General features: G+C 39.7%; 1 protein-coding gene across 20 annotated transcripts; it reads left to right on the top strand.

The window, feature by feature from the left end:
• The first annotated feature begins 32,607 nt into the window (after positions 1 to 32,607).
• MPDZ (multiple PDZ domain crumbs cell polarity complex component) lies at positions 32,608 to 131,866 on the top strand. 20 transcript variants are annotated; one of them, XM_027807893.2, is made up of 50 exons: positions 32,608 to 33,072; positions 41,300 to 41,368; positions 42,154 to 42,320; positions 53,562 to 53,783; positions 54,722 to 54,861; positions 56,931 to 57,144; positions 59,052 to 59,180; positions 60,198 to 60,401; positions 63,393 to 63,507; positions 64,704 to 64,792; positions 66,487 to 66,682; positions 68,203 to 68,292; positions 70,858 to 70,937; positions 71,652 to 71,798; positions 72,425 to 72,592; positions 73,586 to 73,771; positions 76,582 to 76,791; positions 78,423 to 78,539; positions 81,070 to 81,228; positions 84,163 to 84,450; positions 85,322 to 85,445; positions 89,520 to 89,718; positions 92,534 to 92,575; positions 96,976 to 97,080; positions 97,877 to 97,972; positions 98,452 to 98,629; positions 100,722 to 100,832; positions 101,357 to 101,440; positions 104,087 to 104,188; positions 105,382 to 105,453; positions 108,136 to 108,298; positions 108,905 to 109,101; positions 111,237 to 111,328; positions 111,597 to 111,687; positions 112,026 to 112,106; positions 113,178 to 113,270; positions 113,362 to 113,436; positions 114,845 to 115,022; positions 117,419 to 117,564; positions 117,900 to 117,983; positions 118,090 to 118,211; positions 118,533 to 118,680; positions 121,866 to 121,952; positions 122,689 to 122,785; positions 123,425 to 123,468; positions 124,542 to 124,664; positions 125,496 to 125,600; positions 125,718 to 125,830; positions 126,886 to 127,009; positions 127,866 to 131,866. In XM_027807893.2, the coding sequence occupies exons 2-50, from the start codon at positions 41,353 to 41,355 to the stop codon at positions 128,010 to 128,012; spliced, it is 6,360 nt and encodes a 2,119-aa protein (XP_027663694.1). In that variant the 5' UTR covers positions 32,608 to 33,072; positions 41,300 to 41,352; the 3' UTR covers positions 128,013 to 131,866. The 20 variants fall into 20 exon arrangements, with proteins under 20 accessions (XP_027663694.1, XP_027663689.1, XP_027663690.1 ...); XM_027807888.2 differs by having other exon boundaries at positions 32,610 to 33,072; positions 97,880 to 97,972; positions 118,090 to 118,283; XM_027807889.2 differs by having other exon boundaries at positions 32,610 to 33,072; positions 118,090 to 118,283; positions 123,428 to 123,468.
• Positions 131,867 to 144,179: the final 12,313 nt, after the last annotated feature.

Raw genomic sequence — 144,179 nt, 5'->3', positions numbered from 1 at the left:
ACAGAGCCTGGCACGGCAATAGAAGTACTCACTAACCTTTTTCCTACATGTTATTAGCTGAGGGAATTTAGGTTAAAGAGTTTCATTAAGAAAATATATTTTTTAATTCTTGATTGCCTGTGGGCTTTTTCCTTTCTTCTCAGCAGCTGAAAGTTTCCACACATCATTGTGGCCCAGAGTAATCTTTATTCATTAAATATTTCAGATAGTGAATAACAGTCATCCTCACAAGCAAGTGGAGAAGTCACTCAGCAAGACAAATAAATTTTGATTTGCTGAATTGGACTCCAGTACTGGGAAAGAAAAAGGAGTAATTTCTTGTCTATCTGTCTCTCACCTTTAGTCATTCATTCAAAACAGTTAAAATTGGACAAAGGCAACAAATATTTACAGACATTTATGATGTTTGTCTTCATATTTAAAGATAGCATTTTTTTCCATTATTTTGAGCGGAATAGAGAAAAGATTAATTTTTGAGTTATCAAACATGGAATTTAATGGACTGAAATAACAGTGATTTCTATTCCAGTCTAATTTTCAGATGTTAACATGTTAATGGATGGCTAAATCTAGGATGCTCCAAGCAGCACTAATGCAACTACACAAAATTACTATTACTAAGTTTAAAAAGGCATATCCAATTGTCGATTTTAGCCAGGTTATTCAACTTTCATACCTGCATATCCGCACATACAACATTAGTAATGAGATTACAGAGGTAACTATCTATATGTATGTAAGTATTTTCAGTAGATTTTGGAGCTGTAGTTGCAAAGTATTATGACATTGCCTGAAAATGTTATGGTGAAAAGGATGGTCTGACAAACTGCTTTATTCAAGCTAATAGCAGAAGTCCCACTGGTTTTTAATAAAGCAAGAATTTTACCTTTGAGACAAGTGCAATGCATTTTTCCCTCAAACTGCAAGGAAACCGTGGTAGTACTCTATGTTACTAAACTGTTCACCTGAATCTAGTCATCCAGGGAGGTTAAGAAAGCACCAATGAGAGCATTGGCCTCCAGCATTGTGAATCAAGACCCCAACAATTGCTGTCTGCATGGATGTGCTAGCGCAGGTTGAGCAGTAACTCTGCAGTAGGACAAGATGAAGGTGATGGGATCATTAAAATGGGAGTTTGTCAGAGCTTTACTGTCCTGGTTTATTGTATTACCCATGCCTTTCAATAGAATTGTGTTGTCATACTATATAATTACTTACTTAGGTTTATTAGAGTGAACTTGTGAGTTTTAACCACAACTGAAATTAGGGGTTTGGCCAATTCACAAGAAGCTTCCTCCCCTTGCTGTAATAGAGCTGCATTTTTAAATCTTGTCTCTGCTCTATATTGTCTAGGTTTCTGCCTTCATTATTGTGCCTTTACAGCTAATTCCCAGGAAGGGTGTATATAATGTAGAGACAGAGGTCTTCAAACACCAGTACGAACTGTATGCACTGTGACTAGTTCCACTGAAATCATGCAGATAGGATGACACTAAGTTTTGGCAGGATTGGAGCTGTAAATTATACCAATGGGCATGCTGAAGAGGACATTCTGTTACTAGATCCTCTTTCCTACTTTTGTCTACTAGGCAGCATGGTACAAGAAAAAAAATTGTATCTCAGCTGGAAAACTAGTTATAGAAAATAATTCTTTCAATAGATGACAGCCCATTTTATTAAGAAGACCTCATCTTTCAAGATAATTGTTTTCCTAGCTCTGAATTTCTTGTCTGAATACCTCATTTGCAAAAACATAATGTTCTCTCATTTAAAAAAAAACCAAAAATCCCATACCCCACCAAAACTAATTTCCTTAATTTTCTTTTGGCCAGACTGCTACATTTCTATAGAATTACATCCAGTCCAGAGAACAAACTATGCAGCAGGGTTTTTTCCCAGCCATTCACAGGTTTTATGTCCTAGAATAAAACTTTCTCTTGTGCAATGAGCCCGCTTGAGACCCTATCATACTTTACCTTCCACGTAATACTTCTTGGGTGAGTGATCAAATGGTAAAATGGTGTTCAGCAGCATTGTGATAATTCGCAAGTTGTCCTAGAGAGATCTTGCTCGCACCAGGAAGTCAAAGAAACGTCATCATTCATCCCCTGAGATATGAAAGCTTTATCTCCTGCTTCAAGAACAAGTGCTGCATCATTGTGACAGAGAAGGCCAACACTCTTCTCCAGTATCCATGGGCTTTTTACATATTTTTTGTTTTTAGCACTTTCAAACAATTCACTGTTTGGTCATTGTGGATGTTCTGACTGAGATTACTGCAGGAAGCTACAAATTTTAAGCAAGTATCACCAAGTAACAAAAAAGACAGATCTCTAAATGTGAAATCTTTTCTGTGGTGGTGGGACACAGCTGCCCTTGTCACATTCAGCAGTGACCATGTGGTAAAACATGGAGGCTCTACATGCAAGAATGGCACCACCTCTGTTTAAACATGAATATTAAATACAGCACTGTTTCTTCTGCAAAGTTAGGTCAGTGTGAGGGTTACTTTCAGCAGTACTTCCCATCTGCACTGTTTGCTGGCCAGTGGCATGGGTATTGACTACCAGGTGTGGAGTCCCTTTCTGTTACCTACTCAAAGCTGAGTTAGACATGAGCAATCCTACAGTATGACTAGCAAGGCAGGTGAAAGTGGGTCATGAGCACTGCACCATGTGTGGGACCATGCTAGAAACCATTCAGACACACAGGCTCAAGACTGTGTGCTACTTGGTAAGCCCAGGTTTTCGGCCCTGCACTAACATGAGGAATTGAGAAGATGGATTGAGCTAGCTTTAACTTGCCTCAGTGCAATGTCTGTACACCTGAAAAAAGCTTAACAGGACAATTGGAACCTCACATTGCTAAAGTTACAAAGGTCCAACTACAGGCTGTCAGGTAAAGTTCAGGACAAGAATTACACACAGGAACAATCTGGGAAAAACTTTCTGGGAAAAAACTTTCACAAAAAATCATATGATTGCAGGGATTTTATGAATGGCTAAAATAAGAAATTTGCTAGTCAGATGTTTTTCTATAAGTTATTTGCTTGTTTCTATTTAGTGTTAGAAAACTGGTCAGTCCCACACTTGCCTTCCAAGCTCATGTTGTATTATGCACCTGCAAACAGACTGCAAATGATCGGCTAGTTAGAGAGACAGATGGAGCACAAGGCTTTTTGTCTTTTTCCTTTTTTCTGGTTGTTTTCTGTTGTTGGTGTTTTTTTGGGTTTTTTGGTGGGTTTTTTTTTTTGTGTTAAGAGAAAAGGTATCCAAATTAAGTCTTCAAATTACCGTGACCAACTCATGTACGCTATTTGCATGACTTGGTAACACTTTTGCACATTTCAGGAAATTCATTTGCCTTTTAAAGTTGAGGATGTAGTGTTCAAGTGAAGTGCCTACCCCTCAGCTCAGTAGGTGCTTGATGGGGCTGAACAGCTGCACTGGCTTGAAAAGAGATACTACTGTGCATTCCACATTATGGTCCTGTGAGCAAGAACTGACTGCTGCCAGCCAGCATGGCTCTCCACATTCACTGCTGGTAAGTATCCTCAAGTTGAGAAAGTGATGCTGCTGAGCATTTGCCTCTGACTTGCTTTCCCCCATGGTGATATGTCTTTATGGACAAACCTTCTGTTCTGTAGTTATCATCTTGGAGATAGGAGGAGTGTAAGGGGCGCTGTTATGGGTGATATAGTTGGAAGACAAAGTGCTGACCTCTGATGCTTCACCACTAGCTGGGTCCTTTTCTCTGGCTGCAATCCCTTCATGACACCCCTGGCTAGGCAGCGTTAAATACTTACTATTTAGTCCACACTGCAGCCTATTGAGAAAGAGAAGGACATTGTTCTGCAAGTGTTGACTCATAATGAGTGCCAAATACAACAGTGCTATCCACAAAAAAAATAACGCTATATTCAAGTGCACACCACGTATTTTTCCTGAAATAAAGCATTGTATTTTAACTAGGCAGGAGGCTTCTATCTGATGACCAATGTTGGCTTCTTGCTTTGCTGGCTGGCAGGTGTGGGTAGCCCTGTGGAAGCAGCATAATCAGCCCCTGTAGAGGAAAGAGTCATTCACACCACTCAGCAGCAATCTCTCCTGCCAATTAAGGAGACTTGTGGATGAAATCCAAGGGGAATTGCAACCTGTTTGCCTTGGCTGGGAGAATGAAGGCTCTGGTTTGTGCAGGTGGGGCTGCAGGCAGGGAGAAAAAGAAAGCTGTTTGCAAACAGCTCCCTTTTGGGAGACGCAGATGAACTGGAGGCTATTTTAAGATTAAAACAAAATTGGAATTCTGAAATGACAAGGCAAATTTTTTAACATTTCATCTCTTGCTAAGCTAGCACGCACCTGAAGTAAAGTACAATACAGTATTTTTAAAGGCTCGTTCCCCCATTAGGGTATGTAAAGTGAAACATCACTGAGAATTTGTGCACCGTTTATTCACTCTTGGTCACAATGACATGGCTTTGAAATTCACATCATGCACAGTTTTGGCCAAATGCAACAACAAGGGGGACTGGCAAACAGTGAAATGGGTATCTTCTGTGGGAGTAGATGGAAGGAACAGACAGAAGCCCCAAAAGACTTAGGCTGCAGCAGCCTGCCCGCTATACTTCCTGCTGTCAGACAGGGGCAAGTGAAGTGTCATTTAGCGATTTTAAGTGTATGCATGGGATATCAGCTGGAAAAGCTGCCAATACTTTGACTGTCCGAACCTCAAGGGGGGCAAGATTTATTATGGATTTGAGGGTTTCAGAGGTAGTACCTTCAGTCCAGCTTTTATGCTGCTCAGTGGCAGAGGTGCTGTGGTTCTTCTTGGGTAACATCTGGGGCTGAGTTACAAACCACTAGATAGAGAAGGAAGATGACCCTGTCTAAAATCAGAAACCTTATCTCTCCTTCTCCTTTGCAGAGCTTGGATTAGTCAGAGCAGGGAGGCTATGTTGTAGTGCATATCTGTGATAGATCAATAATCATTAATATGTTATATTTTACGTAAATTTGAGGTTTGAGATGGTGAACTCACAGCAGCCTCACAAAAACAGGCATGAGCATGACCATTTTTGCATGAACTGAGTTTTTAGCTTTAAAACACTGTAGGTAAGGCTCAGTTGTCATGAGTCACTGGACCCACCCACGCCTTCCTTTATGCACAGCCTGACATCAAACTACCCTCTCTTATAGCTAGTAAAAATCAGTGGAAGAAAGTATGGTGAAATGGTCCTTAACCAACACCAAGATGTTCTGTTGCTCAGTACTAACATTTCTATGGGTCTATGAATGAAGAAGGAAAGGATATTTATTACCTGTTAGCAGTTCTGCAGAAGTAACACCAAGATAACATTTTAGGTCCTTCTCTAAACAGATCTATCTGATCATATTAAATTTTAAGGGAAGCTGAAGAAAACATCCTTCTTAGGAACTGTGGGGCATAGAATATCCATAGAACGCTCAAAATGAATTTGGCCAAATTGTTTTGCAGTTCTGTGTCTTCCAGAGGAACTTTGCATTTGCCATCCTTGCAAAAGGAGCTCCCCCTTCTAGCGATCTCCATCCATTTGGCTACTGCACTGTGATCTCAGAAATCCTTTACTTTTCATGGTGAGGCGTGGAAGGATAAAAATAAAATTTTAAAGAGTAAACCATACTTGTATATCTCTGTTGCCTCCAGGCATTGGCAAAATTAGGTCTTATGTTGCATTTCTACAGTAGCATCTCTTGATAATACAGCTTGTATTTCTGCAGTTAAAAAACAGGATGTCCTGATGCAGGACCCCTAGAAGCTCTCCGGACTGCTCGAGGATGTGCCTGTACACAGGAATACTACATTGTGAACATGGCATGGAGGTACACAGGAATACTACATTGTGAACATGGCATGGAGTCAGTTCCTCAAAAATTCCTAACGCTGGTCTTTAAATGCTTTTCACTGCCCTCTTCCTCCACATCTCCATCCTCAAGTATGTGATGACTAGCAGGACTTTTTTTTTTTTTTTTTTTTTTTTTTGGCCATTGTTGTGCAATGCTAATTACAGGATTATCCTGACCACTCCAGGACATGTAGCCAGCTGGTCTCGCTTCTGAGTGCGGGTAATAAACACCATGCACATTTCCTGTTTCCTGATCTCACACTGAGCATATTTATATTTACATAGATTTGATGGTTGATTTCAACATTTATCACTGTTTCCCAGATCATTTCCGGCTTTCCTTCTCCCCAGAGCACACTCCTTCATGAATTGTATCAAAGTAAAGTACATTTCTGGGTGGTGAACATTTGTTTCCGGACAGGTAACACCCAGCAGAAGCAGATAACTCCAAAGAGTTGATGTTTCAGCATGCAGATATTTTTGCAGCACCTCTAAATCCCCCAACACAGCTCCTGTACATCCTACTAAAGCCGGCAAAAAAACAAACCAACCACTTTGCCAGCTGGTATGGATCAAACTTTTCCTCACTCTTCATTTTACTTTGAGCTATGTACCATACGGCAGTTGGTGGTGTGCCTAAATATAAAGGAAGAAAAGAGCTGAATCCAAACAGTGAAGTTACATCTAGATCCTCATCTTTGCCTATGCACTATTATTTCCAGTGCTTCATCCAATCTTATTTCCTGTCTAGCACATATGCGATGGCTTTTTGTTGCATATAGGATAATGCCTTTGGCATTAGCAGACACACAGAAGTTTTATTTTATTGAAAACTTTATTGTTATAAGCTCTGCATGTTATTTGCTGGGTTTTTTGTTGTCCTTGGTTGGGACAGGCTTTTTTAATAACTCTTCAAGCTTGAGATACTCATTTTTTACCTTGCCTTAACCAGATCCTTATATTTAAAATATAGTTGTTTTTTAAAATAACCCAGTGTTTCTGTTAAAAAATCTTGGTATTTGCAGAAGATGACATTTTGATGACAGTAAAAACTGAAGTTTTCTTTTTCCCCAGTAAACTGTTCTAGCATGGATGGGAGCCAGATCTGCACAAATCTACTCGTCTGCATTGACCTGTTCCTGGAGGTACAGCTCTTAGAAAGAACTCCTTCCTCATACCTTGCTTGCTTTTGTTTTGGACTCAGCTTAGATAGTCAACAGAGGTGACGTTTACAAATGTTTTTTATCTCTGAGAACTGAGAAAACACAATTTCATAAAGGTCACTGATGTAACTTTTATACAATACTGTATGTTGATTTCAATAATTTGAAATGCTTACCTCCATATGAAGGACTTTTTAGGCCATCAGTTTTCTCAAACCCTTACGTTAACTCTCAGCCAACCTCCTGCTCTTCCGAACAAAAGATCCTTTGTATTTATGTAACTCTTAACATTTCTGTCCAAAAATTACAAAAGTAGTATCCCCAAGTTTTAGTGGCAAGTTTTCAAGGAGTGATGTAGGGGGTTTACCTCATGGTGCTTATTAAATTTCATGAGTCATATGACTAAATGTCCTCACAAAATTAATTTAAAGTTTAAGGAACAGTCAGTTAAACCAACAGACATGGATCTAGAGCAAAGAAAAATTACCCTTGCTGGAGGGGGACCAGACTAGGGTATATTTAAGCGAACTGGACATGCACAAGTTCCTGGGACCTCATAGGATGCATCTGCGAGTGCTGAGAGTCACTGTGAAATCACTCTTTGTTATCTCTGAAAGGTCACGGTGATCAGGGGAGATCCCTGATGGCTGTAAGACAGCAAGTATCACTCCTGTCTTCAACAATGGCAAGAAAGAGGACCTTGGGAACTACAGGCTGGTCGGCCTCACCTCAACCCCTGGGAAGGCTGTGGAGTAAATAATTCTGAAAATGATTTCCTAACACATTGAGGACAAGAAGGGGATTGGAAGAAGTAAGTATAGATTTATAAGGGAAGATTATGTCTGACCATTCTCATAGTCTTCTGTAATGAGACAACTGGCTTGATGGATGAGGGGCAAGAAGTAGATGTTGTTTAGTTTGATTCAGCAAGACTTTTGCACTGTCTCCCATAACATTGTTACAGACAAGCTGATGAGGTATGGGCTAGGTAAGTGCACAGTGAGGTGGACTGAAAACTCTGAAAACAACTAGGCTCAAAGGGTTGCGAGCAGCAGCACAAAGTCCAGCTAGAGGCCAGTCACTACTGGTATACCCCAGGGATCAACACAGAGTCAAACACTTTAACACCTTCTTTCATGACCTGAATGATGTGAAAGAGTGCATCACCAGCAAATTTGCTGATGACATAAAACCAAGAGGAGTGGCTATTACATCAGCTGGCTGCGTGACCATTCAGAAGGACCTAGACACACTGGAGAAATGGGATGACAGGAACTCCATGAAATTCAACAAAGGAAAATGTAAAGGCTGTACACAATGAAGAATAACTCCGTGCACCACCACAAACTGGGGGCTGACTGGCCAGAAAGCAGCTTTGCAGAAGAAGCACAGGGAGGTCCTGGTGGACACCAAGCTGATCGCAGGCCAGATATGTGCTCTTCCCATGGAGAAGTCCAACAGTGCCTGGGACTGCATTAGGAGTGCTGCCAGCAGGTTGAGCTATGTGGGCCTTTCCCTCCACTCAGCACTGGTGAGGCCACACCTGGAATGTTGTGTTCAGCGCTGGCCTCTCCGGTACAGGAGAGACATGGAAGTACTGGAGAGTGGGTCCAGTAAAGGGTGAAGGTACTGAAGCATCTGCCATACATCTGGGACTGCTGAGACTGTTTAGCCTGGGGAAGACTCAAGGGGATTTTATCTATGTGTATAATGCCTGATGGGACAACTGAAGAAGATGGAGACAGACTCTTGTCTGTTGTGCTCAGTGACAGGATGAGAAGGAACGGGTACAAACTGAAATGCAGTAAATACTGTTTAACCATAAGATTTTTAAAATTTTATTTATTTATTTATTTTATTGCAATGGGGGGAGAAACACTGGAGCAGAGCCCAGAGGGGCTGTGGAGACTCCACAAACCCAGACATAACCAAACCCAACCGGACATGTGCCTAAGCAAACTGCTCTAAGCAGAGGTGGGACTAGGCAATCTCTAGAGATGCTGGCCAGCCTCACCCACACTGTGATTCTGTGACTAAGACAACTAAATCCAATAAAAGAGAAATTTTCTTTATGTTTCTAATAAATAAAAGAGATGGAGCTTAAGGGGTATAGTAGCTGTTTGAAAATAAGATACACAAGAGATGGCATTCTTCTTCTATTTTGCAAGTTGTTCCTGGTCAGGTTAATTTCAGTGAGATAGGGGGCAGTGAGTAAATCAACTCAAAATGTTGACAGCTCCTTATTGCATTTGTGAAAAATGTTTCATTCCATGGAGAGCCTTACTTCTTATGGCTTTGAAGTTCTTCATTTGAGACCAAAAGATAAGATACTACATGCAAAACAGAAGAGATATTGTATATCTTCTTAGTGACTCTTCCCAAAATGTTCATTGAACATTTTAAAAAACTAGATTACATGATTCTGGTAGATTACAGCTGGGTTACTGCCAGCAAGTTACACACTCCAAGAAAGGTGAAAATCTTCCCAAACTACAGTGAAATTAATGCTGCCAAAACTGGGTTGAATACTTTCCAAAAGTATTTCCAAATAAAACTCCTCCATTACTCACTTTGGTGCCAATAAACAGGTCAACTTTAAACCTTGGAACTTTAAGTGCGGTGAAAGCCAAGAGCTCATTTGCTACATTTTCATGACAAGCAGGATTTTTCTCCTTTTCCGTTTGAGTTATTAGAGGACACTTTCTATATTAAGAAACAAGTTGCTTGTCCTGCTTTACTTATCAACCTTGTTGTGATCTTACATAGAACAGAACTAAGATTAATTCTTTTCATAATTAAATTGGTGAAAATAAAGGGTGATAATTTTGATCTATACCATGGAAACTGAGGAAATTATATCTTTTTCATTTGGAAATTTATTGTGAGTGCATAGCATCTAGCTATCCTTTTATGCATTTTTTCTTTTAATTTTTTTTTAATAAGTTGGTCTAATGATTAAATGTTTAGTAAATTAATTCATGATACTGCCTGTATCGAATCCAACTTGTCAGGCTCTTGTGTGTATAATTATGTAATTAGAACATCCTAGAGAGTAAATGCAACAATAAAATATAATAGTGTAAATACAAATGAAATAATTAGGAAAAAGTACCCAGTTATGCATGTAATTATTTTCCTTTTTAACATTCATTATAGTTTATAAATTTAGATCTTTCATGGGCCTTTGATCTCTAGCAGAACACTCTGTGCCAGATTTTGCTTTTGTGTTTGTTAGTCTAGTGACTGTTGCACAGCTACATCAGTGATATACTTGGACCCCTATGGGACCCCTTTGGGGATGTGGCGGGCAGTTGACTTTATACAGTCAAACGCATTCAGCCGTGACATTTCCAGGTATGCAACACAGCCACATTATACAATGTCATATATATTTGTATATGGTATCTATAGGTGTTTATGGTATCTGCTGCAGATCAACAGGCTTCTTATTGAGAGTTCTGTACACAGGGGTTGATTTTAACTTTCCACTTCAATCTGTGTTTACATATTGTTTTCAATAAGCAATCTCTAGAAAGGCATTTTAATGGTAAAAACTGTGAGATTTTGAAGACAAAAAAGAGGAAGGCAGAAGAGAGGAGACTGAACTGATTTGGCTCCACAAAGGGAATTGAAATGGAGAAAAGGCCTTCACAGAACAAAACAATTCTGTACAATCTCAAAACACTTTGGAGAAAAGGCTGATGGAAGACTGAGAAGAAAAATAATTCACCACAATTTAGGAGGGGAAAAACAAAGCAGAATCAGAAAAACAGATATTTGGAACAGTAGGAAAAGTAGGATGAAGGAGAATGTCCTTAATAAAACTAATTGTAAATACAAATTGAATAAAAATGTCAGAGAAATAGCTAAAGGAAAGACAAAGGAAAAAAACCTAGACAACCAAAATCAAGGATTAAGCTTTTTATAACATACATACATACAGCCTGCTATTGATTTACAAAATTACCACAGAGAAAAAGCTCTGTTCTTTGGATTCCAGCAGTGCAGTGAACCTGCTAGAGACATCTGAGATATGTATCTGAATTATGATCTTAAATACAGCAAGGTTTTTTAAAGTTTTCCTTCTAGCTACTATACTCTTACTATATGTTATGGATGAACTGGGATTTTAGATATACCACTACAAAAGGGAAAAAAACCCTGAAGTATCTCTGCTTCTTCCTGCCCCTTACCCCTAGAAAGTGCTGGTACAGCTTTTTGAAAGGCTAAGATGAAATCTTATAAGGCAGTTTACTGACTCACTTTAATTATGCCACAAAAGAAAACTCTCTGTGTCTTGGAGATGGAGGAAAAAAGGGTAAGGCGGCAAGAGTGCTGTGCTGCAGTGCTGTGCTGCAGTAGCATTTGGGGTCTCAGGCAGCGTCAGCAGAGGGTATCCCCCAAGAGCATCAACCCCCCCAACAACATCAACCCCCCTACATGGCGCCACCTGTGCACTGTGTTGCTGCTCCATCTCTGCACCCATGCCTGGTTTGGCACATTGCTGCTCTCCTTTCCGCTACCTAGGCTCTGACCCAGAAATCCCCATCCTGACAGCAGAAAGGGATCAATCCTTTCAGCTCCTGGGATAGCTCCCACCACTTGCCCTGTCCGAAACTCTTGTGGAAGCCTGCTCCTTGCAGCCCAGCTAGGCATTATCAAAAGGACAAGTTCCCAGTCTGTGGTAGGATGTCTGGTGCCAGGAACACTGTAAAGCATCTGGAGGGCAAAGGCACATGGCTGTAGGAGGAGGCAATGGGAGCAGGGTCAGGAGGAGGTGCACATGGGGCGGGCACGGTGTGGGAGATGTTAGCCATGAGAGAAGGGCCAGGGAGAGGAATTTTCTGTGCTCACAGTACCTTGCTCTAATAAGTGCAGTGCTGTCATTCGGCACAAATATTTTTGTATCTGTTTCTTGTGACAGTTTTCTGCTGCTTTTATATGCATGTTTTGATAGGATATACGACAGTGTTCTAGGGGCCTCATGGCCTTACTCATTTATTGCTACAACTAGCTAAGGATTTACAGGTAAACACAAAAACTTTTATTTTGGTTTGGTTTGGGTTTTTTTTTTCAATATCTTAAAAGTCTTCCCCAAATAATTGAACTTGCTATTTCAAAATATACCAGTGGACTGATTTACCCTTCACAGAAAGATTTTTCTAACTTTCCCTCCAATGATGCTGCCCCTGTTGGCAGTGTCTAAGTGGCTGCCTCTGACAACACTAACAGTGTTGTATGTAGCTTGTGCCCATGGAAGTGTGTGGGCAATGGAAGTAGCTTCTCAGATCTTTCTTTACCATCTTTACCATCCACTCTGCCTTGTGAATTTTTCTTCACAGCCCCAAGCCAAAAGAGGACAAAAATATGTGCTTGTTCCCTGCATTGCTCATGGAAAAATCTGAAGTGAAGCAATTAATTAAAAATAAAATTATTTTTATTATTAGTGCTCTCACAGACAGTTCTAACTATAGTATAGCTTTAACGGAAAGATCATTCAGCTATGCCGTAAATTTCCACATACAGACAAGCACTGAAAATGAGAAGCCAAGATATAAAAAGGATAGCTATCCCTGCAAACCCTTTGTGTTGCTCTAGCATCTGTCCTGGGCGTACCAGCCAGCAGAGATCTCTAGAGGCTGCTCATGGTTTCATCCGCCTGCGCATTGGCATCCATCATGCAGGAGATGCATCTAAATACTCCACCATCTGTGGGACAGCCATTTGCTCCCATGGTTCGTACATGAAAGTCCCACAGCTTTCCCATTTCTGGACCATATGCTGCTCTCATTTATATCCCATGGATTTGGAACGGAGGCATAATGTAAATGGGAAAACCTAGTTATCAGGATTTGCTGTTTAATTTATGCAAAACTGGGGCACTGTCATTCTGCAAATCATATGGTACACATTTTAGGAATCCATCATTTACATGAAGATGGGTGTGTCCTGAAAAGTAGTATGTGTATGAAGACACACATCTGAATCTCAGAATTCAGACCCAGATTTCTCTTGCCACCTCATCTCCAGGCTCTATGATATTTGCTTCTCACTTTCAGGTTAGATTGTTGCAGACACAATGAAAAAATGTGCATCTGGGCTAGGTTTCCAAATGCCTTTAATATTTAGTTGCATCTGCGGTTTTCAGTCAGCCATTCTCTATTTAAAAAAAAACCCTTTCTTCAAAATTCTATGAAGACTCTTCTGTCTTTTAAAAGTACATTTTTGCCCAATTAAACCTGTGACTAATCTGGTCCCTTGAAAGTTATATACTTTATTAATTCTTTTTGTAAATTAAAATATGAGTTGGCTATGCTATGGACATGAACTCTTTAATCTGTGTTTCAATTCTAATGATGTGGATTTTTTTATTTTATTTTTAATTTTTTAAGTTTGCCTTATGGGTCTGGCAAGCACCAGCAGTCAAACTCATCATATTGCTTCCATCAATGCACACTCATGCAAACCTATTACTTACATGACACGTACTTTCAGTATGTTTGATTCCAAGTATTTAGAAGTATTGTGAGCCTTTTGTTGATGCCAAGCTGTTGGGGCCATGGCAGTGTGGTCCTGAGAGCACCCAGCACCAAACAGTGTGAGAGCAAACTGAACTTTGACTAAGTTAACCTTGCTCATCCTTGTGTGAGCCGGTCTTTATTAGCTGGGCACCTGGTACTGTCCAGAAAAAGGAGTGGAGGAGGCTGGCTGAAAAGGCAGACTTCTCATTGCATTTGCTACTGATTTGCAAATGTGCTTTTATCAGATTATGTGGTTTTTTTCTGTTTCCCTGACTGAAAGCCAGGTGGATAATTCTCCAAACAGTTGTGGGCTAGGAGTTGGGTGCCTAAATGCTTTGTGGATTTGAACTTCAGTGCCTTCCTCCTGGCACCATGAGGGCTTTGCCTCTGCCAGAAGCCACTGTACCACTGAGGCAAACCATTGAAAAACCGCTGGTGGCACCAGAGGGCTTGTTTATTTCTGTTGCTGTGAAGAGCTTTATTTGGGCAGGTTGCTTTTCATGTCCCATTTGTGGGTGTCTCTCATAACTCTCACTGCTGAAGATCCCCTTCAGTAAAAGGAGGTTCAGCAGTCTTCAAAAGGTATTAAAAAAAGGAGTCAAGAGTGGCTGCTTTCCTTACGCCTGCCCAGTTCACCTTTACTTTTTGGAACACAACCATGCAATATAGAGAGCAGGGGAACATAACTACCCGCTTGAACTTAGTCTTTGAGTAAGCTAGCAGTGCTTCATATCTCATTAAGTTATGTCAAGCATTCATTACAAAGCTATAGGAATTTGAGCATCTTGCTCTCTCATGGCAGTGCAGAATTAGTATGTTGGCGCACAATTGGTACTTGCCGAGTCCTGGGAAGACAAAGCCAGGATGAAGGAGGGTTTAGCCAAGTTGCATATGTTGTTAAGTGACGCCACCATCTGGTGAGCTACCATTTTTCACGGCAGATTGTCATGAGACCCTCCACCAGCTGAGCAGTCATTCCAAAGGTTATGGTGTGAGCACAGCTCACCTGCGTTTGGACAGATGCCCCTCTAGGGACCAGGGTGAGGACAGTTTTTCAGGGTCAGTCAAGGTTGTGAAGGAAAGCAGGCACTTCAGCAATGAGCAGAGATGTGTGACAGTGAGATCCTAGCTGGGTATGCACTTTGTGATTTCCCTACTGGGGTGAATTTTGTGACCTACTGGTGAGGCCAAGACACCTAAGGGTTATTAAAGCACCGAAAGCTCTTGCAGATGCAGTAAGCATGAAGATCTTATATGGTGAAGGCATGACAAAGTGAACACTCAGGCAGGAAATATTGGCAAAGTCTGAATGATTATGCAGCTTGGCAATTCAAGACAGGCACTCTCCTATCACTTTTTTAAATTATTTTTAAGTTTAAGTAAAATATAATAGCACTTCATTAAATACAACCCTCTCTCTCAGAAAGTCTGTACTTGCTATGTTTTATTATATAAAATTTATTTTCTGTCTGATGGTTACAAACCTTCATCTCTCTTTTCAACTTTTTTTACTGAGGGGACCAAGTATCCCTTGCATTTTGTCAAAGTATCAATGACTAATTTTAGATGTTTAGCTCTTCAGAGAGAAATATGTGTAAAGTTTTTCTCTCTGTCATAGTGACGAGCACTCCTCATGTAGTACCTATTGCTGTGTGACAGAGAGAAGTACTGGAGAAACAGGCGACAGGCTTTGCAGTGTTAAATATTACTTTCCATTTGCCTACAGGGGTCTGTTGATTTTAAAAGGCTAGTCCATCCCTTAATAAAGAATATCTATTCTTCTCCATCTTTGATCCTAACCACATTTCCCAGGCTGTATATTAACTACAGTCTCCTGAGTGCCTGATTTGATGTATCTGGTCAGAGAATTTAGTATCGCTGAAACATGTTCATCCCAAGCTCTGTAACCACCTTCCTGTACTGGATATTATGTACTTCATACATCTTAATGCCAGCTGTCTGGTAATAATCAGTAATCTGGGACTGATTATTGACTTTCAGGAGAACTGTGGAGATTGTAAATAATACAGTCTGTTAAGTTTGACAAAGAGATGTTAAACTTTCTACGATTCATGAAGCTAAGAAGGATTTTAGTCAAGAACAGACCTGTTCCTTATTACCTTGGCATCTTTAGAGAACAGCCTGCATACAAATGACAAATTATTAATGAAAGATTCCACCTCATTGTAGAAAACCCATATTTGTGCACAGCCAAGACTCAGATAACAGGAGTCAGAGGGAGGAGACAGGAGCCTGTGTCTTGGTGAAATTCCTCCATTTCAATGCACTCTGATCTGCATTCCACCTTGAGGGTTCTTATATGAGTTTCTAAAATCCTAAAGAAGTAGAGCCATTTGTGCATAATGACTTTGTTGTAACTTGATAGTAGTATGTCCAAGTTTCTTTAAAATGTGTCATTTAATAGTCATTTTTTTCTTCTCTCTGCTTCTCCTTCTTAGTTTTCAGGTAAACACCTCAACCGATTTCATTCTGCATGATGGCCATGGACTTTGGGTTTTGGAGTGAGTTTTCTGTTCCTCTGTCAATAGTTAATGACATTGCTAACACATCAATCATCATGAAGAATCTAATTTTGTGTTCTGCTTTAGGTGTAAGAAGTATCATCACTATTGCAGGCTAAAATAAATAATCACAGCTTTGGCATATGAAAACTTAAAATAAGAAAGAACACCATCATCAGCTATTTTACTTTTTAATGTGATTAGAAATCTACCAATTCAACTTATTTGGTTCCACCAACTTAACCACCTACATAAGACACCATACACAAGCATATTTGTGGAACAAAAGATAGGTGTGTATAGGAGTATAACAGGAATGTGAAATATGTATGTGGGGTTCAAACTAAGGAAAATTCTTTCTGCTTAGCTTGGATCTCATCATTTGCGTGAATAAAATTTCTTTGAAAATTCCTCCCTGAGACAAAACAGGACTTAATCAAGCCTCTTGTAGCATTTGTCGTTTTAACCTCCAGTTTGTAAACATTTTGCTATCTTCACATGTCAAAGTTGCAGGAGAGCAGATAGCTGTCAGAGCGGTTCAAATCCAGAGACAGAAGCCAGGCCTTTGTATTTCCAGTCTTGTGTCCTGTGGATCAATTTGTCATCTATGCAAGGACAGCTGAAGAATCGAGAAAAGCATATCCACTGTACATGGAGGAGCAGAGTGAGAAGCCTGTCACAGCCACACTTTAAGTGCAAGTGCTCTTCTCAACAGTCATCCCAAGGTGCCTCAAAACAAACATGAAAATGATACAGAAGTCCCACAGCAGGACAGTTAAAAACATATACATTAAAAATAGCCAAACTGACACAAGAATGAGAAGTACATTACAACACTGCTCAATTAATATTCCTCAGTAGGGATGAAGGCTAGCACCAGCATGGAAATGAGATGCTGCACTACCCCTTTGGCTTTCTTGTCTTAGGGTCAGTCTACATGGGGGTTCACATCCTGACTCTGCCCCAGAGTGCTCTACCAGGGAGACCCAGGCACCCACCATGCTCCCCCCACCTCCCCACATCTCCTCTCCCTTATATCCAGGGCAAGGAAATGTCAGCATGCTCACAGGAACGTAACGAAGCAAGCAACATCCAGGTGCCTGGAAGTCTGCTTAGCTGTGACTCTCATTTCCTTGGGCTTATTTCAGAATCTCTGTGGAGGATGGTGAGGATAAGCATCTTGAATGTAATAGGAAAATGTCAGAGACATAAAAGTAAGCTGGAATTTGACATAGTGTGAGTTAGTATCTACTGTTTCTTATCAGTGACCAGTTTGCCTAGGTGGCATTTGAAGGCCTTGGAAAAGGATCATCTGTTTGTGGCAGCCAAAGCAGCTGACTGAGAAGGTACATCTCATTTTTGATTCTTTATTTTGATGGATGCTACTGATCTGTTTTGGCCTGAGGTAAGCAAAACAAAGGTGTGTTAAGGATTCAGTGTTCAGAGTATTGACACTTAATAATGTTTGCATCCAGGATCCAGGCTTTTTTAAACAGCACAGTCATGTATCATAAAATGTGTGTGCATCGTTTACCGAGGAAAAGACACTTGTGCTGTGTGGTATGTTGTTGTAGCTATTAGACTATCAGAACTGGTGGGGTGAGTATAATACATTGCCCCAAATACAGATTTGTAGTTATATTGGTGCTACTCATGGCGCTAGTTTTGCAGCTCTTTGGGATTCCTTCAGGATAGGGGTTAATCAGGATTTCAACCCAAGGAGCAAGATATTAGAAAGAGAATAAAAGGAGGTGAAACAGTATGACAGTACCGTAGGAAAATAAACCTTCCAGACCAGAGCTGATAAATGTGAGTTTGCTATGCCCCTGTGCAGAGGTATGAGGTAGCAATAGCTCTGCACTTGTTAAGGCTATTGTCATGCTATTCCTACCTCCTCTTTACTTTGAGGGTTAACCAATTCCAAGGTCTCTGCCTATTGACTACCTCAAGCTTTATTCAAACTTCATGTCCTTGAAATTCAAGAGAAACATTTTGTGATATAGACTTAATGGAACATCAGTTGCAGTCCTCTCAGCTCTGGACTTGTCCTGGAAAGGTCAGAGAAAACTACAGTTATCTTTCGTAAATTGTAGTTGTCCCTTTCGATGGATTCATAATCCCAGGTTCTGGTTGGAAGAAGCCAAATCCCAATACCTACTTCTGCAAGTGCTACGAATTCTTTAATGTATGAACAAGTGGTTTTGGAAAGAAAATGGAATATTAGAGCTCCTGTTCAGCAAGTAAAGAAGATGCCTAGAAAATACTTTTGACATTTTTAGCACTGAAAATCTCTTCAAGCTCTTGACACTATAAATGAATCCATCTAAAAAGTACAGACTCAAACATTTCAAAAACTGTCAGACTGTTTAACGATATATTAACTTTCATCACTATACTTTCATTTGTCTGCACCAGTCAATATGAAGAATATACTCCGCTGTAATGTAGTTTAGTTCCATGATTGTACTGACATCTACTGGCATAGTAATACTTTTAACTATTAGGTGTGATATATGAGGTAAAAAAATAACAAGCTTGTTAGTTGTGGTATAAGAAAACATCGCTCCCTGCAAGTACTTATTTTACTTTTCTTTTTGCATTAAAACAACCAACTATACTATTGTGCTCACATTTTGCTAATAATGGAATACATCTTCAGGAGTGGCATTTTCATCATAATGAAAAATACGATCACCAGGGTTGCAATTAGAGTATTTTGGCTGGTGTTTTTGTTGGTTGGTGTATCAACAAATTTTAGTTGGTTTTTTAGCACTCAATAGTCATGCTTTGAAAGGGACTGGGGATGCTACAGGCTAAAGTGGTCCTAAAGAAAAGTCATTGCAATGACATACAAGAGATAGAAAAATTTAATGGTAGGCACAAGTTTTCCGAGTCAGAGTTTAAATACTATGTCAGAGCTGCTGTGTTATCACTCTGACAGCACAGACGCCCTGCAACACAGTCTTTGCATGAGAATAGAAAAGCACCCAACTCTCCTGCAATCGCCTCTGACTGAAGTTATTTTGACACTTCTTGGAGGAGTTTTTAATTTATAGCTGGCCAAGCATGTCATGAAATGGAATGCAATCCCATTAGAAATGAACAAGCTAAAAGGCTGATGGCCGGGAAACAGTACACGGGAATTATTGCTCATCATAAATCATGAGTTTAAAACACAAGAAGACACACAAACCATAACTTTTAAATGTAATAAAACTTCCAACAGAATGTGCCCTCAGCCATTTAACACAAGCAGGAGGTTATGTGAGCCTTTTTTCAAACATCAGTCTGTAACATTCTAATAGATAACTTTTAGATGTTTTTCCTCAAAACCTGAGGAAGAAAAAGTATGCTAAATACCACCTTTTAAATAATGTTTCATTGCTACATTTCAAGCCACATTTCATGGGAAGTCCAACATTGGGAACATTATCTTGGTTGAGTTCCCTGATTGCCGAGCAAGATTTTTATTGTGACTAGAGGAGGGGGACACAACGGGTACTACGCCAGTTCAGAAATGGAAAAAGACTAAGAAATGAGATCCCCTGAAATGTAATAAGGCATTTTTATGCCTTGTCATTCAAAGGATCTTTGAAATGGTTTGTGGAATAGCCCATTTAATTACAAAAGTTGCAGTGTATGTATAGCAGCTGTTGTTTGATTTCTGTCTATGCTCATCATTAAATCTATTAACAATATGAGCAAAACACCAACATAACACATTATAGGACTGTGCTACGTTGAGTGGAGCAACCCTTGAAATGGTTGATTTATGTTTTACCTGTAGTCTGACAGCAACTACAGTTTTACACACTTCTTAGTGCTTAAACCACGCATCATGGTCTAACTTCAGGCGGCAACAAAGTACCACACAACTGCTCACTCCCTCCTCCCCGCACACCCCCTCTCCACCACCGGTGGGATGAGGAGGAGAATTGGAAAAAAAATTGTCGGTTCAGATAAGAACAAATTAATAACTGAAATAAAATACAATAACAACAATTGTAAAGTAAAGGAGAAAGAGAGTGGAATAAAACACAAGGGGAAAAAACCCCAAAACGGTGGTGCACAACACAATTGCTCACCACCTGTTGACTCATGCCCAGCCAGTCCCCAGGCAGCAATCAGCAGGCCCCAGCCAACATCCCCCCCCCCCCGCCCCAAGTTTATATACTGAACATGACATTCTATAGTACGGAATATCCCTTTGGCTAGTTCAGGTCCGCTGTCCTGGCTCTGCTCCCTCCCAGCTTCTTGTGCACTTGCTCTCTGGCAGACCATGGGAAACTGAAAAGTCCATGACTTAGAGTAAGCACTACTTAGCAAAAACTGTAACATCCATGTGTTATCAACATTATTCTCATACTAAATCATTGTACCGGCTACTAAGAAGAAAATTAACTCTATCCCAGCTGAAACCAGGACACTGCAGTCAGACAGGAACTACATTTTTACACATTTCTTACATGTGATTATATTTTTTATCTCAGGTTTTGGACTTCATCAAAACGGTAAGATATTTCAAAGTTTTAGATGGAGGAGCAGTAGGCCTGACAAGTGATTAAACACTTAATTTGGGAAGGTGAAAATACTGACAGATGTCTTGATTACCTGTAACTTTGGATGATGAGGATATCTTATACATGTGAACATATATTCTTTGTAAATTAAACATCACAATTACATTAGATAAATTCTTTTATGCTTCAGTCATTATGAGGATACATGACCCACTACAGTTTGCTCAAACTGCTGATAATAAACCTCTTAAATGCTTTCCCTTTACTTACTGACATGTAGTTTTCTAGAACTACAACAAATCACAAGTAATCTGGCCCAATCTAACTATTTTGTCATGACATGATCTCAGTGTGGCATTAAAGCAAGACTTTAGGAATATTAACTAATTTATAATAAATGGTTATTACTTTTAAAATATTTAAGACTATTGAAAAGATATTTAAAAGACTAATTTATTGTTACTATAGATAGTAATAATATGACAAGCAGCTTTTAGTTGGAGCCCTATAACTAAGTATTGCACAAATATTAATTAAAAACCATAGTTCTTTGGCAGTGTTAATTTATGAGAATTACATTATTTTTATATTTTTCAATACAAAATAGTACTTGAATATCATTTAAGAATTCCTAAGGCTGTGGTAATGGAAAATCTAAACTGACATGCAGGGCTGCAAATAATGGATTTATTTAAGATACTACAGAAGTGCTGCTGTAACTTAAAAACCTGAATATTTGACAATGATAATTTAGCACTCCTGAACAAGCTTAGAGCTTACCTTTTATCTTCCAGCTGTGAGAATAATGTGATAGAACTTGCTCTTTTAAAAAGAAGACAAAGGTGGGGATACTAGTAAGTTGTTACAGATGGTTTTAGAAAATATTTGTATGATTAGATATCATACTTAAATGCCTATATGACTAAATTTTCCATCATTTGCCGTACATATGGTAAAATTTTGCCACCAATGGTCAAATCTACAACTTTATGCCATTAGGCTAGACACCTACCTTTGAAGGACTGTTGCTAAACCCAACAAGGGTTCCAGCATAAACTTGTCAATTCACCGAAGCTGTAACCATGAAAGTGACTTCAGGCAAGCCAGCCTGACTTCCTCTGTAGTCAGGGGCACCACAGTTTAGATCTGTCAGAGCAGGTTCAGAGGGGGGCCACAAAATTGATCAGAGGGCTGGAACCTCTCCTGTGAAGACAGGCTGAGAGATTTGCAGTTTTTGAGCCTGGAGAATTCTCTTATTGCAGCCTTCTACTACTTAAAGTTGGGTTTATAAGAAAGATGTAGAGAGTCTTTTTACTGGGGCCTGTAGACAGGACAAGGGACAACTGTTCAAACTGAAAGAGGTTCAGTTTAGATTGGACGTAAGGAAGAAATTATTTATGATGAGGATGGTAAGACACTGGAACAAGTTGCCCAGGGAATTCGTGAATGCTCGCATCATTGGAAATATTCAAGGCCAGGTTGGATGGGGCTTTGAGCAACCTGGTCTAATGAAAGGTGTCCCTACCCATGGTAGGTGATATGGACTAGATGACCTTCAAAGTTCTCTTCCAAACAAAACCATTCCACAATTCTATGACTTTACCTAGTATACCTATTTTAATAGAATATACTTCCAGTTAGCTACTGCACTTCTTCCAGTAAGGCATCCAGGCACCCAGTAAGGCATTCAGGGACCCTCTTGACTGTTTCTAGAAAAGAGTATGAGAAAATTATGATCATATTTTTCTCTGTCTCGTTGTTTTTAATGTCTTCATATTTAAGTCTCTAATAGGTTTTCTTCCATATTTTTTTCTTAAATTTTTATTGATCACATGTAAACTTCTGTCCTGTGGCAAGAAGCTCCACATGTTGCACAAAGAATCATTCCCTTCTGCTTTAATAAGTAACTTATAATTTAATTTGAGTTCTCTTAATACTTGCAGTGGAAAAGACAATGAACTTTTTTTTTGCATTTTCCCTTTTTCTCCCATTTTCTGCTCTACAGCGTCCCTCAATCAATGTTAGCTTTCTGTACCCAAGGACTGTAGCAGCTATTATGGTATCTGTTGGGCAAAAATGTTTGATGTTGCATCAGTCAACTAATATGTACATCTTCAATTTAAATCATTTTCACTATAAACATTTTTTTTATTTTTGTAAAACAGTGATAGTATGTTAATTGTCTGCATGCACTGTGGATTGTTCATTACCTGTAGTGTATATTTGATAATCATGTGTGTCTACATGATGCAACCACAATGGTACCAGGAGCAGAATGGTTACATTAGCTCAGTGTCCACCTAGCTAAAACACCCTGTTGCCCAGAACTAATTAGCTGAGTCAAGGTCCTGTACTAATGTGGATCTAGTGTTTCTGGTACCTAAGCCATCTCTGAACAACTGAAACTGGGTTGCCTATCTGCACAGCAGTGCATCATGCCACATAGGCATATCTGAAGTGCTAGGTAGCAACAAGAAGCCAGCACTAGTCCCAGCAGCAGCTTGAACCACCCTAGGGACCATTTCTGCAGAGAAATTATGAGGGACCTGATGCCTTTCTTGCTTTATGAGCTTGTAACAGGTTCACCAAGTTGCAGTGACTGATACTCAATTACACTACATGCCTCTCTTCATCTGACACTTGTAAATATAGTCCTTAAATTTCTCTTAGTTTCTCTTGTGTGTTCAACTGATTTATTTACAATTTTGAAAAGAAATTAAGAAACCCTCTTTTGAGCCATCTGCCAAATTAATTTGAAGTATAAATCTCTTTTGTTGATTCTCTCCAAGCTTCTATGCTGAAAGTCTATCAGGTTTATGATTTCACTCATTGGAGAAATGCTTATTGAGTTTTAACAGATGTTCAAATTACTTAATTTCCCGGGTTTGCAATTCCCCCTGGTCTTAATGGCTGTCTTCAGTACCTCTAGGTTACAAGGCATTTATGTTCCCACAGAACATTTGATTTCTCAAATCTCCCATCAAGGTTGAAAAATCACTTATCCCCTGCCATGCTTGTAAGGAAAATACCCTTGTGAGCAATGCATGACTGTCACCGCTGTACTTGGTACACACTCCCCTCTCAGACTGCTGATGCTTATGGCTTAATGAAAGCTTGAAGCAGCTGAAAGTCGGAAGGCGAAACTGGTATATATTTTTTTTTTCTCAAAACTGTTTATAACTGGGTGTAAACATACTGTTCCTGAATGAAGTTACAAAGGCAATTTAAGTCTTAGCACACTATTCAAAAGATAAATTTGCCTGGTTAAAGTATTTCAAACATTTCCTTTAAAATTCATATAAAAGGATTCAAATAAAGTTACTCCAAAGTTGAGAGCATTATACAGAGTAAAAGACCTGTTTGGATGCTTTCCTGAGACAAAAAGTAGAAGGTAATGAATCTGGAGCTGGATCTGAAGGAAACGTGCTTAGTCCAACTTGGTATACGCTTTTAAATACATTAGATGCTACTCCTTGCTATTCCTTTCAGGGCCTTGGTTGAAGTACTGAAATATGGGCAGAAAGCATTTGTTGTCTTAATAAAATGATGCTGGGCCAAAAGCTGCCTTAACAAAGAAGAACATAGACAAATCTCTCCCCCTCCTTAGACTGAGGCATCTCCTATCATGTGAAGTTTATGAATCATGAAGTTCTTGGGCCAGTTGATACCTGAAACAAAAGCCTGCTCCTTTTCATGCAGAATACAGATGTCCACATGTACACAGAGTAGTTTGGTGGGCAGATTCCCCACCTGGAGTGTAGCAGACACTGATTCAGTTTTCATTCCTCCCTTTGTTTGGACTGAGGGGTCTCTTGATCTACCATCACATTCCTGGATTGAGCTAAGTTAAAGACTTGTTTTTAAATGCCAATAATGCCATGTTTTAATTTATGAGGACTGTGAGATAGAACACTGTCTGTGTCAAATGCAGGGACTGTGCCCAGCTCAGCATACCATTCGCTAGAATAGTCTAGGTTATTTTTGCAAGAAATGTGAGTTTAAAACCCTTCCAACAGGGTTTTCAATTAATTTGTCTGAGTGTCAAATTATTCTTTAAAAATGGTGAAGAAGTAGGATGCCCTTTGGTCATTGTGGTACCGGTGCAGGAAAGTTTCTAACCGAGAAGTCTGGGTACAGACCTCAAAATCAGGTAGAAAAATGTCTGGTTTATGAATTCCAGCAGGGCTTACCTGAGAGTAGACCAAAAGCATATCAGGAAACAAAGATGGAGTCATCTGGGTAAATTCAATGTCACAAACATAATGCTGACAGATCTCAAGTTGTGTAGACCCAGACAGCAGACTTGGATGGGGCTGTGTTGCGTGTAATGACACTGGTAGCTTATACATATCTGGAAAAAGGCTCTTTGATCTCTTCAGCTTGAGTAAATTCTCTAAGAACTATTTCTCTGTTTCTGAGGATAGTTTCAATATCCAGGTCCAACATTTATTTTGCTAAAAAGGAATGGGCAGTGGCAGTATTAGGAAAAGCATCTGAAGAAGACATCTGCAGTGCAGATGACCTTGCAAGCATAGATTTCTGAAGGCACCAGCAACGTTCCTGCAACGCAGTCCACATGAGTTGTCATTCATTAGGTTCCAGAAAAGGAGAACACACAGAGTAACCTGGGAGAGGGAAGGAGAAACACTGCTTGTAGCCCTATGAGTAGGATGATGGTTTCTGCGCTGTGGGGCAGGGGGCTGTATGCAAACTAGTGGTCTAAGTTTGGATACAGGTACTTCCAGCTAGTTTAGGCAAAGAGCAGTCCTAAAAACTACACAGATTTTCCTCCTGCCACCAGCTTCCCTCCTGTCTCTCTTGTCAAGTCTTCCCTATTGAAAAGCACTCAAGGAGGTGTAGAACCATGTCTCTTGCTGTCTGCAGCAGCTCCTTTTGGCTGTTAAAAGCAGCATTTTACAAACCAGATGTGCATTTTGGATCTTCTTAATGTTCAAGAATGTCTGTGTATGTTAAGGCAATACAAGGTTATAAGATATAATAAGCTTAATAATTTTATGTCGTTTACCTTTCATGTTTCAGAAGCTGCCTGGGCATTTAGAGTTCTGTTATTCAAAGCTCAAGTTCTCATTGATACAGACATGAGACAGAAAGCATAGGAGGGAAAGGGTGATTTTTCTTTAGTTGGGTTTAGTTTATTTTCTGAAATGATATTAGTATTCTTCATTTGTCCTGCATACAAATTAGATTCAGAGTTCAAATATTATTAACAGCAGCTTTAAAATTCATCACTTTGCAGTTGTTAAATCCATTTCCTCTTGGTTTGTCCCCTTGGCAACAAAAATTAAAAGGCAATCGTGTGATGAAAAAAATAACGCAGCTCATCTGAGCCTGTCTTTGCATAACACATTTTGAGATTCTGACTGGTTGTAGACTTGATGTTTGCTCAATCCAAAAAACTGGAGGAAGTTTATGAGTGCCTTGAGGTCCTGTCCTGTGCTCTGCACACTGCATGAAACCTTAAAAGGCTGGGGAAAAAATGGCGACTTTGTGAATGACAGTGGCGACACCAGCTAGCTAGAAACTAAACTGTTTTCTGCAAAGTTCTAAGTACAGATGGGCAACCATTTTACTCCTGAAAGTGAGGAGTTCGTCTTACTACAGTTGCGTGGCTTTATATGGAATATCTGTTCCTATTCTTACAATGGAAGATTCTGGCACTTACTGAATAGCTAAGGGCATATTTCCACATTTAATATCAAGGTGTTTAAGAGCTTCTCATGGAAATATCACTGTGAGAAGGAACCCTTATCTAAAAGTGCACTGTAATAGAAAGAAAGGATTTACTGAATTAGCTTCCAGCTTTACCACAGCTTTTTTAAAGTTGGTGAGAGTGCAGTTGAACTAAATTTATAATCACTTCATTTGCTAAAGATGTTTTTGCTTAGTACTAAATTCCTATGAATGAAATTCCTAAGAATGAAGTAAAATGGACCTTTCAGTTATCATATACTTGCAGAACTGGGCTTATTCCAGAAACACCAACCTTTTAAGTATTTTAGTCAGTTCAAACCTTTTTCCTCATGGTGGTTTTCAGTTTTTCTTAGTACTTTCTTGGTGGTGTGTAGGAACAGTGAAGTCCTTTGCAGTGGCTGAGCACGTACAGTGGAAGGCAAGTCCATCAGCAATCAAAGCACATTGTAAAGATTTTTACATCAGTGAACCTGCCTGAGACCTTAAAAACTTGTCCAGTTACAGACATGCTCATTCAGAGCTGGGCCAACAGTCTGTAGCACAAAGCACCAGAAGCTTCCTCCTTTCATCCCATTCACTGAATAGGAGGTATTCTCAATATGGGAAATGGTCCCCCTACTCGTCCTGTTTTTACAGGTGCTGATCTTGCTAGACAAATAGCATTGGTATAGGATAACAGGGATAATGGCTAATAAAGATTTTTTCCTGGGTAGCCTCTTCAAGAGGTCAGAGCTATTCCTTCAGATATGTCACCTGCCATCCACAAATGACTGGGTGGATGCGAATGAGCAATATGTAGTTTTCAAGTTCCTAGGCAGAGGGACATGTACTTGGCATGTTTGGAATTTAGACTCAAAATCTCCATACTGACACCAACACCAACACTGTGTTGGTAATACCTAGTCTGTAATAATCAGATATTCAAATCAGCTATGTATTAATGGTATTAATTGCAGTTGATAATACCAGTAATATGCACAGCCTTAGTCCTAAACCAAAGCACAGCTACAACATAAGTAAGGTGCAAGAGGACACATGTACATTTGGGCCTCTTTTCTACACTTAAAATTGAGAGAGATCACACAGAGCCATGTGGAAACAGCCCTTTTGGAAGAGCATCTGTGGAAGGTCATAAAGGATGGCTGTTTGCAAGACCTCTGTCCACACAATGACTTGGCAAAGCGATCTGTAACTATTCATTGCCCTTTCAAACACACTACAGCTCTGAAGCTGGTCCTTGTCTGGGACTGGGAGATAGCATTTTGATGGTCCAATAGGTAGGGAACTGTTTATCCGAAATGGGTAATATCATGACTGTTTTGGGGAACAAAAGGCTGCAAATGCAGAGCTGTATTTCCCCAAAGTTTTTAACTCTGAAACACACCGAAACCAGAAGCACCCCTCCAGTTTCACAGTTTGGATCAGAAGGAAAGAATTGAAGAATGATGTGTATTCTTAAATCTGCATCATACACTGTATAGGGCAGGATCTCAGACACACTGAGTAGCTAAACAGTGTATACAGAGGAAAATACGAGCTATTTGGACAGTGATAAACTGCAGAGCCATATGACAAGTTGATCTAGCAGTATGTCTGCTCTGCTTTACTTCAGTTTCACCAACTCATCTTCAAGAGGATTTGTTCTGAAACTAAATCAACCTGCCAGAGAAATATTTCCCTTCCCTCCTATAAATATGGCTCCCTCCCATATAATGTACTGCAGTTTACCTGGCTTTAAAACTGGTTAATTACATGGCATTTGTTCAGATAAATTTATATCTCTGTTCTGATATTCTAACACTTAGGGAAGAGGTGATACCATTTTCAATACGTAATGTTAACATGATCAGCTGCATACAAACTCCTGACCTCGTCAGGTCAGTTCCTCCCATTCTGATTTTTTTAAAACTCAAGGAAATCTCATGGAGGACCTAACAATTTTTCTAACACAAAATCTATTAATGAGATATTGTCTCGCCTTTTCAACACTGGAACAACTGTTGCATTGACAAGTACGCCAGATCATATGTTGCTCTGGACTGTGTCCCTTGAGGCACTTCCAAAAAGTCAATTAGATCATCTGAGAGTGGGGGTCTATCAAATATGTGGCCACCTTTGGCAAAACACAACATTTGGGGGAAAAAAAAAAAAAAAAAGCGCCTTAATCTGACGAGACCAGACTCTCCTTGTAGATATTAAGTGTCTGTAAAATCTACAATAAGGTTAATAATCTTTGTCACTTATTTGGCTTCACATCTCTGCTATGGGCGAGGCCTGTGGTTTTAAACAATCCTGTTTGTGTGTAAATAAATGCCCTTTTAATTTGCTATAATTTCAAGTATTTTGTTTTGTAGTTACAAATAATTAACATACCTTTTATGATTTTTTTTAACCTTACGGGGCATACTTTCTCTTCTATGCACATGTGTAACCTCCAATAGCAATACTAACAGTTATGAAGTATGTCCCCAGGAGAGGCAATTTCCCTAAAAAGCTTTAAAATGTAAATCTATGCACCATTCTTGCCAACATGTATGCTCCAGTAAGTGAGATAATATTCTGTACTTGCCAGCATAATAATCCAAAAATTGAATAAATTCCAAGCACCAAAGTTAAGAGAAAGTTCCTAATTTAAACTCTGCATAACAACATGCATGGTGTTACCTCCAACTGCATAGGTACTTATTGCCATATGACTTTTGAAGCGTAACTTCTATGTTGAGGTGATGGAGAAGAGTGTTGTATTTAATTTGATTGTATGCTTTTGCATACATAGTATACATACACATAGTATAAATTCTGAAAAATGCAGTACAAAACTATTGTATTCTAAAGAGCTCCACGAAAAAGAAAGATAGCAATTCAGCCTTATTTGGATAGATAAGGACAGAATGCATAACCACATACTTAGCATATTTAGATTAGCAGCTATAGCAATTACGATCATAGTTACCTTTGATGTCAGATTGGTTTTCTACAGTTTAATTCCATTTATGCAACGGATTACTCTTGGTTTACACATCTGGGAATAACATTTGATCTACGTTCATTGCCATTTTCTAACAAGGCAGATTGTTATTAGTTGAGTTTAACCTAAAATTTGAGTAAATGCTCTGCTGAAAAGTGTAATATTGTGTCAGTGCATGCGTAAATACACATGAATATACATTAAAAAATGATGCTGTAATACTGAAGAGTAAGGCTATAAAAGCAGAAATGTATTAAATTTTTAATTAAGGTAGAGTTTATGAAAAGGGTTTACTGGTCGCTTTTTATGTTTTATTCTAGTTTAGAGATGGAATTGTTCAAGCATAAATATAAAATATATAAATATTTCTGAGTCCTTCCTCTCAGAATTCTTCTAGGTCCCTAAAATATATATCCTACCCATTCTGCAGTGGTGCATGCAACACCAACGCCCATACCAAAATATAATACCCAGAGTGATGAAACAATTTCTGTTATAAATACAACTTTTTTTTTTTTTTTGGTTAGGAAATAAATTGACACATGCCGTAAATGTTGTCAAATGTGTTTCATAAGCAATATCCTTCTCACAGTGAAGTCAATGTTTGTGACTCAGAGCAGGATCAGACTCTCGCTCCCATTGCACTTGTGAGATCCTGTTCCCATTACTATTTTAAATGACTGCATTCCCAACAGTGGTCTGATGAATGATTTAATAGACACGCAGCCTTGTTTTTGGTGCCCCTGTTATTTCTGTAGACTTTTTACTCTGAGTTTACTTCTTCATGTTTTCTAATAAATCTAAGCAGTACTTTATTATTAATTGGTGCTATTTTACCAGCAGTATGTAAATCAGGAAGACAGACATCTCATCCAATATTGATACTTACACCATGAGTATATTGTAAATTGGCTTGAGAAATTAAATATTACTGGAGATTAATACTGGAGAACATAAAATGTTGGGGTTTTTTTCACTTCCCCTTCATCTTCTCCTTAAGAATCCTTTCTGACAGAATATTATATCATGGCTTTTGTGGTCATAATGGTCTTTTGAAGAAAGTTTATGTTTTAAAAAAAGTGCTTGCAGTTCTTACTTAAAATCACATGGAGAAATGTATGTAGATATGTAATTTATTTTTTTAGTTTGTAAACATGTTTAGACTTGAAATACAGAGTAGATTGGCTTTCCTCAAATTTTAAGGACATTTTAAGGGCAGCGTCTCGCAAAATTATACAACATTGAAGGCCACACTACTCACACTAACAAAGCCATCACACAGCTTAAACATTATGTGTCACTGTGCATCACCTAACCCATCCTGGGGAATCCTTAATACTTTTGAGACCCTCTTTTTCTGGGAAGAGGATGGAGAAGTAACATGGTTTCCTCACTGTGGAATCAGTGAAATGATTATCTTTTTAATAACTACTTTATAACGTGTCTGGCAAAGAAATGAGTAAATACTAATTGCTTATGTCTTTCTAGTTATCTTTCTAAACCTGTTAGCAGGTATACCCCCAAGACCACTAAGGTACTCCAACCCCTAACAGTTTGCTTTGCTATTGCCTAGATCTGTGCCTGCATAGCTCTTCATCAGAGTCATCAGGTACCATATACGAGAGCTCATGCGATGCTAATTCCCCTTACAGATGTGCTGTATGTTTACTTTGTGGGTACAGCTGTGTTAGCATAATTATACGCATGCAAATATTTTCAATACAGGCAATGTCTAAGGTAGTGTCATGTCTTGAACTTCTGTAGGTATAATCTAGTTAATATATACATCAAGGGACTAGACAAAATCTGGATATAATTGAAAATGCATTTCTACTTAATAATAGCAGTTTGCATGTTAAAAAAGTATCTGAAAGGTACATCCCATATAAACACAAATTGCACTGGAAAGAACTATTACACAGTGATGTTTTTCTACATGAGGAGCAAAATACCATTTAGCCTAATTTTGACCGGCTTTTAGCTCCAAATGAACTTACTAGAGTCACCATACTTTATTTCAGTAGAGTGCCACAGTTAAAGCCAGAGCAATAGAGAAAAGAACAATAGCTGTCTGGTTTTGCACTTACCTAATATACTGTGGCTTATTTAGTGAACAAAGATACATGCCAACAGTACTTTATTTTTAAGATTTTGTTCTGGATTCAATAAAGGCTCATGTAACACAGAAAGCCGCTGGGACAGTTTATAGAGCATTGAATGTCCTAGCTATAGCAAACAAAGCCTCTAGATTTGATTTAAAAAAGCAGTATGTTCACCAGCATACACTGGATTGAACAACGTAGCCTGTGAATAAAATCTTGGAAATTATTTTTCCTAAGTTAAGAAGCAGAAGAATGATTGTTATACAGGGGTAATTACATGCGTATTTTAATATACAGCAGAGGAAAAAGGTAGCTAATCATTTGGAGTTCTTCAGTCTGCCAACTGTAATAAGCAAGAGATTGTTTGGAGGGCCAACTTTTTTCAGAAGTTAACCTTCCAAATAAAAAAAAATAAAATACAAAAAGATGTATTTCTTAAAAGTTACATGATGCATGTTCTTCTTGTGAAAGTGTGTGTACCAGGACTGCATTTATCGATCCTTTCAAACAAACACCATTCTATCTCCAAAACAGTAACTTTGTTTGTGGGACAAAACAACTACCCCAAACAACTACCACTTGAATAGGGTTCTAATCCATTTGGAGAAAGAACCAAACCAAGTCAGAAGGCAAGCAGAGGAAGCTCACATCGCTGGCGTGCCCAGCCGAACAGCCCGGAACATTTCCCCTGTGCGGGGTGTCACCTCAGGGCAGCTGCCCGAGCGTCATCTACAACAGAGTTGTCCCCTGGCAAGGAGAAGGGGACACTGTGATCCTGCTGACGTTTGCTGGGTGAAGCAAAGTTAAAAAACAGCAAAATACTTCCACCTTCTGAAGAACTTTTTTTTATTTTTTATTTTTTATGGTCATTGCAAACACTCCGTGTTATAATCTCAAGATGTGCATACGTGAAAGGTACGCGGCATCTTTGCTTTTAGGTAAGAGACTTAACTACCTGGTGCTTAGGAGCAAAGCCCCGTTCATGTTCATCACCCCTACGCCCTCGGTCATCATTTTGCCTAACGTCACCGTGGGCTGTAGGTTTTCTTTTAAACATTTCCAGGCGTCTCCCACCCTCTTCCGCTGCAGTGCAGGCGCCCCTTGCCGGGGCAGGAGGGCCGGCGGCCGGCCGGCGGGGCAGCCCCGCCGCAGGAGGCACGGCACCCCCGGCAGAGGCGGCCCGCCGCTGCCGCCCTCACCTCACGGGCAAACCGCCTGCCTCGGAGGCCGAGGAGGCAAAGCCAGGGCGGCCCAGCTCCTCGGCGTCCTCCCCGGCGAGGCGTGCGCTCCGCCGCCCAGCCCCTCCGCCGCCGTGCCTGCAGCCGGGGAGAGCGAAACTTCGCTGGAAGAGCTGCGAGCCGCCGCGCCGCGGCGGGGAGGGCGCGGGCCGGGGAAGCCCCCAAACGTGCCCCCCCTCGACACCTCCGCCCCCCGCTGCCGGGATGCGGCTGCAGCCCCGCCCGCCCCAGCCAGCCCCGGGGGGCGCCGCTCCCGGAGACCCACCGCGGGGGGGGTCCGCGCCCGGGCCGGGCCGGGGGGGCTGCGGGGCAGGATTAGGTTTCAGACCGCCGGGGCGTGCCTGAGCGCGCTTTCCCCGCGGCGCGACTCGGCGCCGTTACTTGGGGGCGAGAAGGACGAAGGCGGAGAGCGGGGCCGGGCAGGGAGACCCGCCGAACTGCCGGGGTAAGCGGGGCGCTGGGCCGTGCCGGGCGGCGGAGCAGGGTGAGCCCGCCCGTCGTCTGCCGGGGGCGCGGGCAGGGCGGGGAGGGACCCACCGTGTCGCCGGAGTTGTGAGCGGCCTTTCGAAACGTATTTATCGCGCGAAGTTTTGTTTATTACTGTTCTGTTGATGCGCCGCGTTTTGCCGGGGCCGGGGGGAGAGCGGGTGGAGGAGAGAGTCCGGGGAGCCACGGGGGGGGCTGAGCTTGTTGCTGGCGCCCCCCGCCCCCCCCCCCCCCCCCCCCGGGCCAGACTGCCGGCGAGCGGCGGGGAGCGGCGCTGGGGGCCGGGCCGCGGCTCCGGCCTGCGGCAGGCGGGCGGTCCGTGGAGGCCTGGCGCGGAGCCGTCCTCACGTAAACAAAAGCCGAGCTCCTCTCGGCTGCTGCGGGGAGCGCTGCTGTGCTCGCCCTCTCTCCACAGCTTTTCTCGTTGTAAACTCAGCGGGAGTGTGCCGTGCCCGGGGGGGGGGTCGCCTCACCTGCTGCCGCCACTGAGCGGCCGCGGCCCGGGGAGGGGGTGTCCAGGGCGCGGCGGCCCTCGCCCAGCGCTTGGCGGTGGGCGGTGTTGAGGCTCGCAGGAAGCCGGAGCCGGCCCAGAGGCCCGGGCAAGACCGGCGGTTTCCTCCGCCGCGGGCGTGCTGGCTCCCGGCGGAGCGGCGGACCTCGGGCGCCGGTACCTGTTGCCGTGTCGGTGTTGGTGCTTCCCGCAGGTCCGGGCCCCGCTGTGGCTCTCCAGCATCCCCCCCGGGACCGCATGTAAACGTGACCGGTTTGGCGGAGTGGAAGTGGGGGGGCGAGGCGCAGTCCCGAGTTGTGTGCTTTGGTGGGTCTGGGTGCGAAAAGTAAGAGTCTGCTTTTTGGGATGGCTTGTTGTTTCTTGTGTGGTGTCATCCCCTGCTGCCCGTACCTCACTGCGTTACTGGAAGGAGCAATTGGAAGGAACAACGTTAAAGAAAAGCTCTCGCGAAGCCAACTGTTTGAACTCTGTGTACCACATTTAACAGATTTGATTTGCCATTTGGCTGAACAGTGTTACATTGTTTTGTTTTGGGTTTTTTTTCTTTTGTTTTTTTAAGCACTGCCTCATGCTTTTATCTTTTTCCTTCTTAACACATGGAGATGATTTTGTTAGTGTAAGCTGTTGAAGAGAAAACGTCCTTACTGGCTTTGGTGCCAGAAAGGGTAGCAGGAGTCTCTTGCCGGAGCAGAGCAGTGATTTACTGTAATCAAGCTGACAGGTCTGAATTCTGGTCTTGCAGGAGTCTGTTGTGTAATGCCTTGTTGTTTCCCTGTCGGCACTATGTTTTCCAAGGTAACAGGAGCGTGCTGGGAGGAAAATAAATTGGGAAAAGGGAAAGTGGTAAAATGTATTTTGTGGAAATGTTGTTTGATGCATCTATGTAAGTGAAAAGCAATGGAACGTTAGAAGAAAAGAAGGCAGAATCAAAGTGTCTAATGGCACATCCACCTTAATGGCAACATTTTTTATAACAGAGAACATCACATTTTTTTTTCTTTTCAAAATCATTACTATTTTTAATATACATGCTTTTTATCTTTCTGTATCTTGTGAACAGTAACATGCATGTAACATTTACTGATTAGCTCTGGTGTTTCAAATGGCTTCCTTTGGCTTTCAGGAAGCTTTTCCATCAGGAACAGGATACATTCTCCCCTCTCTTCACACAAAAGTGCACTAGGAAAGTTAGATTGGTATCAGCACTAGTGAAAAAGACCTGCACTACTTACATGCTAATGGATGATCTTTATATTACATCTGGCTCTGTTCCCTCTGAAGACTTAACAGACAATGCCCATACAACTTCTCAGTCACACAGATTGCTGCAAATGGTTTTGCTTTAGTAGGTAACACTTTAATCAGTGCATTGAGAATGATTATAAAGACCTTCTGAATTGTGTGCTGCATGTTTCACGTAAGAAAATTTAAAATTCTGTGGAGTTATTCAGTAGACTTTCTAATTTGAGCATTCTTCTGAAGCAGTTTAAGCTAATGCAATGCCGTGCTGGCAGTATACTGTATCATCATTGGTAAGGACACCTCTGTTTCACTCATGGAATTCCCAACAAGCCAATATATAAATATGCCATTTTTGCCAAGACAGTACTGGGAATTTTTTTGCTTTCGAAGAAAGACCCCATCCTTGCATACGAGACCCTGCACGGTAGCTGTTACACGCTGTAATGCTCTCCTGCATTACTCTTCTGTTACTATCACAATATACAAGGAGAAGTTTGTGTTTTCAGTTTGTAAGGAAAATGGCGACTCTTCATTGAAGCTTACTGGCAGCTGTTCAGTGGGGCTCCTTAGTCATTCATTTATGTATGCTGTTCTCACCTCTGTGAAGATTCTAGTATAAGAGGTGCAACTGTTGTAGGAATTGTGCTTCATCAGGTTTTACTGAATTGAATGAATATCATTTTCAATATCAATTGATATCAATTATCAATTGCTTATGCTGAAAACAAAGAAGAAATATTAACCGTGCCTGGGTTTCGTACATGAATTCAGTATATGTAATGTTGCATATATTCTGCATATACTAAAAAGTTGCTTTTCAGTTTCTGAAGCTAATACTGTATTTCAAAAGTTAGAGGAAAGTGATTCCAATTAATCTCAATTTAAAATATTCAGTGATTTTATTTTTTTTTTTTTTAAACAGATGATGTTAGTTTCCTTAACTGAAAAAAAAAACCCAAAACCAAAAAACCCCACCAGAAGAATTTCCTCTTCGGTGTTGTTGTTTTTGCAATACTCTTTACAAATTACTTTTGAATACCCTGTGTCACACATTTATCAGTATGTGAAAGCGTTAAGTATAATTTAGGCTCGTTTCCCAGTTGCAATTATAACTTGCTCATCAGCTAACATGGGTCTTAGTCTCATATAGGGCTCCTTACAGTGTTACAGAAGATTATTAATTAAACACAGCAGATTGCTTATTCATCGAAAAGCATTGTAAGTTTCCTTCATGTGTGATGTGTACAGAAGCTTAGAAATAGTTGAATGTTCAAAATTCTGTTTTCGTAGTTGTTTCAAAATAGATAATCCTGTTCAGCTCTACCACAGTTCTTTCACATACAGAGCACTACTATAATCTTTTAACATCTTTTTGATGCATTCAGTATTCTTCTAAATTTCAGGCTAGTAACGTCACTTCTCAAACAAAACTGCTTATAGTCTTAATATAGGCTGTGCATTAGTTCCTGAACTGCCTTTTTATTTCTGTTTTGAGTGCTTCAGAACAATTTTCATTAGCATAGGTCTTAAATATAAATGTCAGGCATCTTGTGCTTGCCTGTTACATTCCAGGTAGTCAATGGAAATCTGCTTTGTTCCTTGTGAACAGTGCATGGTAATTTTGTTTGTATTAAGTCCTTGATTTGAATTAGTTCTCTCTTCTGTTAGCCAGAAGCATGCAGTCTGGGGTCTTTTGGCTGATGAAACCAAGTGGTTGATGTTAATTTGGCAAGCTCACGTCCTGTCAGTAAAACAGTAGGCTAGCCTCTTTTCCCCTTCTCTCTTCCTTTCCACTTGTTTTTGTTCATCCTCCTTTCCCTGTTGGTGTCTGCTCTCCTGCATTTACTTCCATGCCCTTTCCCACTATGTTTAAGCATGTGTGTTTCTTTCATTACAATAGTGAAGGCTATACCAGTCAGGCTACAGTTGTCAAGTCCTTGTAATATTGCTCATAATCCTGGAAAGTGCTGTATGCAATGGCAAAATTGCCTTTGTGACAGTAGAAGAATACATAGAAAAATGTGAGGTCTTTCAGTTCACCATGAATGGTTTCCACTGCCTTTCTGTTGACAAGACCGCCCCCAAAGATGCTGGGGATCACCTTTATTTCCTTCCCGGGGATAGCAGCCAGCATGCAGGAGGTAACTGAGTGCAATGGAAGAGCTTCTGGAAATTGCAGGCAAAGCAGAAGGTTTAACAGTGATTAGTATCTTCCACTTCCTCTGCGGTTTGATGTCCATTCCCACGCCAGGCAGTGCTAGCACAACATGCCTGTCTGAGTGATGGACAGAAACTAGGGGAGGGAAATGATATGGGATAGAAATCAAGTACAAAAGGATATCTCTAGCTCAGCCAAATCCAGGCCCAGGTGTTGAAATTTAGATTAGAAGATTTGAAATACTCTTTTTAGCAGCTATAGAATGCATGTTGTGATTACCATGCTGCTTAATTGAAATAATTTAATTTTAGTCTTGAGCAACTCCTAGCCAAAGTTTGAGCCTAGAGATCACTCTTAAGATAGGCATTTCCTCTGTATCCTCAGACCCCATCAAGTAATGCAGGAGCTACAGAGCAAAGCCCATTACTGTGTTTTCTATCTTTGGCATTGCATATTTGCTAATCCAGTGCTATGAGCATTAGTTTCCAGGGTATTACCTGAAATGGCTTTGTGAAATAGTAGCTGGACTACCTGTTAGTCAATCAGAGTAAGTTTCCTTGTAGAAATTACATGATCAGATGTGAAAGAGTAGTCACTGGAAGTGGGTCATCTTTCCGTTTCCATGAATCTTTTGGCTGTTTAGCTAAATGGCTTGGATGGTGCAGGGGAAAGGAAGTGATCAACGTAAATTTCATGTCTGATTTTTAAAATTCTGAGACCTGTGGATTTTAGTGTTTTAGGTGTGGGCACAAAGAAACCAGAGCTGCAGCACGGCAACTATTTTTTGGGAACTGACCTTATAGAAGAAGGGCAGGATAAAGTGGAGAAATGTGCATATACCATGTTTGTTTGTTAGCATAGGAAGTGTCACATTTCAGAAGTGCAAGTTTGGAAGGAATTGTATTTAACTTCTGTGCATGCTTAGTAGACGATGGCGTGTGTCTCACCATTTACCTGTCTAAAATGACTTGTTTTCTACTTTCCTGTTATAAAACAGGAGGAAAAAGAAAGGATGCCTTTTTTTTTTTTTTAGCCACATCTTTCACATACCTGCGCCTTTAAAAACTTCAAAGTTAATTTAACTTGCTATTCATTTAGTAGTGTTTCTTCAAGTTGCTAATAAAAATGACTAACACAGTTGGTCTATATTCTTACTACTGTGTGATTAATGAACTTCGACACTGAAATGCAAAAATAGTTAAATCTACTTTAGGCTAAGCTAGTAAGCTCTTTGTGGCGTGACCAGTATTTGTATGATGTATAGAAGGGCTTGTTCTGGCTTCAAACTGCTGTGATACAGGCTGCCTGGAGTTAGCAAAATGAGAGAATCAGAACTAAACTTCCCATTTGTGCATCTAGAAGTCTGTGATGAAATTATAAAAATAGTCACTATAGCAAATGATAGGCTTATGCCTTTCAACAAATAATCATTCATGCCTCCATACTTCTCCCCAGCACATTATTGTTAGAATACCTGGAAGCAAGCTGGTTTAAAGGCCAGGAGTTGCAGCTGTAGTGGTTGTTGATGGTTATGGGTATGTCTCTGTGGTGCGTTTTGGACAGATGTGTGCTTGCTTTGCCTGTACTTCAGCTATGTTAATGCGCCCCTGAGCTGGTGCTGACAGATCCCACTTGTTAGCATGGATGTGGCACAGCAGGAGTACAGTCACGTGGCTTTTCGCCATTTCAGAGTGCAGGCAGAGCGAACAGAGGTCATCTTGGACTGCAACATGTAGAAATGCTGGTGTGTCTCAGTGCCTTGCATCTGCATCAGAGGAAGTGTCCTGAAGGAAAACATCCTGACTGCAGTTTTGTTCTTGCTCCCACTTAGTGCTGCAGTTGATGAAAGCTTTAAGCTGATGAGCTGAGGAGGATTTTCCTGCTAATATAAATACAAAATAAGGAAAATTAATCTGAGAGTTAAAAATGGATTTGCTGACGTTAGGGTAGCTCTAGAGCAGTGTTCCTACCTCTGAAGCATGAGGTAAATAGAAAGTATATAATGAGTGTCTTAACAGAGCTAAGGAATTAGTTTCATTGCAAATTAGGTAGCATCATCATTTATAGAGTATGTTTAGGACTCGTGTCTGCTTTTAGAAAGCTTCCGTTACGAATCATCAGAGTTTGTACCTGTGTGATTGCATGAAGACAGTGGTGACCTTGTCCATTCTGTCACTTGTAAAACATGCCTTTCGCAGGACACCAAGAATGCGGCTTTAGGCAAGTTTAATCATAATGTAAAGCAATATTAAGCTGCTCCAAAAGATACGTACTTTTTACAGCTGCATCTGTTCTTGAGTTCTCAGGGAGCTAAAGCAGAAGAACAATAACCCTGTATTTTCCCTTATTAATTTCCTCAGAAGGTGGGTATTGAATGTACGGTGCTGTGTGCTTGTGTGTATAGTACTGTGATAAACAGGATCATGGCACTGAAATGACTGAAAAATACTCCACATCCTTTTTTTTTGCACAGTTTTCTGGTTGCATTGACGACACAGCCCCGAGAGTAGCTATAGAGGAAGAACTGGAACAGTGAAACAGGAAAGAACTGCTTTGGTTGGCATTGCCACTGAGAAAAACAATTTTGAACATCACTTAAATACCTCTATTTGTAAATAGGGGCTCTGGATAGAAGATGTGACAGTAGTTTGTTAATCTAGAAGGAAAAACTATAAGCTATTAAGGTTTGGAGAAGCCATCTTCCTTCATAATGTATAAATAATCTCATCCAGACTTTCCCCATGTAAAATAGACTTTTTTTTGTCTTGTTTTTGAAGAGTGTCAAAGTGAAAACACAAGATACTGAGTTTGGTTTTCAGACCTGGTAATAATGTGCTGGGATTTGCCATGCCAAGTGAGAAAACAAATTCATAAAGGCTTATTTTTATTTATTACTGAAACGTGTAATTTGGATCATGCAGTAAGGTTACTTTGACAAAGTCAGATTCAAAGGATTTGAATGTTTGTCCCTAAGTAGTATGTTGTACTAGAAAGAATGATTAGTGATTCTATACTGATGTATTGGCAAATTCAAATGCAATACTGTAAACTGATATGAAGCCCCAGGCATACTGAATCTAGAGAAGCCTTGGAGATGGAACATGAAACCATTCTAAACCCACTTGATGTGGGTTTTCTGCACAAACTGCAAATGATACGTGCTTGTCAAACTGTTTATCCTGGCTTCTGTTCCTTGTAAGTGAATCTATGTTAACAGCTGGTTGTTTTTTTTTTTTATTGCGAGGATTAATTAATGCTGGTCCTGCTTAGGTTCTATAACTAATGGTCTTGTTGAATTTTAGTTAGGCTCTCTTACCCAGAGATCTGTCAGCACCATTCCTTTCCCTATTTTTCAAGAAAAAAACCTTTTCCCTGAGTGTGTCAGGATCACTGCTCACCAGATTCAAGTCAGGATGCTGTACTGAAGTGCTTTCCTATTATCAAGAAAACAAAGGCACTGTTGTGAAAGATAAGATGATAAAATGCAGAGCTTAGTTCATACACCCGCAATGATATTTGAACTCCTCAGCTATCCATCTCTGTCAAACATACTCCGTTACTACAAATTCCTGAGAAATTGCAGACACACTGTTGAAAAAGAAAATAACCCCCAAAAAGTAACAAAAAGGAATAACAAAGCAATTTCAGAATTCCTTTTTCCCAGTGGACGATTTCCAGCCTGGAAACCCACGCTGGCAAAAGACCTGCCATCATCCAGATCTGATCAGTTCCAGTAGGCACCAATAGTGGAGGCTGTAGTGGGAGGGTCCTGCAGAGCTGTGTAGCATGAGGACTTGTGACTTACGTGACTTTTCTTTTTAAAAGGTGACTTTAAAAAATATGCTATGGCTCATGCACCTGAAATTGTTAACACAGAGCTTGAAAATGATCCCTCAGGGGATGTTTTTTATGATTCACTGGAAAGGAAAGCAATGAAACTGTGTAAAGTATCAGTAACAGCTATGATTCATAGCTTCTGATTAAAGCATTGCAGGAAGGCATGTTGTGCAACAGCATGCAGACAGCAGCTTTGATATGGAAATGAAAAAATATTACAAAGTATATTCCTAAAAAAAATTTCAGGCAGGTTTGAAGCTCCGAAGTGACTTAGGATATGGTCACTGTTGAGGTTACATTAATTATCCAAGGAGATGCAGTTTTTGTGGATTGTTATTTTGCAGGGCTGTTTCTTCTTGTTAGACGTCAAGCTTTTTTCTTCTTCAGAGCTTAGTGTTTCTATAAATGTGACCCTTTTCCCTTTCTGTTCTTTTTCAGAGAAATACTGTATTTCTTACCATTATTGGAATACAAGCTGAGAAGCAGAAAACATGTTGGAAACAATTGGTAATTTTTTTTTTTTATTTGTATCACTATATTTTTGTGGCAAAATGAAGTGTGCATGATAGATTTAGGGCATTGGTACATACTGCTAAAGAGAGGTTCTGTAAGAAATACCTGCTGTGCTTAGAAATACATGATGTATTTGTGTTTTTGTATTTTGTATTTGCAAACAAAAGAGGCACCATCATTTGTTCAGCATACTTAATTTTGAGCCTGTTGTCTTGATTTCATTGTTTTAATCTTTACAAAAATTAAAAGAAGTTTGTATGAAAAAGACAAATGTTTTCTGTTATGGCTGGTTTTGTCACTACTTATTTAAGTAGTCTGTAGCCACAGGTCCTGTAACTGAATTTTAATGGAGGCTTTTTCACTTCTGTAACCTAGTTCTTGATGGACAAAAATGTAATTTTTGTTGGCTTCAGTTTTGTGCTCTGCCTCTGACTTCCTGATTGATTATCATAGAAACATAGAATCATTTAGGTTGGAAAGGACCTTGGAGATCAAGTCCAACTTCTAACCTAGGGTTGCCAAGTCCACCACTAAACCATGTCACTAAGCGCTGCATCTATGCATTTTTTAAACATTTCCAGGGATGGTGATTCCATGACCTCCCTGGGCAGACTGTTCCAATGTTTGAAAGATGTGTTTGGGCTGGGGTTTTTGTCCAGAATGGAACCATTCAAGTCCTCTGTGGTTTGAACAGTAGAGAAGGATACATTTAAACCTGTTATCTGCTTGTATGAGGCTGTTTCTAAACTGCTACTGACTAGGAATGATTATTGCTACAGATACATATCGGGCCCTTCAGGCCATGGAGCGCTTACAGGCAAAACTTCGGGATCGAGGTGACATTGCAAATGAAGAGAAACTGAGCTTATTAAAATCAGTGCTGCAGAGTCCTCTCTTTAACCAAATTCTCAACCTTCAGACTTCTGTTCAACAACTGAGAGATCAGGTAGGAAAAACACCCTCCGAAGTGTAAGAGGAAAAATTGTCAAGAAGGTGCAAAAATGTGTGTGTCTTTGTATGTTGAATGGTGAAATCAAATAGCCTAAATTAAATGTCTCATACAAAGCTTCAGGGTGCTGGGGGGAACATACCCGTGGACTTTTCTGTGCTTTGTTAAGGGCCATAGTTTTTTATGTGGGTTTTACATATATGCATGTTGCTTGCAATGTGCATGGTAGGGGAATGGTGATACTGGGTGGGGAGTTAACATAAGGCTTTCTGTCTCTGTTCTTAAAAAGAAATACGTTTTGTATGAGGTCTTAGAATTGTTTTCCTAGGAGCCTTTTATTTCTCTCGTGTGTCTTACCCTATTACAATGAGAATATATGAGGGAAGCTGTGGAATGTTGATTTCAGAAGGACATGAAGATCTTTTTCTTTTTGGTATAGGAATAAAAGATCAAAGAGAAGCAAAAGCTCCTACCTCCTTTTTCCTTAGTCAGGACTTTATGTAGAAGTACTACTTTTCTGCATGTCTTCAGTGAGGAGGAGAAAAAGGGCAGCAAGTCTACTTTATTGACTTGATTATTTATTGCTATAATTTAATTTCTTTGTCAGCAGAGTAAGAACTTGAAGAATTTAAAAAGTAGTCCAGTAACTGAATTAGGACTAACATGTGTATCTGGTTTTGCAAATACTTGTTCCTGTGACTTCTGCAAGATGGGCGACTTTGTGGCTGGTATGCAGTAATGCTGAAGTGGGAAGATGCAGCCCTTGTACGCTGACCTTATGGTCACTGTGGAGCCACATCTCTGACTGGTGTGCAGTGGTCTCTTGACTGGTGTGCAGCTGGTGAGGAGTCCTCACAATTTTGATGCCACTTCAGTTGTGTGACAAAACAGTCTCACCCTTTATTACTTCTTGTGGATCATCTTGATGCCATTTTGCAGAGACAAGAAATAAGTTAGAATGGTGTCTACAGTGCTATACATGACCATGTTTTTCAGAGTTCACATGTTTAGTGTTTAGAGATGTGATGATAATAAAGTGATTTTAAAAAGTCTAGGAAGAAAAAAAGCTGTTCTGAGGGTTTGGTTGCTTTGCTGTTTGAAAAGAAGAATTTAGCAGTGACATCTAGAAATTATGTGAATGATGTAGTGATGACTTGGGGAACGTGTAATGTGAATGAGTGTGCCTGAAGCATGAATGGGAATTCAGTGAAAAGGCAAATTAAATTTTCACTTTGAGACATTAGCTGTGAGGTTAAAGGATGTCACCTAAAGGTTAAATACAGTCACATAAATTAGTAGTATTAAGAAGCTGATACTACAGGTGGGCAATTTCAGATGTGTATTTTTTAAAAAGCAAATAATTTTACTTTCTGCCCTAACCCTGCGGGTTTATCTGTGAGGTAACTTTAGTGATCTGTGCATGTTCATGATGCAAGCATCCCAGCAAAAGTAGGTCAGAAAGTGAGACCTACTTATGGGCCTGTAGGCCTTAATAAATTTGAGGGTAGGAAGTGTCTTGAGGCACTGTATCTGGAAGTGTCTTGGTTTAACCCCAGCTGGCAACGAAGCACCACACAGCCACTCGCTCACCACCTGATCTCCCTCAGTGGAATGGGATAGGAAAATCAGTAAAAAGATAAAATCTGTGGGTTGAGATAAGTGCAGTTTAACAGGTAAAGCAAAAGCCGCACATGCAAGCGAAGCAAAATGAGGAATTCATTCACCACTTCCCATGGGCAGGCAGGTGTTCAGCCATCCCCAGGAAAGCCGGGCTCCATCATGTTTAATGGTTACTTGGGAAAACAAATGCCATCCTTCCAAATGTCCTCCCCCTCCTTCTTCCCCCAAGTTTATATACTGAGCATGATGTTCTATGGTATGGAATATCCCTCTGGCTAGTTTGGGTCAGCTGTCCTGGCTCTGCTCCCTCCCAGCTTTTTCTTGTGCACTTGCTCACTAGCAGAGTGTGGGAAACTGAAAAGTCCTTGATTTAGACCAAGCACTATGTAGCTACATATAAGACATCCGTGTGTTCAACATCATTCTCACAGTAAATCCAAACCATAGCACTGTACCAGCTACTAAGAAAAAAACCCCAAATACCTCTATCCCAGGAAAAACCAAGACAGGAAGGCACAGAAATGACAGGCAAGAGCCCTGTCTTCTATTTGTGCAGTGAGTCTGGAAAGTGAGCTGGCAAATCCTGTAAACATCTGTCATGTTTCCCTAGCAAAAAATAGGATGCAAATACACAGTTTTAGCAGACAGACATGCCTTGCATTCCATTGAAAGTTGCTACTATTTTTTACAGTCTAAAATAGTGGACTTCCTTTTCTTTTTTTCTCCCTGAGGATAACTGATCTTTTAAGCACCAAAAGAAGATTTGAGAAAGTGTGTGTTTCTCCGTGCATGGAGGTGTTTCATATTTGCTGTCCTATTTTATTAAAGCTTCTGCATGTTAATTGGAAATTGATCTACTTCATTGTTGACATGTGCTTCAGAAGAGCCTCTTGAGTTTGCATTTGTGTTATGTGCAGTGGTGTGGGCCGAGTGCTGTGTTGCTTCATCTGGGTGTTGGTGAGGCTAACTAAAGTCAGCAAAGCTGATGTTTTGGTGCTTATTTGTCGGTGCTTTAAAAGTTTTTTTTAATTAATTGAGCAAGCAGGTTTTGTTTGCAGTGCATATATGTCATTGTGAAGTGAGGAACCGGAGTGGGAAAAGTCTGGACACAGCAAAGGTATGATTTTTTGAGAATTACTGTCCTGACTTCACTAGTCACTTGAGTTGAGGAGCACTGAAGGAACCATTTTTTTTCCCCGGCCTTTTCAAGTGTTTATTGTCCTGATGAAGAGCAGTCTCCTTGTTAGAAGATAAAGGAGTGACAGAAAAGAAAAAACTGGGACATTGTGATGTTTTGAACTTTTCAGTAATATTTTATTTTCTTTATAAAATATTTTAAAGAAAATACCAGACCATGCTGGCAGTTCTCTCCAGCTTCTCTTCCTTTCCTTTGTCTCTCCTTGTCTACCTCTTCCTCTTCTCCTTCTCCCGTCTCCGCTCCAGTCAGGGCTCTGCCAGAAAAAAACACCCTTCCCTTGGCAGGGCTACATTCCTCAGATGTTTTTTTTGCTTGAGAGTTTGACCATATTTTTTCATTCTCAATGCAGTCAGTAGTGAGAAAGAGTTCCCTTGCGGTGCAGCATATACTGGGTTCTATGGGATAGCTGGGTGTGAGGGTGGAAGAGGATTTAGGGAAGAAGTGGAGAAACTGTCTTTTCATATTGCCTGTGGACACTTGCTTAACTCTGTGGCTTGCTGTACTAGAGGAGGCCTTTAAGTCCTATCCTGACCCCCCTTTCTGCAACAGTGCTGTTTGCTCTGTGCTTCGAAACAAAATGCTTATAAGAAATGCTAATGTGGGACCTGCTTCACCACCCTGAGGATGGAGACAACAGGGAGCAGCCAGCAGGGTGGTGCCGGAGCAGTGTGGATGCCAGTGCCAGTGCCTGTTCCTGGGGAGCCTGGGGCTTTTGCTGTGGGGGAGGCAGTGTGCCTGCGGGGATTGCTGGGCAGGGCAGGACGCCTGCAACTCTGTCCTTGCTGCTGCCTCTCTGGAGGCCTCGCACAGCGGCTGGCTTGTGCTTCCTTGCTTCCAGTGCGATTGCTGTTGCAGCCAACATTTTTATTACTTGGAGCACCTGCAGCAAGCTGAAGTGCTGCCCTGTGCTTCTGTGTGGTCTCCAAGGGCTGGGACTCAGTGGCTGGAGTGCAGAACCGCCAAAAGTGCAAAAGTTTGCTCTTGTCCAAGTTGAGATCTAGCAATGCGGATTATGTTACTTTAAGTTTTGATGCACCGCAGACATGGCTTGGGTAACTTTTTTTTGTTAAAAAAGTATTTTGAGGAACTGCATGTAGGCACTATTTGATTGCATTTAATGTCTGTCTGTGTGACTGTAACGTAAGTTTTATCATACTTGGTGACATTTGTGAGATTTTCTTTTTGTCTTATGCCAAAATATGACCACATTGCAGATGTTACATACAGTAAGGAGAAAGCCAACCAAGGAAAATTAGCATAAGCCAAATGATAAAAAAAGCAATATTCTTCCATATGGTACTTACAAAATCAGAGTGCTATAAAGCTACTTCTTGAAGTATGGTGATTTTACTACTGCAAAGTAGCGCAGTCTGTATGTTACGAAAAATATTTAATGCAACCATAAGAGTATTGTCTTTCCAAGATTTTCACTTGTGGTTTATTGCTCCCCCTGGAATCACAGAGTGATCAGGTTGGAAGGGACCTCTTGGAGATCAGCTAGGTCAGCCCCCTACTAAAGGAGGTTCTCCTGGAGCAAGCTGCACAGAATCGCGTCCAGACAGGTTTTGAATGTCTTCATAGAAGGATACATCACAACCTTTGTGGGCAGCCAGTTCCAGTGCTCACCCTTAAGATATTTGTAGACATTGGTAAGATCCCCCAGCCTTCTCTTCTCCAGGCTAAACAGGCCCAGCTCTCTCAGCCCTTCCTCACAAGGAAGATGCTGCAGTACCCTCATCACCTTCATAACCCTCCACTGAACCCTCTCCAGCAGTTCCCTGTCTCCCTTGAACTGGGGAGCCCAGAACTGGAGCCAGCACTCCAGGTGAGGCCTCACCAGGGCAGAGTAGGGGGGATGATCACCTCCCTTGACCTTTGGCCACACTCCTAACACACCCCAGGATCCCGCTGGCCTTCTTGGCCACCAGGCCCTGCTGCTGGCTCAGGGGCAGCTTGCTGTCCTCCAGGACTCCCAGGCCCTTTCCCGCAGAGCTGCCTCCCAGCAGGTCAGCCCCAGCCCGTGCTGGTGTGCGGGGGGTCGTTCTGCTCCCCAGGTGCAGGACCCTACACTTGCCTTTGTTACATAAAGTTCCTCTCCATCCAGCTCTCCAGCCTGTCCAGGTCTTGCTGAACAGCAGCACAGCCTACTGGTGTACCAGCCACTCCTCCCAGTTTTGTGTCATCAGCAACCATGCTGAGGGGACAGTCTGTCCCTTCATCCAGGTCACTGGTGGATGAATTGAACAAGGCTATGACCCTGTACCTATCCCTGGGGAGCACTGCTAGCTACAGGCCTCAAGCTGGACTGTGCCACTGATCACAGCCCTCTGAGCTCTGCCATCCTGCCACTTCTCAGTCCATATCACTTCTCATCTAGTCCATGCTTCCTGAATTTACATGTGAGGATGTGTACGGGAGACAGTGTCAGAAGGTTTGCTGAAGTCAAGGCAGACAGCATCCACAGCTCCCCCCTTGTCTATCCAGCTAGTCATTCCATCACAGAACTTACTCAGGCTGTTCAGACATGATTTCCCCTTGGTGAATCCATGTTGACTACTCCTGGTAACATTCTTTTCCTTCAAGTGCTTTGAGATGGCCTCCAGGATGAGCTGTTCCATCCCCTTTCCAGGGGTGGAGGTGAGGCTGACTGGCCTGTAGTTTCCTGGGTCCTCCTTCTCGTCCTTTTTGAAGACTGGAGTGACATTGGCTTTCCTCCTCAGGCACCTCTCCTGCCCTCCATGACCTTTCAAAGGTGATGGAGAGCGGCTTAGGAATAACATCTGCCAGCTTCCTCAGCACTTGGGGGTGCATCTCATCAGCACATATGGATTTGTGGGTGTCAGGTTTGCTTAAGTGATGGCTGATGTGATCCTTCTTGACCAAGGGAAAGTCATCCTTTCTCCAGACTTTTCTCTTACCTCCAGGGTCTCGGAAGTTGGAGGGCCAGCCTTGGTAGTGATGACTGAAGTGAAAAAGTCATGCAGTAACTCCGCCTGCTCTGTGTCATTTGTCACCAGGGCACCCACCTCGTTCAACAGCAGGCCCACATTTTCCGTAGTCATCCTTTTCCTGCTGATGTACTTGAAGAAGCCCTTCTTGTCCTTAACCTTCCTTACCAGATTTAAATCCAAACGGACCTTAGCCTTCCTTGTTGCTTATACTGGACCTACACCTCTGTGCTTAGCAAGAATATACACCAGTTCTTCCCAACTTTTACATGCTATAAGCCTGTATTTGGGGGGGACAGGGAAAAGTATGGTTGTCAGGTTTTTGCTTATAATTTGTCTGTGGATTCTGAACTTCTACCTTTAGGGTAATTATAAATGTGATTATAAAACAGAGATGTTTTTAAGGGGTGTGTGTGTGCGCGTTTCCAGAGAGGAGACATTCTAAAATCCTATGCATACACGAAACTTCATTCTGTTAACAGTTTGACATTTTTTTTAAGGTTTCATTTTCTTCTTGAACTTTCACAAGTCAGCTGCCACTGTATATGAAGTAGGCTTACAGTGTCAAGCAGTTCCTCCACTGAAGGTGTTAGCTGTGTTTGTTTAAAAAAGGTGTGATGAAAATGAGGTGTTTCTATCAATTGGTGTTGAAGAGGTGGTGTTCGATACCGCATTGTGGCTGTGCTGTAACAACAGTTTTACTGAAGATTTGAGGTGAAGCTTTGTAAAGTTCTGGTTAAACTGGTGTGGATTGGAGGGTGATTTTTGTCTTTTACTGCATGTTTAGTATGCAGCACTTCTTTTCAGTGATATTTCAACCATCACACAAATAAAAACCATCCTGTGTCTTTAGAATGATGCAGTTAATAATTAGTTTTGGAAAATGTCTTAGAAAAACATAAAAATCTTCCATCTCCTGGTTTGGAGGGCAGAAGAAATGGGACAGGCCAGTCAATTCCTAAATGTTTGCAGTGGTGTCCCAGCTCATGCAAGTATGCAGAAAGCATGAAATGTCAGATTGAGAAGGTGGGCACTATATTGCTAGTTTGAACAGGATTCTGTCAATGAAAACAAACAATGCTAAACCAAAATAGGAGGTGTTACTGGTGCTGGTGCTACTTCTGTTTTAGCGTGGGGATGTATGAGTTTTCTACCAGAGAGAGAAACATAAATCCCTGAGGAGACTGTCATATCTTAATTGAAGAACTTAAAACTTGCCTAAAGAAGAAAGTGGTGATACTGGGCACATGTTCAGCTGCAAGTTAATGTGTCCATCGTGGCTAGCCTGCATTCACAAACAGTGAAATGAACTGCCTAAAGCAAGCCTCTGTTAAGCAGTACTAGCAGAACGTATACAGAACATAGTATGGGATGAACACAGAGCTCCTCTGCATACTGAAGGTTGTACTGTACGGGGTATTGAGTGGTGCAAGAAGTTTTTCAGATTCAGAGAAGGTATATAATTCAATTAATTATAAGGGCAATATGTCATACTCAGTAACCATTTATTTCTGATGTGTAGCTCCATTTTTTTCTTTGCTGTTTGTGCATACAAGAAAGTGTTTTATTGTATATTAGAGAAAAACAATATCATGATGAAAACACCATTTTTATCATTCATACTAATCTAAAAATATTGTATTTTAGGATTATTGTGGCTTGGTTGGTCTACATTTTGTGCACTGAATGATTTTTCCAGTGTTGCAACTTGCTCCCTATGTGTTTTTGTGTAAAGGAGTGTTGCAGATACAGCAAAACATTGACTTTTTATCCAGAGGGAGATTTCACAGACTGGGATTGTCTCTGGGTTAGCAGTCTGCACACCATGTGGTAGCATGGAAAAAAATGTAAAGTGAAATTTGTGAAGGAAGATGGAAGGGAAATAGAGGGTGAGGTGGGCACAGCAACAGTTTCTCAGCTACAGTCAGTTTCTGTGCCTTAAAATTCTGTTTCTATCCTTTTTTGCCTACATGGCTTGTTCTTTGAAAAGCAGAAGGCTTTCTGGCTTTCTGTATGTAGCCTCAGATTTTGCTCTTAGCATTATTGTAGGATTTTCCTTCTTCTTTTCACGTTTTTGTCTTAGAAGATGACTGCACACTTCATTCGAAGTGGGGGAATTCACACACAGTTGAGTTTTACAGGACGATCAGTAATACTGGTGACTCTTCCCCTTCCGCCATCCTGAAGATGAAACCTCAGGAAGCTCCTGCCACATTAAAAGGGTCCCATGACAGAGTAATGCTATGCTTAGAATGGTGCTAAATGAAATTGAAGGCATTTCAGGTTTTTCTCTAGGTTTAGTCTTGTTGACTGGAGTCATTACTGCTCTCAGCTGCTGCGGCTTGCATACTTAGTTTGAGGTTACCACTCCAGAGGCTGCACTGAAGAGGTTGTGTGAGCTCTCACTAATCTATATGCAGAAAAAACAGTAGGTTTTGCTTATAGTACCCTGTTGCTTGTTTAGGGTAATCTTGCTGGCTTTGCCTGAGCAGGTGATGAATTCTCTAGTGACTCCTTTCAGCAAGTGAGCTCTGAGGATGGTAACCTTCAGCAGGAAGGGCAGTTTGGTGCTGTTTTCTACAATAAGCAGTGCAAATTAGAAGATGAATGTATACATGTTACTTAGGAACATTTGTGATACCAGACGCATATACTATGGCCTTTGAGTATGCATCAGAAGTAGTTTGGATTTATATCATTTAGGCTGCTTCATCTTGCTGTAGAAATGTAAGAATGTTTTAAAACAGAAACAATGCAAGACTGGCTAGGTACAGTAGTATTAGTTATTCTTGCAAATTACAGTTTGACCCATGACAATTTTTTGTGGAAAGGAATGTGACAGCAGGATGCGTAAGAAGATTTGAAGGTAGGAGAACAAGAAGTGAAGCACTTTAATTGACCAAGTTCAATGATATACTTTTATACATTGAAATGGATGACATTGGGAAGGTGGAAGTGAATTAACCTATTATATGGAGTCAAGCACATACGAAACACAGTATGACATAGACTTACTAGTTTCAAATCCATGCATATAATGTAAGGGGAAATCTTGTGTTCATGGAAAGGGCAGAATTTGATTATGTCTCTGGGTGTTGCTACATGTAATGAACTGTGAAACTAGGCTTATCTATGTGTGCCTTACAGGCTTGCTGAAATGACTGTATGTGATAAAGAAAGTGTATGTGTGCACATATTAGGCATTATGATTCGTCTGAAACATAACACAAGTGATACCTCATACATATGGACAACAGAGTGTAAACACTGTAAGATAGAAATCACCGAGTTCCAAACATCCTGGTTTTCCTCTTTCCAGTTTTTTATGGCAGACCAGGCTAGGTGCTGTTGAGGACTTTTCTTTCCAGTGCTGTCTTGTGGTATTTTTTGTGTAACTTAAGGGTCTTCCCAGCCATAGGTGTTCAAGAAATGACATTCATTCTCTTGTATTTTCCTAAAGCACGTGGATGAGAAGGAATTGTGTGATGGAGAACGGTACTGATATTGTAATGACTGGATGGTTGGGAGAATCATGTGATAAACCTAGTGGAAGTAGTGTGCTTAAACAGTTGAGACTGGTGCAGTAGACATTTTAGAATACATTGACAGTTTTGAAATTTTTGTTGATACTTGCAGTTTAAAAATAAGGCTTCAGTGAAGGGGAATCCCAGTCTTTTGTATTGTGGTGGGGAATGCTAGAAAATTTGTGCTGTAAAACTATAAGAAGTATTTGAGGCTGCGATATTGTGGTCCTAAATTGTGGTTAGTGTGCCAGGCAAGTATAAAACAGGTCAACGTAGGGTAAACCAGTGCCTGTTGACAGTCAACAGGCAAGTGGGACAACAGCCATATGAGGGCTTCTGCTGAATTCACCTGAGCTTTGTACCACCACCAGCATTCGTTAGAATGGTTGGCAGACATCTGCTTGAAAATAATTTTTTTAGTATGGCTGGGCGAAGTGAAGAAGTCTCTTACTTTGTTTTCTGCTCTAAGAGAAGTATATTGTCAAGGTTGTCAGTGTAAGGGTAGGACACTGGTTTTTGGATCAGCCTGGTGATTGTAGACTTGTTCAGTAATTTTGTGTTTAATTCTAGCTCATGTAGAGAGTCGCATTGGCAGCTGTAGTGCATAGTAATGCAGAAACCCTGACAGGTGAGATTTGCTCCCTGTGTAGCTGGTGAGACTTCTTTCTTTTTTCCATCAAAATACACTTTGCTTTAAAACTACTAGTACAGTAGGGAAAGCTTAGTCGTATTTTGTTTACGTCTACCATTCTGTTGGAGTACTTCAGGCTGCTATGCTGATATGAACAAAAAGAATTCTAGACAGATTATGGAAAATAATTTAGGTTATTCTCATCAGTTTCTTTAATGTTTGATAATTCACGACTTTACATGAGTTGTAAGTATTAAAAGATAATTTCCCTTCTAAAAATTATGTTTTTAAAATTGCAAATGGGGATTTCAGATATTTTTAACAAGCAATTGACCTGTTTTGGTGCTCTTGGATAGGGAAGAGATGCCATGTTAGAGTCTGACGAGTGGCTGGGGGAGTGGGAGGACAGCCCTCCCGTTGGGTCATGAGATTTGGAAAGGATCCCCCTGCTTTCTGAACTCCTTCTCAGAGAGGAGTCTAGTTGTGGCTAGATGCAATCCTAGTCTCAGATTTGGTCAGCGGTTTTGAGTCTAAAGGATTATGTGTACAGCCTCTTACTAGAGTTAACCTTTACTTGTCAGAGCCCAGTTTAAGGACTTTCACTGAAACAGTTTTGCAAAGTTGAAAAAATAGAAATTATTTAGAGATGATTTATTAGGGTGACAGATATAACAAGATTGGAATTGACATTGATAAATACACTTACTGCAAAACTCAAGGGCTTTTGTTAGTGATATTGTCCCGGGTAACATCCAATGTAGTTGGAGCCGCAAGTCTTACCAAAGAGACGTCCCTTCCTGGGGAGAGAGAGATCCAGGCCCCTTGACCTGTCCTGTAGTTAAGAGTTCTCATTGTTGGGAAAAAAAAAAAAAGATACTAAAATGCCAGATCTTATACTCGGGGCAAGGTGGGACTAAGTCAGTTACTGTGCGCTGATTGGCCCTTAACAAGGTGTCAGTTTGGGAAGGTCGTCTGGGTGCGATGGTTCAGCATGGAGCGGGAGGGTTCAGTACAGGTAGAGATTCACTGTCACAGATGTGCGAGGGTCTTCCTGGCCTTCACTGAAGCAGCACCAGGCTGTGAGGACCCCACTTCACCCTGGATATCACTCAGTTGCTTTGCTTGTTAGACTTTGTTCGTTATCTGTTTTGCAAGAGAGACATGCTGCTCAAGCCAATTTCCTGACTCCATTTTAAGCTGAATACAGTGTTCATTGTTGTGTCAGGAGGGGTGGTGTGGGTGGCATGGGGCAGGGCACACCACCACAGGAGGTTTCTGCTCTGTCTATAAATCTATGTTGACATCAATCTTTTACAGGTAAATATTACACCTTCCATACATTCCACTGGTGAATTCCCCCAGCTTCTCCATCATGGTGTGAATTTGGGGTCCTTGCCCCATAATGAGTCGTATTTGTTGGCTCAGCAGAATGGCAGCTCAGCTAAAGTGCTAGAAGCATCAATGAGATCTGTTACACCTCAGATTAATGGGAAGTCCTCAAGTGATGACTTTGAGCAGCTGATCAGAAATATGTCCCAGGTAAGCATGTTGCCTCGTAACCATGAAATGTGGGTCCCTAATGATCTGGAAGATTGAAATGCTTGTATTTTTATTTAAAAGCAATTGGGTTATTAAGCAAACCGGAGCTCACTTGCTATATAAACTAAAAATAACCTTTTAATTTGAGCAACAGTCGGTAAGTGAGAAAACAGTTGGAAAAGTAACCTTGACATTATCACTGCTGAGTTACTACTGTCCGTAGCTGGGCAGTGTGCCTCTTGCAGATCAGCATGCCATTATCTTTCCGTGCTGCTATATCTGTGCATGAGGGAGATGCTTTGTCAGAGCATGCTCTTGTATGCATAACTAATGAAAGCTAGTTCTGTGACTTGCTTGGAAATAAGATGGAAAATTCCTTTTTGGCCTGGCTACTCATTGTTCTGTAGTCTTAGCTGCTTTCCCGTGGTAGGCAAAAATGGTGTACAAGTCCCTTCAGTGGCTGGAGCTGAGAATGGCCAGGCATATATTCTAGCATTTTTCTAATTAACCTGTAATAGAGCCAGGTAGAAGAAGTGTTCTGCTGTTCTGAAAAGCCTTTTGCACAGTCCTGTTTTCTGTCTTGCTGAAATCCATCCTCTTTTTCTAGTTCTGCTTGAGAGTTTGTCTGTGCCCTCTAAAATTTTATAGACACATATCGTAGTTCAGTCTCTGCTAAGTCTAAACTCTGTATATTTAGTTGTTGCTTCCTGATTTCCTCTCCTGGGCTGTAATAATCTTTATTTCTCAGACCTTTCGTAATTGTCACTTTCCTGTGTGATAGCAAGAAGTTTGAACTGAACAACTGTTCCAGTTGTTATAGCCTTGTCCAGCTGTAGCTGTCAAATTAGGAAATTATTCCCAAGTTGTTCACCACATTCGTTAATACTGCTTTTCAACATTTTAAACATTTGTACCCTTTTTTTCCTTCTACTGAACAGGGTCGGCTTGTTGAGACTATTGAGCTTGTTAAACCTATAAGTGGTGGTCTGGGCTTCAGTGTCGTGGGACTCAAGAGCGAAAACAGGGGTGAACTAGGAATATTTGTGCAAGAAATCCAGGAAGGAAGTGTGGCACATAGGTAAGATTGCTACTGGAATATTTTACTGTATCAAGTGCTAATATGGCACTGCAATTTAGTTGTGTTATTGCTGTTTTTGTGGTACAAGGGCACATTTCTCTGGCATTCTAAGCCATACATCGTAGTAGATTTAAAATTACTGATCACTACAGTTTATGTAACGTTGGAACAGGGCAGTGTACGATCTGTTCCGAATTTCTAGAAACTACAGATGTAGTTCCTCTGTGGTTTGTTTATAGTATCACCTTTCCAACAGGGAAAACGGGAAAGTTACTCTTCTCTGCCATGGGTTTTGAAGCTGAAATACAGATTTTGCCATCCTTGAATGCAGTGAAAAACAGTTTGGTGCAAAAACCCCAGTTGTAGCTAGCAGCGTTGTTTGTTAGGTAGGGTTCCATTGAGCAAGTGTGAAACCTAGCTTTTAAGTCAAGCAAGTCTTTAAGAGTTGTTGAACTCTTAAAGAGATACTTAGTTGATATTACCAGAAACTCAGCAGTGACAACAGCTTGCTCTAAGTATGCTTTAGACTTTAATTCTGATTCCAGAAATAGTGTTGAGAGAAATGGGTTTCTGCTGTAAGAACAGCCCAAGGGAGCAAATTAATGCAGTAGTGAATGGCAGCAGCACTGGTTCACTGCAGAATGGTGGAGTGTATCACTCTGTGTGGATTTGCTGATCAGCATCCCTGCCAGAGCTGGTTTGTGGTGCACTCTGTATGTTGTGTGGGATGTCTGAGTCATCTCGCTGCTCTTTCTCACTGTGCTGTAGGGAGAAAATTTCTGATTATTTGTGGTCTGAACACTGTCCTTTAACAGAGGGCAGAGCGTGGCCTACAGAGTTAATTCAGTTATGAAAAGTGGCATGCTCTATTCATGACAATATTTTTTAACCCGCCTAGATTTCACTTTTCCACTTCTTTTTTCTTCCCCTTCAAGATGTGTTCACTTTTACTTTTCTTATTCCATGGAGTTGAGACATATCTTTACTGAATCAGGCAGGGCCTGATTCCCTGGCAAGAAGAGAAAAATTAAACAACTATTACAGGGCTCATAAATCAGAAAAGCCCTGGCAGTAATGAGTCTTTGAGAGCACTCTGAAAAACAGTTCAAATTCAAAAGCACAGAAATTATGGGTTGAAGCTAAATAGCATTTTTCCTGAATACTGTTGGGTACCTTGGCTTCTACATTGTAGGTGCTTACAAAAGCTGGTGTAATAGGCATCCTTCGTTTTGTTACTGCCCTTTGATTTCAAAGCATTGCCACTTTGGGATGTTGAAGACAAGACTCCAGAGTTTTTGCTGGTTTATTGTAGAAGCAATAGAAGTGGTAGAGGAGGCAGAGGGTAACTCATCTGTGTATGCTTTGTACATTTCCTTTGAAGTAGGTCTGAGGAAGGGCTTGGTGTGTAATTTAACAGTAATGCTTCCTTTGTCAGAAAGTGAAGAGTTACTTTTTAATTTGTTCAGGGCTTTCCCCCCCTCATTTAACAGGGGTCCGTTTTATCATTTTCTTTCTGTTTCTGTCTCTGCCTTTCCTTCTTTTTTCTTCCCCAGCCCCACTCACCACCCCCGCCCCCCCGCCCCCTGGCCCCCCTTGGTTTTTTGCAAAACAAAATTTGTTTCCGTAACATCTTGATGAAAGTGTGTTCCACTCCATGGTTTGATGAATATTCAGAAGGAGCACACTGAACAAAGTGGAGCACTTGGTCTGTTAAGCAGGAGGCTCAAAGTCAAGGATAAACATAAGTTCCCAGGCTATGGCTGGGAGTGACTGAGATCTAATATGCTTAGTCTTGCATGGGGGTACAGGGAGAAGAAAGCTGGCTGGGGGGTAGTAGCCGGGGAGAGTGGCAGCGGGATTAGCTTCAAAGGAAACGATCACCAGGATGCCGCATCAGCTCCTTTCAGCAAAACTGCAGGGAGAGATTAAAAAGTGGGGGGAATAGAGACCAGGTTATTAAAAAAACTGGAAAATTGTCAAAATACTGTAATTTCTGTGGCAACACTTCTTTGGTTTTTCTTTTTTCTTTATTTTGTCATCCACCTTCCCTGTTTACACATGCGTGACAGAGATGGAAAGCTGAAGGAAGCAGATCAAATCCTTGCTATTAACGGACAAGCCCTTGATCAGACAATTACACATCAACAGGCTATCAGCATCCTACAGAAAGCAAAAGATAATGTCCAGCTAGTTGTGGCCAGGGGCACTTTCCCTCAGCTCATCAGTCCTGTAGTTTCCCGGTCTCCATCTGCTGCTAGCACAGTTTCAGCCCATTCCAACCCGGTGAGTAAACCCCAAACATCTATGTGTTTAGTTCTGGGCATGTAAATGCTTAGTGCATCCAGTATTTTGAGACTTTTAATTGTAACTTGTATGTACATTTCCTTCACATTTCTTGAGGTTTTTCTTCTTTTTGTCTTTGTCATAGCTTTTCCCCATAAGAGTGGAAAATACTCAGATTTGCCTGGGGGGATCTTGATCTTGGACATATTCCTTCTTCCTGTCTGCCAAATTCTGTGTATACACCCATGCAAACTCATGAAGCTTTATGTTGAGGTTGCAGTAAACAGGATCTTTTTTCTCTTTGCCTTCTGCTTGGGCAAACAAAAGTGTTATAGATGTTGCTGTATGGTCTGCACCACCAGCTGGATGGGTGCTTCTCTGTTTGTTTCTCTGTCATCTGTCAGCAGTGGGGCTCAGTGGGGGAATTGCCAAATGCCTTGTGTAAGGACATACTTCAGGACACCCAGAAAACAGCTGTGCTACCTTTCATTTCTTTTGAAAGCTTTTGCAATCCATGTGTAGAGAACATAGCTCAGAAACATGGTAATACTAACTGCACTTTCCCTTCCTGGTGTCTTACTCATGTAAGGGCTTACCCTGGGATGAAGTGGCCTCTCTTTGGTTTCTGTGGGTTTTGCTATTTAGTTGCCTGTGGCTCTTCTTTAAGAGAGTCAATAATAGGGAGTATATAGAGCAATCAGTCTGGAAAAAGCAGCTATTCTAGTGTTTATTTTAATAATTAGTGTAAAACCTTTGGTGAAGAAATTTCAGAATTATTTTTTTTTTCTGTGTGCAGGAGTAAAGCTGATTGACCTAACTTTCCCTGTCAGCACATAGGAGAGGCTCACTCTCTTCCAGTATTCTTGTGACACACTTCTTTCTTTATGTGATTGCTTCCGTATTCTCTGAACAGCTTCCCTTGCTTGTAAGAATGTTCCTTTCAAACCTGCCATGGCTCCTTCCTGTTTTTATCCATGCCTTTCCCAGTCCTTGTGTTCCCTTTGCCTTCAGCTGCTGGGGGAAAGCAGCTTATCTGGAGCTGTCCTTTTTCCTTCAGGCTTTGCTTGATCATTGTTAGTTTATGTTAAGACTGCAGATTCCCAAACAGGTACTATAAGGCTTTGAATTTGCAGTACCTTAATTATTCCAAAATCAGGTCTTGTTTTCAGGATCCTACCTGATGGAGCACCAGCTGTGACTTTAAATTTCGGATGAGTTTATGATGTGGTTTGTTCTTCAGGAGAAACAATACCAGAAGCTTCCAGTCATCCCTTCAGTACCACCCCACACAAACAAGCTAGCATTTGTCTTTTTCAGAGCAGTTTTACTCCTGTCAGAACATGAAGCCTGCCATCACAGCTACTTCATTCCAGCGCTGTTTACATCAGACAACCCAGATATCTTTGTTTGTTACACAGGGGACAATTCTGCTAATGGCTACCTCACAATACCTGGTGCTGCTTTTGGCCTTAATCTCTGAACTGGGTTTATGCTTTCTCCTGTGCTTTGTTATAGTGGCTGATGTGAACATGCACTTACCTGAAGATTTCAATTTCCAGACCTGTGAGATTTCCTAGCAGTAGTATTTTTCTCACTGACTGCAAAGGGACATGGAGATGGACAGTCCTAGGTTGCTGCTTAAATTAATTCAGCAAGTGCTTGAAAGTTGTGACCCACTACCCAGCTCTGTTTTGTACCTGAGAAATCCAAACTGTCATGGAACGAGCGTTTTAGTGCTTAAATATTATGTAATCTTACCCTTAGTAGTAATTGTTAGAAAGGTCCCATATTTCCACCTTCTACCCACCTTCCCTTATTCAAACACATACCCAAGAAATAAAAGAGAATCTATTTTGCAAGTATGTCCTTATTTCAATCGTTTGCAAGCTCATATTTATTCCTTTTAGGTTCACTGGCAGCACGTGGAGACCATTGAGTTGGTGAACGATGGCTCAGGTCTGGGATTTGGGATAGTGGGAGGGAAGTCAACTGGAGTGATTGTTAAAACCATCCTCCCAGGAGGGGTGGCTGATCAGGTAAATTCAACCTACTCTTCTGTTTACCTTTCAGTAAGGTGTGAAGTTACTGTTTTATAATCATACTAAATATTTTCTCCTCACGAGTGTAAAAAAGAGAGAGCAAGTGGTGAAATTTATCCTCAGTAAAGGTGTGTTTAGTGCAGGGGACCTGTGCATTTGAATGTAAAAGCTGGATTAGGCTCTAAATCACATTTTCAAACCTATTACATTATACATGTTTGCTGTGGATGCATTTAGACTCCTAATTCTTTCATGAATATACTGGTTATAATCCACGGATGAGGGAACACACCAAACACTTATCTGCTGTGTCTGGACAGCTAAGAAGAGCATCTGCTTCTCTCTGCTGGGCTTACTGAAGCTTGGAGCAGGCATGTGGCTTCATGCCTCTGCTTCAGGACACAGGCTCTGCTCCTTCCGGAAGGGCTCATGCGAATTTAATTTTATAATCATGGCTCATTTCAAGCTTGTACATTGGACAAGTATCTGGGGCAGTGTTAATGATGGTTGGGGATTGAACAGGCACAGAGACTGGTCAGTCTCCTAAGCACAGAAGTGGTGGTCGCCAGATAACAGAGCTGCAGTAAGGGAGAAATGTGTTTTATTTTGAAGTCATATTTAATCCTGAGGACCAGTTTTTAAATACAAGTGCAAAACTGAAGATTATGGCGTCTTTTGGAAGTGTGTTTGGAAATGAAACCTGAAGTTCTGTAATTTACATGCACTTGTGAAATAGCAGTAGGTAGTAACCATAACTATATGCATTTTTTTTCTGTGTTTGGGTGACTGACTGATTCATAAAGGATGCCCTGGATATTTCTGTGGAAATTCCTAGTAAAATTAGTGTGCCATTCTCCATATTATCAAGATACTGACTTGGCACCCAAAAAAATACACCTGGTTCATATGTCTCAGAAGTGACTAAAGCTATGTGGTGTTTTCCTAATTGTATATATGTGGGAGGAATGGCAGGATGTTAATAGATTTCTTTTTTCCTTATTATTCTTCCTCCAGCATGGGAGATTGTGTAGTGGTGACCACATCTTGAAAATCGGTGATACAGACCTTGCTGGAATGAGCAGTGAGCAGGTGGCACAAGTTCTGAGACAGTGTGGAAATCGAGTGAAACTGGTAATTGCAAGAGGTCCTATTGAGGAGCCACCTCTACCAGCAGTCCCTCCAGGGACGCCAGTACCCATCTCCATGCCAGGGAAGCAGGTAAGCAACAGTGCATACACTTAACTCATGGCAAACTTTTATTTCAGATTTTCTTTTAACTGCTTATTGAATGTCTTCCACACTTAAGTTCTCAAAAAGACAGGGTTTTCTTTCCCAGTAGTGTTGTTCTCAGCTGACAGTCTGGGAGAATGTAAATGTCAGGAGTCCCCAACGCAAGGAACTACATGCTTGAAGCATTTTGGGATCAAGGTGTAGGACTTCCATAAGTGTGATCCAAATATCATTTGGTTCTGGGTTGCTTGTGATTGTGCAGTAATACATTGAAAATAGCTGAAGCCGTGCAATCTTTTCTTCAGACAGAGCAAGCTGGCTCTGTAGCGTTTCTCTGTCCACCTGTCCTTTTCTTCTCCAGGAACATTTCTTATTTCCATATAATCACAGCTATCCATCAGACAGTTCCTCCCTGTGCCAACCAGCACACAGATGCTGTTTCTTTCCTACATCACCTGGCATTGCTCATTTGCTAGACATCTTCCAAAAAAAGTCAGCCAGCTGCTACCCTTATTCCCCTGCTGATGGTTGTACTCTCTGTACTGTTAACTTTTTTGCAGCTGTCAGCCACTTAAAAAATGCTGTAAATATTATCATATCCTGTCAGCTCAAAACCTCTACAGAATAGGTCACTTTCATGTTTGCAGCAAAGCCTGGTTTCATGGGAGCCAGGACCAGTAGTGTAACATACGCTTATGACCAGATACATTTAAATGTGTATAAGTGGAGGAAGTGAGTGAGAGAAGGAGCTTGGTTTTGAGCCTACAACTAGATATAATTTTTGGTTTACTCTTTCCTGTTGTTTTTTTCTAGACATTTTCGTCCCAGTTGCAATTTATGTTTTGGATAGGTCACTTTGGAAGAAAAAAGCCCCAGCAATTTTTATGTGAATACCATAATTTTGCCTCTGTCCATTGTAGTTGTATCTGTGGAAAAAAAACCCCATATATTCATCCCTTCCTTTGCGGCTGTAAGGCAAAGAAAATTAATCTTAATGTGGAGTCTTCTGAGCATCTAAGAGGAGAGACAGACCGGTACTTTTGTCTCTACAGCACTCGGAGGCATGAAAACCCAGCTGTATTTTAGATAAAGGGATCAATATTTAGCCCAAATTATTGTTTCTGTGAAAAGGAGCAGTCTTCAAAGAGGAGCTGAATTTGGTAATTTCATCTGTGTATATTTCTTCAGTATTTGCCTTCCTGAGGTTATATGATGCAATGTTGAAGACTGTATCTGCAGCTGCAGGATGTGTAAGATTTCTAGTATGGAAGAAATAGCTCAAAGCCACCAAGTGGCAACATCTGACTTTTTTGCCACCTTCCTCTCCATTTCTGCCCTTTTTAATCCCTTGTTCCTGGTACATGTCTCCTGGCAGGAGGCAGGCTATTTTTAAACTGTTTCTGCCTGCACAAATCTTGTTCTTGGAGGGAGCACCCAGTTAATGATGCTGCAAACCTCATTAATTTGAGTCTGGAGTGAAGGTGATGATGGAGACAGCTTGGTTTGTTAATTTCTTCCTGGTGAATACAGGGTGCGTGAAGACTTCATGATGCTTTTAAAGCTATTGGTGAGAGGAGAATGGCTTTCCGAAATGGGCACTTCTCATCATGTCCCCTGTAGATGTCTATCCTGTAAAAATTTATGGGGTTGTAGAAATCGGATGAGGTTTTTAGTCGCATTACCTGTGGCCAAACTAATCCTGTATTATCAATTAGGGAGGTGGTTAAAACAGTAGAAATTTATTTCCCCTGTGTTTGAATATGGTTTTGGGTGGAGTTCTTCAGATAAAGAACTGTTCGGATTCTCTTTTGTCAAGTAGCATCATAGCTCTTCTGAAGTCTTTTTTTTTTTTATTTTGGCACATGCATATTCTTCTAGTCAAACTGGATGTAGTTAGTATCTGCCTGATTGCTGTATTGGCACTTTAAAAAATATTGGCTGCTATTTGTCATGCAGAAGAGACAGAATAAAAAATAGGAGTATAGTGGGATCTTGATAGATTTGTACCATATTTATGAATTCCCATTTTAAATATGTGCATAAAAACTGATGTCCATATAAATACAGTGAAATTGAAGCCTTATCCTGATACATATTGGCTATGGAATTGGCTAGTAATTTTCTGGTTTAGATAGCTGAAAGATGAAAAAAATTTAAAATAACTTTTTTAAAGTTGAAATCAAGTTTCATAAGTTGATTTTTTCTTTTGACATGAAAGCAATACTGTTGAAGTGGGATTTTAATAGGTATTGTACTTTCATTAACAATAAATAAATGAATTTGTTACCCCAAAAATTCTTTGTTACTGAAATTCAGAGGGTTGTAGTAGTTATTAGCAGAGATTGTCATTATTTGACTAGCTGGAAATGTAATTGCTACATTCCACTCCAGAATTTTTATGTCTTTCAAAAACAAGAAATGTAATTGCCTCGCTAGTAATGGCTTTTATTATGCTTTAAAATTGGCATTCATAGGAAAAATAGCTGTAGTTATTGAACAGGAATTTAAACAAATATGACACAAAATATAATGTTGATCTTTTTTTCTTTTTAATAACACAGCAGTCTAAAGCTGGTTCTGAGGAGGTCCCAGAAGGGCAGCAAGCTACATATTGTTCAAACATGGTTTGTGTAACTTACTGTACAAGAGGTTCATTGTTCAATTTATACAAGTCTCACCAGTCATTTTAGTCATCATATAATGTCTTTGTAGGTTAGAGGGTGATATCCCAGGGGTAGCAGTGTGGGGAGGGCATGACCTGCATTGCTCATGACCTGAATTGCTTTATATTGAGGAATGTTAACCTATGTTTAGTTTCTCTGCTGAGCACCAAGTAAGAGCAGAAGCAAAGCTGGTACTTTTGTTCCTACTTTTGTTCTTACATTTGTGTCTATAATTTTACATGTTAATGACATCACATAATGTGGTTGATCTTTAAAGGGAAAAAAGCTTCCTTTCTAATTATGCTTTTCTTATTAGGCAGATGCTTCTGTTGATAGCTGTGAAGATGGAGAGAAATTTAATGTTGAGCTTACTAAAAACAATCAGGGATTAGGAATAACTATTGCTGGTTACATTGGAGACAAAACGTCAGGTAATGATCAGTTCCTGCAGTTTACTGTACAATCTGTGGCGTACTATCATGCATGTGCATCAAAGACTTAATTTTATTTTTTAGTATAGTATCTCTAAAGTAATCCTTGAGCATCTAAAATCTTTTTAAGGTTTGTAAAGAAAAAATAATTTTTTTTCTTTTGTGAGAAGGACGTTCAGGTTAGAAGTAATCAGTTTTATTACAAAATCCTTCCTTCCCAGTAACATTTGTCATATTGTTTCAGGTCTGCAGAGGCACTGGTGTATCTCGACAGCTGTTAAAACCAATTTTATAGTGGATTATCTTCCCATCAAATGTATCCATTTAACAGAATTGGAACATTTATTATGGGAAAGTGGATTCTGTTAAGATTTCTGATACCAGTGTTAACAGGCCTGTGACTCTCAGACTTGATTTCATGCCAGTTCATGCTACTGTTTTCTTGATGTTATGTATACTATGCAAAATGTGCATGTGGGAACTGAGCTGTTAAAGTTGTTTCAAATTCCAGTGTGTTTTTCCTGAAATGGCTTTCTTTTAGTGAAATTCCCATCCTGTAGGTCATTTATATATATATATATATATATGACTTTTCCTTCTGATTCATAATTGGTAACTGTCTAAAATGGTTCCCTTCTGGGTTCTTTTTTTTTACTTTCTTTTGTGTCTTCTTTTTTTATGTTGGATGAAATACTTACAGCTGCAGTTAAAAGCTGGTTTAAATGCAAGTTGTAGTCCTGATTGCTTACAGTTTTCTGCACTTGGTTATCTAAGCTTGCATTTTCTTAGATAAATACAGAATTTGCCAGATTGGTGTACTCAGACTTAATTTTCTGTCCTGTTTTAAATCTGACCAAGAGTCAGAGATACGGTTTTTGTCAATGTTGGTTTCAACATTTAGATTATAATAAATTAGATTATTTCTTCTTCTGCAGCAACAACTGGGAATTTGGCATTGTAAGATTTTGAATGAAATCTGGTTCAATGCAAGCTGACATGAATCAGGCTCATCCTTTAGAAAAATAGTATATAGATGTTTTACTTAAAGCAAATAACTTTCTTGATGATTCTTTCCTTGTCTTACCTGCCCATTTCTTTTTTTTTCTTCCTTTGACTGGTGGCATTAGTTGGAGATTGTTGCATAAAGTTGTTTCTTAATAAATTGGTTAATACAATTTTCTGTTTTTTCATCCCAGAACCTTCTGGTATTTTTGTGAAAAGCATTACAAAAGGCAGTGCCGTTGAACATGATGGCAGAATCCATGTGGGAGATCAAATCATAGTTGTAAGTAAACACAGAAAGAAATGGTGATCACTTGTCTGCAAAACTCTACTTCTTTATGTTGTAAAGAAATACTCATATAGTACTGGTTTAAAATGTTTCAGATTGGTGTTGAAATGGTGACTCCTTTTTTTGACTGACTATTCGATCACATTATCTTTCTGATGATGCTGTCTGTGTGTAATTTGAGTTTCTTAAGAAAACCTATATTATATGTGTGTACCTTATCTGTAGGAGTTTTGAGACTGCTTAGTAAAGTTAGCGTTTTGAAGTTTGATTCAAATTCAGCAGCTGTTTTCAGAATGATTTTTAAAAGTATGTCATTAAAGTTTTAGATGCTCAGAGAAAGAATAAAATATTTTCATGCATAAAATGTTAGTTGTGTGGTGAAAATCAGTTCATGAATAATTTTGATCTGTTTTTGGATTTGTGGAAGGCAACACTGAGCAAACTATAGTCTGTGGTTTTTATAATGATTTAAATGCCGACTACAAATGGCTAAAATTGATTATTCCAAAGTTTGATTTCTTCTTCTACTGCAGATGCAGAAGGAGAAAAAGATTTCACTGACCTCAGACAAAAGGATAATAAACTCTTTAAAGATACGTTTTGGTTAAGTGTGGAGGAAAAATTAAATAACCTCATCTCATTACTTTCTATTTAGAAGAGCACCAGACTTGGAAAAAGTTCAAGAGAAGGGCAACAAAATGATTAAGGGTCCAGGGGGAGTAAATTTTCATGCAGGAGGAACTGAAATAATGGTGTGTGTGTGTTGTATAGGTAGACTGAAAAAGCTACAGGAGTCAAGGAATATAGTTTTGTTAGAAGTATTTCAGAAATTTCAAGGCACTGAGGGGTGAGACAGAGAAAGAATAGTGTATTAGGAAGTAGGAGAATAAAAAGTGGCATGTACTAGGGATAATGAGGTGAAATTGAGCAATGCCAAAGTCTTGAGTTTCAGGAAAAAACTCTTCGAGTTAAGGAGATAATGGAGTTGGTTCAAACAGAAGGGGCCAAAATCTTGTTCTTTAAAATGTTAAAATGATGGACCAGAGGTAACATTGGGATGGCTGGGACAGCGTTTGATTGGGAAACTGGACTTCATGGTGTTCAGTAGTGGACTTCACTGTGCCTAAGGTTACTTGGCCTCAGAATGGCTGCTCTCTGTAGTTCTTCCTACCACAATGAGTGGATGTCTCTATCCTCCCTTTGCCAGCTCTCCCAGCCATGCCTGTGTTGGTTCATTCACAACAGTATTTTCTCCTTGGAGGTACGGATGGCAGAAGGGGCTGAGCAGGAGGGCTGCACAACATGCCCCACACAGCACGTGCTGTGTCACCTACACTTTGCAGAGCAGATCTGCGTGGCCCAACTGTGGTGGACACCCAAAGCACTTCTCCCCACTTTGCCATACCAACCAACCAACCAATCAACCAACCAACCAACAAACAAACACACACACACACCCCTCCCCCCCCCAAGTACCACAGTACTTGTTACCTAGCTGTGGGGTACTCCAGTGAAAGTGCTTAATGTATCCGGTCTTACTAAGTCATCCAGGTTTGTGTTCTTGTCCCTCCACTTGCTTTGTGCTCAAGCTAACAGATGCTGAGAGCTTGCCATGTTATTTTGCACTGGACATTTTTATTTTTTTCTGGGTGGTGTTTTGTGGGCTGAAAGGCTGCTTAATGCTGCAGGTGGATGGAACAAATCTTCAGGGTTTTACTAATCAGCAAGCGGTTGATGTTTTGCGGCACACGGGACAAACAGTTCGGCTCACTTTGATCAGAAGAGGGGTTAAGCAGGAAAATCGTATTCAGCCCCAGGAGGACTTCAGTACTGCTGTTGAAAAGGACTTACTGTTCCAAACAATGGATAGTAGCACAGACAAAGGTATTTGAAACTGGGTTTGCTTTAAAGTTGGCTTGAAACATTTTGCTTCTCAATTGCAAACTGGAAATTAAATGGGCGAGATTCATTCTGGGTAGCTATTACTGATGGCAGTACATGAGGGAAGAATTTGGTCTGCTATAGTTTGATTAATCTTTTAGACAGAGTGGTATTATTTGCTACATTTTCAAAGTGAATGTTGAAAGCTTTACACTGCATTGTGCTTCTGGCTGAATTGCTTCAAGACTTTGATCCTGCAAATCTTCAAATGGTAAGAATGCAGTGAATGTTTTATTCGTGCTCAAGGGTTAGAGCTGCATTCAAGAACAGGCAAAGAGACACCCTCCATAATAAGCAAAAGCAAGTCTCAGTTCCTTTCACTCTTGGTACGTCAGTATCATGAGCTTGAGGTATGAGAGGAGTGGCCTTTATCTAGAGATTCTTAATACAGAATGGTCAGAGTTAAAAGGGACCTCTGGAGATCCGTCTAGTCCAACCCCTATACTAAAGCAGGTTCACTTAGAACAGCTTGCGCAGAGTTGCACCCAGGCGTGTTGAATGTCTCCAGCGAAGGAGACTCCACAGCCTCTCTGGACAGCCTGTTCATGCGCTGTCACCCTCAAGGCAGAGTTGTTCTTCCTCATATTCAGAAGGATAACCTGATAGGGCATTATCTATTTATGTGTACAAAGTTCAGAAGCCAGTGGCCAGTATTAATTTGCTGCTGCTGAGATTAGTAAAGCTTAATCTTATACTGTGCACGTCTTGAAAATCAGTGTGTTTGAACAGAAGATCTGCACAGAGGCTGGATGCACAAATGGATTTTTGTCAGCTGCTTGTGCTGTAGGTTGATGTCAGCAGTACATCAAAACTCATAGACTGAGGCATAATCCCCACTTCGCACAAAATTTTGAGACCAGTAGTCTGTTATCTATGTGGCATCCTCTCATTCCCAGCTTGAGCAAAAATTACAGAGGGAACGTTCAGAAGGTGCTGTTTCTCCAGCCTAGAGGTGTTTGAGACAGCTAACCCCCAGCAACATGCCTAACAGAACTCTGTGGTAGGTGAGGCTTTCTACAAGTGAAACATTTGTCAGGTATGCAGGTTTCAAAGTTTGTGGACTTTGAAAATTTTTGGTTTTCTGTGTCAAGCTTTCTGAATTGCACAAAGGAAGGAAGAGGAAGAAAAAAAAATGTAATACAAGAGTGCTAAAGAATATTATATTTATATGTCTGCCAGTAACTTTTCTTTCAATCACAGAGGTGCAGCTACTAATAGTTGTACTCTTTTTTTTGTCTTGTTTCATTGAAAAATTCACTGGAGAAAGCAAAGGATTTACAGAAGACGAAATGTCTTAAAAATGTGGTGTTTCTTCTGGGCCCCTCATGCCAGATTCCGTTTGCCAAATACGGATCTTCTGAAGTCCAGTGCAAGAGATAGTCAGTGCTCTGAGACATGCTTGTGAGCTTGATAAATATTGCAACACATAACATAGCTGAAGAGGCTTCTTTATCTTTTTCCAGATAACAGTGAAACAGAACAGGGATCCCCATCACTGCCGTGCAGTGCCAGTGTGGTAAATACTGGAGAGGACATGAAACAACAGGAAACAGGTTATTAACTTGTAATTTTTTATTGTGTGAAAATGCACTTGGATGTGCTTACACGAAGATCAGGTGTTTTGCATGCCTTTCATCTCCTGTGTGCTGTGTGGCTGGAGTACAGCTAGAAAGTGAAAGTAATCATACATGTAAGCATGTACCCTTGAGTGCTGCGAAATCATTGACTACTGTATGTGTCTGAAGATAATTATGTGTCGAAGATGTCATACGAAGCAGTCTGCTACATGCTCAGCCCTCTTTTTATGGTTTTGTATTTCTACTCTTTTTAGTCTAGTTGTGTATTAGACTTTTTCCCTCAGGCTGGAGACAAGCCTGCCTTATCTTTCCAACTGCCTGCAGCTGTCCAGCTGCAGTTCCGGGACTTTTGCATCTTCTGATAAAATTCCTTTCCACAAATTCTTGAGTTTGCATTCATTTCAATCTCTGTTCTCTGATAATGTTTGAAATTCAGTCAGTTCTGGTGCACTGATGTGCTCTGACTTTTCCCATACTCTTCGTGGAAATTCCTACTTTCTAACGAGTATTTTCCTTTCTGTCTTGAGCTGTTAAGGCACTGTGCTGCATTTCCAAAGTCGTATGTGATGATATGTTTTCTACATTGAGCCATCACTTGTGTTTTCTAACATCTTCTTGCTTCCAGAGCTGGAGGGGAACTGAAAAGCATCACCTGTATGAGTTCTCTAATTTATCTTTTCATAACTCATGCTTTCCATTATTCTGGATAGCTGAAGAATTTTCTTTTTAACACCTTTCCTTCAGACAGTGTAGGGTCTCTGCTTTGGGGAAAGTATTGTCATATTTGAATGCCACACAACACCTGGCTTTATTTTTAGTAATGTTTCTGAGCAATTACTAGATTTAAAACAGTCTGAGGCTATTAGTCACTTCAGATTGTTACTAATATCAGTGGGAGTTGGGAACTTAATCTTGTGAAGATTCTGTTCTTCACCTGTGATAAGCATTCAGATCTGAAGAGTTTATTTTGATAATTACTGTATACAGACTACGGACCTTCTATATGTAGGGTCCTATTAAATCTACTGTGTTTGCTGGCTGTTGATTCTAAATACTGATTTTTATTGGTTCCTGCGCTGGAATCTAAACAGCGCTAATGAGGAAAAAATGAGTAGAACAGCATTTCTCTGTTTTTTCTGCCTGGAGATAAACTTTCAATCAATTTAAGAGTTGCTGCAGTTTGCTGCCTATCCCATCATAATATTTTTCACAGCATATTACTTTTCTACCTGCCTTCCCTTCCAATTCTGTTGCTACTCTTCAGCTATTAGAATTATTTCTTATTGTATGTGTGCATGTATGTAAACCCAACAACAACCAAAAAAAAAAAAAAGAGCCAGGACTTGTGTTCTTTCACTGCCCTCTAGGGCCTACAGTTTCAAAAAAATCTTTTATAGTTGTGCTCATAGTTTTGAAAATACCAAACCTCCACATTTTGTTTGAAAACTTTACTTGGACTCACTGTAAAATGCAGGGTCAGTTCAATAGGATCAGTATGTAGTATCATATATGTAAGTGTTATCAGCCATCCCCCTGAATCAGCCTGCTCAGCCAGCGTGCACTCTGGTTTAACAGATGCCCAGGGCATGCATGTAAATTTTTCATTTGCTTTGTGTGCATTATCTTGTAAAGTTGCATTATGTTCAGTTGACACTGAGGCTAGTTTAAGCACACCAGAATTTGTGACTGAACTTCCTGTCTTTCAAAATACACAGTTACTTTTATAAGTTTTGAATCTAATACTATTCTGCCAGTTTTAACTCTGGTGAACACAAGCCTGGTATCATGGTTTAACCCTGGCCAGCAGCTAAGCCCCACACAACCATTTGCTCACTCCCCCCTTGTGGGATGAGGAAGATCATTGGAAGAGTAAGAGTGAGAAGACTCCTGGGTTGAGAGAAAGACAGTTTAATAGGTAAAGCAAAAGCTGCAAATGCAGGCAAAGCAAGCAATTCGTTCACCACTTCCCTTGGGCAGGCAAGTGCTCAGTCATCTCCAGGAAAGCTGGGCTCCACCGCGCGTAACAGCTAATGGGAAGGCAAATGCCATCACTTTGAATGCCCCCCCTGCTTCCTCCTTCTTCCCCCCAGCTTTATATATTTATATACATACAGCATGACATTCTGTGTTAGGGAATATCCCTTTTGCTGGTTCAGGTCACCTGTCCTGGCTGTGTCCCCTCCCAATTTCTTGTGCCCCCCCAGCCCTCTCACTGGCAGGGCCCAAGAAACTGGAAGGTCCTTGACTTGGTATAAACACTGCTTAGCAACAACTAAAATACCGGTGTGTTAATCAACATAGTTCTCACACTACATCCAGAACAGTGTTGTGCCAGCTACTGAAAAGAAAAAATAACTCTATCCCAGCTGAAACCAGGACACGTGGTGAAACAAAGCATGCCATGTTTTCAGTTATATTTAGGAGAATTCTGGCATTTTGAGAATGTTTGTATAGTCTTGTGTGGTCCATATATTTCATTAGTTATAGGATCAGAGAGGATGTTCTACTTTTTGTCTCAGTAATCTCAGACGTAACTTTTAGGTTTCCAGCTAACCACTACAGAAGAAGCAGCTGTGAAGGCAAAGTGGCAAACGATTATGGGTTCGAATTATGAAATAGTGGTATGTAAACTTTGATTACTATTATTAAATGCCCTTTGATGTGTCCACCTATTATTTTGCTAACATACAGATAGAAATATGTTTGTATTGTGTTTGTTCCTTTATTTATAAAAATCGTATGTATGCTCCTTGAACTGTTGAGATTATTTTGTTTTGATTATAGATTTTGAATATAGGTATATTTACCTATATTGATTTTAGCAAAATAATCATGGTCTTAAGTTATGGGGCCTAGCTTCAAGAGGATAAATGTGTATTAGAGGAAAAAAAAAATATTTAAGGTGAACTTCAAAGCTCCCTTCATTAGCCAGAATTTGAAACATCCTACCCTTGCTGCATACTGAATGAATTGTTTCATGTAATGATCTCAGGTAAAGAATAGGACATTTACTGTAGGTACAGTTGAAAAGCAGTACCTGACTGTAGGACTTGATTTGAAATTTTTGTGCCAGAACTGTAGTGTCTGCAAAATTAGGTGTTATTAGATATATTTGTGTCATATACAGTTCCCACTTGTTTATGCTGATGTGGTATATGATAAAAATTTCACTTTTTACCTGGCTCTCTCTGTTACACATGACAGTATTTCTGGTTTCTCACTCCTGGAATAGTCACCTCATTGTCACATAAAATTACATTGTATGTAAATTTAAATAAAGTAACAGTCATGGCTGTAAATATGTCAAAATTAACAATTTCTTAATCTTATTTTAGGTGGCTGTAGTTAACAAGTTTAGTGAAAGCAGTGGGTTAGGGATAAGCCTTGAAGCTACAGTGGGACATCATTTCATCAGATCTGTCTTGCCAGAGGGGCCAGTTGGACGAAGTGGCAAGCTGTTCAGTGGAGATGAGCTGCTGGAAGTAAGAAAAAATACTACTTTACCCTAAAGTCTGCATTCAGTAAGATGTTTGAGCAGTGAGTTGCTTCTCACAGGTTATGACTTTTAGAATGTAGCATATGTAACTGCATACCAGCCATAACCAGAAGTGCTTGAGCAGTCTCTTCGTATGTACATAGGCATATTTGTGTGAATGCATATGCTTACATGTGTTTCTCAGCTGATAGCTGATTTTTTAAACACAGTTCAAGGTCACTGAAAAAGAATACCTAGTAATAAGCATTAAGATTTAATTAAAATATTCCTACACAGTGAAGGGACTAAACATGTGTTTACTTTTCTAAATAATTTTCTTAGAATTACCATGTGAATTTGGTTCACATGAACGCAAGAAACATAAGGTGGCAGAGTATGTGGTGTTTGTAGGGTGCTGTTGTGCAATTTATGAGACTATTCATTCAGTTCAAAACTTACCTTGGTGCTGAATTGAGCACTGAATTGAGTAGAAATTAAGGGTTAACAGCATACATGAGCATGTTATTTTTGTTTTGTTTTGCTTTTTGAATTGGGTGATTACTCAGTTCGTGTTTTTTAAAAAAAATTTTGTTCATTATACTTATAAACACCAGGTATTCTTTATTTTTTGAGGTGAATGAGATCTCTTTGCTTGGAGAAAACCACAAGGATGTGGTCAGTATCTTGAAAGAGCTGCCTATTAAGGTGATAATGGTGTGCTGTCGTCCAGTACCTCCCCCTGTCACTCACCCAGAAGTACTGGAGAGGCTAAGTCCGTCCGAGGTTCAGCTCACAGAAAAGGTATTTTCTTTTAAAAAAACACTGAGAAAATGATTGCTTCCTTGAGAAAAAACATACAAAGTTCTTGTACAAGATCAGAGATACATTTTCATATTTTAGGACTTGGAACTAAATGAATAGAAAAAAGCATGTTAGTTCATCAGCTGTACTTCTGGCCACCAGAAGATGTCAGTCCTGGTAGGTTGTAGCAGAATATTAGCAGAAATATTGTGGCATGCAGGTTAGTCCACCCAAGTATTTCCATTCATCAGGTGGACTGTGGGGCTATGGCAAACCGAGCTGTGTGTTCTTTAGAATCTGAGCATATTTAATCTGGATTTGAACTTTGTTTTCTGGATTTGTGTTTTGCAGAACTACATGTGCATTCACTGGCAGACACGCTTCTGTCTTTTGTGAGTGCAAAGCTCTGGGCAGCCTGATGTAGTAAACATGTAGAAATGGCCTGCAGTACAGTATACAAAGCAATAGCATTTAAATGAAAAGAGACACAGTTAATTTGGAGTTCTGGGCAAGGCACCAGATTCAGTTTATAGTTGCTCAGCTTTTCTATGAAACCAAATGAAGAACATGTGTGCGTGTGTGTGTGTATGTATGTGTGTGTGTTTTCTTTTTTTAAATGTTCTGACTCCTGTCAGTGCTACTATGTTTAGATCGAGGCATATTTTTAGACATACTGTTTAATAATAGGTATTTCCTGTATATTTGAATACATATACTAAAGAAGTTTTCTGGAGTTTTTAGTTTGACAGATTCCATTTTCTAAGTATTTTCTCCAGTGAGTACTTTCTTTTATTTGAAGCATAGCTATATTGTTAAAACGATATGTGAATTCTGTTCTAGGTTTATCAGACTTGTTAACTCTGCTGAGTGCTTGCACTTTCTCTTAAGAGGCACATCACTTGGTTTTTATCTTGTTCTTCATGAATGGAGTTTTGTGTCTGCAAATTCAGAAACATGGACATTCTGTTGGTGAACATCCACTGTTTTTCTCAGGCTCACATAGAACTTGGATTCATTGGCTCCTCAGACACAGAGGGAACAGCTTTGGAAACAGCTGACGAGGGTCAGAGTACGGAAGAGGTGCAAAGCTCGTCTTTGGCAATGTGGGAAACAGAAGTACAGCACATTGAGCTGGAGAAGGGGAGTATGGGACTTGGATTTAGCATACTGGACTACCAGGTAACTTCTGCACTCCGATCTTGTGAGTAGAGGAGAAAATACATTTTATTGTTTGGATCTCACAATATGGTCTAAATATGTATTTTAAGGGTAAACGTTAATGGAAACGAAGCAATACAGTAAAGCTACCAGTAAAACTACTGGTAGGCATCCCACTAGCTATGTTACTTATTCTTCTTCCTGTATTAATGTTATTATTAAGGTTATAATTAAGGTGATTAATTATACAAGTTCCAACGATAATGATAATACTAGTCCAGAAAAATAGATAATCTGTAATAGTACTAGGATCTTCAGAAAGCTCATCTGCTAGTATGCCAGGGGCAATGAGTGATGTAGTCAGGATATTCAGGCATTTAGCCTTGTATTTTGCACCTGCAGTGAAGTGCTTAGGGCAAAATCCAATAAAGGACTCAGGTACTTAAAGCAGGTTTTACTAAAATCCAGAACTGTAATTCTGAGATCCATTGCTTAGCAGCTCTCTGTCCAGGATGTGCCTAAATGCCCCCAATTCGTTTTGTGTTTTGACTTCAAAATTCCTGGGTAACTTAAGCTGTGATTCTTGGTGTGTCCTGATGACACACAGCGCAGCGCCCTCTCTGCAGTTGGTCAGAATCCCAGAACAAGTTTTCTTCCTGTTCTCAGTTGTCACAGTGGATGATTTTTAATCTGACTTCAAGTAATTTGTCCCTGCAGACAGCTTAGGCTCTTGCCCATCTATTTGATGAGGCTGCAGCATCCTGTCTCCTCCAAGGTCACTGCTAGATCTTGTCCCTAAGAGTATATGCAGTTGCATCTGGAGGTCATTCCAGGTGGAAATTACGCCCGCAGTGCACTGCTTAGAATTAATCTATGCCTCAGTAGTATTTTGCATTTGCACACTGATAAAGGTGAAGAGCAGTGTAGTTTAGTAATTAATTGGAAGGGTAAAGCCATAGTCCAATGTCTGTTTTGTGAAACAGTGATTACTCTCTAGTGTGTTGCTCATGATGCTCTGCAGTGAGACACATCAGCCCAAAGAAAAGCATATTTTTACTTCAGGCTCTTCTGAAGCATTGGTACAAACTATTGTTGCCTGTGAGGTTAGTTACTGGATTTTGATTGTGGGTGGTAATACTGAAGGGTTGCTGGAGGTACCTTAAATTATTTTGTATATTTTGCAAATGTGAGTTTGATTATATCCTACAGCTCTAGTCAGCTTTCTGAAATTTACATTTTAGTATAACGTACGTGATTTGTCCTATGTTCTCTCCTTTGACATGTGGTTAAAACATTTCAGTTCATCACTGAAGTTTCTGCTTTCATCTAAGACTGTGAACAATAAGTTTACAGTGAGATTTATCTTTGTATTTTGTTGTTTCCATCAAATTTTCCATTAATTTTCAATGAACAGTGACTAAAGTTAAGGACAGTTATGTTCCTACTAACATGTTCCTCATGTTTTATGCAGTGGCAGGCCTGTAAGAAAGTCTACATGATTTCTTACCTAGGGAAGACTATTACATACGATGAAAGAAGTGATTTTTGGAAAAAAAAAAAAAAAAAAATCTCATGCAGGGTCACCTAAAGTGGCAGTGTAAATATTGATTAAAATAGTGAGGGAGGTGTCAGTGTTCAGATTCAAGCACTATGCCCAGCAATGCTAGTTACATTTCCAGTTGTGTTTTATTGCTCCACGGTATTCTTCTTACAGCGTTAACTGCCATGAAGTGTTAAGGGTCTTCTGGGTGCCCTACCCTCCTGAGCACCTCTCACACTAGCTTTGAGCAGTGTCCAATTCCTGTGGTTTTGGGTGCCACCTTGATGATGTGTGTGCTTTCAGATGTGCGTCTTGGCATGGAAACTTGTTACAATTGCGTGCCAGTTTGTAGATGTTTGCTTTTCTCTTCCTTTTGCTGGTACATTACTACATTTATTGGTTTTTTTTCTGTGTATATTCAAGTGAATTGCCATGTGTTGGAAGTTTTGACATGTAATAGCGTTCCTTGTGAATGTAATTGTATAAGAATCATGCACTTGTGTGTATAAGAATGTGTGCACCTGTGGTGATTGTTATAATAGAATCATATGTTCCTGTTACTAGTTTTTGATGCTAGTGTTTTTATAAAAATCAGTGCATTGGGAGGATGGGGACTACAAACCAGTTGTCCTTGAAGTAAACACCACTTTGTTGTGTGTTGTTGATTAGTGCTGTTCTGGTGTGTTCCTGTCTCCCATAAAATGTCTTAATAGGGCATGCACAAAGATTTGCCTCTTAAAAAGCGCTTTCTCAGCTCACCAAGATCTGGTGCCATGAAGCATAAGAGAGTTACTGAAAATAAGCCCTTTGTTGCACTAGAATGCACATATTAACTTTGCCCCAGTCTGCACTGCCCAGCTGTATTCCCAAACCACTGGATGTAAGGGAAGATGAAGTCTGCAACACTGTCATTGCAGTAGGAAGTATTTGAATTTCTGGTGTGTATTTACACATTACGGTATGAACAGCACTCTGCAGTTTACCAGTATTTTGTGCTGGAGGTGTATCATGGGACATCACGTAGAAAGAAGTAACGATTTTCACATATAAGAATTAAAAACAGGTGGAATTCTAACATATGAACAGTATGGACAGAAGGGTAAGTTGCTGATGAGCGTTCATCTGGAGCAGAGCTCCAATAACCCAATTCTGTTGGCTTAGTAACAGCTCATGCATAAAAGTTAGTCTCTCAAGACATAAGGCAGCACACAACATAACCAATGTAAAAACTCACCTAAGACCTAAATTTTTAAGATGTTGCTTAATGATTTTTTTTTATTTGTTTAATTAGGATCCAGTTGATCCAGCAAACACTGTAATTGTGATTCGCTCATTAGTTCCTGGGGGTGTGGCTGAGCAAGATGGCAGACTTCTTCCTGGAGATCGGCTTATGTTTGTCAACGATATCAACTTGGAAAATGGGAGCCTGGAGGAAGCAGTACAAGCACTGAAAGGAGCCCCACCAGGAACAGTTAAAATAGGAGTTGCCAAACCACTGCCTGTAAGGATTTGGGAATTTGATGGGTACTTTTCATGTCATTTAAGCTGGTACATGATGATCCTGACTTCTGCATACACTTGGTGTGCTTGGGGGTATAGTTGGGTGGCTCAAAACACCCAGAAGCTGTCTTTAACAGATTCCTGTATCTCCTTGCATGTAGGAGTGGCCTGTGTAGTGTATGACTGGTGTAGTGATCGCAGGACCTAGCATACCTGTCTCGCAGCTGTTGAAACAGCGAAGCGTCTTGCAGCCAGCACAGTCTTTCAGGGATGCAAGTTGCCAGGCATAATTTTATACACTTTGCAATATTCTCTGGATGTGTGAGATGGTGACATTAAGTCAGTTTGATGTGGTTTGCCTGGAATTTACCTGTTCCTTTGCTTTGCAAGGTATAGTACATATGCAGTCTTCCTATTTAGACTGCACACTTCATGTTTAAACAGTGGTGAGTAGTCTTCAATTCATATACCTCAAACTGGTTGTTTTAATATAGCTATAAACAATTTCAGGCTTGATTTCAGAAGGTAGTGTGTAACAATTAGAAGAATGAGGTTGAAGGAGACCTAGGGTTACTAAGATAGTGTATCAGTAAGGATGCTAGTGGATTAGTGTCCCTGATGTGTTAAGTTTGGATTAGTAGAATGGCACCAGTTCATACATACAAAGAAGATACCTTTCACTATGTTTATAAGTGCAAGTGCAGTTTTTGGGGTTCATTTGTGCTTCTTATGAAATTATAATCTTGTAGTCTTTGTGGATGCAGATACTGAATTTTAATTCTTAGTAGAACTTTGTGGAGAGGGTGGGAGAGAATGGCTAATGTTTAAGTTCCTAGAAACTTTTTTGTTCTCTGTAAGAGGGTACTTTTAAAACTTGCTCTGTTAAATTAGTTTTTTGTAGTGGGGACTCTGTGTTACACACTAAAATATCTTGCAAGTCAACCTTTTCATGCTTAAGAAGATGCCACTCTAAAAGAGAACATGCATGGGGGTTTTGTTTCTGTTCCCAGCAGTTTGTAAATATTCAGCAGTTGCACTGTAATATTTCACATATTATGCATGTCAATTAATTGAACATTGTGAATAATCACTGGTTTCTTTGCAGTACTGGATGAATGCACCTAGCATCAAATTGTGTTGGAAAAAGCTATTGGTTTATAGTCAGAATTAATCTTTTGTCCTCTTGAGACCGTTCCACCTAGTAGATATAATCCTAAAACACAGTGAGTGCAGTCTTCTGCCTACTAACAAGATTGCTGTGTGGCAGGCAAGGTTGTGAAGGCCTCTGCTGTTATGCTGTTCCCCTGGTGGCACTCTGATGGCAGTTTTAGTATATGTTTAATAAAGAGCAGAAATTGAAAATCAGTTTAGACTAAGCTGTGGGCTCTGTGGTATAGCTGGGTAGGCCTTTTTCATTACTTGTAGATGTAAATGACATGTGAAGCTGAATCAGTTCAGGTAAATAAATAAAAAAAAAAAAATTCTCTCTACCTACCCAACACTGTGACTATGATTGAAATGAACTCTTTGCTGCATTTGGAATTCATTTGCCTCTGTAAACCCCGCCCAACACACGGTCCATGCCCTGTGTCCTGGCCACTCATCCAACTCAGAGCTTCATTCTTTCTGCAGCTTTCACCAGAGGAGGGCTGTGTCTCTGCTAAGGAAGATTGCTTTTTCTACACTGCCCAGTCCCTTGAGGAGGAGGGGCCAGCTGATGCAGCCCTCTTCCATGCTGAGCTGGCTCTGGTTAGTGGCCCAATTTACCAAAGATTTCTTAAGTCTTTGCATTTTGTAATGAAAGGAGTTACTTTGTTGCTGTTCATACTGATTTTTTTTAGTGTTTACTGTCACTACATTACTTATCCACCATAGCTGGGATGGATCCCCACGTGGTAGAAACTGGGGTCTGGAGATTTTGGCTGTTTGCATGAACTGTGAATCTGGCCTATGATATGTTAGTTGCTGGAAAAGAAGGGAACTATTCTGAGATTTTCAAAAATGTATGACTACCCATTTCTGCTTGCATGTACAGAGTATCCCTTTGAAAATCTTACCTTGTGTAGAGAAAGGTTCATGTGTTTATTTTGTAAATAAATCTCTGCCTATATGTCATATCACTGATCTATCTTACAGTTTTTTGGGACTCTGTTTTTGCATGTAATCCAGCCTTACAAGGAATGCTGTCTGTCTTCAAAAGCTGCCAATGCTTCCTCCTAATAGTATTCTTTAGACTTCAGCATCAACCAGTGATTATGAGATTTGCAAGGTCAAAAGGTGTTCACTTGTATAAACGATGGGGCTTAGTGGAGCATTTAGTGCCTTACATAACCCAGAAGTTACCAATAAGAACTCAGATAAAAAAGACAAAGGAAATAATACTCTGGGAAAAAACCAAACAACCCACAACCACAAAAAAAACCCCAAACCCCAGAATATACATGTATTCTGAGTGTGTCTTCTTGTGGTTATATGTACTGATCTGGGTCTGATACTGAAGTTATTTGGCCCTCATTTTCTGGGACATGAGTAGAGGAGCAGTTTTTACTGAATACCAGAATGTAATTCGTTAGAAAAAAGAATTAACCAAACCAAAACCCTGAAATAGATGATTTCAAGGCAAAAAGTCTCTGAATTACTGATTCCAGTATGTTTACTATTTTTCAAATGTTTGCAAATGACAAGCTGGTTTTGATAACTTTTAAACAAGACTGCCTGTATTTTCTTCTGCAGTTTGTTAACTTGGTATGGTAGTTAGATAATAGTATTTGCCTTATTCCGTTCATTGGGAAGAAGTATGAAGAAGCCAAGTTATATATTACAGATATCCATTAATTACAGATGTGTTGAAAAGATCAGATTAAAAATTTGACTTCTGTCTGTGATTCATATAAGAAAAATAAATTGTGAAAGAACAATGAAAATACATGACAGATAATAATACGGTTAAATTGTCAACTCTGTCAACTGTCTAATTAAATGTGCAAAATATGAAATTGAATGTGCAGTCTCCCGCTGAAGATGTGTTTGTAGAGGGCACTCATGAGATACTGTTTTTCATAGATAAATCTACATTCAGATTCTACAGGTCTGTCCCTGTTTTTCACAATCCTTTTCTTAGGGCGTAGGTTTAGTAACACTAGTCTGCATTTTCCAGAAGATGGACTGAGAGCAACTTACACCAAAGGAGCAGTTTGAATTAGCTGTGAAGTGTTTAGGGTTGAGATAATAAAAAAATAGATCCTTTTTACCCCAAAAAGGAATCATTATGTTGAATCACTGCAGATTGTTGCTATTGCTGTTGTGAATCTGACATAATGAATACATAGTACGATGAATCACAGAGGCTGAAAAGCAACAGTTAGGTTCCATCTCTGCAGATGGGTGCACTTGGCTGTTTCATAAAAGTTTATGTTGTGGTCGTGGCTCTGAACTTGCTGATCATTTTTGTTAGCATGCACTGCTTGCTTGAGCTGTGCCAGGGGAGATGAAATTATAATCAAAGTGTAGAATATGAAGCATCACAAATTAAGTCTTTTAGGTCTTAGTTTTATTCTAGTTTCTGAAAGTATATGAGTCTTGGGGAAAAAAAACCCTATTTGATTGTTTTTTAAAAAAGGCAAAAAGTACTGCCCATGTCCATGTCTGGAACTCTTCAAAACTTTATTTCTTGTGTAAGACAGGAGAATTATCCGTATTAATCTTGTTGTCAAATGTTAAGTATTTTAGAAATTAGAAAAAATGTTATAATTTTTTCTTATAAATACATTGGAAAGCATTGCTGTTTCCAGAAGATTATTTTCTATATGCTTTTAAGAACAGCCAAACCTATGAAGCTGGGTGAACAAAACATTCCAGACAGGTGGCACTGAGTGAAGCTTATGTTTTTTTCAGTGCTGATTCTTGTAAAAGAAAGTTAACAAGCAAAGAATAAAGCCCTACAAAAATCAAAATACTGACAGCACGGAGTATAGCAGAGTTCTCCCAACACCTCATACTCCTGTTAAAAGCCTGCCTCAGCCCTGCAACTCATTCCAGTTGAGACTTTCACTTCAGCTACTTTTTTAAAACCTCTGGAGATGTAGTAACATTAATTGTAACTGGAAGCAGAAAATTTTCCTACTGTGCTGTGCAAATATAACTTCAATGTAAAGCATGGGGGGGGGGTGGGAAGAGGAAAGTGTCAGTCAGTATGTAGTGGCTGAGGTGCATGTGTTCGGGGCTTATGTGGTATGAAGGTAACAGATAGCCTGGCTGATTGAATTGCTTTTGTTGTTAGGTGGACTCCAGCGAGGCAGATCTAGTGGATGAGTCCACCTTTGAATCGCAGTATTCTCTAGAGAGTGACGTCTTCCAGGCTTCAATGATAGCTCTGCATGGCAGTGCCTGTAGCGGTGAGCTGAACTACAGCTTCTCTCTTCCGTTGTCAACTCCCAAGGTAAAAAGGAGGATGGTTTTATTGATGACAAACTTTGATTATAAGTGTGAAAAGGCTGTATTATTAAATATAAATGTTGTATGTCATCCTGGTTCAAATGTCACTATTTGTTACCAGATTGAAGTGCAGTTTTATTTAGGGTGGTGCTGGTGTCTTTCAGATACCTGTGTTGAAGAGAGAGGTAGCTAGAACATTGAAAGCTTGGATTTGTGTATTGTATAGCCAGATAAAGTATGATGAGATGTTTGCAGTATTAAAGCAGTGGTGAGCAGCCTGCTACAAAAAAAACTTAATTGTTGTTACTTCAGAGCATAGTAGGGAGTGGTAGCACAAAGTAACTGCATTATTCTAGAATATTTTAGGTATGAAAAGCAAGAGTAAGTTTTCATCCTAAGCTTTGCTTTTATGCTTCTTAGTATGTTTGCTAATTCATTTACTGTGTTCTTGCATAAAATGTTCATAATGATACTGTAATTAAAAGTAAATCTGTACATATCAAACCTCTTATTGCTAATAATTTCTATTTAAAGTCAGTAAATAAAGATAAGTTCTTTAAAGGTATTACAAAGAACAGTATTTTTTTCTTACTGGTCACATACCCATAATGACTTGATTGTGTGTATCAGACTTGGTGTCCTGTTTCTCTCCATTTTTTTCCATTCTCTTTTTTTCTTGGCAATGTATAGATTTATTTTGCTAATCCAGACTCTTCCAAGTAATTTCTCCTAGCAGTCATCTTTGAAAGCAACATTGTAGGGATTTTTTCCAGGGTTTGCAGTCTGTGATCTTGAATAGAGTAGCTGCTGCTTTTTCCTCCTCACCTGAGCTGCGGTAATTCCCTTTATCCCTTCTGGAATATGTTCAGCCTTATGAGGCACTGGTTGGAAAGCTAAATTCATCTTCTAATGGTTTCTTCTAATCCACAGAAGAGCACATCTCTGCTGTGCCAGTGGGACAGATTGCATTGTTTAACTCTGTAATTGTTAAACGGATTATGCATTTTGCATGCTGAAAAGTATTCTGTGAGATAGAGGCTGGATTTACATCATATATCACGTTGAGGTTCTAGAAAGTCTTATGTTATTTTCAGCATTGGCTTAAAGATGTCTTTGGTTTACATGTTTTTTTAAAGATTATGGTCCTGACTTTTCAGTGCTCCTCTCTGTGCACTGGTATGAAGTGATACTAAGTTTTCATCAAATAACACGTTATACTGTGCAGTTATGAGTGATTTCACAAAGTAAACATAGTGAAAAAATCTGTTCATAAAAGACTTCTGAAACAAGTGAAATGTAGTAGGATTATTCAATGCTATGAGGAGCTATTTCTGACTACAGGACAGTTGACAGTTTCTGAATGCCTTTGGTGTCACTTAAAACAGGTGATGAAAAAAAACACTTACAAATGATCTAAAGAGGCCACATGCTGCTGTAGTTACAAATTCCTGAAATCATATTTTTCTTGAAAAATTACGGCATTAGTCATATGCTGCAACTCTTAATATGTAATATGGCATATGGAATAAATATTCAGTATGATCTGGATCTTGTTTTCACTGATGCAGAAATGGATACAAAACATACTGTAAAAGTAGGTGTCCCAGCTGTCACTGAATCCTCATGAAAGAATTTAAGTAGGTTATAGTCCTGGTGTTCTGTTCTCCAAAAGGTGGTAAATTATTTCATTGATTATATCACGCAGATTAGTTGTATTTAGGCTTTGCTCAATTATCTTCTCAGATGTTACTTAAGCCACTTATTTACAGATGAACCTTTTTTGATGATTATCTGGGGACGGAGCAAGCTTGTATGCACTAAGGCCCTTGATACAAAATGTTGCAAAATATCTCAAAATCCTGGGAAACATATTTTCCCCATTATTTGGAAAAAGAATAGAAGATTTAATAGGACCAGTGGATAACAGCAATGATAGCTAGGGGAAGATGTTCTTACGACTGCATTTGCTGCATTTCAGAGAAAAATCCCTAATACTGCTACAGAGCCTCTAAGTCCAACCTCTTAATTTATTGATATATCTTTATAATAGCAAAGACCTGCATGTTTTTAGAGTTACTTATTTTGAAAGCTCATATAGAGAATACTTGAAGGTGGATGGATTTATTGTTGGGGTTTTTTTGGGGGGGGGGAAGGTTGTGATTATTGAAATACATTAAAATATTTGAAATACAGGACCTTGGAATCTTGAAAGTCTAAATAAATTTTGTGGAGAGAACTTAATCCTAGTGCTGCAGCCGTAGTCGATACACTTGCAATAAATACTAACTGCTAAGGTTCTGTAACTGTATCATTGTATTTCATTGTTGTCACGCTTCAAAACTTCCATGCTCATTTTTTGCTGAGATTTGACCGAGTATTTACTTTTCCCTCTTTGCATGGAAGCAATACCTAAGTATGTTTTTACTTAGGAAGTGATACCTCAATATGTTTCTAGTCAGTCAAATGGATGATAAGATTGCATGCTTATTGTGTGAGCTGCTTGAAATTGCTCGTTGCTTGCTAAGTGTTCTGAGAGTGAAGACCTTGGTCTTGTGAAGTTCTTCCACTTGAGAAAGACAATTGGATGCTTTAATTTTAGTAGTTTCCTGGAGTTATGTGTAGTTTGAGAATGTGTGAGTGGGCATTACTTTGCTGAAGTTAGTGAAGAGTTATTGATGAGTGCCAAATTAGAATTTGGCCTTCAGAAGTAGCTTATTTTCATTGATTTCTGGTATTTTAAAACAGAAGAAATAGTCTTGAGGAATCAAGTAAATTTTACAGTAAAATGCCTGTAGGGATCTACGGAAGACACATATGTTACAGCAGATATGTTTAAATTCTGTGAGATTAGTTTCTGTTTAAGATTTTAGCATGAAACGTACTTTTCAGTTATACTTAAAATATTGTTGATTGTTCATTGTCTTCTGTGTTTTAACAGTCTGTTGGAGAGGAGTGTTCAAATGCTGCAGCTGATTACGATGTGTCTGACAAGAATCTGTACAACATGGATCTGAATCAGAGAGTGAGAGAACAAAAGTCCGTAGCGGGCAGTAGCCTGGAAACTGCAACTGGTTTTACCCAAAAGGATCTTCTGTCTCTGAGTGTTCCGGATATCAACCAAAATGAAAGTGAAAACACAGCAACATGGACTGGATCTCAGACAACAGCAGAAATTCCACTAAGTGCAAGCCTTGCCACTACCATGCAACTTGATCCCACTGGAAAAGTAAAATGTTTCTTTTTTTTTTTAATAATAATTTAAAAAACCTATGGAAAGGACATACTACACTGTAGAATCTCTTACAGAAACTGACACTGGCCAGCAGCCATGTAGGGTTCTTTGATGGTAAATGTCTGTCAGATGTGGCAGCTCACATCAAAACTTAGGGATTTAGAACTCTACAAAACAGGAGGTAATTTCTGGCGTCAAGGTAGTAATTTCCGAGAGACTGGTGATACAGGGTTATATGAAAGTCTGTTTGTGCCTCACAGCAGTAGATACTGCTGGACCACAGTTTAGTCACTGGGCAGGCCAAGGGGCTTTTCATATCCCCTGTTAAACTCCACAGAGGCATGAGCGTAAGGAGGAGGTGCACAGCTGGTAGCTAGGCATAGGAAGCCCAGGGGGAGCAGTTTGAAAGTTGCATCCTGATGTTCACACAAACCTGCACGGTTTAGCTCACAAACTGGGCTGTGATGCCACAGTATGCAGACATTATATTCCTGTATATGACAGTCACTGTGTCATGTGTTTCTTTTTTCTTCTGTTCAGTGATTTATCCAGAAATTCTTAAAAGACCTCCAGTTTCTTAGAAGATTTATTACTTTGGCGCTGGCAGATTGTCAAACATCTGTGGTGAATGACTCTGAGAGCCCTTGAATTCATTGCATTAATGTTAAGAGTGTAACTGATGTCCCTAAATTAAAAGCATACTTTGTGATAGATTTGCTATGTTACCTGAAAGAAAACAGAAATCTTATGTATGTCGGTTTGATCTTTGATGGACTGACCTTTCCAATGTCTGTAAGGGAAGATGAGTTTAGGTCAGTATGTCCAATCTCTTCGTATTCTGATCTGATACTTTCCTGTGTGTTAGGATCAAATGCTTTTAATGGAGAAGAAATGCCCAGTATCTTTGGAGGGAAGTTCCACAACCCCAAATCCAGTCAAAAACATGTATGAGATGACCATCACTATTGCAAAAGGCAATTCAAGTCTAGGTAAGGTAGCTAATGTTTTTTGTAACCTATTCAAGAACGTGGCTTTCTGTTTTTCTCATATGTTTCCTGTTTTATTAGTAAAGACTAAATATTGACATTTTATTGGGGAAAGTATAACAGGATATTCGTTCTTTGCTGCTCTTCCTGTGTTTGGCTATAATGGCAGTGGGTCCATTTGCTGTCACAATGAACATAAAAGTGTCCAGTGTTACAGATTTTTTTTTTTGCATAAAGGAGTTTAGTCACTCTTAAACATTAACAGAACAATTTTAATACATCGTTTTTTAATGTCTATACATTTATACAGTATAGTAGGAAAACGAGATATAGCCAAGGAATGCTGTAGAAGAAGACTTCTTGAGTCAAAGATCTGCAGACTAGACTTTCAAATGTATGTAAACACAAAATGATCTTGCTTTCTGAGGATAGTCAAGAGTCTAAAGAAGCTACATATTTGTATTTGTATCTTAAGTGCCTCTATTTCTGAATATCAGGTCATTGACACATTTATTAGGTAGTATTTTTAGCTCAATGTTATTATCATTTTGTAGAGAATTTCAGAATTTTAAATGATTGTGATCTGCAGCTTTGTGAGCATACTGACTATAGATACATTTTCGAGCAAACAGGTGTAACAGATGGAAATGTTTTTCAGTGTCTTCTCCTGGTCTCTGGTGTGGCCCTGGGTAGTGTGAGGGGGAACATGGGGACAGCGTTCTTCCAGGCCAGTTCCCAAAGCCAGTACCAAGGAGGCTTTTTGGTGGAAGACAGTGGTGCTTCCCTCTCGTTTGTGGCCGGTGTGTTCATTTGCTTTGGTTTAGGTTCCTGGTGACATTTCTTCCGGCCATCTGCACATCCTTGAAGACTTTCTGGTGCTGGTAGGGCAGGAGTTTGTGTGGGCACTGGCTGTTTGCAGTGGTTCTGCAAATGCTTTAACATGGATTGTCCACGAAACAGGCTGTTCATAAACAAGCACCACTCAGGACTCCCTTGCTTTGCAGAGGTAGGTGCGGCACAGTGATGGTGTATTTCAGTGGAATAATCTTCCACCTGGAATAAACTGCCCTCTGATGGCTGGATCTCAGTCAGCCCCAAATCACCTTCTCCTTTGTGATACAGCCAGTGTCCAAACTGGATCAGGAGCTGATCTGGTTTAGAATCTGCCTCCCCAAAATACAAAACTGTTGGCAAGGTTGGTGTGGGTATAAATTTTGAGTTTTGTTGGGTAACTACTGCCTTTATTGGCCTCATTGCCAGGGTGTAGAAAGTGCAGGTCACAGTGCAGTTCCAGGCATTCAGATTTTGTTAAAAAAAGTTTTGTTTGCAATAACCTCTTAACTCAGTTGAGCAGTTTTTTTCATGTGTGTCTATGAGTGTTTTGTTTTCATTGAACATACAAAGCAAATTTAGCTTAATACAGCATAATAATAAGCATAATGCAGCATAAAAATACAAACTGGGGGGCAGTGTGCACATTGGCAGCCATCACATGCATGAAAAGTAGGACTGGCCTCTCATGTATACATGATATGAATGTGAATAATGCTTTCTCCTGCCTTTTGACTGTAGTCTTCCAGTCTGTGTGTGCTCTGGCCTGGGAAGCTGGCTGGGCACAGTGACCAATTTACACACATGGCTGCACTGCTTTTAACTTCAATTTTTACAAAAGGAGCTAAATCGAGAGCTGTGAATGATGTTGAAAGCTGCAGCTGCATCAATTATTTCAGTTGAGAACTGGCACTTTTTTTTTCCTTTTAAATGGTGTCACCCATAGCTTGCAACAGCTCTTCGAAGCCAACCATTTTTTAAAATCCAATTGATTTTTAAAAGGTAAGAGGACAGAGGACCCACATGCCAGAAGAGCTGAAATGCCATTGTCCTGTGTAATTCATTTGGCAACCTGACAGTGGCATTTGCATTTCTAACCTGAAACTGTAGCTGTCTGAAGTGTGACATCAGCCTTGCAGATCTGCTGTAATGAGGATGTCAGCATAGGTACTGGGGGTGATGTTTTTCTAGAGTGCTGTTACACTAACCTTAGCAATACTGTTGGTTGTTACTGGCTTAACCAAGCAGCAAAGTTAGGTTCAGAATTTCAAACCACATTTCATCTGTTTCCTTGGCAGTCTGATTTTGTATTATGGTGAGACCACTCTGTTGCAGCATTGTGTTTACATTCAGATCTAACTGAGTAACCCGTGTGTGCTCATCGTTCAAGAGGTGGTTGTTGGAAGGAGTGCATGAGTGTAAATGCTGGCACACCCACCCCAGCACACCACCTGTAAATGCCAACTGTGATACGCTCAACATTGTAATATTGCAACATCAACGATGCACAACACCACAGTCTTTCATCAGAATAATACATCATCATGAAGATGGGTTTTGCAGTTTTTCCAGAAGATGAACCTTGACTTCTGCACGCCAAAGTGGAGAGGTGCATGTATTCCTGTGTCTAAGACGTTTATTGGGCAGTTCCTTGCTAGTCAGGGCCACCTCCTCATACTTCAGACAACAATGGTGATCTCAACTACAAGTGGGTGTGAGGAGCCAACGCTACTGAGATTTTTATTTTCTGGAAGGAGTTCTAAAAAGCACAGATTAATACCTAGATTAGTGTCGTTCTTTAAATGGTTGCAGTATTATTTTTCTTTTCTCTGAGACAGATATGTAGGCGGGTGTTTGTATGGCTGGCTGAGTCTGGGTAGCCTGGGGCTTATAGCTGCCTTCTAAACTATTCAGCCAGCCTGTCTCCCAAGCTCTAAGGTCACCGAGTAAAGTGTTCAGTCTCTGTCTTCTGTAGCCATGTTTGTATGTAAATGGTTAGAATTTTTTCATGGTCAGTATCCTTGGTTGTTTTGCTTTATCTTCTTCATTCCACTTGTAGTCTGGACAATAAGGTCAGGGATTGCAGACACACAGCTGCACTTTAGTGCTTGCTAGCCCGATATTTAAGTGCAAAACCAGAAGAACACATAGTAGGGTAGCCACTGCCTCCTTCTCCCATATATACTCCTCTGTAAGGTGCTCTTACAGAGCTTCCTTGCAGCTTACAGAAGCTTACAGAAGGTGGCTTCATCTTGTCAGTAAAGGAGAGCTTCCATGTTAGTGACACAAAAGATTAAACAAAGTTTGGCAGTATTGGGATAGTGGAAGTCCAGTGGGTGAATTTTCAGGGTACTGGCCCTTCAGCTACCTTTCTGTTGCCTCAGTGAAGAACAGTTTTTCGTGAAACTGTCATCTGGGTTGATTTCATGAGCACCGTCTGCCTTGAAAATAACAGTGACAACTCATGCATGTAAGAACAGCCACAAAGACATGTGAAGCCCAGCACCCCATGTAAGTCCCTGTGGGCTCCCCATGGGAGTGGAGGTGGAAGAGCATCTCTCTCTCTTTTTCCATTAGTGAAAAGAAAGTAGAGTTACGTGGTTTGTATCCACAGGTGGGATCATGGTGAAACTCAAGTAGAGGACTGAACCCATCAGTAGTGGCGCAGGCATTCACAGAAGCAGGATGCTCTTCTGGGTCTAAGTGATGGTCCACCTAGTAGAGCAGGAAGGCAGCTACTGTCTCAGTAGGATCCTATTCAGGCATTCTGTTGAAAATATGTGTGTGTGGGTTTATTTGCCCTATGCTCCTAATTAACTGTTTGATCATTTCACTTCCTTTCCAAAGAGAACCATCTTAAACTAAACTGAAATGTGGTGTATAAACTCAGTGAACCATCCAGCAGAGTGTAAATCTGACTGATTTAGAGGCAATTTCATTTTTTTTTAATTTATTTTCTGCTTATAATTTTCTACAGTCTTTTTTTTTTTTTAGATTAAGCCTGGTATGTGAAATAACACAAGGTAAAGATAACTATGGTTGTGATGTGTAACTGCTGTCTCTTGTTTTCTGTTGGAAAGAAGGAAACGCAAGGGAGAATAAGAGCAGTGTTTGTAGACTTGCTGACATTGGCAGATTGGCTGGCTGGCGTTTACCTTAACTGCCCCAGGTTACATTCCCTTTTCTTGGCACTCAGAGCTTGGCCTTGAAGACATTATTAACTGTTTCATGTGTTTTTCCCTATAGGGATGACAGTAAGTTCCAATAAAGATGGCTCAGGAATGATAGTCCGCAGTGTCATCCATGGAGGCTCAATAAGCCGTGATGGACGGATTGGTGTAGGGGACTGCATCCTGTCCATTAATGAAGAGTCAACCACTAACTTAACCAGTGCACAAGCCCGGGCTGTGCTGAGGAGGCATTCGCTCATTGGACCAGACATAAAGTAGGTAAAGCTAGGTGATGAATTGTGGTATGAATATGCTAATAATAAACATTTGGTTATTTATGCAGGTATTCTAAATTAAAAAAAAATGTTTGTTTTTACAACATGAATTTACCTTTTAAGTTACAGCTTCAGATGGATAATTCACCTTCAAATTACATCTTCATGGGTTTGAAAGATAAAATCGCTTGTGTAAGAGGCTTTGGATGTTCTTAGAAAAGTTGTTACTCTCATTAGTAATCATTATCATTACTGCCCTCCCTGTTTTTACTGAAGGAAGAGGATTAGCATTCATAGTATGACTCTTCTAAAGAAAGGAAGGATTTGCTCAAAGTGTTTGTGTTTCTCACATGTGGACTGACCTGGCCATTGCACAAGTGATTTCATTTGATGGACATCTTTGTAATGGATTTTGGTTTTGACTGCCAGACAAAGTATGATGCATGATGTTAATGCAGAAAAGTAATGCTTAAAACATTTTCGGTACATCTGTGACAAACAGCAGAAACAGTCTGTTTTGTGAAATCACAAGTTTTTATTAGTGCATATGAAGGAGCTGTTGTTTAGTGCATAAATATCTGCTTTTGGGAGTTACTACTTTAAACTTGCAGTAATTAATAGTTTTGGAAAATCTGCTTGCTTGATGAGAAAGTTTCTTCTCAAATTCACTCAGTTGACAGAATTTTAACTTTCCCTTAAAGTACAGTTCTTTCTAGTTGATGTGATTGTGGAGTTTACTTTGCCCATGTGCACCATCTGGAAATAAGGTTGTTCCGGAGCTTGTGGACAGTGCTCTAGACACACCAGTTCTGGGTTTACAGCTCCAAAAATCTGGTAACCGTTTTTCTCAAGCCCATGGTAACATGGATCGTGTCATATCTGCAAATGGGATTAATAGAGCTGTTGGTAATAGAAATCTCTACTTTTTTAAGAGGGTGGCCTTGAGAGGGATCAGTTCAGTCCCAGTGTGGTTGCAGGTAACTATGGTTTTTGTCAGTTCAGAATGGACTGCAGGGCATTCTGTTCTTGCCCAGAAGTATTCTATCTTTGAAGACACCCAGCATTTTGGTAATGGGTAGGCAGAGTATCTACACTGTGGGTGGTAGGTTTAATGGTCTGCCCCATAGCTGTCATGCATTTAGGATTATGATCTATGCAAGCTTGTTTAAATAATGGCATATGCTCATATAATGAATTGCATTATTGTCAATGCTATCATTAATATGAATGAGTCAGTTTGGTAAAATATGGTGATTATTATTGTAGGCTTTCAAACTGTATTATAATTCTGACTGCCACGACTGAAATCAGTTGGTATGTGAGCATGCATGTGTGTGTATGTCTGCTTAGATAGACAAATGCTACAGCACCATTTTTCGGTGAGGAGTCTTTTATTAGTGCTGTGTTTACATGATCAAACACAGATGTGTTCATTATTTGCACTTATCCTTTTAGAGCTGCTACATCTTACACTGTGTAACTCTAAGTTTTGGGTTTTAGTGTTAGGCTTTTGCAGATATGTCGAAAATACCAAAATCTTGTCTTAGACGTGATTATTCAGATTTTCCAGAGAAAAATGCATCCCTTTCTGAAAGGTCTCACAGAAAAGGGACAGTTGCTATTCATACTCTTACTTTTTTGTCTTTCATTTTGTATTTATGTTCTTCAGTGCATTCCCATAAGGGTTAAAGCAGAGCTGGCTTCTACATTTCAAAAAATGGAAAGACCAGATCCTTTGGTAGTTTCTTAAGGAGTCTTGCAAGAATAAGGACAGTATTTTTGGGCCTACATAGTTTTGATACAAAACTATTCAGCATAATTAATTTTTTCTGTGATTTTTACTTTCAGGAGCAGTACAGAATTATGGAAAAATACTGTGATACAAATATGTGGATAATGACCCAAGTCAGAAATTTGGAGATATGGAGCATTATCCCATGATAGTTTTTCCTGTTTGCTAAGAGGAATACACAGATATATAGATGTCATTTCAGAGCTAATGTGATACACCACTGTGCAGGATTTGCAATTTAAGCATTTCAAATAAGCAAGTTGAATTTCTTTGGTGTCTTCTTCAGGAGACAGGTGCATGCGCACTCAGGTGTGGCCATTTAGGTATCACTCCTTTTTATTCCTACAGGGCTACAAAGGTGTCTCTAATTTTTAGACTGACCTTTTTTTGTGTAGCAGCGTGAGCCCCAAAAGTGATTAAGTACAAGCATTTTAATTTCAAAGCTGTATTTCAGTGGCAAACAGTATTTGTTGAGAAAACATAAAGCTATTCTGACTTGCCACATGAAGGCTTTATTTTGTTTTATTTTATTAAAGGAAATTTTGTTTTGAATACTTCAAGAACCAGCAGTCTGAGTTTCAGGCTTAGGTATTTAATTTTTTTCCCCTTTGTGTGTGGAAAACCAGATGTGTGGCCTTACCAGAATGCATTCTGTTTCACTTCTCACTCCACCTTGCCAGGAGCTCTTACATTTCTGTAATAATAGCCAGGGTTTTGTGTTCAGCAGCAGCTGCTTGTAACATCTGTCAGGTAATTACAGAGCTGAATTATAATTCACCTGCCTAAAATGTGGGGATATTCCTTTTTCCATGCTTGTTAATAATAACTGAAATAGACAATCATAAAGAGCAGATGCTTTCTGGGAGAGGTGTAGATGAAGCGAAGGTGGAATGGAAAAAAAAAAAAGAAAAAAGCAGCTCACACTTTTAACTACATAAGTATGCCTGTCACATTCAGCATGAGACATTGACATTTGTTAACACCATTGTATAAAGATGCTGCATCATATGCTTCACATTCTAGATCTTCTCCAGCACCTGCTGATGATCAGGCCCTCTGTTATGTGTGAGTATTGGCGATTCAGAAATTCATTATGGCTCTATGTTGCAACTTGTCTGTAAAATCATTCCATGCTTTTATGACATCCATAGTAATGTCAGGGATATATCCAGATATAGGTACATATTCTGTGTGTGTGTGTGCGTGCACATGTGGCTTTGTGTATATATTTTTTTTTTAAAGAAAAAGGTCATGAGAGTGTGTGTGTGTATGGCTTTAAACTTGGAAGATCAGTGCATACTTCCTAAGACTGAAATGAAAACACCTGTATTCTAAAAATTATTGCTAATATTTTTAAATTTCATTTATGACGGCCGTCCCAGATGTGCTCAGAGCACGTGGGTGTGTGTGTACGGGGTTCACTACAAGAATTGGCATGAATACAATGTACTGATACCTGGATGTACTGATATCTGGATTAATCTCAGTGTCATATTTTCTGTGGCACTTACATTTTACTTCCTTCATGTATAAAAAGGCTTAAATTAGACCTTAAGTGTTAATGACAGTAATCTGTTCTTGAACGTTTTCCATACTTCATTATTTGGTTTGTTAGTGTTTCAAGGTTTTGTGTGGCTGTTCAGTCAAGCATGTGTTATGTTCCTCTGTACTGCATGCGGTGTTGTGTTTACAAGATATTTTCGTATGTACACCCTTTGGTGTTTCCATTGTCACTGCTTTCATTGCTAGTGCATATCTCTGCAGGGAGGAGGCTGATTGTAGCACTCAAGAAAGGAAACCAGAACACTTTCTCCTTCAAGCTGTACAGCTGTGAAAGAGGAATGACTAAAACCTGCATATTGCTGAATTTTAACTTCTCTTGCAGATAAGGAATGTAACACAGTCATAGAGCAGTCATTTACTTGTTTCCTGTTTTCTGTGTCTTTATCCCTATTTCCTGCAACTTGTTTCTCTTACTCTGTTCCCTGTGACTATATTAAGGCAGTTATCAGTCCCTTTTGCAGATCAACTCTTCAGGTGCCTGGGTAGGTTTTTGTTTCTACTTTACAGCGCAGGGGTCAATGGAGTTGACCAGAGGAGCCCACACATTTCTTGTTCTGGGCCCTTCATCATCCTAGTGACATGCTGAGCTGTTCAGAAGGATGCTGGATGTCTTCAGACCTCACTGTGACCTCTAAGAAGTGAGCTATGGTAGCAATCCAGCAAATGGTGTATAGTATAATGGTGTGGTGTCTGCCCATGAAGTACTAAGTAGGGAAAAAGGTTGGCATATATAAATCCAAAGTCTTTACTACAATCTGACCTTACTCTGTGGCACAGAACGCAGGAGCAGGATAGACAGTCACTTAGCAAAGAGGACTTCCTGTTTTTAGAAAAATAACATATTTAGAAAATAAATATTTCCTAAAACTCTAATTTACAGCAGAGCTACAATTTTAGTGTAAGTTTTCATTTCAATAATAATATGCAAAGGAGAGAGGAGAGGAGGACAGCCACATCAGTAATACAGCTTAGCTAGTAAGAGTAGCTAGGGGAACCTTTGCTGTTAACTGGACTTTGAAAATCATGAGCAAGAAACAAAGGTGAACTCTTACTCTGATGCATTCTGTCCATGTAATTTAGTTTTCTATGCTATTTTTTTTGCAAAATGCAAGTAAGTGTTCTGGTTTATATTTATGAAGTAGCTGAAGCATTGTTGAAGTTTAGTTGTAGATAGGAATGAGCAGTTAAAAATATACTGAATGTTCCTTTGAGTGCTTAAACTATAGTTAGGCACTAAAATAGAAATAATGTAATTTTCCAAAGAGCTAAAATGTAACAGTTCCCAGTGATAATATCTAAATTTGACTCCATGTGTGGAAATTAATTAAGTAATTTGGTTGCTCAATTTTAGATGCATTTTTAAAAATGGTGGAGGGAACCTCTTTTCTTCTCAGTTCCTGTGCTGTCACAGAAAGGGAAGCTTGCTTACCTAAGAGGGATTTTGGGACATGTTTGTAAGTAGCATCTGAGGCTGTTTTGAGAGAATTCTTGGAGCTGTACCTTTTGAATGCCCCATCACCATGTCAGTTATTAATTCGTATAATGAAAAACAAGGGTATCCCAGAAGTTGGAGTGCATATGGTTTGCCTCCCCCATAGCTGATCTCCAACATTGATGTTACACAGATGTATGAGGTAAGGACTACTACTGCTCTGGGCCTTGGGAAGCAGCGTAATTGTTTGCCATGTGCTGCTTGCACAAAAGGGCTGGACAGAGTTGAAAGATGTTGGACACTCTGCTCACACTTTACTGTCTACATCCAGGCTGAATCTGGGCATATATGTTTCCTTTTTAGAAGCCTGCCATTCTCATTTCCATACTTGGAACAATAGCTTCCAGCTGCATTTTAGCATGAAGGAGGTTGTCCAAGTGTTCTAGCCAGCAAAAAGATTGCTTGCAATTCTGGTTTCTTTACTGCAGCTGTCTTTCAAGGGAAAATACATTATTTCCTGCTTACTTTTATAGGGTGAAGATTGATGAATTTGACTGGGATGAAACTGTTGAATGTAACTGGATGAATGACACATTTTTGTTCATTGAAATGCAGCTTGCACATCTTTTAGGTTTTGTAGAGGCAAGGTATTCTTACAGGCTTACTGGGTGGTGCTTCTGCAGCAGCGTTTACCCCATGAGAATTCTGTGACCTTAGTGCTAACACTTTGCTATAGTTAAGTGCCTTTGGAGTTGGTGATGGATAAAAGACTTTTTTTCAAAAAGCCTTTTCCTTCTTGATTCTCTCCATTTCACTGCAAGGGCTTCATGAAATAACTGCTGCATTTCTTGCAAGACAGATAAGAGTCAGTGACCTTGTGCTGAGTCTTTGCTCCCTGGTGTGTGTTAAATCCTCAGCACTTCAAAATGAAAACACTCTGTATCGAGCACATAACACTTGTGTGTCTGAAAAAAGGCCAGAGCAGAAGAGGGAGGAGATTTAAGGAAGAGAACAAGTGTTGATAATATGGATGATATAGAAATTACCATAAAAACCATTACCAAAAAACACTGGAGAGTTCCTCCTTTTCAGCACTCTAGGCACCTCCGTAATGACAGTCTTCAGCCCTTTCCTAGATATGGTAGATGTGAGAGGAGGTGGGGAAAATGCTTGCTCACAGACGAAGAACACAAACAAAGATGATCCTTATGATAGTTCTAACAGAGTGTTTTGGACAGACGGCATTAGTCGTAGAAATGCATTTGCTCTGCCTTCTGCTGCTTGCTGTATTCAGCAGAAAATCAATGAGAGGGGGAACTGGTGGCAGTCAGGGAACAACAGACAGAAGAAGGCTCCAGTCAGGGAATGATGGACATGAGAGGGCTCCAAGTAAGTGAGAGGCTCAGAGCTGAAGGAGTCTCTCCTCAGCAGTTTACATCTCCTTGTGAAGTGGCCAAGATTTTTTTATTTTATTTTATCCTATCTAAGGGGGAAATGCATTCATATTTGTTTTAACTATGTGATGGATGGGAGGACAGCTAGTTTTCTGGTGTTCGTTTTCCATCAGCCTTATTTCTTGCAGACTTGGATTTGACAGCTAAGCTGCTTATGGAACAACTAAAGTTTTTTAAGAAGATAAAGCATTGTTAAAGAAGGGCCATTTAAGTAGCCCTGTTCAGGTCATGGTGTCCTTTTGCCTGTAGTGGGAAGTTTCTTAAGAAATGTTCTTCATGCCTTTAACTTTTTTTACTTCTTTTTCCCCCTCCCCAGTCTACTGGACCATTTCTGCTTCTGACATTCAAATGTGATCAGGGTGCACCAGGGCTTCAGGAGTCTGCATGTAATTTGGCTGGTGAAACAGGACTGGCTGACCATCCTGAGCTGGCTGGAAGTGCATGAAGGGGTGGAAGAAGGAGTTGAGCAGGGGATTGCTCTCTGCCTCATAGGTGGTGTGCTGTAACACATTTGTATGTCTAGACCCATGCAGTACTTTTCACCAAAAGCACATAAAAATAAAACAGGATACAAAACCACCCAGGAAAGCTGAAAACCTCCTGCAAGCCAACTTCCAGAAGCATTTTCAGCCAGCATTTAGGATGGTAATGATGCTTCACACCTTGCAGATTCTTCAGTGTTTGTCTTTGCATGAGGAATCTCTGTTTTGACTGAAGCTCAGATATCTCTGTGGCACTTCTGTCACTGTTCAGGCACCATTTACTTAAAGTGGCGTGGCCAGCCCTCAGAAAATTACGTGCTGGCCAGCTACTTAATTTGCTAGAATTGCATATTTGTTGTAAAGTCACGAAGGATTCATGTAACTCCTTATTCCCAGCATACCAGCATTGTCCATTTGAAGTCAATGACTACGTGAAGTAATTTTGGGTGGCTTCCCCATATGCATTGCTCACACCCACCAAAGGCAGGACCAGCAGTCCTCATGCTACTTTAATCATGTTCCATTTTATTGCAGTATTACATATGTGCCAGCAGAAAATTTAGACGAGTACAGGGCCAGTTTGGGACAACAGACAGAGGGAGCTGTGCCACTTGAACTTTTTCCTTCACATACTGTCAGGTGAGTCAAAAGACACTGTTTTCTCACATAGGGTTCTTGGAAGTAACTTTTCCCATACACTTTGCACAGTTAAGGAAAATAAGTTTTATTTTCAAAGAGATGAAAAATTGATTAGTTTCTTCAGACTGGCAGCCATTACGATAAAAAGCTGTTCAGAATACAAATTTTGCTTTTGCTGGCAAATCTTTCTGGTATTTTGGCAGGGCTGTTTTATAGATGCTTGATCTACGCAAAAAGGAGACTGAATATTGCCTCGTCCTAAACTTTTCTTAAATGCCATGCCATGTGATTTATGTATTGCCACAAGTACTCAGTGCCTCCAGCATGTTCTTCCCAGAGCATATACTAGAAAGAATGAATTATGCTGTCCTTTTCCTTGAGTTCCAAAAATGCATTACAGTTATAGGCCAGAATATTCAAAGTGACTAATAGTTTTTGTTTTCTTGAAATTACTCTCCAAAAGCAGTAACTATTTTTGAATGCTGCTGTTGTAATTTCTTCGATTTTGGAAACAATAAACTGTTACCTTCAGCTCTGATTTAGTTCTAGTTCCAAAACACAGAACCTTTATTCTGTGATTGTCGGTTGATAGCAACTTAATTGTGGAGACAGGTGAACAGGGAATCCCCAAGCACAGTATGTATTCTAACAGACTAATCTAAAAGAGAAGTTACTTACACGAACCCTGTGTACAAATTCTCATGCTGGCAGGGTGATCCAATACATGACATTTTGCAGTGAAAAGTAGTGATTATGTGCGTTCTTTAAAAATGAATTGCATGTTCCTGTTCATCAGCAGGGAACTCCCAGAGCTTCCAGAACGTGAAGAGGGGGAGGGAGAAGAAAGCGAACTTCAAAATGCAGCTTTCAGTAACTGGAACCAGCCCAGAAAGTAAGTGCAGATCTAGTTGCACAGTATAAAATCTCATCTGAAATTCAAAAACTTTGAAACCTGTAATATATTTTAAGAGAAATAAGAAAAGAACAGAAATGCAATATTATGCATTGCAGGAGTAATTCACTGTTGTTTTTAACTGCCATTGAGCTAAATCCCCACAATTTGGAAGTTTCTTTATTGCTTTAGTAATTTATCTTTATAGGCTGGCTTTCTGGGAGCTAATAAGAAGGGGTGAAGAGAAGGATTCAAAGTTTTGATTAGAATCCAAAATAAAGTGAAAAACTGGTAGATGCAATTACAGACTTGCTGAGCAGTTCAGCAGGTAACTCCCACCTAACAACAAAACTGTCCAAGGAGGAGTTATTTCTGGATATTTTTAAACCATTGTGCAAATCCAGTATCTTCAGTGTGCAGCACTGTCATAATCACAACAGATTTTCATTTATTCTGGTTCTTTTTTTTTGTCACAACAGGGTTGAACTCTGGAGAGAGCCTAGCAAGTCACTGGGGATCAGCATTGTTGGAGGACGAGGGATGGGGAGCCGCCTGAGTAATGGAGAAATGATGAGAGGGATCTTTATCAAGCACATCCTGGAAGACAGCCCAGCCGGCAAAAATGGAACACTGAAAACTGGAGATCGGATTGTGGAGGTACGAGCCGAGTACCTTTTGCTTGCAATACCATTAGCATCTTGGGAGCTACTTGAGATGGACATGTGGTCCTGGGCTGACAGCTGTGTAATTGCTGCAGCTGGTACCACTTGAGCCATACCAGAGTGTAGTACCATCTGCTGACGTTTGTGTGTAGACAGATTTAAGTTGAATATACAACCTGAAGTATAGATGACTATGTGAGCAGGAGTTTACAAAGCCAGCAGTTTTACCTGCCTGTTTTAAAGCCAGCATGTCTAGGAAAAAGCTTAAGTTTGGTGAAGCTAAAAGGTTTTACCTTTGCATTTTGGATAGTAACAAAAATGGCCAGTGGATAGCAAATCGTGCACATAAATGCCAGGCTTATTTCCCTTTTAAATCTTAATCAAATCACATCATTCTTGTGCATCTTGTGCAGGAATTAAGGGAGACAATTTTTTTTCCTACTAACATGATGAAAGCTAGATTTGATACAGAGGAGATCAAGAGCATTGTGCTCAGGTCTGAGCATAGGGTAGCCAGCGGTGTTGCAGGCAGTTTATGTAGATTTCTCTTCTGTTTTACCAATCCTGTGCTTATGCAGCTACTTCTGCTTTCTCACTTAAAGATATTGAAGAATGAATGTGCTAAAAGGAATATATCCTTCCTGTGATGATTATCAGTAAGTCAGGTATTACCCTGTCTCCACTGTCAGGCCATTAGGAGCTGAACTCCTTTTCACCCTTAGCTGTCTGTCCATCAGTACAAACATAAAAAGCAGGATGGTGGACATGGCAATTCATCCCGTGGATCACACTATGCTTGCTTTACGTGATAATACTTAAACTGCAGTTTACTATCTGCTACGATATCCATATAAAGGATCTTGAGGTAATGCCTTAATATAGGTGGCACTTCCTACAACAGTCTAGAAGTTTCCAGTGTATTACAAGTTGGGAGGTAGAATTTTGCTTGATGGCCCCAAAGTTAAAAAACGTTCATTATATCTGAATATGTGGATTTTTATGAATATGTAGCGGTTGTCTCTGATGATACTTGCAGGAATTGGAGTGGGTGAGTGAAATTAAGTAACCAATGTTGTGTTAATGGGACTGTTTCAGAATGGATTATTTGAGTTTCTCAAGTTGTGGCATATCTAAGCTTTTCTCTCTACTAGTGCATAGAGTATTTCAGACATGGGGAACTGGAGAGCCTTAGTGTTACTGTTCAGTTCCTCATAGGTTTAGAATCGTCTCAGATTGTGTTTGTGCTCTCTTTATTTACATTGATTGTTTAAATTTAAGGTAGAGAATTAAAAAGGTAGGGGTAAACATATAATTTTTGTGCACGAATTGCCACTAACAAATAACATTTCTGCATTAGCTTCTAGCTTTTACTATGGTCACTGTGAGAATGTTTTACTGATGCTAACTTCACCATAACATGGTTCTTACTTCAATCACAAGACAAAGTTTTGCACTTCAGTACAGACCAAGGCATGAAGAAAAGCAACAAGGCAAAAATTTGTCCGTAGCCATCCTTTGTAAATACTTTCTCCTAGAAGAAAGATTTTCAGCTCTGACATAAAAATTTAATTTCTGGGGGAAGTGCCTAGTAGTTAAATTTTTTTTTTAATAGAGGAAAAAAAAAGAATTAAAAGAAAGGGAAAAAAGTTCACTGTACTGACATAATATCCCATAATGAAAGACCTTCCAACACCTAACAAGTTTCAGTTTGTAAATCTCATGAAGAGAAAGCATTTACAAGAAGCAGCGTTTGGCAAACATTGCCACTCTTTTCAGATTACTTTATCTCTCCTATTACCCTATATCTTCTATTACGTTGTCTGTGGGAAAATGTATAGAACCTGAACCAAGAATGCTGGAAAACCTGATTTTAAAACCATGGAGAATATTTATTTGATGTCCTTTTAGTGCTCTGGGAAATCTCAAAACTGTGTGTGAGGGACTTCAGGCCAAGTCAGTAGAAACCTTTCTGCCAGTAACAGAGGTTTGGGCTTAAGCTTTTGTCAAAGTTCCCTAACCAAAACCCAGAGCAGACTCATGATTCTTGTAGCTTCTTGCAATGTTAAGATGAGGCCTTCCAATTTCAGGTGGATGGAATTGACCTCAGAGATGCCAGCCACGAACAAGCTGTGGAAGCCATACGGAAGGCAGGCAATCCTGTAGTCTTTATGGTACAGAGCATTATAAGCAGACCAAGGGTAAGCATAAAGAATATGAAAAGACATGTAATACATAGTAATAGATGAAACAATTGTTCAAGGTGGTGGTGTTTGGGAATGGGATGCTTAATCCTGAAAGTTCCATCTCAGCTATTTTAGGAATAAAGATTTGATTTAAGTATTATTTCCATTTAGAGTGAAATCGATTTGGATTTGGAATTACCTTCCAGCACGCCGTCCTCAAACTGTTTTGAAAAGCCTCAAGAAAGATAATTTGTTGGGGGGCAGAGTAGGAGTCTAACTAAACCCAACTTTTAGAGATTGACGGCATGTCTGAGAAGCGCATGCAGAAATACAACACGTGTTAAAAAATTCATTGGACATTAATGAAAGGACCTAGAAGTACACGGAAGTTTTCAGTCACTAAGCTGCATGGACATTGCAGACAAAAGCTACTGAGGTTTAATGTTAGTTGCTTGCTAGAAACTAAACTTCCTCATTGTGTAGAGTCTGTGTAAGCTCCATGTTTATTTACTAGTTGTCTCATAACTCTTGTTCCCCAGCCAGAGTCTCTTTATAGCCCTTCTTCAGCTTCTGCTCCCTGTGGGCAGAAAACTACTAATCCATTTTATCATCAGTCATCTAAGGTAAAGTTGCATGAAAAAGCTCTGTCGAATGTTGGTTATTGACACTCAAGCTACTAAAGTAAGGCTTTTGCATTTGCTGTGATGTGAATGAAATTGCCACTGCTGAATGTTTAGACCAGTTTGGGACGGGAATGTGGCCATTACTTTATCACTACTTACTTTCATTTAGAATTATTTTTATTTGTAGTTCTGTGTTCTCTTTCTTTTCCAATTATTAAGCTTGTTGGTTATTTCTTGACTGTTTATTAACAAACCCTTGTTTCTCTGTAAGCAAAACATTGCAAATGCTCATCCTGTACACAAGCATTGTGTTGTGATCTTTGTAAATGGCATTATATTTACTGTTTTCATCTTTTGAAACTTGCATCTGTACTTTATAGTAAGATCTTATAAGGAAATTTCCTGCCTTCATTCATGTACAGTCACCCAGATACCTAGCTACCTGCACACAGTAGCTGTATATAATATGGTACCACTATGTATTTAGCGAGGCAGGCAGTTTCAAGTGACATGTTGCTAGCGAGTCAGTTTTCCTGTTCTCTGCCCCGCCTCCCCCCCCCCCCCCCCCCCCCTATTTTTTTTAATTCTGGCTTCTGTGGTAGTTAAAGAGATCCTAAGTGTGCTCCAGAATAACCCAAATAATGCAAATAGGCTGTGATAAGCTAGTTGATAGTTGTGCTAGTAAGCAGTTATCCATCGAGTCTATGTTTCATGCTGATAATGCTCTGGGTATTTCTGAGTAAGAATTAATCTGTCACCATGGTTATGGTCCAAGGTAATTTGTAGGGTTACAGCATTGTGCAATATGAAATGCTAGCTAGTTTCTGATACCTTAGCATCCTGGGCTCATTAATAGAATACTGAACACAAGTTAGTGGAGCAGGGATGGGCAGAAGGTAAAATACTGTTATTTTAGGGTTTGGATTTGGGAAGAAAAAAACAGTAAAAAAAACCCCACCATTATTTTAGTATTTGCTTTTCATGTCCTAGACTCTGCAAAAAAGCATGCTAAACCTGACTGTTAAGGCAAACTCAAGTGCTCCGTATTTATCATGGTAGTCAGTCCATATTAATACTGTGTGGTTGCGTAGATTAGAATTTGAGCTGGCAGTAGTATTTCAGGTGCTGTGACATCATGACAAAACACAAAAGGACATATTTTGAATTATTGTGGCTGATCTTTTGTTTTCTCTTTTACTACGATTTCACAGTTTATATACAAAATGTGGCTGATACTTACTCTAGTTGCTTAGTTTCATCAAGATACAATCCAAAATTTTATGCAGATGACAGATGTAATGGTTAAAGTGTAATAAGGATCATTACACTGGCAAATTAGTTTTCCCAAACTTCTCTTTATAAAAGACAAAATCAAATGTGAATCTCACGTGTAAACAGAAAATCTTGTACTGTAGGGAAATTGCCTGTTAACTCTGACTGACTTGCCAGTGAAGAAACCTTGTCCATGCACAGCTCTGCGTTCTTGTTGCTGAAGATACTGTAGAACCAAGACATATGTTGTCTTACCAAATTGCATTACTTTTTGTTTTGCAAAATAGTATCTGAGAATAAATGTTTAGGGATGCTTTTTCTATTTTCAGGAGCATTTTAAAAAAAAACAAAATGCTTAAAGAAAATTCTTAAACAGCAACATATATCTGTTAAATTACTGTCGTATAAATGTATCAGTTGATGCTGCAAGCCTTTCACAGTCCTTTTCAATTACTATGCTGTTTATTTTCCAGAAGTGTTCAGCTTACAGCCCTAAGAAATTTAGGCGATTGCCAGATTGCCTAGTGTAGAAATTACTTTTAATAATACATTGAACAGTATTTCCAACAAACTATGCAAAATCAGAGCTCTTCCCTCTTTATTAAACAAGTTATGATCTCAAAATAGAATACAGTACAAAAACTGCAAAAGGAGCATGAATTACATCCTTTAATTTTGTCTAAACATGAAAACTCTTTTTGTGTTAAATAATGATAAGGATGTACCTTGTATTGTTTAAAGAGAAGACCAGAATAATTAGTTTCATTAAACTATAAATTCAGAAAATTATGGATGCATGTACACACATAAAAAATGGTCTGTAGAAGTTATGTTCAGATACAAAGTCTGTTTAGAGATGCCTAATATTACTAAACGTTCTCTTTTGTGAAAATCATAGTGATTGTGTAACCACAAAAGATAAATTATGAGAACTAATCTGTGGTTTTAAAAATAAAACTAAACCTACTGCATTATTACAAAGAACTGTGTTTATTCGAATCCAGAAATCCACAATTTTATAATTAACTGATCTGTGAGAGTATCCCTTATGCTGAGATGCTGGGACAGAATTGTACAAGTACCACAGCAAGTAAATTTTCTGTTGTTCGTGCTTCTGAGTTCTGTGCTTTATGCCCTTTGTGGGCTAGAACAGTTATGAGGATCAGTGCTTTTCCTCTACTCTCTGCTAAATATAGCTGATACAAACACAGGGCAAATACAGTTCTGCTTACCTTAACATACCTGTAGCAAAGTGCAGGAAGTGAATCTTGTTTGGTTAGAACAAACAGCTAAATAACTATGTTCTGTTTCATGAGTCACAAAGGGTTCATTTTAAAATGGTTTTGCTTAGTTTCTATTATGTTTTCCTTTTAGAACCCTTCCCTGCCTTTCCCGCAGAACAGTCTTTTCTGTAGGCCAGCTGTCTTCAGCAGCACTAACCCGTTTGCCGATTCTTCTCAGTTCAACATTAGCAAGGTTGGATAATTCCACACTACTTTTGACTCACCAAACATCATATGTGTGCTTCTTTGCCATTAGTGTCTCTGCATTTAAATTCTTTTACACCAATTTGGGTAAAATATTGTGCTGATGAGAGTGGAAATTCTGTGTAGTGGATTAAAGACACAGACACTTAGGCATAAAGAAGAAGTTTTGAAGAAGTTAAAGAAGGCCAGCTCCATTAATCATAACCACTAAATCTGTCTAATCAGGGCTACCAAAGGAGAAAGTTCTCTATTACAAAAATCAGTCCCTATGATATAAGTTACAATATCCACCTGACTGTAACTCTCTCATCAGCGTGAGGTGTTTTGCTGCTGTACATACTTAATTTTCTTTTTATGTGATTAGAACTTTCCAGCTTTGATACATCTTTTTTTCATTTTGCATGGAAAAAAAAGCCCAACATTGGCAGCTTTTGTTTTATGATACTGAAAATGTTTTCCCTCTTGTTTCATGGAAATTTTTTTAATGCAACATGAACAGGATGGTGACATCTTTGGAAATACAAAAAAAGTTAGGTTCTTTTTTTTGTGGTTAGTGCTTACTGCATGTTATTAATATTGGGAACAGAGTTAACCTCTAACGCAATAATAAATAAAGACTTAATTCTTATGTGCATGCATTTCTGATTTAATAAAATTATTTCTAGGTGGTTTTACATCTTGAGAGTGATTGTGCCCTTTGTCTGTTTTTCCATGTTGTCAAATATATCGAATGTACAATGAACATCTATGATGTGATATACATGTGTGTTTTTGAAATCACTTTGTGTCTGTTACAGTTCTGAGGAAAGGTACTAGAAGTATATATGATGGCTTGTGTTTTCTGTATTTTCAAAAGTATTTCTGAAAAAGCATTGCACATCTTTGTAGAAAAAACCTAAAATTTTTGCAGTTTCTGCATAATTCCTTTTTTAACATTGAGATAAAAATAGCCTTTTGTCATCTCTCTGCTTCTGCTGAACTAAGGTTCATGTACAGTAAGAAACTGCTGAATCAGTGTCCTTAGTAACCCTTTAAATACTTTTGTCCATTTCTAAATGGAGTAAACAAAAGTTGCTGCAGTTAGCAAAATGAATCTGTAATTGAAAATGAGTTACTCATTAATAATGCTCTGTATTGCCAAAGGTGCTGTAACATGTGGATTGCTGTTTTGTGTTACTGTAGGAGGTATCGAATCCAATTAGGGTTACCTTCCGTTGTTCCCCAACTAACCCTTTTGCTCCCACACCATTCAAGGTTTGTCGTGATTCCAGTGAGTGGGTCTTACTGTATGTGTGCTGTATGTTTGTACATGGCTTGTGATACGTTAAGGAGTACTGCTTCTTCTTCCACGTGTGCCTTCTCCAAATTTGCTGCCTTTTTTAGTATTTGCTTGGCTGTGTTCAGAGACACCCTGGTAGCCAGATGGGTTCATGCACTGTCTGATGCTTTGCATTTTAAATGAAATACTGTGCCGTGGCACACTGGAAGTATTTCATGAGTTAAAGCATTTTAGGTTTTTTGTGTGTGGCCCGATTCAGGGAGCAAAAGTCTTATGTGTGTGTAAACTGTGGGGGTCAGCTTCTGCTGCTGGCAGTGCATGCATGACAGGCCAAGTTCTGGAGGCAGGATATGGTCCCCTCTGGCCAGATGGCATTGTAGCACCCTTTTTACCCTTCTCGCAAAGGATCCTTGCTTTTACTTTCAAGATTTCCTTAAACATCAACCATGTTCAACTTTATGTAGGTGTGCACAGAGATACAGAAGGAAGCATTTTTTTGTCAATCAGATTATGGTGGCTGCAGTTCTAAGTGCTAATCTGTCCAGATGTAGTGATATACAGATCTTCTTGAGGTCCTTGACAGCATTTTTTTGTTCTTTTTTTTTTTGGCCATGTTTTTAAGTTTGTGCTGTTACTGGATGCTGTTATTTACCAAGAGTATCACTGAAGTGATATGTTAATTTTGGTTTTAAAACACAGTGACTGCTGTAAGATCTGCTGATCTGGTCTGCTCTCACACTGTATTTCCTCATTTATTCAGTGTGTTACGTAGCTTTCTAGCTAAAACTCTAAGAAGCACTCTGAAAAATCAAGTGTTTCTAGAACTTCTCTCCCCTTTAGCCCTCTTTGAGGTAGATGTCTGTCACTGACTTTCTCCGTGGTGGATACATGAATTTTTAATCACAAAAAATCATTTTGAATGTTACTAAGTAGTGTTTCCACCCTGATCTTGATTGTGATGGGTAACAGTGTCTTTGCTAGAATTTTGCTGCTTCAGTTGAGGTTTATGTCTGCCCTGTAACTATTGGCATGTGTTAGAGTATAATTTGCATAAATTTTAAATAATTCCTACATGAGGGTTAGTGATGCAAGGTATCATCTCAGCAGGATGGTATTGTCTTAGATTTTAAGCACAGGTCAATATGACCGATACAAGATAGAAAAAATATGGTATTTATATGGATTTTTTATAAAAATTATTAGCTTGGGTGCCATATTAAAACTTCCCATGCTTTTGACATTTAATGACTTCTTAGTTAAGCTCCTAGAACAAGTTCCTGAAGGAAAGGAAGATCTTGTTCAAGCAGAAGCAGAATGAGGGAGCTGAAGTAGGGCATTTGCATTTTCTTTTAATCTTTGGTGTATACAAAGAATGAAGGTAACTCATAGCCTGAGGGATAGGACCTTCCTTAAACCTCAGTATGACTAAACTGGTAATATCCCAGTATTTTCAACACCTTCGATTTAAAGCAGATTGAAGTCTTCCCAGTTGTATATTGTTACCCATTTCACTGTTGCCTCTTATAAAGAAGTTGTCTCAGTGTTATTGGCCCCCAGAGACACTATCTGAGATACTGTGTTCAAACTTCTGCTAATGGCAGTAATGAAACCTGAAATGGTGAGAACAGGGCTGTGAAGCTAGGGCAACACCTGAAAATCTTGGTGTTGGAAAAATACTTGGTGTTCATCTAAAGTTGTTGTTGTTTACATCAACAGCTGATCTGCCAAGTATCAAATTCTCTTGGGCATGCATAAGCTTCAGAATGACGATTCTCAGATACAAATTTCTTGCCTACATGTTTACTATGGGCAAGCCAAAATGACAGAAACTACATACACTTAGCCAAAACCCTGATCAGAACCTGTATTTCTTAGGGAAGCTCTTGAATGGAGGCTTGCCAGATTGTGGATTTGGGTGTTTAACCATTATATTGCAGTAGTCATGTGTTTATACTTTTAAATTTTTGCGACTATGAATAGACCACATACATCAAGAAGAAAAGTATTTGTCTCCTTGGTGATTTAATCTGCATCCTCCTTTATTTGATCTCCCCTGTGCAATGTATAGGAAACCAGTAAATGGGACTGAAAAAGTCCAGTTACTGTGGATTTCTTCAGTTACTATGTTTCATTTTGTTTTTAAATTGTCTTTTCAGTTAATACACCAGTTATTTTCTTTTTTATCTGGAGGCATTTTTGAAAGGACAAAGTTCTTTGTTTCTTTTCCTTTTCCTCCTCTTCGGCTTCCAAACCATATGATATGAAAAAATTGTATATGCAGTAGCTTTTAAAAATAAAATAAAGCGGAAGTCTTTTACAAATAAGGCATTTAAAAAAATTCACTTGAGTTTTCATAAGAAACTTTTACTGAAATGTAAAGTGGCACATAAAACTTTACTGAATTGGGCTTTTATTGTGAGTTCTGTTTGCTTCCAAATACGTTTTGGAGTGATGTTACCTCTTACCTTGCCTGGTGTTTGTTTCTATCTTTGATCTCTTACAGCCTTTCTGTGCTGTGTTATTAATTTAGAATTCCAGCTGCTTGGTATTTAAACTTCAAAGCCATAGTCATTGCTCTTTCAACATTTTTGTATACTAGTTTGCCCTGCACAGAGTCTGAATCTGCTTAGCCACTGCATTTTTCTTATTCTCCACAGGCATTTGGTCCATCCGATCCAGAGCCAGAAAAGACTTCACTTTGTAACTTGCCTCTGCCTCCTCCGTCAGCATTTTCAGGAATGAGCTGTGATGTTGCACAGTCATCTTCGAGCAGAGTCTCAGAGGATGTGGAGAAAGAGGATGAGTTCGGTTACAGCTGGAGTAAGTTTATCCTTTGCGATAATGTTTTAAATATTCAGTGTTGAAATAGCACCCTAGAAATGGGGAGGTCCAGTTTAAACTACTTCGTTCTCATGCGCTTTGATGTTTAGGTGTTAAGTGTTGCTGTCAGCTTTCAGTTGTGCTTGGTCAGATGCACATGGAGAAATATAAAACTAATTTATTCTTCTTAGTTGTTCATTGCACTCCAATCTCTGTTTTCCTCCATGGTCCAAATTCACTGTTTCATGCGTAGGACTGCTTGAAGAATTTCACTGTACTCTAAGTAACTGATGGCAGTGACTGATGTGATACCTTCTGTTACCTGAAGGTGTTACTGGAGGGAAGATTATTGTTTTTATGTATGAAAGGTCTTTTTTTAAGAGAAGTTTTAGTGTTTTCAAAAGTTAGAAGGGAAACGAGGAAATAGGAATATTGTTATAAAACATCTAAGACTTAGCTTAAAGTGAGGTGCACGCTGTAAATTTTTTCATCCCTTTGGGATTCTTCTGTCAGATACTGCCCACAGGACACTGATCTTGACTCTGAGTGATATATGAAACTTTCTAATGTAAATCCAACCTCTGCTGCCTACACTTTTACATTTAGAAAAGATCATGCAGCGCTATGGAAATCTGCCAGGGGAGCTACACATGATTGAGCTGGAAAAAGGAAGGACAGGTCTGGGACTTAGTCTTGCTGGTAACAAAGACCGGTCCAGGATGAGTGTCTTTATAGTGGGAATTGATCCAAATGGAGCAGCTGGAAAAGATGGCAGGTTACAGATTGCAGATGAGTTACTAGAGGTGAGTTTTTGCAATTTATACTGAAACTCAAATACACTGACTTGAAATGCACTAAAGTATTACATTCTTGCAGCAATGTAGATGTTCTTCAGTGGACCTTGAAATACCCAAGTTATCCAACTTGACATCACTCTGCTACCAGATTTTCATTCTGGTGTATGCCAAATATTTGCAGCTGTGTGTGGCTTTTTTTCCTCGTTACAGTAGTACTAAGTAAAGGTGCGTGTGTATTTAGAAAGGATAAAATTGGAGATGACAGCAGTTGCTGGGTTATGGAGATGTATGGAAGGGCAGTGCATTGCAGACCATGGGAAATCAAATGAAGTCCTTTAGTCCGTGCGTCTGTGGGGTGCTCCAGGCTTTCTGTTTACTTCTTCTCTGCCTACTGGAAATGTGGTAATATCATTATATGTTTACGTTATGTAACATATAAAATGGAAATTAAATTGGGGAAACAGGAACAGATCTGGTTGTATTATGGACTTTTATCTCATGACACATTCAGACTGTTTTCTGTTGGCTTTGTGAGGGGACTCAGCCACTGAATGTGCAGCTAACATTCTCAGTGTTGATATGATTATAAGGTATATTTTTATATTACCACAGTTCAGTTGATGATAGTTGCAGATGCATTCTCTGCTATAGCTTTTCCCATTCTTTCCAATAGCGGTCGGTAACGTTACCCCACAGAAATGCCTTGTGTAACTACAAAACTGTATGTGGAGGTGTTTGAGAAAGTGCTAGGGAGATGGTACAGGGGGGGAATGGTGAGACTGAACAAAGCTTGGGGACCACACTGAAAGAGTAAATGATGTAGATTGGCAGCTGCAGACTAGGAGAGAAACGAAGGGATTTGTAGCACTGTGGACCTAGTCTCATGGTGGGACCTGTTATTTGCAGAGTCCAGTGTTACCTGCTAGATAGTTCTCTTGAATCAGTTTAAACATCTTTTTTAAAAACCTTGATGTTGCCGATGCTGAGTATCCTTAGAACACATTGAAACACATCTGTCTGAGTCTGCTCTCATGTGATTTCTTGCTTACTGTCCACACTGTAAACCTGCAAACTAATGCTAAGAGGTTGTCTCAGCCTCTTCTGAGAGGAGACATTTGAGCTTGCTCCTTATGTTGCCGAGTAGCTCTCCATCAGCTGTGGCAGACCATGCCCTGTCCCCCAGCTGATGGCCTGACAGTGGTCCTTCACAAGCCCATGGCAAACACTGGAAGCAGTGCTGCATCGGAATTGTCACCTCCACTATAAATGACAGGGTGCAGTATCCCGGTGACCATGCCTGGTGAACACAGTATATGGGAGCTGAGGGGTTGCTGCTAAGTTCAGCCCTCAGTTCAGCATTTTGTGTCTGTTGCTCACTGTTCACTGCTTTTGTGCTTCTCTGCTTCTATTAGTACTGCCTTGGTGTGTGTTGCATTATTTTCCCTTTGTGTAGGTCCAAGGTGTCCTTTTCCAATCATTTCCCCTTTCTTAGAGTGGACTTCTGCACTGTAGTTTTTATGTGAGTAGTTTATGACAAGAACAAATGCGAATGATAAACTGTGAGCAAACAGTGGCCGTAGTGGGCACATTCACACTGATACCTCCAATCATACCTGAATCATAGAAGCTTCAAGGGGTTTCAGTGAGTCTGCTCTGCCAAATTAATACAATGATTGTCAGGACAAATCTTCAGGTTGTAAATGCACCGGTGTTCAGACTCCTGTGTATAAAGTACCTTGCTCAGAACTGAAATCTGATAAATAATAGCAATCTCATTGCCGGATATAAGTGATTCATTTATTTGGTATGGTTGGAATTTCCCATGGCCCGGGTTTATCTCCACATCAGTTATGAGGTGATCAATGGCAGGTGGAAATAGATGACGTGCCAAGTCAACTGAGTATTACTCAGAGAATGACACTGAATGGCACTGTGACAATGTTAGTCTGAAATCAAACTATAAGGAATTTTTTACTGAAAGAAGGGAGTGAAAGCAGGACACGACATTTTCTATTAATTTAATACAATTGCTGCTTTAGCCAGTGATGTGGGATAATGGACCTTTTAAGGCTTAAAATTTAGTCTTAAGTATAAAGGAATAAAAATATTTTGAGAAATAATTGCTGTCTTCCTTTATGTAGATAAACGGGCAAATACTCTATGGAAGGACTCACCAGAATGCTTCCTCAATAATCAAATGTGCACCATCTAAAGTAAAAATAATCTTTGTCAGGTAAGTTCTGGGTATATGTTGGCTAAAAAAGTTTTTAATATGCACAAGTTTTGCACAGAGTATTTCTGTTTTATTTTTAATTTTGATAAGATTGATGTGCTTTTCAGCTCAGTTCTTGGTAGTTGTTAAATATGTCTTGAGTTTTCTATTTTGGTATTTGCATTGTGAGTGCCAGAAATAAAGTAAAAGAAACTACTAGACTTGTTCTAAGAAATGTGGTCCTGTATTATTACGTTCTTACTACATTCCTTCACTGAATCGATTGTAGAAATAAAGATGCAGTAAATCAGATGGCTGTTTGCCCTGCGAGGTCAGTAGAGTCTTCCCAGTGTACGTCAGGAACACTTCAACATCAAGAGGTAGAGTAACTGGGTTTTTTTCTCATTTGACTGAGATACTAAGATTGTTCTGGATAAAGGATTGCCCTGTCTGCTTAGCAAATACTACAAAAGAAGCCATTATCCAAGGAAAAAACAAATGGTTTAGTAAAGCTGCTAAATTTGGTACAGCTGCACTCAGTTCTGTTTTATGTGCATCTAAACTATGAAGTAAATCTAACATTTCTGTGAATAGGGTTATAGCAGTTTAAATTAATCCAGAAAATGATCAGGCCCACTTTAAATGTTTGTGCGCTACTTTAGTGTGATGCAAAATGTTGAATACAATTGCTCACATTTATGTTTTCATTTTCTGTTAGATTGATATCAGTGCTGCAAACTCCAGTGCTTGTTCTGACTTCAGTTCATGTAAAAACATTCAATATGTGGAACTCCCTAAGGTATGTGCTGAAGATTAAATTCACATCAGCCACATTTCTGTTCATTAGCTTATGGCAAACAAACTGTCTCTTTCTTACTGGAAGTCAGAATAGAGATTTCTAGAGGTCTTCTCTTCCTATTCGTGAATGGACCCCAGAGTTTTACTGATGTAATGACTGTCTTTGGCAACTTGATGAATCTCGACCTTAATATAAATTTGCCAGTTGCTTTGTGTCTCTGGAAGAAGTCAGCTCTTGTCCTATTCACAAAACTTTTGATAACCAGCTGCTGGTGGTGCCTCAGGTAAAATCATTGCCTTAGTTGTTCAAAGTGAATGCATTAGCAGAATATAAGCACCAAATCCCCCAAACAAAACACACATTTAGTGGAAATGGTACAGCTGGGAGAAAATGTCCAGGTTTTCTGTAACTATGAAGCTTCCAAGTGAGGGTGGAAAAATTGCTTCTGCTTACTGATATGGAGAAGACAGGTTGATTCAGTGGACATAAGGATAGAGGCTTGCAGACTCTTGTAAGTTTTTCTTCTTGGAAATAGCCTTCCATTATTAACTGGGAGAATACGTTACAGATGATATACAGATGGTTTAATTCTAGGTGAAAGCATTAGGGAAATTTCACTTTGCCACAAACATTTAGTGATTTCATGGAAATAGCATACATTTTTCCATCCTCTGTATTTTCCACTCCTGTGCATTTTTTTGCTGTAGTTTCAAATAATAAATTTAAGCTATGTCATTTTTTTTTTTTTATTTACCTCAGTTTTGTAGTTTCCAAATATTTTGTGGTTTTTACTCCTATGTATGAATTTAACAACTGAATTGCAGTTGACATTATAAGTTTCAAATGGGTGGATTTAAGTTATGGAAGTGTTTCAAATTTGTCTTGGTAGCCAATATGCTGTTTGTAGGTTGGCAAAATCTATTTCAGAAATAGTTTAAAACAAAAATATTGATGCATTGTGAAAACCAAAACTTTTGTTTTGTCTGCAAGCTTTGCTAGAGTTTGGTGAATGTATTCTAGCATTTTGATAAACACAGTATTTAACCATCTGCATTTTTGTGTTTGCCTCAGGATCAAGGAGGCTTTGGAATTGCCATTAGTGAAGAAGACACAATTAATGGAGTAGTTATTAAGAGTTTAACAGATCATGGTGCAGCAGCAAAGGTGTGACAACATTAAAATCAAAATAGTGCATAAAAAATGTGTTTTGGGATAGCATCCCGAGCTGATATTTTTTACTCTTATTTTTTTCCAGGATGGACGAATCAAAGTTGGAGATCAGATCCTGGCAGTGGATGATGAAATTGTTGCAGGATATCCAGTAGAAAAGGTACTTCTGAAGGGTCAGGAATGTAGGAGGTGATTGTGTCTTGAACAAACTAGTGAGGTTTTTGTGGCTATACTCTGACTTGATTTTCAAAGCTGGCTATAGAACCAGAGATCTCCAGGCATTGAGATGCAGGTGTTGAGAATAAGCTAAAGCCTGAATGTAAAGCTTAGCTGCTATTTTATATTAATGCACTACATGAATCATCTGTATCTGTGCTACACATGTGATTTCTTTTCCCCTGTGGTTCAGATCTAATGACTGAGAGGTGATCAGTTGTGGGATAAAAGCCATGAACTATCGCTCAGTAATGACTCTTCGTAGCTTCTGCACTTGAAAAGTATTAGAACCAGTAAAATGAATATGTGTAAATTTACATAGGTGAGTTGTGTCAGTGGTAAATCAGGTCATGAACTGTGCTTTGACATGGGGATTGTCAATAATAACGGCCTCATTATATTCCAAGTCTGGTATTTCAACCCTTTGGAGAAACTGATCTCCATTCCTAAATAACAAGATTTAGTTCTACTAACTTCTAGCTCTGCAAACTCAGTTTGGATTCTGTAATGAATCAAGGAGGGCTTTTTTCTAGCACATTCCTTGGTACCAAGAAAAGTGATTCTTTGGGCATAAGAAGATTACTTTCTGTTTGTAAAGCACAATTAGGAGAGGATCCATCTTACTCTTTGATGCACTGCTATCTCTGAAGCAGTAAATGAGTAACAGAGTAAAGTGGGTAAGCTTTGAAAGAAGAAACAGAGAGATTGAAATCTCTGAAATCTCTGAAAGTAATTTCATTCTACTTAAATGTCAAGTCTTAGAAGGATTTGGTGTCTTTTCTGTGGAATGGAAATTAATTTTGAAGGTTTTTCAGTATTCCTTCAAACCAGATTTTGTGTTACACCTTAGTGTCCTTCTCTCCCTCCAATATATTGTTCAGGTAGTATTTTCAGATTTTTCCTCCCAGCTGTTCATCTGATTAAGGAGCTAGGATGGCAGTAGCACATTTTGTTAAATCAGTAGATGTTTTGGTATTGACTTTGGTGGCATCAGAATTGGGCTCCACCCAAGCATTAAAAGACAATACTGGTTTTCCAATTTTTCTAATAATTGCTGTAAATGTAGTATTTTGTCCAGAGAAGCCATCAAAAGACTGCCACATTCTCATCTGCTATAGTTTGGTGAAGGTTGTGGAAGCTACTTGATTAACATCAGCCAGATCTAGCCTAAGGTTAATTCTATTGCTGTTTCTTATAAAAAACATGAATATTTGTCCTTGTTCATTACCAAGAAAACCTACAGAATTGTGACTTGTAGCTCCAGACTGGAGAACAGTTCTTTTGTTTTATTTTTATTTTACAATTAAACCGTCAGGTTACACTTTTCACCAGCTTTTCTCTTTGTCATTCAGTTTATTGGTCTGCTGAAGACATCCAAAACTATGGTGAGGCTTACAATCAACTCAGCAGAGACAGATAGTCTGACTGCAGCACCAGTCCCTTCCAGCGCTGCCCCAGCAGAGAGGAGGAATACGCAGCCATCAGCAACTTTCCCCTCTTCCAGCTCACCAGAACCAGAAGCAGTCAAAAGTAAGGTTCTCTTTCTGTGTCTGTCTTCACTGAGCTTGTGACTTTAAAATGAAGACCCAGCTTGTAAACAAGTTTTCTTTTTTTGTAGGAACTCAGCTGTCTTCTGAGTTCCATTTTCTAGTACTTTCAGATACAGATCCATCTAAATAAAGTAGTGAGGCTCACTACTCACACCAAAGACCTACCTCTTGCCTTCCCACTGGCCTGTTGTAGAGGTGGTAGGATGGAGGGATTTCCTTCTCCCTCCCAAAGGCTGTGCAGCAGGTGTCTCTGTCAAGGTGGTCTAGAATGAAGTGGGAGGCATTCTTTTAAATGAGAGAGAAAAATCATGTCATCTTTTCTAGAACGGGGGAATGGTTGAGACTGTCTTGCCATTTATAACTAGCCACATTTTGACTTTCCTCCTTCGGAGTGGAGAGTCAAGATGTAACTGATTGATGATAGTTATTGTTTAAGCAACACATTACTAAGAAGCTAACAATAACTTGAGTAATGTGCACATCACAGTTAATTTGCCTGTACATCACTGCAGGTATTACTGAGTCACATTTCTGTTGCTTATTACTAGCAATAGTGTTGATACACAATTATAAAGAAATTTTAAGACACACAGGAGACCTACTGGGTAATAATTCTGCCGTCTTCCCATCTGCACTTAGTTTTACGTTGTCCAAGTCTATTCCTTCCATCTCCACGCTGCCACAGCAAGTCTTAGGGATAAAGGCCTGATGGACATTTCAGCAGTGCTCCCTCCAGTATCCTGGGGATTTGTGATTGCAGCTTGGCTTCACTACCTTTCACAGGCATCCACAACTCAACTATTGAATCTCTCCCTCCTCTTGTTTCTCCACCTGATTCTGTAATTTATTCCCCTGCTTTCTTTTACCAAGCCCACCTTTTTTGATGCCTCTGCACCTTGTTTTCTCTGCACAGACTCCTTCCAAATAAGCAACCCATCCCTAACTATTTTTCCCTATTGGTCTGATTTCTACTACATCTCTGCCCAACTTTGGTGTTTCCAGTGGTGCTATATAGGCAATTTTTGGCCCGATACTGATGCAGCTATCTAGATGAGATCAACATTGCATACCAAGACTCCTTTCCAGTTCTTCAGTTTATGTGTTTCATGTACATTTTATGCCTTCTGGACAGAATTATTATACTTAAGCCTTGAAGCCCCTGCTTAGCTTGAACTAAGTAAGCATGAGCAGTTGCTCACCATACACGCAAAGAATTTGCATAACAGAGCAATAGAGTAACCTGTTCTATACTCACATAGAAGCTTTACCCCTAAAAAGTCTTTTAACTGCCTTTCTGGTTCCCTTCAGAGACCAAGACTCTTGTTTTGAGACTTGTTGTCCACACTATACCTAAGTATTTGTCTAACATAAATCCATATTTCTGAATGGTGAAGTCTTCTGTTAGTTTCAGGGGAACTTTTTTTAATCAGTGCCCTTTTAAAGTGCCTGAGAAGGAATTATATGCCTATTTTTACCTTTTGGAAAGAATGTAATTTTGGTGTTTCTTTAAGGCACAAAGGACATCAGTAGTAGAAATAATCTGAAAATTCCAGATATTTCAATTGCTGAATCTTTCCTTTAGTTGCTACATAATATACCCTCCTCGTATGTGTAACTTTTTTTTCTGTGAAGGATACAGAACTGACTAAAATACTGAACTGAAGATCCATTTTTGACATACCAGAGATGCCAAATTTACAGATAAATTGCTACATAGGTATGCCATATATATCTGCACTATGATTTACACCACAAAGCTTACTGCTTCCAAAAGCTGTTTTGGTGTCCAGTTAAAAGTTGAACTGGTGTAAGGAAGCTTTTCTTGAGGGCCACTAAATACAATGAATTGTAGAAAACCTTTGATTTGACCATGGAGTGCTGGACTTGTGAAATATCACTATATTTGTTTCATACTTAATCTTCTTTCTTGTGGTACAAATCTGAGTCTGAGACAGAATATTTAGTTAGATGGATGTTGACCTGAACCATTGCAAAAATGCAAGGCTGGCATCTTGAATCCATGTATTTAATACATACTGTGCACTTTAGTTACCTGTGATCTGCATTCCATAGTTGCTGGTATAGATGTTTTAATTAAATTCTATCCTAAATAGAATCTGTTGTGTACAAAAGCTTCTTTGGCTATCCAGACTGTTATCCAGATACTCGATGGTGTCAGAACGGGACAACTGTAATTGAAATGACAGAATAGTACTTGTCTGAGGGGAAGGGAGAGTTGGCAGCATCATTCTCTGCAGGTCAGCTGTTCAGCTGTTGCTCTAGATCTGTCAGTGGACCCTCAAATTGCTGTTTTAAAGTCACTTCTCTAATATTGAGCCCTCTTACAGTAACCAGCATGTTTAATTGTTGTTTTAGACACAAGTAGATCTTCAACTCCAGCCACGTTAGCCTCTGACCCAGCTACTTGTCCCATCATTCCTGGATGTGAAACAACCATTGATATCTCCAAAGGGCGGACGGGTCTTGGTCTGAGCATTGTTGGAGGAGCAGACACTTTGCTGGTTGGTTGGAAAAATGCATATCACTCAAGTGAAATAATAATGAAATGAAAATGTGTAATAGAAGAGATTTTTTTTCTTCATTTGTTTCTGTTGCATTTATAGAAAGGTACCAAAGATAAAGATACCAGCTCAGGAAAAAAATAAATAAATTAAAAAGCACTTTTAAGGTTGGAAGTATAAATGAACTTCTTAAACAGTTTAGTAATTTGTTTATCATACATCTGACTGTTTTGTTTATCACTGGTGAATTACAGTAGGAATTTTCAGTTCTTCTTGGTTAAAGTGAGGGGATGTTCTTTCAGCATGCAATTTATTTTTGTTTTATTTGTCCACAGGGAGCAATCATTATCCATGAAGTCTATGAAGAAGGAGCAGCATCAAAAGATGGGAGACTGTGGGCTGGGGATCAGATATTAGAGGTGTGGTTTCTTTGGTCACTTCTATTGTCATTTGCTAGCTAGGCATCTTCTGTTTGTCTGGTGGAAAGTCCTGCATACTTGATCATTTTGTATGCTTTCATTGCAGGTGAATGGGATTGACCTCAGGAATGCCACACATGATGAAGCGATAAATGTCCTCCGACAGACTCCACAGAAAGTTCGTCTGACTGTGTACAGAGATGAAGCCCAGTACAAAGAGGAAGACATGTACGATGTACTCAATATAGAGCTCCAAAAAAAGCCTGGCAAGGGGCTTGGGCTGAGTATTGTTGGGAAAAGGTATGAAAGTACCTGCAGAGTCAATGTCTGGGACTTGCTGGGAATGCTTATGTTTCTGTTGGGATCTGATGCTCAGATCCTGTGGGCTTGAACGCTTTTGTGCCTAAGCTAATTGTCCATTCCTAGAGAAACTAGCCAAACATTACCTCAGCAGAAAAATGAGATAATGTTTATTGTGTTCCCAAAAGCAAGCCATAAAAATGGCCCTCAAACAATACTGTAATGCAAAATCCATATCTGTATTTGCAGAAATGATACAGGGGTGTTTGTGTCAGACATCGTTAAAGGAGGAATAGCAGATACAGATGGGAGGTTGATGCAAGGAGACCAGATACTGATGGTGAATGGAGAAGATGTTCGAAATGCTAACCAGGAGGCTGTTGCAGCTTTGCTAAAGGTATTTGGAAAAGAGAAGGTGGAAAAAAGTGAAGAATTCAGTGAAACCTTTGATTTTATTCAGACTGAGTTCAGACTATTATTGACATGTCAGTGAGGATGAACTGTGTGTCCAAATTTAGGCTTCCTGAAGTCGGGAGCATTCAGATTTTGATAGTTTGCCTGATGAAGATGGGAGGTAGTGGTGGTGCAGAGTGTGGCGGATGTTTAAAGGGCAGTAGAAGACCATTACCTAGAACAACCTAAAACTTAACACTGTATTTTCTCCAACAAACTGTTAACTGTTTAACTATCTCACATTTTTAGAAAGATACACACAACTGACTTTAAATGATGGAGAATTCATCAGAGTAGTTGTGCCAGAAAAGTGATTACTTTTGTACTTGGTTGTGTTCTTTTTTCTGTGTATATCTAGCATCACCTTACATCCATTAAATACTATAATGCATTTTCCTGTGACCAAGGCATCTAGCATAAGAAATTACTTTATCATAAAGATAACAGAGGTAAACTCTCAGCTGCAGCTCTTGGAACCAGAATTTCTGGTCTCAATAAATTTTGTGCTTCTGATGTCCTCCCCTTATTTCCAAATCAGAATGAAGTCAGATATATGACATTTCCTGTGGTCTGGCAGGAAGTCCAGCTGGTCAGCCAGCTTGCCTATTTTCCATCCAGGGTTTGGAGACATTCTTGCTGCCTGGTAAGGATTCTATTGAGTCAGCATTTTCCAATGGAAAACTATTCCGCTGGAAAAAATTCAACAGCTACTACTCATAGCTGACTCTTGAATGCATAGATACATAATCATGCTTCTTTGCACTCAGGTTCAAAGGTATATTTTCCAGGTCTTGAACGGTTCCTTGAGGTGTGGCTTTTTTTTTTTTTTGTGTGTCTTTTGCTGGGGGTGGAGCATGGGAAGTAGGAATTAGAAAGTTGAGATCGGAGCACTTTCTCTGTATTTCAGAACGGGCCTGTAAGCAAGAAGAATGCCAGAACTGGATCTCTGACAGTAAACTTGTTAATACACTCTTCTGGGGTAACAGCACTTCTCCATTCTTACCTGATACTTTATTTTACCTAAGGACAGCACATTTCTTCTTCATATGCTGCACTTTTACATCTCCTCTAAATGAAAACGCCATTTTAGTAAAGTTTCTTTCATTTTGGCAAGCATTTGGAGTATCTTATCAATGGTTCTTAATTCCCACTTATCATTTGTATATTCATGTTTTAAATACTTAATCTCTTTCAGTAGTACTTGTAATTAATTTTCCTAGCCCTGAGAAATAAGGCTTTTAAAATACCTCAAGAGATATTAACAATTCTGTTTTGTTAACATAGTATAAGTGGCATAAAGCACAATCAGTCACATGTAGGCAGTCAGCTATTTTAGTTCAGGTATTAATTCTGTTTTCATTCATGAGAGTAAGATCTAGGAACGAGTTTTGTTGAACTGCCTGAAATGTATTTTGCTAGAAAATTATTTAAAATCTATGGATAATCCCTGTGTATTTTAAGTAGCATGAGACCACTAGAATGTGTTGTCAGGTTGAGAATTCTGCCTGTTCTTGCAGTGTTTCTTTTTAAATATCCCTAAAATGTGAAAAGCTGATAATTTTTTCCCATAGTTTGACTTACGGCTTTATCAAGTGGGAAATTTCAAGGAGAGAAAGCTATAATAAAGCTGAGTGTGAGCTGATTTATTTGTAAGTTTAGTTGGAAAGTATGACCTCCCATTTTCACACAAAACTTTCAAATCTTATTTGTGGGTCTGCATTTTATGTAAGGATGTGATGATTTTAAGTACATATATTACTTCCTCAGTTTTCCATTTTGGATAAGAGCTGTCCGTGTGGTTTAATATGAGTCAGTTCATAAAAGTAGCAGAGAATGGTTTTGCCTGAGCTTTGATCACATCTTTCCCAGAACATTGATAAGTGAATATTACTTAAAAATAAAAAGCAATTTATTAATAAATCTGTTTTAATGTCACCCCTAAGAGAATAGCAACAGGATGTGACGTATGGAAACCCTTTTTGAATGGATAAGTCCTGTTGTTGGTTTTCATGTATTGGTCTATTTCTTACTCTGATTTTCTGACAAATACGTGAATGCCACTTAAGAGTAATAACAGCTGAAGCATGATGCCACTTAAGAGTAATAACAGCTGAAGCATGATAAATAAAGGCAAAGTTGTGTAATACTGAGTTCTTTGGATACAGGAGTTCATGCTGACAACTTCCCAGAAGAAAGAAGGAAAAGCAAAATAGCAACAAAACTTTGAAATTTCTGTATTTGAATACATTGCAGAGAGATGGTCTTCTTTTGACACAACTTGTATTATTTTGGAAGTCTGGTTTTCTGCATGTTTTTGTGATAATAACGTACCTGTTTGCAAAATCAGCCTGGTGTGTGGTCTTCTAAATATTTGATTGCAGGGTGATTTTTTTTTTTCTGAGACATGCATTTTATGCAGATGTGTAAATACTTAATAGTATAATTAAAAGTTTACAGAGTAGTGGAAAGATTTTCCAATATGCAAACAGTCTATATCAACCAGCTTCCTTTTAGGAGTCAGATGCTGAAAGGTCCCTTAAAATACAGATAGATATTTGGAAAACTTCCTACCCAGAATTTCTCTAGTTACATTGGTATGGATCCAGAGTAACAGGGCAATTTCAAGAGCGGGAGAGAGGACTAACCTCTCAATTAAATTAAATCTCTTAAAATTAACAGTTTAAATACCATGTTCTCAGTCATATCAGCAGAAATAATGATTAATACTTTGAGGTATTACAGTATCTTTTAGTGCTTATTGTAAAAATAATCAGTTTTACTATTACTTGAGAAATGCTATCTTGAAAATATATGTTGACATTACAACTGAGAAGCCAAAATTACTCTGTGAGGTGAAAGTTAATAGAATTAGTTGTCTTGAGTAATTTTCACACCTGTGTTGTAATACTGGTTAATTCAAGAAGCACCCTGCTCAGTATTTAATACCATGGTATACTTAGTTTGTGTGGCTTTGATGCTGTCATGAGCTCTGTCTGCTCAGTGCTCATTGCGGTGTTGTTCCCTTCTGTCCATATTTTTTTTCTTCTTCCACCATCTAATAAGTGACTTAAATATTGTTGTAGGCTTTAATGTTGTGGACAGAAGAGATATAAGTGACTGGTTCTTTAGTGTTCATTAGGTATGGTAAGACTAGAGGTCGGAAGAATAAAAGCTGGACCATTCCACTCTGAGAGGAGGACATCCCAGAGCAGCCAGGTGTGTAACTGTAAAACTGTTTAGTTTGAAATATACAATGGTTAAGTAATGAAAGCAAATAAAAAGAATTGGTTTTGTGATGGGAATAATTTTCCACATACCTGATCCAAGAATGAGAGAATAGTTTTTATCTATTTTGCAGCTTTTTGGTAACCACTTTATATGTTCACTTTAGCATATTGTATCTGTTGATGACATGATCCAGCCAAAAATGTAATCCAGAAATGGCTTTGCTGTGCTACCTAGTCTGTTTTTTATGGCTTCAGCCTGGCAAGCAGGTAGAGCTCTGATTTTCATCGATACCAGAAGAAGTTGTAGTTGACTTTAAACCTCTGTTACTTTTGGAGTGCTTGGCAGGCAGTGGAGTATTATTTCAGTAAACTTAGTGAATTTCTCCACTCCTTGCATACTTACCATAATCTTGGTCATCAGAAGCAGGAAACCTGCACCCTTTCCATCAGGCTTCTCTCAAGTTTATTTATATTACTGTTGGTCTAATGTTGGAGTGTTCCAAAACTGCATCAGTTTCTGTATTTCAGTGCATCCTTTGTGTGGTAGCAGCTCATACGTGGTATGTGGTATGCAGCAAAAATACGTGGAGGTTCACTCTGTTAAGTTTTAACTGGGCACAGAAAAAGTAAAATATGTCAGAATTTGCTGATTACAGTGAGTTACAGTTTTACTTATCAATTGGGTGCCTGAAGCTGCTCTCTAAACCCAGTCTAACACTATTTAGGTCAGTGAAGGAAGCGGCAGTCTCTCATCATTCAGTTTCCCGGTTTCTGGGTCCAGTGCACCTGAAGTCTTTGAAAGTGGTCTAAAGAAGAATACCAGTAAGATTTCTTTGGTGCTTTCGTATTTTATACATGTGAACTGGTAGCTGAGATCTTTCACTTTCTATAAAATGTTGTCATTATGTACCGTAGGTGTGAAAGTGATTCCTTAGTCATTAAAACGCTGCAGGGGTGGTTATTGTACAGTACGTCATATATCTTCAAATAGCTTTTTGTAAAAGAAACCAGCAGCTTGTTATACTAGCAGTTTAGATTTTGAGAATCTAAGCTGAGCCATAATTTTTTATTTAATCTAAATACACCTTCAGTCAAGCTGTCTCATTCAGGTACTGTGTAGTTAAAATAGATGTGAAAAAGCTGTGTCATGCTCAAATGTAGAACAAAGTTACTTCTGACCAAGGTATTAATAGCAAATAATAACTTTCTCTATTGTATTTGAGTATGCTTAGCGGTCTTATTCCAAAAGTTATTTACATGGAGTGAATGAATGACTTTTCCACCCATTCTAGAAGTATTTCAATCCTATTAATTTAATGACAACCACTTTCAAAATCTGCTTAAAATGTATGTCTGTAATAAGCCACCAGAGAGAGTTATCATAGTGGTTTGGATAACTTTTAATGGAAAAGTTTCCTAAAAATGCTAGTTTAACTTTCTTTTTTCTAATTCATTCGACAGCAGCTTCTGAAATACAGGGACTGAGAACAGTTGAAATAAAAAAGGTAAGTTACACATGAAGTGCTATGTGTCAGGAAGAGGCTTTGTAGATGTTGTGAATAGGTGTGTTTACAGAAAGGAAGAAATTTGGCCCTGTTAATCATTGGCAATAATCAGTTAATTTGTCTGTCTTTTCAGGTCGAGACGGTATGATCATCACTGACTATTTTTATGTAAAATCAGTGTGATTTATGCTATCACATTTTGTGACCTGTTTTGAAAGCAAAAGGAGACAGGATTAGTGAGAGATAATGGGTCCTACTTTTACTGTTGTCAGACTCACTTAAATTCCTACTCTGTTCTGGTGAACTCAGAGGAACTGTACCAGAGTTGCAAACCCATTGATGGGTATTTCATATTTTTAAGGGGTAGGCTTGTACATGCTGCTAGGTTTTCAACTGTGAAATTCATTTGACTTCCGTATTTATAGGAGGGCATGAGATGTGAGTCAACAGACTGCTGATTATCCAGAATACTTGTTTTTTTTGGTTGTTTTTTTTTACTTTGCGTGGCATCTAGTTCACTTGATTGCATGGATAGGGTTTAGATATTCTTTGTTTACAGTAGAATCTGCAAATACCAGTTTACAATAGCAGTTTTTGCAGTTAGATAGTAGGGTGTTGTGCAGTAGTGAACAGCTAGTTTTTCTTCAAGAGTAGGACACTAGGGGGAGCATAAAGATTAATTCTGCTCTCTGGGAGGTTCATAATAGGAGATTGATACAAACAGTATTAAGGACAGGCAATCGCTTCACTCCAGTTTTCCTTGCCCAGACTTTCTGTGCTGATATTAAGGGTCTAACACTAAATTCTGTAAGTGTTTAATTATTGTTTAAGATAAAGCATACAACTAAGTCAGTGAACTGTCACTTACCACTGATAGGAAGAATCATATATACTGTGCTCTCTTCACTTTCCTGAAATGATGCAAAGTGTGTTGGCTTAAAAAATGACTTGAAACCTAGGAATTCTGATTTTTCTAAGACAGGGGCTTTAGTAGTTCTTTGATATAAGTCTACAGTTCTCTGTATGTGTTTTTCTTTCCAGAAAAGTCTAATCTTTTTTCATGACAATAACAGGGCCCTGCAGATTCACTAGGAGTGAGCATTGCTGGAGGTGTAGGAAGTCCTCTTGGAGATGTACCTATATTTATTGCCATGATGCATCCAAATGGAGTTGCAGCTCAGACTCAGAAACTGAGAGTAAGTTAATTGATAAGAAGGTCGTAAAGATTGCATGGTTAATGCACATTAATTACTCTAGGTAGGCAATTAATTAGCAGTTTAATGATACAGTCATAAGTGCTTCTGGCTGTGACAAGAATTTTTGCTGTTTGGATTGATGAAACTAACTCAGATTGGTAGCATGGTAAAAGGTAATTACGCAAAGATACTAACTTTGGGAAGGAAGTCATAAAGCAGTCTTGGATCACAGAGGTAGTCAGTTAGTTTGTGAAAGTTAAAAGCAGAGAGAGTGGTTAAGAATGATGGATTCTGTGTGAGCTCCACTGGTGAACATGGTGGTTATTCCTGCAACCGTGTCTGTGCAGTCTGTCTCTTATGTTTTCTTATTTACCTGTCTTAGGATAGAGACAGTGCTTTTTAAGTTCTGAGTTACAGTGGGAGGTCTTACCTACACTTACATGTGTACTGTATCCAGTCTTTACCAAAGGTGGTTGAATTTGACTCGTGAGCCTTGGAAAATGAACAGTGTTATTTCAGGATTAATTCAAACATACAATCTCTGATGATAATTTACTGCTTCAGTCTGCCCTATCTTCAGGTGACATGCAAAATGCATTTCTCACATGCTGTGTCTTCTAGAGTATTAGGATCAATTCTGTAAAGCATCATTACTTTTTTTACACTGAATATACTAAACTTGCAGTTTAGTATATTAAATTTGCTGTGTAATTTGCAAATTGTGATGTAGAATTTTCTGCCTTTGTTATAGGGTCATTGTGTAGTTCAAAGATGATTTGCATTCATAGAATCATTCTATGATTGTATGGTTTTCTATGTTTTCTTTCGCAGGTTGGAGACAGGATTGTTAGCATCTGTGGAACATCTACTGAGGGCATGACTCACTCCCAAGCTGTTAGTCTCCTAAAAAATGCTTCAGGCACTATTGAGTTGCAGGTAAAAAAATCTTCAGTGACATTGGGAATATTTTCTGAATACTATTTTGCCAGCTGCTACAATGAATTATTTTAGTGTCAGCATTCTCATTATACTGTTTAAAAACCCTATTCCTAGGTTGTAGCTGGAGGAGAAGTGACTGTCATAACTGGTCAGCAGCAGGATCCACCTACGTCCAATCTTTCCTTTGTGGGACTAACTTCAACTGGCATTTTTCAGGATGATTTAGGGTCAGTAACTGCAGAATATACAACCTCTGTAGCCTGTTATTTTAGGTGGAACTCAACCTAAAATACTTAAAAATTCTAGCAAATAATGTACAAATTGTTTGACTTAATCATGACTTACACATTTGGTATACATCAGACTTGGAGGCCATAGGTCCTTTTCTGCATTTTTCATGATGTGATTTTCTGTGCTGCTTTATTTTGGCCCTCTGTAGAATTATAATATCATTTCATTTCTTCTTTGTAAGTATAAGCCACCTTTGTTTCACTGTGCCTTTGTAGCTGGGGTTAATTGATAGACCCAACATGTCTTTTGTCAGAATTAGACAGCAAGGCCCTTTCCACAGAGGTACCTGTGTTTCCGTAACGTCCTTTCTAGCACTGGGCTATCGGGAGCATCAAACTTTTCTGGTGTACAAAGTATACTGCTGCTAGTATACTGCAAGGTACAACTGTGTAAGCAAGTTTTGCCTTAAACTGTGTCATGAATCCAAGACATTCTTCTAGGAACAGGGAAAGAAGGGGTGGGGTTCTCCAGCCACAGAGGTCTACTTTGAAAGATAGAGCTTCAAAATTTCTTACAGTCAAAGTATATGTGGGGAAATATACCTATAAATGAAGCAATTAAACCGTACAACGTAAACTATTGGGGCTAATTTTAGATTTCTTTTAGGAGGTGTGATGGGTTACAGGATTTTTACAGTAAATGTTTGTTGTGAAGATTTGATACTGGTATTGCATCTCTATTTTGCTAGAGCAATATTAAGCACTGTAAGTGGGACATAAGCACTGTTAGTGGGACACTGCAGCTGTAACTATGACCCGAGATGGGTGGAAGAGGTGTTTGAACTAACTACCTTTAAGTAGTAAAGAGGGCATGAAACTGCTACAGTGTTTTACATAAACTCAAATAGCAAGTTCATTATAATAAAAGCATTGGTGTTATAGTGGAAAGGGAACGTGCTACTTAGCTTGAAAGGAAGAATGCTTTTTGTTGAATATTCTACATGTTAAATTGTAAGTTCAGAATCTCAATACCCTTTTTTCCTTTTTCTTAGACCTCCTCAGTACAAGACCATTACTCTGGATAGAGGACCAGATGGCCTAGGTTTTAGTATTGTGGGTGGTTATGGCAGTCCCCATGGAGACTTACCCATTTATGTGAAGACGGTGTTTGCAAAGGTAAGTGTTAATTTGTTCAGTCAGTCCATTAATGAGTTAGATCACAGCAGCCACTATCTCAAATCATGGCCTGAGTTTGAAACTGAAGGTTTGTTAACAGTTTCTCACAGCTTTTCTTCCTTAGTGCAAGGGCTGGTCAAAATGTGCTTGCAGCATTTGAAGGTTTTAGGTGTTGGGAAGATTCAGAATTTCCAAACGTGTATGACCCTGCCTATGGCACATTCTTCTTAAACTGTCGAAATGGGAATTGTGCACATACATAGAAAAACAGTCCCCTTGCCTTACATTCAGAGTGTATTTTCCTCAGGTAGTAGAAGGGACTGTTTTACTTACTGTGACTGAGGGCTTGAAAGGTAGACCAAGATAAAATAATTGAACTCAGTCTGGATGTTTGGAGAAGTTCAGGTACTGACCTGGATTTGATAGTTTGGGCTGTCCTAAGAAACAGCCCAGAGTCAGAGAAAAGTGGAATCAAGAATCATAAAGTTTTATGGTAAATCCAAGTACAAACCTGGGTTTTGATTGCTGAATTTCTTATACCAGTTGCTGAAAACTTCTTCAGATCTTGAAAATCTGACTTCTGTGATAGCAGAGTTAAAATATTACACTAGCTGGACGAACAGGGTTAAGAGAACGTAAAAGTCCTGTAGATCTGATTTCTACATGTTGTGAAATGTAGACAGAGCAGGGCATACTGCGACACTAGCAGACTACTAAAATTGACTGTATTTGAATCATTGAAAATTAAAAAATATAAGGGGTTTTGTGCACTGAACCAATCTTATTCAGACCATAAGAACAGTGGGGCAGGGAGAAGAAATGCATGAGTCTGCAGTTACATGTTGTATCATTTCAGGGTGCAGCAGCAGAAGATGGACGCCTGAAGAGGGGGGATCAAATCATTGCTGTGAATGGGCAGAGTTTAGAAGGGGTGACCCATGAGGAAGCGGTGGCTATTCTGAAAAGGACAAAAGGAACAGTCACTTTGACTGTTTTGTCATGAACTGGGTGCCCAAAGGAGTAGGGTCAGTAAGACTATGTTATTTACATTCCGCATAGCAAAGAGAATGGAAGTGTTTGTATAGCCTTCTTGCGCTTCCAGCTTGACAGGATTGCGTTACACAACACTGAAGAAAAATAATGTTTGACCATATTTTTATATACAATAGAAGTATTTCTTTTACTGTCAAACCACTGGGATGGAGTTTTGTCAGCTATGGAAAGACATGGATATTTTTCCTATTAGTATTATAATGAATGCTTGTAAGCCACCAAAACGAAAAAGGAATGTTTGAATTCATAACCATGCCACAAAACTGGAATGTTTTGCTAAGAGACTTTGGATATTTGAAGTATGTTGGAAAAATGGTAAAGTCACCAAGTCAACAAGGGGCTGCCATGGGCAGCAGTAGTCAGAAAACAGAAATAAGGTTATTGAAGAAATAATAAAGTATTAACAAAATAAGGAATTTTGGGAAAAGAAGGTAAAGTGTGTAATTTGGAGGCAGATGATTAACGAACTCAGATGGTTTTTTGTATTATTTCACAATGGCCAAGTAGAAGGAGCTAGGTGGGCAACTTGGGTAGCATTTTTTGCTTGTCTGTTTGTGTGTTTGTATTTCCTAAGTCATGGTATATCCAAAAAGAGAAAACTGTGGTTTAGTTTGGCTTAGGTTTGAGGGTTTGGTTGGGGGTGGTTTTTTTGCGGCAAGGGGTGTGGGTGTGGGTGGGCGAGTGGGTGTGTGTGAATGGGTGTGTGTGTGTGTTTGTTTTGAAAGGAGAGGACTTGTGCTCAGGGCTTAGGGCAAAATCCGTTTGCTAGCGCAAACTACTCCTGGTGAATGAGAGAGCCCAGCAACTGCAGTATTAGAAGAACTAGACTTACATAGTACTACTGTTTTGTAGCCTGTATGGGTGTGAAAGCAACCTTCCTGACATGACGTGTGTAAGCGAAGGCTGTCCTCCTCCCATGTGCAAGATTAACTACAGGCTCAGTGCAGACGTTTCTGTGAACTGCTTGCATCAGAGCTACAAACTGCTCAGGGCAGGTTTACTTAGCTGCAGACAGACACTTGTGGATACTGGTTAAGCCAAGGTGGAAGGTGATGTTACAGTGTTGCTGCCATTACCAGTAGCCGCAAAGGTAGAGTCCTTCTTGGACTGAGGAGGACTGAAACCAGGAGCTGAGGTGGGTGAAAGGATGAAAAAATGTCCCAGTGCAGTTGCATAGGAAGACAGCAGTTAAGGTCTTTCTGCATCAGCATTAAGGTATGCAGATATCTTAAGGGCTAGATGATGTGGCAAGAGGATGCAACCAGGCTCTTTTCAGTAGTGTGAAGCAACAAGCACAAACTGTAACACAGGAAGTTCCACCTGAATGAAAAACCTTTTTACTTTGAGAGTAACAGCACTGGAACAGGCTGCCCAGAGAGGCTGTGGGGTCTCCTTCTTTGGAGACATTCAAAACCCACCTGGATGTGACTGTGCAACCTGCTGTAGGTGAACCTGCTTTAGAAGGGGGTTGGACTAAGACTTCCAACCCTGAACATTCTGTGATTCTGTGATTAAGCAGAAGAGATTTGAGGGCCACAAGTATTGTTTTGGGGCTTTTAATTTTAGAGGCACAAATAAAATACAGTGACTAGTAAGTACAATGCAACCATGGAGCTATTCTTTGGGCAGCAGTGTGGTCTGTAAATTTATCAACAACCTCAGTTTTATAAGTTGGGATCCTCACTAAAACTTTATCCAAAAAATGCACCCACTGAAACCCTCAGCTGATTGTAGCCTGCCTTTGCCTCTGCTTCTTCGAAGTGGCTCTTAGGAATCTGGCAGATAAAACACACCTTGCCTGTGATTCACCTTCCTGCAGGAAAACTTTACCAAGTCTTTTGAGGGAGAAAGATACCTAGCTAATTAGCATGCTAATTAGCAGCAAGACCCCTTGTGTTAGTTAGGAAAAACAATTGTAGCAAGAAGGCCACCATGTCAGTTGTCATTTAAGAGAAATTTGAACTGAAAATGCAGGCAATGGTCAGGCTGTTATTAGGAGAAGGTACAAAAGAATAACATTTTTTTTAGTGGGACACCAGAACAGTATTAGGAATGTCTATGAAATATTACTAACAAATTCATAGTTTCATCTAACTGAATTTACTAAAAAAACACACTGTGTTTGTCTTTTTAACTGTTCTAGAAGATAACAATGTGGCAGGCTAAGACAAAAGAAAACAGATGGTCATTACTAGATGCTGTTATTACTGAATTGCTCTTCTATACTTATTCCTTGGTTAGAGTGAGAAATGCCTCCATTATAGTTTGTAAAGTCACCTTAAATAGTATCTATATTTGTAACAGAAGTAGCATAGAGATATTTTGTTGCTGCTGTTGTGTCTAAATGGAGGATTTGGAATAAATTGCAAACTGTCATGATGAAGAAATAAAGTCACAGGTGTGTTTCTGGTTGCTTTACAATGGCATGCATGCATTGTTCATTCTGTTGTGAAAGATTAATTCAAAACAATTTGATATAAAAAAAAGGCATTACTCATTATGTGAACCTTAAAGCACCTGCTTAATACTGCTTTCTGGTCAGTCTATCTTTTTGATTTTCAGATAGGTAGGTAGTAACATTTTTTACTATTATTATTACATAAAAGGAGTATTTGACTTATGTACCATAAATTTTAGCTGTGTTCTTTGCTGAGAGTGCTATATTGGATTTTTTAAGTGCTTGCAGTTAGATGTCCAGTTTACCTATAGACAGACAAAAGTGAGAGGTGTTTGTCTTAGATGGGACCTTTAATTTGTCAGCACTTGTTAATGTTTTCTGGTATTTCATCCTTTGGCAGTTTATTAGTTTAGATTATACGTTGTTAAGTGTAGTTCAGTTTAGTTAGAGAGCAAGAGCACACTTTTGACTGAGCAAGGTAGGCATTATAGCTAAAAGGGAGTGAATGTTCTTAGTGAGTGTTTCTGTGGGGTGGGGGTTACCCTTTTGAGACTCTCAGCACTGGTCAGCAACAGTGTCACAGTTTGCTGTATTTTCATTACATTTTTTTATGCTGCTCACTGTTCATAGCCACAGAAGAGTGCACGATACCAGGACTAGGAAGACTGAGACCGCAGGGTACATTCTCAGGAGGCTTTATCAGGTTTCTACTACTGTACCAGATGGAGATAAGAGAGCCGGAGTTTCTTGTTGGGCATCTCACATGAGTGCTTAGGCTGAGGCATATTAAAGGTCTTTGCAGGCTTTCAAGAAGTACTTTCAAGTACCTTCTCATCATAGGAGTGCCATAGCCACGGCATCCAGCACTTCAGACTTTCACATTATTGGGGATTTTACAAAAAACAATGGGAGCAGCACCTTGGGAGTGAAGGAAATTAGTTATTCTCTGGTTTGGGAGATTTTTTGTCTAAAACTGTCAAAGACATATATACTTTGTTTTGGCTTGAAAAAAAAAAATTCATTACTCAGTGCTAAATGTGAATATGTCTGTTGGGAGTAGAAAGGTCAGTGTTGCAGATGAGTTGCTTGAATATAATCCTAATGGTTAAAGCAGCAAATGTTCACTGAAATTCCTGTTTGTGACAGGAACCACTGAGCTCAGGTGATAATAAAGATTGTCATATGGGGAAAGCATTAACCTTTGTTACTGTCACTAAGACCAGAAAAAGGTTACAAGTGATAGTGTTCATATTTTTGTCTTGCTTTTTTAGTAAGTCCACACCAACTCTTTTTCCCAGATTTTATGTTTTCTCCCAAGTGTAAAGTGTCTGCAAAGAGCTAATAAGTTGTTACTCTTCTGATACTCTTGGAATAAAAAAAAAATTGCTCAGTTATTGTTTCAACTATGTCATTTTTCTTGGTTTTGCTGAATACATACAAATACAAGTAGCAAAGGAAAATGTCACTCTTAACATTAGAATTCTCTTGGGAAATCCAAGCAACTCCAAACCTAGTATCTGGGCCGGAGACTTTATGTTGGTAGTTGGATTTAAATGGGACAAGTGACACATTTAATGTAGTGATTTTTTGTTGTTTCATGGTGATCTTAAATGCTGGATAATACCAGCTGCATCTGCAGCTCCTGCTTTTTGCATGCACCTAGATGTTAACTGCTTGAATTCCTGTGTCCTGGAGAAGTTCCTCTAAAGAGAAGGCTTTCTCTTGCAAGTCATGCTTTAATGGAAAATAAGGTTTAGCAGCATTTTGACAGAGTAACTGCAGTTTTCTCTCTGTATGAGAAATTCTGAGGTTTAGGTCCCCTGCAGACAAAATATGATTCTGTTCCTGATGGACTTAGTCTCTGAGAGATGTGGTGGCTAGAAGCCCACCCCTGGGCATAGCAGGCTCCAGGGTCACTCCCTGATTGGATTAGTGCATGCTTGGCTCTCCTCAGTTCGCATACAGGTGAGTACCATAAATCTGACAAACTTGACTTGCAGTCCTAGAAGTCAAGGCTTTTTCGGTTCTTTGGTTGTGGGGCCTTTTTAAAATCTAGTCTTGAATGTCTTGGCTTTAATTTAAAGATTATGCAGAGGCCCTGCATTTGTTCTACGTTTAACTCCAGTTCTATTGTAACTTCCCTTTTTAAGCATATACATAAGGAGAAGTAATCCACTCAGATTTGTTGTTAATGTAGAATCAGAGGTTTTCTAATCAGATGTATGTGTTAATTACTTTACAAAAATGTTTGTGGATGCAAGTCTTCTGGCGAAGTTTTTACAACCCCTTTCACAACACTGAACAACAGCAGTGATTGCCTTTGCGTTAAATTACATGTCTAACAAAGTCTTTGCAAGAAGTATTAGTCTGTCCTGGCCAGGAAAGAAAATTGCTTGAGACAAGGTGGGAGCCTTGTGGACTGAGCTGACTTTCCCATTATACTAAGCACGCTCTGTTTTTGGTCTGTGCCTGACCTCCCTAGGTACAACTTGGCTTTTGTTTGTGTCAAATGGCAGCTGACCATCAGAATTCTGTGTATATAGTCTCCCTCTGGAAAAAGGCCTTTACTTTTCCTATTGCAGTCACTAGAGCTGGAAATAAAAATATAACTGTACCTTTGTCTTAAGTGCATATTTATGGATTATTAGCATTTGGTAGAAATAACTCATTTACAGTTTACTCTTTGCAATCATATGGTATCCTGTTCTTTCCACCCTCAGAAGTCAGAGACTCTTCAGACCGATTTATTTTGCCAGCTGCCAAACCATTCCTGTCTGCTCTACCCTTGCTCCCATTTCTTTAAATTTATGTGTGTGTTGGGGGAGGGTATTATGTGTGAGGGGAGGATGTCAAAGTTTTTGTGTTCTTGTGTGTGTATATATGCATATATATGTGTAGTTTGGGGAATAGTACTGTGTAAGTATAAACTGTTAGCCTGTAGATACTTCCTTCCAGGCATGGTATTTTTTTTTATGGAAGAAATTAAAACAAGCACTCTAATCCTTCTTTATCCATAGGTCTCAAAGGATTTTTAAAAAAGGGAGTGAATATTTGATGTATTTTAATGTCAGGAAAAACTGCAGCAGAGGGATTATCTGTTTCAACTCCCTTAAACTGTGATTATCATGATTCCTGATAAATCTTTTCCTAATGTGAGCATACATCTCTTTTATAAGCCTGATATGTTTAAGAATGAAGTACCTTCCAGTTTGTGTTTTCAGGGCAATGAAATCCTATTTGAAGTTGAGAAATGTTTGGGACTAGGATAATGATGCAGTCCTTGTGGGACTAAGAGTGCCTCATGAAATATGAATGCAATTCAGACTTCCTTACTGTTCAGAGCTTTTTGTTTAGGCCCATGTCAAAGATCTCACATTCATAGGACTGCTTCTTTTATATATAGGAACTGTACTCAGTTTTACCCAGCTGATAGAACACATGCACCTGTATGTATTATTGACACTCAGACTTGAGCTTAAACCTGTTAACAAAGCTAGCAAACCTCTTTCACCAAGCCTAGAAGCAGCAACCTGGAATTAAATTGGTTTCTCTCTCAATGTCAAGGAGAAGATGAACAAAAAAAAATAATATTGGGTGACAGGCGGCAAGGAGACAGAGGCATTTGCCTGTTTGCTCTTCTCTGTAGTGAAAGCTGGCTGGAACTGCCCTAGTGTGAATTTCCAGTTCAAAAGTGAATGGGAACAGGAGAGGTGAAGTCCTCACCCATTTAGGTACAAATAGGCCACCACCAACAAAGGTAACACTGCCTGCATGGGTGTTGCTTTGGTTTTTCAAGACCAAGAAAAATGTTTATGCAGTCAGCTGCTGGGTTCAGCTTGGGCACTTAGACTGGAAGCTTGGGGTGCTGAAGCTGTGTGGGAGACTCTATTTGTCTTTAGTACCCAGCCACACACACACACCCCTTGAAGTCAGACTAGCTATGGAAAAGGGACCTAGGTTTGTCCATAGATGCAGACTGTTTTGTAGCTGCATTTCTATGCATTGATCATTTTCAGTACTAGCCACTAGATAGCACTAGAGAATCAAGGTAAATCTCAAACAGCATGGGTTGCAAAGATTTGAACAAACTCGAGCACTCCAAAACTAACAAGCAATGAAGTCCATCATTGATGTTCAGCTCTGATCAGCGACCTAATGGAAATTGTTCGATCAGGAGAAAGTTAGTTTAAATTCTGGTTTACTTTAAATGTCTTCAATGATGTATTCCCAAGCAAAAAAAAAAAAACAACCCACCACCACTCATAGAAGTAGCATGAACAGGTTACTCTGCTCCAGCCCTCTTTCTATTACTATATTATTTCTAAAAAAAATATTTGATCTTTATTGAAGGCCACAAGCTACAACAAACTGTGCATTAAACCCAAAATTTTTCATACTGGGCATCACAAAATAAACACTTAAAAACTGAAGTAAAAATACACGTCTAAAAAATTCCTTATGGATATATGCTTTCCAAAATTATGCCTCCAAAAACATATCCTCAACAGAACTCATTTGCAGAGAGAGTAAAAAGTCATCTGTGCCTGTCACTTCCTGGAAGTTTACTCTATCCCTTGCAAAATGACTTGGCATTTTTAGCTTTCCAAGAAGAGTTTAAGGTAGTGAAGAAATCATTACTGACCATCTCTGTGAGAAGCCAAGAACTCATGTTTTTAATCTCAATTGTGAAAAGCAATATGGGTACAACTTGCTTACTGATAGCCTTTCAAGAAGCACCATATGAATTTTTTTCTAAGGGATTGGAAAACACAAAAAGGTTTTGGGAGAAAGGCATGGGTTACTGCTGCTTGTGCCGTGCATTGCATTTTCATAGGTTTTGCACTCTTCTTGCAAACCATACATGTAATGCACATATGTACTTTTGATCTGCACTTTCATGAATAGTTTTTCTGGCAGTCCTGAGAAATATACACAGGTGTGCATGGTGCTGTGTAAGGTAAGAAACTTGGTGATCTCTGAAAACTGTGTTCCTGTGTTTTGTTCCATACTCTCTAGGTAATGACAAATTCTTCTCTTATTCATTAACATAGTTTCTATGCCCAACTTACTTTGATAACATGTCTCAAGAGTTTTGGCAGGGATGTAAAATTGGAAATTAGAAGGTCTTGAAATCCTGGAGTAATGTCACCTAAATTCTTTTCTTTAAGGACAGATTAATAATCAGCTCAGAGCATCTGGATCTTGTGGCTTGCATCTTAAAGTACATTGAACAGACTTGTATCAAAATTTGCAGCTGTACTGGCCTTTATTTCCTATAGGCATGCTTCAGCTTAGGTACAGGGACTTCAAGGACTGCAGGCTTGGCTGTCATGGATAGAAGTTCACGGGAACTCCCAGTGGACTGGGCTGATGTGTATGTGAGCTCTCGGCCAGTAAGCTGTCTCTTGCTGAAGTGACAGCCTGTTATCAAGAGATGCATGGGCTGTCTTTGAGGCTTGCTTCCACTTAACAGTACATCCAGAATATCATCACCTACCACTTTCTATAGCAATTCACCTTTTCCTGTCAGTATGTGAGAGGTGTATGTTTAAACAAGGTAAAAGATTTTAACAGCACTGAAGGCTGATCATCTGTTTCTCCACAATTTAAATGAAGATTTTTGCAGCCCTCCTTTTCCCTCCCACTCCAGTCCCTCGGCTGCAGCTTGGGGGGCTGAACTTGCCTGGTGGCTAGAGTCAATTATGCGAACATAGAGCTGAGTAAGGTTTGTCAATCGAACTTCCAGCCTGCTTCAGGCATTCTTCACTAGTCAACAGCTATTTGCAGTTGGCAGGTCAGCAAAGCACTTGCCTACAAGACTGGAAGGTGAACTAGCGTTATAGTGCAGCTAAAGCAAGATTAGTGACTGACATTGCATGACAAATCCTTCCAGCCCCTTTTTGGCCTTATTATTTATTGCACATGTGAAACTATACTAAGCATGTCCATAGTACTGCTATACTTCATTCTCAAATGCAGATTTTGCAATTTGTTCTGTGATTTGTTTTGCTCCAAGTGCTAGTGGCAGGGAAGCTGTTTTTCTAAGTGCTCTGTAAACAAGTTCCAGCAAAACTGATCTTTATCAGATCCCATTGAAAAGGCTACAGGTACTGAATAGAGAAACAGGCCAGTTAAATTTTAATCTTGGTTACATAAAAGATTGTTCTTAAAGTAGCATATACGGACATTGTTCTCACACTCATTAACTTGCAGCTGAAAAGTGAAAAGATCAAGAGACATGTCAAACCTCTGTGTGTATGTGTTTGTACATATGTATATATACAACTTTTAGGGTAGAATCATGGAAACCTTTCTGCACCATTTTGGCTTTGCCATGTTTTGGTTTTCCTCATGGGGACGGGGGGATGGTGCCTTGCAGACTAAGAGTCATGTAATTTAATAGGTCTTTTGGGTGAAGGGTCCTTGTTTTGGGGACGTGCTGTCAACACACTGAGGATCTTGTTCATGCAAGTTTAGAGCAGTAGTGAGGTTGTGCCCAGAAGCCCGCATGTGGCCTGAGCTGAGAGGATTCCTAAGTAAGGGCAAAGGGATGCAACATATACTCAGGCAAAGGACAGCATGCATTTAGCTTATTACAGGTGGTAATATTTAGTTGAGTTGCCCATGCACAATTCGAGGTAGTTGTTTTTAAAAGTATGTGCTGTTGGATGCTATTCTTTGTGAAGGACTTGGAGTTACTGCAGGAGAAGCAATTAAAGACACATGTGCCTAGACAAACCAAGCTACCACTCTTGAGAGCTGTAGGGTTGCACCAGTGCAGCCTAAGAAAAATGAGAAGACAGTCTGGTGCTTTAGTTCCTTTTTTACTTTCTTCTTTTTTTTTTTATTTTTTAATTTTCTGATAGTATTTCTTATCTGTAGTGAAACGTGAAGCAAGAATTTTCCCAAGTAAATAACCTCTGATCTTTAATATTAAAGTATTTAAAAGTTTCTCTTCTAATTAACTGTTTTAAAAGGACATGGAGTTTTTGTAAGAAATTAAGACTAGTTTTCTCTGTGTTGTAAAGTCACACTTCAGGTTGTATTAAGGTCTAAGAACAAGTAAGTTCTATAGTGTGCCAAACTTAGAGGTCATTTACATACCTGTGATGCCTATTAATCTACATCAGAGACCTTTCATATTTACACCTCTGTGCCTCAGATGGTAAAATGGCCCAGGGCATTTGGTTCCCCCTTTGGTTTCACATGCTGTTCCATTAGTGTTGGGCATGACTTCACTTACATGCAAGACTGCTTCTTAAATCAGCATGAAGAATTTTTTTGGTGATTGACTTTTTGCCATGGGAATTAACTGTTAATCAAAATCCCAGGAACAGTGCTGTAGCAAAAAGTTCAGTCAAGTGATTTGCAATGGCCAGCTGCTGGGTGAAGTGGTAAGGCCAGGTGAGAATGATACACGCACAGGCATCAGAAGCAACACAATACAAAAGAACCTCAAGAGCTGGAGGGCCAAATTTATTTTCCTTAACCTATTTGCTGCAAGTCTTTGGAAAGTCACACATCCTCCTTGTTAATTGCATTCAGTCCCCAAAGACAGCTAAGGCTGTTACTTGGGGCTCTGTCTTCAATGCAGTAGCATGTCAGAATGACGGGCAACACAGTCTTCATCTGTGGAGAAGGATCAGAGCAGGGAAAGAGTGTCAGAAATAGGGAGATGGCCTACCATTTTGTCACAGCAGCTGTGCCTTTTATTAAAGCTGGAGCTATGCTCAAGACCCAGCCCAGGAAAGCCAGTCACACAATAAAACCGTATGGTTTGTTGACCAAAAACAATTGTTAAACCTACACTTCACATATTTGAGCAGTGATGATTAAAACGAACTTCCTCTCCACTGTGCATGTGGTCTGAAACTTGCTTGCATCAAAATTGTGAGGGTAATTGTTCGCTTGTGTACACTTCCCAGCATTATTTAATTAGGAAAATGTGCTTGACAGGAGGGAGGTGGAAGCTGGAAAAGAAAGAATTGTTGTCAACAACCCATGTGGTTCCCAAGAAAGCTGAGTGAAAGTGTGTGAAAGACAGGTGGTAAAACACTGCATAAGTGGTGGCATGTGTGGTTGCTGACAACCCAGTAAGTGAGGAAGAGCAAAGGTATCTGACTGAAAACTCCAGGAGTCACACACTATGCTATCATGTCTCAGGAAAGGCACAAGCAGGCTGGGGATTGCCTTTCCTGGTGCTTTATAGTCACTTTTCTAGTGCTTACAGGGCACCTGAGTAAGGTGTCGCTCAAAAAGGTCAAGAAATTTCCTACCTAGGTATTCCTGCTGACAACAGGTAGGCTGGGAGAATTATGCTTTATCACTTAAGAGTCAGTGGGGAGATCTGCAAAACAATGTCCTCTCTGTTTTATAACAGCAAGCTTTGTCTTCCATATGTCTTACAGGCACTCCAGAGATTCAGATTTGTGTATTCTGGTCCCTAAAGCCCAGTTAAGATTAAGCAGGGACACCACCAAAATAAAACAACAGGAGGTGTCTTTTGCAAATTGCTGTCACCCTGAAAAACTGTCTTCAGGTTACTCTGTGGCATTCAGACAAGAGATGAGGCAAGCTGAAAGCAAGCAGCAGTCAGTCTGAAAGAAGGCTAATGTTTCAAGCCAGAATAATTTCTAGAGAGAAGCAGTATATGTATGCTTTATTGTCGGGCTCCTAAACTAGGTGATGTGGGGAAATAAATCTGAATTTCAGCTGGAAAATCTTCCTTCTCCATCTGTGTAATTATTGTCTCCCTCCTTGCTTTTTCCAGACCTGTAATTACTACTTTAGCAGATAGAACCTGTAACTGGAGTTAAGGCAACTACGCTAAGCAGCTGTCTTTACATTAGTGGTTAAATCAAGCAGGGCAGATCTGAACTAGATTAGTAAAGCATAAACTTACCTGGTAGACAAATCAACTAGAAGTAACATACCCCTTACTGTCTTCTCAGTGAAAGTTCCCAGCGGTCATGCTGCAAACATCCCCTGGAACTACTTTTATGGAAAAATTACTGACAAACTATCCAAATGCTTTATGGAATGATCAGGCTGGTGGGTGGCATCAGGACTCCCTGGCTTTCAGGAGGCCAAAGCAAGTGCCCATTTTGAACCCAAATGTACATTTTTTAAGCCAAAATGTAGTTTTGATATGAATCCATTTACACCAATTAGAGGTGTAAATTCATGAACTTTATGGAGAAACTTGTTCAAATACCTCAATAGAATATAAAGGAAATCCTTACTAAATACTTGTATTTATCTGGGACAAATAGGATTTAAAACTGCCAGAAAAGTCTTACAGAAGTTAGAAGTCTTACAGAAAAGGTAAGGACTGTCTGCTGTTCCAGGCAATGTGATGGTATTGAGGAATTTATTTCAGTTTTGATAGAAGCTTCAGCTATCATCCTGAGGAAGTCATACAGTTAAATACAGGCACAGCTACCAGTTGAGTTTATTCCGATGGCTTGACTTTGCTGGGATTTATGTGCCACAATGCTGTCCAGCTGTGACTTGATTATTCTAGGAGATTTGGGAAGGCACTCCCAACAGGAGATGCAAGTAAACGGGAGACCACGTTTACAAGGTACACATTTCCAAAAAAATGAATTTCTTAGGGTTGAAATGTTGCTTCTGAAGAGATATCCATCATACTTATTTTTCAGTGTAGTTATTCTCAATTTAATGTGTTCTTGTGGCACAGTTTCAGCTTTAGTCTCCTCCAAAAGGTGTCCAGTTTGGGTGATTCACTACATGAAGTGAGTTAGTATGGTCGGTATCATACTTCAGCAGTAAACTCCTGATCCAGACTGAAGTGCTAATGCAGGAAAACCCAGACAAAAATATATACACTTGCAATAAAGTTTTGGCAATACACAGTAGTTTTTAGCACTCAAAATTGTTGATAGTTTTGGAAACCATTTTAACCAACAGATTTGTTATTACGATGTCTGTGCCTTGATAAAGAGAGATAGTGTTCACCTGAGGTCTGAGTCTAACCTGTTTCACATGAAGCACATAATGAGTGTGTTTGCCTGTAAGAGGCTGTGTGCGAGTAGGGAGGAACTGAGCTGTGGCTTATGTAAAGCTTGTGCATTTTTAGATAGAACAGCATTTGAGTGATGAGATTGAAGTATGTGCTTTAGTCCTCAACACAGATGTTTCCATGTTTTATGGATATTAAAAAAAAAAAAGTATTTTTTTCTTTGCACGTGTTTTAGGGAGGAAATATTAGGTGGTATTTAGGAAACGCCACTGAAATAAACATCTCTACAACATGTAGAGTCTCTCTCCAAGTTACTACTTGGCCACTGCAATTTGATAAACCAGTCCTCAACTTAATGTATTAAGCCACTATGTTGAATCATAAAGAGCACCTGGGACATGGCATTCCTGGCTTTTTGCCAAAGATTAATCACCCTCTCTTTGAACTGGACCTAGGACCTATACTTATTACCAATTACACTGAATCTATCAAGAATTCTAACTTATTTAAAGGCCTGTGCAGGGAATGAGGTTCACATACAAGATTGTAATGTAGAGCTGCTGAGGTGTGCTTGCCTGTCTTTTATATCCAGGAAAGCTGCAATGCTAAAGAGAGGAGCAATGGGGAAATCAGCGAAGCATGAATTTTATTTAGAGCTGCGTGGGTTGAAATAATACTGTGTGCTTTAGCCAGAATGTCAGAGATGGTGAAGGAATGAGCAAGAGGGTTCAGACAGATTAAGTGGGCAGCACTGTTTTGCCCACAGTGGGTAGAGGTAGTGCAGATGTCAATGCTGCCAAAGTCTGAAACTGCGTTTCCCTGAGAGGGACCAGTGCCATGCCACTCTTGGGTGAGAGGACTTTCCAAGCGCTGTGCTCCAGCCTGGCCTTGCCATGCACTGGGTTTCGCATCCTGCTCAGACAATGGGCTTTGTGCTCTGATGCAGGGCAGCGTTTCACAGATGGTAGCTGCAGATACACGGGACAAGGGCCAGTGGGCTGTGCTAGGTTAACACAAATTGTGGCTTTCCTACCCTTCCCTTAGTTTCTGTGCTTTTCAACAGCTGCTGATCATGGCAGCAAGGGTTTTTCAAGGGCTGTTGGCTCTGTGTGTCACTTTGCCCTCATTAGCTGTAAAGGTATTACTGAGACACTGCTGGAACCGTTTAGGGAAGATCTAGTGAAGTGGAACAATCTTCATTAGATTGCTGCCTCTGAGATCAGTACCTTCTGATGTTGCATCTTATGCTTCATTTGTTTAATGGAGACATCATAGGAAGAGGGTATATTTTCTATTTTCCTCTCCACTGTTTCTCTGTGAGTAGTCACAAAACCACAGGTTAATCCTTGTGTTTTCACTTCAGTATTTCTAAGGTAGTAAGATGCAAATCCTGAATTAGGTTTTTGACTCAGAGGTGTGAGGGATATATAAATATATGTATAGTTATATATAAATATATATACTATGTAATAGTGTATAGTTGTGGCAGGTTGACCCTGGCTGGACACCAGGTGCCCACCAAAGCTGCTCTATCAGTCCCCTCCTCAGCTGGACAGGGGAGAGAAAATACAACGAAATGCGCGTGGGTTGGGATAAGGACAGGGACACCACTCGGCAATTACCATCACGGGCAAAACAGACTCGACTTGGGGAAATTAATTTCATTTATTACCAATCGAATCAGAGTAGTGTAATGAGAAATAAAATCCAAACTTAAAAGCAGCTTCCCCCCACCCCTCCCTTCTTCCCAGGCTTAACTTCGTTCCCAGCCCCTCTACCTCCTCCCCACCAGCAGCACAAGGCAGGCAGGGAAGGGGGTTACAGTCAGTTCATCACACGCTGTCTCTGCCACTTCTTCTTCCTCCTCAGGGGAGGCTCCTCACACTCTTGCCCTGCTCCAGCATGGGGTCCTTCCCATGGGAGACAGTTCTCCATGAACTTCTCTAACAGGAGTCCTTCCCACAGGCTCCAGCGTGGGTCCCTTCCACAGGGCGCGGCCCTTCAGGCACAGACTGCTCCAGTGTGGGTCCCTCGTGGGTCACCAAGTCCTGCCAGCCACCTGCTCCAGCATGGGCTCCTCTACCCATGGATCCACAGGTCCTGCCAGGAGCTTGGTCCAGCATGGGCTTCCCATGGGGTCGCAGCCTCCTTCAGGCACCCACCTGCTCTGGTGTGGGGTCCTTCACGGGCTGCACGTGGAGATCTGCTGCACCATGGACCTCCATGGGCTGCAGGGGCACAGCCTGTCTCACCATGGTCTTCACCATGGGCTGCAGGGGCACCTCTGCTCTGGCACCTGGAGCACCCCCTGCCCCTCTCCTGCACTGACCTGGGTGTCTGCAGTTGTTGCTCTCACATAGTCTCACTCCCCTCTTCCGCCTCCATTTGTTGTGCGGGTTTTTTTCCTCTTCTTAAATGGATTATCCCAGAGGCGCTACCACGGTCACTGGTGGGCTCAGCTTTGGCCAGTGTCGGGTCCGTCTTGGAGCCAGCTGGCATTGACTCCATTGGACATGGGGGAAGCTTCTAGCAGCTTCTCACAGAAGCCACCCCTGTACACCCACCTCACCAAATGCTTCCCACACAAACCGAATACAATAATGTTTATTTATAATACATATAATATCCAGTGTATATTTAGTGTACAGGTGGTATATATATGTACTATATTTACAGTATAGTATACTGCTGTGTAAATATAGTATATAATAGTATATACACTACATGTATATATAAAAGCATGTATAGTACATATATTATTTTATATGTGTGGGGGGGTTTTTTAATTGTATTTATCCTCGTGGATGCTGTTGGGTGCAATATACAGAAACATGGAGCCATATAAAGCAAATTGCAATGTCTCATTGTCTCTTGAGCACAAAATGGCTGTTAGCTCTCACAGTGCTTTAAAGTCAGATGGTCCTCACACACTTAATTGTCACAAACCTCCAAATAATTTCTCCTAATTCCAAGCCCCTCAAAGTGTTTGCTTTCAGGAGCTCTCTTAATGTTCACTGCCATACATACATATTTGCATGTTATTAAAGCTTTTCTCCTTTTTGTCTTATTACATCATTACTGTTTACTGCATGCAAGAGTTCCATTTTAACACACTGTGAAAACTCAAAAGTTATAATGATAATTTCAAACATATTCTATATACTTCTTCCTTTAGGGGAATGAAGAGGAACAGATAACGGCCTCCACTTGCCAGGGAAAATGTGTGGACCACTTGGTTCTGTTCAAAAGGCATTACACCTTGGATCGGAGAAACAGGACTGGTCTAACCCATCAGCTGATGCACATTTGCCATCAGCAGTGTTGTTTTTTGGTGTCACCAGAGATCCCATCCTGTGGTGCTCTGCGTCGCAGGGCACAACAGGTCAAAGGCAGGTCACATGGCAGTGGTGCTGACTACGCAGGGCTGGATCAAGTGCACTAGGACAGATGAGAAGCAGCATGCACTGTCACGGGCTTGCCACCTGACAGGGCAGCTCCTTCAGAGAGGCAATGGAAGCAGAGGCATGGGACACAGAAAGGCACCATGCAGTGACTGCTGGCATTCTGAAAATAAGCAGTGATCTGTGAGTAAAGTTAAAAAGAAGGTGCTGATGTTGGTTATGGTGATCTGAGGTCCCAGGCCCCACTCCCCTTGTCCCCTCAAAAAACAACAGTGACCACAAAACACATCTCGTGGACAAGGGAGAACTTGCCACTTGTCACACTTGATGTGCAGA

The sequence above is a fragment of the Falco cherrug genome, chromosome Z (assembly GCF_023634085.1).
Source record: "Falco cherrug isolate bFalChe1 chromosome Z, bFalChe1.pri, whole genome shotgun sequence".
In the NCBI taxonomy this organism is placed as follows: Eukaryota; Metazoa; Chordata; class Aves; order Falconiformes; family Falconidae; genus Falco; species Falco cherrug.
Note: the sequence above shows the minus strand (reverse complement) of the source record. Positions and strands in the feature narration are given on the sequence as shown.

What these genes read in the sequence shown, in the direction of transcription:
- MPDZ (XM_027807887.2), top strand. An exon ending in AGGTTCAGCTCACAGAAAAG is followed by an intron (nt 72,593 to 73,585) that starts GTATTTTCTTTT and finishes TGTTTTTCTCAG; the next exon opens with GCTCACATAGAACTTGGATT. An exon ending in ATCATGGTGCAGCAGCAAAG is followed by an intron (nt 113,271 to 113,361) that starts GTGTGACAACAT and finishes ATTTTTTTCCAG; the next exon opens with GATGGACGAATCAAAGTTGG.